This window comes from Delphinapterus leucas, chromosome 1, assembly GCF_059928025.1.
Source record: "Delphinapterus leucas isolate spDelLeu-1000000601 "Yukka" chromosome 1, BTC_Dleu_Yukka2, whole genome shotgun sequence".
NCBI classification, from domain to species: Eukaryota; Metazoa; Chordata; class Mammalia; order Artiodactyla; family Monodontidae; genus Delphinapterus; species Delphinapterus leucas.
This window is the reverse complement of record NC_143129.1, coordinates 45,871,583-46,015,761: the sequence shown is the minus strand read 5'-3', so window position 1 is coordinate 46,015,761 and position 144,179 is coordinate 45,871,583. Positions and strand designations below refer to the sequence as shown.

General features: G+C 45.3%; 2 protein-coding genes and 1 long non-coding RNA gene across 12 annotated transcripts; 1 reads left to right on the top strand and 2 right to left on the bottom strand.

The window, feature by feature from the left end:
* The first annotated feature begins 38,445 nt into the window (after positions 1-38,445).
* On the top strand, positions 38,446-42,132 carry RD3 (RD3 regulator of GUCY2D). Its single transcript, XM_022593442.3, has 2 exons — positions 38,446-39,684; positions 41,797-42,132. Exons 1-2 carry the CDS (start codon positions 39,389-39,391, stop codon positions 42,086-42,088), a joined length of 588 nt encoding a protein of 195 aa, XP_022449150.2. The 5' UTR covers positions 38,446-39,388; the 3' UTR covers positions 42,089-42,132.
* Positions 42,133-47,600: 5,468 nt separating this feature from the next.
* Positions 47,601-81,806, bottom strand: LOC111184705 (uncharacterized). Its single transcript, XR_002647354.2, has 4 exons — positions 80,767-81,806; positions 73,073-73,282; positions 71,617-71,716; positions 47,601-54,905 (listed from the first exon to the last, which is right to left on the bottom strand). It is a non-coding gene; the product is annotated as an uncharacterized LOC111184705 (long non-coding RNA).
* Positions 81,807-87,417: 5,611 nt separating this feature from the next.
* TRAF5 (TNF receptor associated factor 5) lies at positions 87,418-133,414 on the bottom strand. Of its 10 annotated transcripts, none has more exons than XM_022593450.2 (13): positions 133,192-133,414; positions 126,086-126,248; positions 105,210-105,428; positions 104,168-104,225; positions 102,404-102,505; positions 101,588-101,761; positions 99,871-100,035; positions 99,156-99,233; positions 98,763-98,837; positions 96,129-96,221; positions 92,340-92,480; positions 90,796-90,964; positions 87,418-90,164 (listed from the first exon to the last, which is right to left on the bottom strand). In XM_022593450.2, the coding sequence occupies exons 3-13, from the start codon at positions 105,425-105,427 to the stop codon at positions 89,587-89,589; spliced, it is 1,851 nt and encodes a 616-aa protein (XP_022449158.1). In that variant the 5' UTR covers position 105,428; positions 126,086-126,248; positions 133,192-133,414; the 3' UTR covers positions 87,418-89,586. The 10 variants fall into 10 exon arrangements, with proteins under 10 accessions (XP_022449158.1, XP_022449152.1, XP_022449157.1 ...); XM_022593444.2 differs by lacking the exon at positions 126,086-126,248 and adding an exon at positions 118,855-119,001; XM_022593449.2 differs by lacking the exon at positions 126,086-126,248 and adding an exon at positions 118,855-118,998.
* Positions 133,415-144,179: the final 10,765 nt, after the last annotated feature.

The following is a 144,179-nucleotide window of genomic DNA, read 5'->3' as shown; positions in this document are numbered from 1 at the left end:
GCCTTAATGCCCTTGTCTGTAAAATGTGGCTTGTCAGAGCACATACCTCCCAGGGATGTTCTGCTGAGTAAACAGGTGAAGTACATAATGACATTAGCAAAGCTCAGGGCGGGGCCTCGTGAGTTGCTTATGCTCTGGAAGTGAGAATTCAGGTGTGAGCAGGCAGACTTCCCTGGGATGCCCTGTCTGGGTTGACCCAGGAGGCGGTCAGTGTGGGGTGGGGAGACCACCTGCCTGACTTTATCAAGATCCCTTTCAGACTCAGTACTCTCTTTCCTGATAACAATGAGGAAAAAGGGACTTAGGCTGCCGCTGAAAGCACTATAGTGAGACATAAACTGAAAGGTGGGCACCAAGGTAAGCTGCAGAGTCACTGTTCTAAAAGTCTTTGACACGTGAAAAGATGCTTAACACTGCTATTCATCAGAGAAATGCAAATCAAAACCACAATGAGATGTCACCTTACACTTGTCAGAATGGCTGTCATCAAAATGACCACAAATAACAAGTGTTGGCATGGATGTGGAAAGAAGGGGACCCTTGTACATCATTGGTGGGAATGTAAATTGGTGAATTTACTGGGGAGAGACTCCTCAAAAAATTAAAAATAGAACTACCATATGATCCAGCAATTCCACTCCTGGGTATATATTGGAAGAAAATAAAAACACTAATTTGAAAAGACACATGCACCCCAATGTTCATAGCAGATTTATTTACAATAGCCAAGATATGGAAGCAACCTAAGTGTCCATCAACAGATGAATGAATAAAGAAGATGTGGTATACATATACAATGGAATACTACTCGGCCATAAAAAAGAATGAAATTTTGCCATTTGCAACAACATGACTGGACCTAGAGGGTATTATGCTTAGTGAAATAAGTTGGGCAGAGAAAGACAAATATTATATGTTATCACTCATATGTGGAATCTCAAAAATGAAACAAGTGAATGAATATAACAAAACAGAAACAGACTCACAGACACAGGGAACAAACTAGTGATTACTAGTGGGGAGAGGGATGGAGGGAAGGGCAAGAGGAGGAAGGGGATTAAGAGGTACAAACTACTGTGTATAAAATAAGCTACAGGATATATTGTACAACACAGGGAATATAGCCAATATTTGCTAATAACTTTAAATGGAGTACAATCTATAAAAATGTTGAATCGCTGTGTTGTACACCTGAAGCTAATATAATATTGTAAATCGACTGTACTTCAATTTAAATAAATAAGAGTCTTCGAATGGAGGAGAGAATTTCACCCCTTGGGGTTTGGGGATAGAGTACTACTTGGTGTCACGGGAATGATATCCCGAGGCGGGCTCACTTATAGCCACTTGTCTCCCACCTCTGGAGGCCAGGCCATGAAGGTATAGCTAGTGTAGGAGCTGCAAGTTCAATTGTTCATGAGTGCTGAGTTTAAGGGCAGATCTGAGTCCTCTTCTCTGCTCCCTCTGGACTCTATAGCTCAGCCACAGGCGGGATCTGGGACCCTTTTCCCAAGGCTCCATGCCTGGCATCCTCGTTTATTCCCCCCTCTGGAAGGACCTTGGTCTGCTCTTGGAACCCACCCCAAGTGGCTTCCTTCCCTTCGCTACAGAGCCTTTGAAACTGGCTGAAACCTTTCCTGTCCTGGGTCGGGTCAAGCTAACAGGTCCTTGGGCTTCCTCCCTACCCCAGAGCTGTTGCCAGGCCCAGGCTGAGTCTGGGCCAAGCTTGGGAAGGTGAGGGCCTTCCTTCCAGTTGAACTGTGGAAGGGCCAGCAAGAGGCAGGGCCAGGCTGAGCTTGTCCTGCTGGGGTCAGTGATGGACCAGGTATGGGGGCAGAGGCACCCAGCCCGGCAGTTTGAGAACAGGGGACAGAGCTCCATTTCTGTCCCTTAAAGGCAGCCTGGGCCCCAGGCGGCTCTCTAAAAGAACCTGTGTCTGTGAAACTACTCCAGGTAGCCTGAGGCAACTGTTTTACATTTAACTCTCCAAATGCTTAAGTTCTAAACCTGGCTGATTATCTCAGTTCAGGGATGAGAGCCATCCCTTCCCCTCCCCTCCTCCTTCTTTTTTCTTTTTCGACAGCTAAACATTGTAAATATTTAAGGTGTACAATCTATGTTAAGGTATACAATCTCTGTACAATCTATATACACATTGTGTAACGATTACCATAATCAAATTTCTCTCTGCTTCTTGAATCCCACTCTCTGGGGTCCAGGGACTCTTTCCTAACGATAAAGTAGCAATAGTAGCAGTAATCATAATAACAGGGGGTCTGGCCTGGGTAAAGGGCCAGAGGCAAAGCACACCCTTGCCGCACCCCGTCTGGAGTCTTTGGACTTCGGCAAAGTGCCTAGGGGTCAGAAGCTAGGAGTGGATTCCCCAGCGAGGCTCCTCCTCTGCTCCACCCCATCCCTGTTTTAGGGTCTGAACCCACAACGAGGCCCCTCCTGGAGGTTCTGCAGCCCAGGTATGTGGCAAGCACCCTGTTTCTCAAACTACTGAAGGCAGGCCATTGGCGGGGTGGGGTGAAGATAAGGAAGGACTGGGGTTAGCTGTAGGGAAAAGAAAGCAGAATAAAAGTGCCTGAGGCTGTTAGGTGGGGAGTATAACAAAACCTCTTCCTCCCCGGCCTAAAGGATGATGGGACCCTTGGGGAAAGAGGGGAACAGAAAGGATGAATTGGTGGAAGGTGTGTTGATTTGCATGCTATTTTTACACCACATTTGCATGCTTTTCATGTACTGTCTAGAGTACAGCCCAGGGAGATTCCCTCGGGCCTAATCTCCCCTCCCTCCTTCTCTAAGGTGCTGGGGCCCAGGAGCCCTGGTGGGCGAGAAGGGGGCTGGGCTCCCCTCCACCACAGCCCTGGCTGGGCAGGGACTACAGGGGTGAGGACCCTGTGTCCTGAATCTGAACAGAGGATGGAACCCAGCCGCCCCTCTTCCTGTGGTAGGGTTGGGGAGGGTGAGTGGGGGAAGGGAGCCCCCCTGTTGGGAGGATGGGGGTAGAGGGATGCGGGGTGTGTGGGGACGAGGAGCTTTCTGGCTTCAGGCTGTTTTCTAGACCAGGGCCGGAAGGAAGGAAGCCAGATGAGGTACCTCCCCCTGAATCCTTGTGAAGTTGTGTCTCCTGCTGCAAAGCAGGCTTTGACATCAAACGCCTTTCTTTTCCAGAGACCCTGCGCTCTACCGCCCACCCCCCTTGCCCTGTTTCAGCCACAACTCGTCTCTGTTCATCTTGGGGCCTCAGGGCAGGAGGGAGGGGGCCATCAGGGACAGGGCCTTGTATCCCTCCCACGTGCATTCACAGTGGCTGCTGGGCTCATGATCAAACAAGAACAGGGCTCCTGAGTGGCTCTGGGGTACCTGAACCCCAGCTGGCTTCTGATTGGTCAAGGACAGGACTCTGGGTAACCTGGAGAGAACTCAGCCCCATCCTGGCCTGTGGAGGTCCTACCCCTCTGCACTTCTTTCTGTCTTTCAGTTTTCTTTGCTCACTCTCTTGCCATCTATGTGATTTTTTTTTTATCATGAACATATAATTATGACCCCTTAGCCCTGCTGCCTTTCCAGGGCACTTTCCCACTGCTATCCCAGCCTCTTCCACTGTGCTGCTGACAGACTCCCTCTGTTCTGGGTGGGGAGTGGGTCCGCCTTATGCTCCTGCAGACACGGCTCCACCACCTGAGAAGCAGATGGGGCAGTGGGACAGCTAGATGGAGGGGAACAAGAGGAAGCGTGTTGGGCTGGGGAAGGCTTGGCACATGGGTGAGGCCCCTGTAGGGCCCAGAAAGCAGGAATGGCCTGGCCAAGCTTGGTGAGAGCAGCCCACGCATGACAGGCTGTCGATTCATCTCCTCGGGAATGGCTGGAGTTCATCTCTCCCGAGGGGAGGCCAGCCTAGAAGAAGTAGGAGGCAATGCCCAGAGGCAGAAAGCAAACACCCACAGGCCTGGCAGACTCAGGAGGTCTTTGCACACGCAGTCTGGAATGCTTACAGGCTGTGGTCATGCTGCCGGGAGCTGGAAAGTCTGTATGGGATCTGTACACACTCCCTGAGGCCCTGTGCACGTCCACAGATGAGAAAACAGAGGCAGATTCTAGCAAGGTTTATGCCCCAGTGTTGTTTGCCTTTAGGTGAAGCTCCACCCGCTCCCGATTTGCACAATTACACCACCTCTGTGCCATAGTGCACCTTGGAGTTCATGTGCCCCCCCCATCGTCTTGCACTTGACAAAACTGAGACCAAGGGGGGGGGGTCAAGGGACTTATCTAAGCTCACATAGCTGATAAGAAAATTATCTTTTGTGTTATAGAGTTTGAAATTTGGAGATGACAGAGATTTGGGTAACCTGAAGCCTGGGAGCTAGCAGGAATGGGAGATTGTCTTAAAGGCCTGAACTCACATCCAGACTCTGCCTCTTTCTAAGCAGGTGTCCTTTGACAAGTTATGGAACCTCTCTGAGCTCCAGCTTCCATCTTCTAAAAGGAGGAGTGACCAAAACTACTCTGCAAGGTTGTTGTAAGGCTTAGGAATGAATGACACACATTAGAGGCTTGGCACACAGTAGGTACTAAATAAGTGGTTCTACATGTGAAATAAAATTCATATTTTATGGCAAGACAAGAAAAAGTTAAACAAAAAAACTTCTCTGCCCTTTGGCCTCCTCTCCCCCCTCCACTGAGCATTGTGTATCTATATAATGCATGGAGCAAACCTCCCCCACCAGCAGAAATACCTGCTCAACCATAAACAGCAATATTCTCCCAGCATCAACAAGACAAATCCTTAAAAGAGAGCGCTCCTTCTTGATCTTGTAAGGGGTCACATGACCCAGCACGATGATGCTTAGATCTGGATTACGTAAACGGTCAATAATACGTTTGATGTACAGCTGTCTGTTTCAAAACTCTTCATCACGATGCCTTGATCTTCTAACAGGTAGAAGACTTCTCAGAGCTTTCTGAGATGCTCTTCCCAGGTTATATTCCTCAAATTTGGCTCAAATAAAATTTTCCATTTCTCTTTCCATTTCTTTCCCATTTCTTTAGGTTGACTGATTAATTTTTGGTTAACATACAACTATTTGATACGGTGGTTAAGCAATTGACCACAGTGTGATTTCCTAATACCTACCATGGGCCAGGCTCTATGCTTGTTGCTGGGGAGACTAGGACAGAGTGGGGGTGGTTCTGGGGAGGTGGAATGTGGGATAAGGACAAGAATATCTTGCTGTGTTATGTGTCTGGTGTCATAGGGACATAGAGAGAGTCACTGACCCCAGATGGTGTGTGCAGGGAGGTGGGGTTGGGGGGTATGGGTGGGGGATTCGGGAAGACTTTCTAGAATTTGAAGGATGAATAAGATTCAGCCAGGCAAAGAGGAAGGGAAAGGAGATTCAAGCTGAGAGAAGAGCAAGGACAAAGACCCGGAGGTGAGGGAAAGTCTGACACGGTCGCTAGGGATTACGCGGGCCGGAGGGGAGACAGGGATGAGATGCATGTGTAGTAAGGAGAGTGGGCTTTGACCTGAAGGGCTGGGAGCCTTTGAATAGAGCCATGCCAACACCCAAAGTTCTCAGCAGAAAAGCAAATTTAGAAAATAATGACCTTTGCTTCAGTTTACTCTTTTCTTCTCAAAAGTGTTGCTTCATTGTTTGCTAAGAAAACTTTTACCTTTATTAAAGGTCACTGGCAAATGCAAGTGTTGGCACAGAGCTAGGCTCCTTGGTCTAAAGGTGGACATTCAAACATACCTGAGAAGTGCAAGTACCTATCCAGTTACTGATGGCTTCATCGGCTTCTGCTTTAGGCCTTTAACCTGGAGGGTACCCGAGCCCCGCCCCCCACTAGAGATTCACTTTCATTATGTCATTAATGTACTTACACTGCAGTTGATAGCTGTCAAAGCTGTGTTTGGTGATAGTGGGTGAGGAGAGGGGGTTTCAAACTGTTTCCTTCATTCAAATTGATCCAACAAATCTTTTCCGGGCACTGTTCTAGGTGCTTGGGGACGAGAGCTGAATTAGACAAGGTTCCTGCACTCCTGGGGCCTCCATTCTAATTAAACTGGCACTTCACGGCTAACACCAAGTTTTCAGGCGGGAAACACTCAGCCATCCAGACAAAGGTGGCCGAGTAGTGAGAGAGGGGCACTGTCAAGTCAGACCACACCTGGGTTTGACCTGGGTTTGAACCCCAGCTGTTTGAACTCAGAAAATCAACTTCACCTCTTTCAGGCCATCGAGGGAAAAGTAGGAGACGCAGAACCTACTTCACAGGTTGTTTTGAAGATTAAATGAAATAAAGGGATGTGAAGAGCTTGGCACAAAGATTGGTACATAATAAGCCTTCATAAATGATAACCAGTGTATCAGTGATTTGGGGGGACAAACTCAAAAGCTAAGTGAGCGAATGGAAGGGAGACTTTAATATGGTGAAAAGGCTGGTAATGAATTTAGGGAAAAATAGCCCAGATCACACTTCAAAACCATTCGGAGGGAGGTTTCTCCAGGGCCAGAATTGGGTTTTGTTCATTTTATCTCTCCAGTGTCTAAGCACATAATAGACATTAATAATGAGCCCTGACTTGTTCTTAGCCCTTGTCCAGGACCCAGGAGAGGGGGTTGGGTGTCAAAGAGTGACACCCTTCCAGGAAGGCATTATTCCATGGGCTACTCTGGCCAAGCAAGGTCCTCAGAACCTGGGACGTCATCAAGAACTGGGTTGTTTGTGAAATAAGCAAACAGCATGGAGACCCAGAAACACATTTTTGGGAAGAGTACAGAGAGAAGAAAGTTCAGACAAGAGCAGTTCGGGGGCAAGGAAGGAAAACAAAATCTTGGGGAAAGTGCCCTGGATGGTCTGTGGTAAGAATCATCCTTGTTCACAGTTTACACCCTTTGGCCTTAAAGTTCCTCAGAGAATCTGCCTCACCATGGGCCAAGGCAGCTCATCCAATTCACTCTTCCATTCTAACAAGGATGAGGGGCCAGGGGTTTCCTATTCCAAGAATAGGAATCTGAGGTGCTTAGGATGGTCTATGATCTGACCAGGGAAGGGACAGCCAGGGTCACAACAAGAACATCCCAACGGCCAATCTAACAGAGCCAGGAACACTCCCCAAACTGGGAAACTTCTTTCTCTGGTTTTGGTGGGGGGATTCCGGGACGTCTGGGCAATGCGTCATCCCCATATGCTCACAGGTTCAGGTTACCGAATACTTGAGGACACTGGGTCCCAGAGGAGTCAGTGATTTGATCCCTGAAGCACAGTGAGTGGGATGAGAACCCACCCCAGCTGGTTGTTTTGATGGGTCGGTGCACACAGTTTGCAAATGACTCACATATATTATCTCCGAGCTCCTGACTGAGATATCCAGCTGCCTACTTGACATCTCTTTTGGGATGTGTCAAAGGTTCCTCCAACTCAAGGTGACTAAGACGGAACACTTAATCTTCTTCCCAACCTGGTTCTCTTACAGCGTCTCCTGGCTTGCTAGCTGGTAGCCCCACCCGCCCAGTTGAGCCAGCCAGGAAGAAACCCAGGACTCTCCCTTGACACGCACACTCTCTCTCACCCTCCATATCCAGTTACCAAGTTCTGCTGATTTTATTTCCTAAATACTTCTCCAGTCTCCCCTCTTTTCCCACTTCCTGTGTCATTACCTTAGTGCAAGGTACCCTGACCTTTCACATCTCAACTACTGCAACAGCTGTCTACCTGCTACCCCTGAGCCCATTTTGGACCTACCCAATCCATTCCTCACAATGCAGTCACATGACATTAACGGAACACAGACCTGCTCCTGTCACACACACCTGCTAGGGGAGACTTCAGTAGCTTCCCTTGGTACTTAGGATAAAGACAAAACTTATTAATGTTATTTCCAAGGTCCCACATCCTCTGGCTCCTACTTCTCTCTGCTACCGGCTCTGTTGTCACATGACACACGCTCTCCCTTCCTCCACTCCAGCCACATTGACCTTCACACACATTCGCCACACTCTCTCCAGCTACAGCACCCTCCCCGTGCTGCTCCTCTGAAGGAGATGCTCACTTCCCTCCCGTGGCCTGGCTGACACCTTTCATCCCTTTGATCCCAGCCCAAACTCCACTTCCTCAGGAAAGCCTTCCTGAGGGGGTCAATCCTCCTCTGTGATGCTCTTAGAGCAGCTGTCCCAGCTCATGTGTTACATTTGTTTGGTTAGTATTTGATGAATGACTTTTCCTCACCATCTTGTAAGCTCCATGAGAGGAGAGACCATATCTGGTTTTGCTCATCATACCCTGAACACATAAATATTTCAGTGCCTGGCACATGGGAGGCACTGAAATATTTACTCTTTGAATGAGTGAGTTAATGAATATTCTGTTTTTAAGACTTCCTCTGAAGGTGACACAGTGGAGAAAAATCACCACTTTTTGTCCAGAGAGGGTCTCCTGTGCCTCTTCCTGCAACAACGTGGGAGGCTAGGTGGTGAGATGCATGTGAATTCAGTCGCGCCGTGAAACTTATCTTCTAATGTTTTCCTTTTTGTGTTCCTAAAGATCACCATGTTCTGGTAGGTGGGGAGAAAAATAGACTAAAATGATATGTACCATATGACCCTACCGTCATTTTTTTTTTTTTTGGCTGCACTGCAGCATGCGGGATCATAGCTCCCCAACCGGGGATCAATCCCATGCTCCCTGCAGTGGAAGCAGGGAGTCTTAACCGCTGGACCACAGTACCCAAAGCTACTGTCATTTTTAAACACTTAGAAAAAATAACAGTGGACTACAACTGACCTTCCTTCCTTTTTTTTTTTTTTTCTTTTTTGGTATATTTTTCATTATGAATATGTATTACTTGGTAGAGAAATTAAAAGTATAAGAACTTATCTGAATGTATATTTCACACACACACATACACACACACACACACACACACACACAGGTTTAGAAATGAAAGATCATGTGTTCAGAGACCCTAGAAAGGAAACCATATTTCCTCTCAGCCTGGGGCCTTTCTGAAGGTAGAAACCACTTCACTTCCTCTATTTCTCCCTGCACCCTCCTCTTTTTTAGTTCCAAGTGACAGAAAATCCAACTTGAGTTAACTTAAGTTAAAAAGGAAATGTAGATGCTTGACAGTTCCAGGTTCCAGGTCGCTTTAGGACCTCAGGGTATGTCCTTGGGAATTGGTCTTTCTTGTTCCTTCGCTCTCCTCGCACGGTGGCCAGATCCTCACCAGCCATCCCTGGTTCACATGTCCTACCAGCAGAGAGAGTTTTTCCCCCACTAGCTCCAGCAAACGTTTTGATGCTGATCTCTGCACCAGTTGCTGTGGCCAGGTGAGGGTGTGGTGAAATCTCTTACTAGCCAGGCGTGGACCACATGCTCCCTCCTGGCAATGGGACTTACAGGAATCCTACAGACTACAGGGGGGTGGTTCAGAATTGGAAGGCTTTTGCCAGAATAAGGGGGAAGGGATGATGGGCAGCAACACGAAAGGTGACCACCACGCACTGAGCACACAGTAGCTCTGCACACAGTAGGTGCTCAACCCCCAGAGCTGACTGGCTGACCTCTGGCTGGAACCATCTGGGGAGCAGGCAGAGGGAAGCGTTGGGCAGCAGGACCTTTCTAGGTCCCACATCACCTGCAGGACCACCATCACTTTCCATCTATGCCAACAGGCTTATCTGAACATCCAGAGAGAGGGGCTCTGGGTCCACGTATGTCCCAGAAGGTGATGGGGGGGTAGGCAGTGATGTCTGGAGAACTGCACGGAAGATTGCCCATGAGGTTCTCCCAACACTGTGTGCCCAGGAGGCCGCGCTTGATAACTGGTACGACTGGGGCCCAGAGTGGCTCGGCCAGCTGCTCAGGATGCCAGGGGGCACCTGATGCTTTGCTCCCCTCCCAGCCGGCCTGGCCTGCAGGCTGGCAGGTGCTCAGTGAGTGCTGATCGAACTCTAAGGGATAAACTTTTCACGTGGGAGGTGTGAGATGAAGAAGGAACATGGCTGTGTGTTTGGGAAGTTCCCAGCCTGCTGGGAGAAATGTAACAAGACAGGTTGAGTCTGGGCTCTGGGGCATAAGGCTGATGTGCCAGCCTCTGTCAGAGGAGACCTGCTAACCACCTAGTACCAGAGATGAGGCTGGACTCCCCTGACCATCCCATTACCTCTGCCTTCCTGGTCCCAGCCCATTTTGACCACATAGCCTGGTCCACCACCCACTGCGCCCAGGAGTCCCGGCCTAGCACCTGCCTCTTATGAGAGGACCCCACCGGCCCAGCGCCTCATGCAAGGACCAACCATCAGGCAAGACTGGTCCAGGCACTCGTGGTGGAGTCTCTGCCAGAGGGAGAGGCCCCAGGAAGCCTGGGCTGGAAATGTGGAGTCAGGCTGGTTCTTGCTGGGGCCCTTTAGGTGGGTTTCCTGCAGGCTTCTCCATTTCCAAACCCACCTCGCTGAGGCTGGGAGGGGCAGGTAGGGGAGAAAGTGACAGTGAGGCTGGGGCTGAGGAAGAGAGCGGAGATGGAGGCAAGGACCAGAGAAGACAGGGCTGAGAGGCCCGTGCACGGGCTGGGCAGACGTGGGCTCTCAGGTCACACCCAGCTCAACTATTCCCCAGGACCCGCCGGGAGCAACTGGGCTGCTCTGCTGGGATTGGTGAGCTCGCAGCCTCCTCCCATCCCCCTTCCTCTGCCTCCCTCCACCCCTGCAGACACCCCTCCCTGCTCCCTCCAGTTTCATCCCTCCTCCTCTTCGCTAAGCAGGCCTTGTCTCACACAGGTTGAGGAAGGCTCGTGCTGAGCCTGTGTGCACGATGGCCCGGCTTTGGTGTTTACAATGCTGTAGGCAGGAGCTCTGGATCTTTCTGCTGCCACTGAGAAGATAGATTGCCATATTCCAGGCAAGTCCTTAATAAACACTTAGTGAATGAATAGATTAATGAATGACACCTGTTATCTGATTTAAACCCTAGAGCAGCCCTTGGAAGCAACCCAGATGGTTATGATTAGTGACATTTACAGCTGGGGAAACTGAGACAGAGAAATTATGTGTCATCACATAGGTTTGCAGCGACCAGCAAGGGTCAGAGCTCTGTCCCCTCAGCACCCACAACCCCAGTTTTGCACTAATGCCCACTGCCTGTCCCTTGCACCCACTTGCACACTCTCAGCTATCCCTTGGGGTTCAGAGGGTCAGACTGGAGGAAGGTATGGGGATTATGTGGGCAGATTTGCACCCGACAGGCTCTGGGCTGTGGGGACAGTCCGTTTGGGCTGCTCTCTCTGGTTTCTGTTGTGGCCTCATCCCCGGGACCACAGCCTCCTGTGGGCCTCTCCCATTTCACTCCACTCCACTCAGTGCAGACAGCACCTGGGGTCAGCCTGCCCGGTGTAGTCGCTTCAGAGCCTCCACTGCAGTTAAAGTGAAACTTGGCTGGAGCAGTGACCCCTTACCTGCTGGCAGGTAGGTGCCAGATTAAATGTTAAGTGACCTCCTCAACCTCATGACTGGGCAATTCAAGAAAGGAGAATTCCCTGGGATTTGGAGGTGGGAGGCCCTGGAATTCTGGAGCGTCTCCACTGGTGGTCTTACAGATCTCCTGGCACCCAAGAAGGCTTTAACCTCAGGAGTGGCCTTCACAGAAGACAGCCTGGAGGTGCTGGCAGAGCGTCCTGCCCCTCAAACCCTACTACCAGTCCCTGGGCAGCTGTTCCTTTGGCATGAGCTCCCGACCCCGTGGAAGAAGGGTAATGATTTTTTACATTGTGTTAGTTACATGCTTTTTTTTTGGCTGGGTTGGGTCTTCATTGCTGTGCACGGGCTTTCCTCTAGTTGTGGCGAGCAGGGGCTACTGTTCTCTAGTTGTGGCTGTGCGTTGTCTTCTCTTGTTCCGGAGCAGGGGCTCTAGGTGCGTGGGCTTCAGTAGTTGCAGCACGCCGGTTCAGTAGTTGCGGTGCACGGGCTTAGTTGCTCCGCAGCATGTGGGATCTTCCCGGACCAGGGCTCGAACCCATGTCCCTGCATTGGCAGGTGGATTCTTAACCACTGTGCCACCAGGGAAGTCCCAGTTACATGCTTCTTGTCGTCATTAAAATAACTGACCTTTTCCAGAACAATTTTTTTGGGGGAGGGGCTGATGGAGGAGTGATGGGGCATGCCTGGAGCTGCTGGCCACATGCAGCTATTTAAATGTAAGTTCAGGGAATTCTCTGGCGGCCCAGTGGTTGGGACTCAGCACTTCCACTGCCAGGCGTCAGGGAACTAAGATCCCGCAAGCAGGTGGCTCAGCCAAATAAATAAATTTAAGTTCATAAAAATGAGACGAAATAAAAAAAATTCCTCAGTTGCACAGGTTAAGCATTTGGAGTGCTCCCTAGCTACTGTACTGGACCTGAAGATATGGGACATTTCCAGCGTCTCAGAAAGTTCCACAGGACAGGGTTGGGCAAGAGGCTGACTTTCCCTACCTCCTGACCTCCGCTCCCTCACTTTCTGAAATAGCAAGTCCAGGGCAGGGCGGGGGTGTTGGGGGCTGAGGCAGAGGTGGCCCAGTCCTCTCAGCTGGGAGGGCTATGGTTTGGGGGAAGGCACCCCTCCTCCCTCACTCTCACCCCTCACACCCCCCAGGCTCTGCAGCCAGGGCGCCAAGGAGCCCCAGGGCAGGCCCACGGGAGGCAGGTGGGCGTGAGGGGTGCAAAGGCTGCTGGCGGACTGAGCTGAGTGAGCCAGTCAGGGGGAGGTCAGACTGGGGGGAGCTGGTGAAGCCACAGGGACTCAGCACCCGGCGCCCGGCCAGCACAGCGCAGAGTGGGGAGCTGTGCGTGCGGCCTGTGCCCCTCTTCCCTCCGGGGCCACCCAGACTGGGGGCGGCACCTCACAGCCTCCACGCCCCGGCTGCCCTGTTAACCTGGCGGTTAATGATTAATTTCTCCTCCTGTCACGAAGCGAAAGTTCCACAGGACGCAGACGGGGAGGCAGCTCCGAGCCTCATCCAACTGCTCCTTCTGCCTGGGAAGCCGAGGCCCAGGCCAGGCTGGAGGTCAGAGGTGCCTGCCTGGGCCTGGTGGGGGCATGGGGGTGGGCGTGGAGGATGGAACCATTCACTTCTTTCCCCTCCTGGACCCCTCACGCCGCCTCCAGATGACACACGCTGACCTTCTCTTACCCAGAGTCCATCCAGTGCCACAAAGGGCACTTTCGCATGAGTGACTGATGTCATGCCCCCCATTTTCCGGATGAACAAACTCAGCTGGTCAGAGGTGACGTGCTCCAGGATTCACAGCGCAGAGGCAGAGCCGGGAATCAAACCCAGCTCTTTCAGACACAAGCCCAGCATTGCTTCACTTCCCCAGCGTCTGCCCAGCTCCAGAAATTCTGACGCCCCAGTCTACCAGGTTACCACCTACATGAGCAGAGGAAACAGAGGTTAGCACTGCCCAGGCCTACAGGGTCCCTTCTCCACCCACTCACACATCATTACTACAACCTTAATCAGTTAGAAAATCCTGCCAAAGATTGATGTCAAGCTACCAGGGATAATAATAGCTCATGTCGTCCAATGCTGTTTTGGGTTGAAAGCAATTGCTCAGTGAGGAACTTCGTTCCGAAAGTCAGTCTCCTGACTCGGGAACCGCCCCATGTGTGGCTGAGACTTCAAGGTGTTGATTCACAGGCCTTGGCCTTTTGGGGGTGAAAAGACCAGGGAAAAAAGTTATTTACAAAGATCAAGATGGAAGTATTCTGAAATGAAGCTGAAAGTTCCAGGAAACAAGAGTAGGTTTCCCCGTCTCTAGAGTAAAATGAGGCATTCAGGTGCCCGCACACTCTGGGGCAAGGACTGGGCCTACTGGCTTCTATCTGGGCCTACTGGCTTCTATCTGGGCCGTGCTGCCCTGGCCCTTACCGTCCTGGATCCAAGGGCACCGCCGGGGCTGAGGTTCTCAGGGAACGCAAGGTTCGTTCCCCTCCTCACCACAAGATGCCGCTGCTGCTCACAATTAGAGGGCACTGGGCTGGACCAACGCCTGGTCCCAATGACAGATACCCTGGGGGTGGGCCCAGCCCTCTGTGTTTTTAACAAGCCCTCTGGGGGATTCTGAGGCATGCTCAAGTTTGAGAACTGTTGATATAGGTCACCCTGCAGGCCCTGCTGCCCCTAAGGTCTTGCGCCTCTGCCTGCCATTCCCCCCTCCCCCCCCCCCCATCCCCCACCCAGCCCAATTTGGGCTCTTTCTTTGGTTCTAATTCAGCTCTGACCTGAAGCCTCTGTTTACATAGAGAGCCCCCTATGCATTTCCTTGCAACCCCCTGTAGAGGTGTGTGAGTTACTGACATGCCCTGACTCCCCCAAAGAGATAATAAAGTCAGTATGCTCACCCCTGTACCAACGATGCAGTTTTCCATCCGTTGCATCACTCTGTCCAGGTTCAAAGTCCCTGGAGAGGGTGTGTTCAGTTGTCCAGCTGTGGTATCGAGACAGCCTTGGCTGGAGAAGAGCAGGACGCCTCACTGACTATTGTCAATAACCAAGACTGTATACACAGGGGAAAGAGGTCATTCTCCAACCCAAAATAAATCCCAAGTAATAAAAAAAAAAAGCACATCATGGACGGCGAGGGCAATTATATTTATTCATGAACTCCAAGCTCTGGTTGGTGTGACAGATGCCAGGTGGCCCCCTCCCCCAACTTTGTCCCCACGTCCTCATGTTCATACCTGGAGCCTGGGGGCGAGGGCTCTTGTTTTGGGGGATGCCCACACTGGAGTACTTAGGGGTAAAGGGACTTTTTTTTTTAAACATCTTTATTGGAGTATAATTGCCTTACAATGGTGTGTTAGTTTCTGCTGTATAACAAAGTGAATCAGTTATACATATACATATGTCCCCATATCTCCTCCCTCTTGCATCTCCCTCCCATCCTCCCTATCCCACCCCTCTAGGTGGTCACAAAGCACTGAGCTGATCTCCCTGTGCTATGTGGCTGCTTCCCACTAGCTATCTATTTTACATTTGGTAGTGTGTATATGTCCATACCACTCTCACTTTAATGGGGCATTTTTGTCTGAAGTTTGTTCTCAAATGACACAGAAAAGAGACAAATGATAATGGATTATATATAAAACTAGAAAGATTAAGGGAGTGAGTAGATGAAATGTTAGCATTTGGGGAATCTGGGTGAGAAGGAAGGATATGGAGTTCTTTTACTATTCTTGGAACTTTTCTTTAAATTTGAAATTATTTTTTGAAAACCAATTTATTGAGCAAAAGAAATTTCATTTATATGAATTTTTAGAACAGGCAAAACGAATCTATGGAGATAGAAATCAAAACAGTTGTTGCCTCTGGGGAGGGTGGGGAATTAACTAGAGGCAAGAGGGAATTTTCTGGGGTGATAAATGTTTCTATATATTGACTCAGATGTGGTTATACAGTGTAAATACAATCATTAAAAATCAGAGGACAGTATCCTTAAAGTCTGTGCACTTTATTATGTGTAAATTATGCTTTGATTAAAAAGGATGTAGGGAAAATATATACATGAGAGAGAGGATACGCAAATCTAGAAATTGGTCCTTGAAAAGACCAGTAAAAATGACAAACCTCTGTTGATACTGATCAAGGAAAAAAAAATCCAACATCAAACTGACAGCCAATATCAAGAATGAAAAAGCTCATCCCTACAGATAAAGCTGAACACAAAAAGATCATGAAACTGTTAATTATTTGTTAAAAGGCATAGTTCGGCTTTATGCCCTTGTCTTATATATTCTAAATCACAATAAAAATGTTTCTAAATAGATAGGGCAGAACAGCAGGACAAAGGAGAAATAAAAGTAGGGTGAACATAAAGCAAAAGATAAAGCCAAGAGAGAGGGTAGCCAGCAGGACAAGAAAGTGTCATCTGTTGTTACAAGTTGGTGTGCTGTTGATTTGAGGTTGGAAAAGCTCAGATTTATCGTTTGTTCTGTGCCAGGCTCTTTGTGCTAATCTCCTTTAATTCTCATAGTAACCTACAAGGTAGGTAGTTTTATTATGATTGTGTTTTACAGATGAAGAAATGAAGGTTTAGAGAGGTTAAGTTACTTTTCTAAGGTCACACAGGAAGAGGCAGACCAGGGCTTCAAAGCCCAACAGTTAGGCTCAGAGCCTGTGAAATTACCCCAAAGCCAGCAGGCAGGGCTGAGAAGCGGCCCTACAAGCATCACTGTGACACAGAACCACCTAGAATGGTGACTGCGTTGACTAAGAACTCATTCATTCCACAAAAAGTTCTTGGAGGCTTGCACTGTGCTGGGTACTCAGGGAAACAACCATGAATGAGACAGACAAGGCTTGAGTTTGCATTCTAGTGGGACAAATAATGAAGAAAAGGATAAATAGCAACTTCAGATGGTAGTATTGTGAAGAAAATAAAAACATGGTAATAGAGATATCTTGGAGGGGTGCAGCGGGTGGGTACCTGTGTTAGAGAGTGTCAGGGAGGAAGTGACTTTTTTTTCTTTATGAGCAGACAGACAGGACCAGCCTGTGATCTAGGCTACAGGAACAGCAAGGGTGGAGGCCCTGAGTGGGATCACAGTTAGCAAATCCCAGGGGCAGGAGGAGGCTGGGAGGAGCCAGGAGCAAGAAAGCATCCAAGGGCATCTCAGTGGTCCCTTCGTCTCTACAGAAATAAAATAAACTCCTCCCTCAGCCTCCTCATTCCTCACCTCCTCCTGCTGATTTCGGGATTCTCTACATTTCGTGATTCCAACTCCATAGCCCCAGTTTGTCCGGAAAAGTTACAAGTGAGGGGCCTGGTCAGTTTTGCATTGGAGGAGGGGGATGAGCTGATGTCACAGATGTACTGTCTGCCCTGGTCTGGCCCTACTGCTAATCTCCAGGCAGCCCCTGGTTTCTTCCTGTGCAGTGAGGAATAATTCTGCTGTCTTTTTGTCTAGAGAGGCTATGGCAGGTGGTGCAGCCTCCCGGGGGCAGGGGGCTTGAGGAGACAGGAGCCCCCTCTCATCTCCTCCCGCAGTTGCTGGGTCCAAGCCGCCATGGTCCTCAGTGTCTGCTCAGCTGGGAATACGTATACTGGGACAAGGGTAGATGGGGGAAAGGGTGTGCGGCCTTCCTTACCCATGGCCTGTGACGGAAATGAAAGTCTCCAACTAGTATTCCTTTGCTATGTAAAAATAGGACCACAAACTTATCAACTTAAAACAATACACAGTTAGGACTTCCCTGGTGGTGCAGTGGTTAAGAATCTGCCTGCCAGTGTAGGGGACATGGGTTTGATCCCTGGTTCGGGAAGGTCCCACATGCCGCGGAGCAACCAAGCCCGTGCGCCACAACTACTGAGCCTGCGTTCTAGAGCCCGCGAGCCACAACTACTGAAGCCCTCGTGCCTAGAGCCCGTGCTCCGCAACAAGAGAAGCCACCACGATGAGAAGCCCGTGCACCGCAACGAAGAGTAGCCCCTGCTCGCCACAACTAGAGGAAGCGCACACGCAGCAACGAAGACCCAATGCAGCCATAAATAAATAAATAAATAAAATTTTAAAACACCAATACATATTTATGACATTATCTCATAGTTTCTGCAGGCCAGGAGTCTGGACACAGCTTAGCTGGGTCCTCTGCTTAGAATCTCCAGGCTGCCATCCAGGTGTCAGCTAGGATATGTTCTCATCTGGAAACTTGACTGGGGCAGACTCTGCTTCCAGGCTCAGTCAAGGTGTTGACAGATTTCTCTGAGGTTCTAGAACTGAGGTCCCTGGCTTCTTGCTGGCTGGAAGCCCCCATCAGCTCCGAGGGGTGGCCCACATTTTTGAGAGGCTTCCCACAGCTCCTTGCTATGTGCATCTCCCCAACATGGCTGGGTACTTCATAAAACCAGCTTTGGTCCAACTACCATCCAGTCTGTAGACCCTAGCCATCTTTGATTGTTTCCTTGCTATGTATGGGGTTGGCCAAAAAGTTCATTCTATAGGATGTGTCAGAAAAAACCGAACGAACTTTTTGGCCAAGCCAATACTATACAAAGTTCCAGGTTCATCTGTACGTTTCCTGCCTGGACCTGGAATCAGCCTCTTCACTAAGAAACCGTCATTAGTTTCAGGGATAAATGGAATTTCAAGACCACAGCCTGGTTCTTAGTATCTATTTTAAAAAATTTAATTTGATCTTGTATTGCATATAATTAAATATAAATATATTTTTTCTCCATTAACCAATGTATTATAGAGCCTACTATGTATAAGGCAGTCTCTGGAAGAAGGTGGATTATAAACAAACATTTTATATGTGGGATCTAAAAAATCATACAAATGAACCTATTTACAAAACAGAAATTGATCCACGGATGTAGAAAACAAACTCATGGTTACCAAGGGGGAATGGGGTGGGGGTAAACTGGGAGATTGGGATTGACATATACACACTACTATATATAAAATAGGTAACTAATAAGGACCTACTGTAGAGCACAGGGAACTCTATTCGGTGCTCCGTAATGACCTATACGGGAATGGAGTCTAGAAGAGAGAGGATATATGTAAATGCATGGCTGATTCACTGTGCTGTATAGCAGAAATTAACACAACATTTTAAAGCAACTATATTCCAATAAAAAAAAAGAAAGCATCATTTGATAGCACCAAACTTCAGGACCCCAAGGTGGAGGAAGCCATGCTAGAACATTTGGGAAGTGAGGCTTCAATGAACTCTCGGGGACAGAATGACTCTGCATGTTAGTAGAACAGCCTGGTCTCCTGGCTGGAGCCCAGGCTTGAGTGTCTCCGTGTCTACTTGGCTGTGAGGAAGGGAAGTTTGCGTGCAGGATGGTGCCAGGTAATGAGGGCAGGTGATTCTCACTGCCATGTTTGCCGGCTCAGGTGCCCTGGGGACTGAGGCCGGCAGGGGGAGCCCAGCTGAGCTCTCTGAGCAGCCTCTCAGGTGTGGCGCCCGACTTCTGCGTAAACAGGTAGGAGCCTCAGGGGCCGACAGAGAATTCTGAGCGCTGCAGTTGACCCTGCTCTGCTCCCGCCCCTCAGACAAGGGAGCTGGGGATGGTTGAGTTTGCCCCAGTGAATAAGGATTGAAGAAGAGGCATAGAGGTAGGAGGTGAAGCCCTAACAGGGTGCCTGAGGGCAGCTCGCTGGGCAGTTCTGTGGACAACAGGGCTCTGGGTCAGGGTGCATGGGGGTGGCAGTGCGTGCCTAGGGTTGGCTCCACTTCTCGAAAGCCATGGGAATAAGGCCCTGGCCACAGGTCCAGGCTCCATAAGAACCAGGTTCCTTCCCTGTTCCATCAGCCTGAGGGGGCCTCTGACTCACTGCAGCCATCACTAGAACCACGGATAGCTCAGGTCCCTGGTGTAACACAAAGGGCCTGGCCTTTAGAGTTTGCCAATTTCAGCTCTGAAACTTTCCACAATTACTCCCTGAGCCTCAGTTTTTTCATCGGCAAAATGGGGGTAGTAAGAACACTGTTACTTAGTGTTCGTTAGGTGGCTACTGTGAGAGTGAGATGGGTCTCAAAAAGGGCCAGGCTCTTCCTCCTGTTATTATATTAGAGAGACTGAGCACCTAGGTAAGCGGCCGTGGGGCTCTGTGCAGGAATTGTAAAGTCAGACACCTCCGGGAGCCAGGCAGATACCGGATGTGTGTGAAACAGCAGCTATAAGAAGATAGGAGGGGACAAAGCAGAGGGAGCGGGCCTAAGGGCATTCAAGACACGGCTGCCAGCCTCACCCTGTCATAGCTGGGTTTGCACAGACAAACAAGGGCCAGAGTGACGGTCTCCCCAAGATTCAGGGAGGGCTCTGAGGGATGTCCGAGCCTCCCTGTCCCGAGTCTCACAGAGCCCCTAGGTCTGGCCCTGAAAGCAGCCCAGGGAGCAAAGCTTCTCTCCAGATACACCGTCTGGGGTCTCAGGGGTTGGCCTAGCAGGTCAGTGGGAAGCAGTGGGACCCTGACTGAGTCTTTCACCATAGCCAGTAGCTGCCCCTGGGGTCAGAGCTGAGTTCCCGTCCAGCAGCACCTCATTGAGTGACTCCAGCAGCATCTGGGGAGGGGCATGGGAATGAGGAAGCTGGTTCACCTCCTTGCTGTCTCCCCCAGAACTAAGGTCTGCACTGTTGGGGTATCTTTCGTTAGAGAGAATTAAGGAGACTGGGGCCAAGGACTCTGCCCCTGAATGTGCCCGTGCAGTGATACAGAGAAACTGAGCCTGGGGGTGGCCAATCTGGGACTAGCTGGTGTTTATTGAAGGGCTGTTCTGAGCTGGGCACTGCACAAGACGCTTTCCATATATATCTCCTTTAATCCTCACAGCAACCCTACAAGGAAGGTATCATTAGCTCCAAATTATAGCTGGGCTCAGAGAACTTGGGACACAAAGCTAGGATCACACAGCAAACAAGTGCTCAGCCTAGATTTGAAACTAGAGAGAAGAAACTTTAAAGAGCCCCCCACTTCTCACCCGTGAGGCCCTCTGCCTCTATGCTGCACTCCCCGGAGGACCAGCATGGATCTGGGTAACTCATCACAGACACCAGGGAGCAAATGGCTACTGAGACTTCCAGAAATCAGAGGGTGAGCCCTGAGGGTTCCTCACAGCCCCAGCACACAGGACTCTACCGGCCCTCCTCATCAGGCTCATGTGAGGGGAGGAGCGGTACTTGTTAATGAGACAGAGGATGTGAAAATGTTTTGTAAATTTCCAGGGGTAATGCAAATGCAAGTTGACTGCAACTTATTTTCCCTCGTGGGCGTAATGACTCTACCACTGAATTAGGAGGTTGGATTTCTATGTTTTGTCCTTCTTTGGTGAAGTCACAAAACAGATTAGTCAATTCCCAGAATCATGGTCTTGTACAACTTTTCACCCTTGCATAGCGTAGGCCAAAGAGTTAGCAGTACATGTTCCCCAAGAGATGTTTCCCAACTTCAGATCCAAGAAGAGGCTTTTGTTCCTATGGATTGAACTATTATGTGCATGTCCTTTTTTAGCCTGCTGAGAAAACAAAGAAAGGCAGGGAGTCTGAATTCAACCACCCTTTGAAGAAATGTGCAGGCTCAAAAGAAGCTCTACTGTTTTCTCTGAGCTTCATGTATGTCAAGAAAACATGTGAACTTAATGGAAACGGAGAAGCTACCAGATAGGAAATAAGTGGATAAGCTTCTCTTTTCCTTCAAGAGTCCTTTTTCTATATTATACTCTGGTTTTTAAAAGGCAGTGGGGGACTTCCCTGGTGGCACAGTGGTTAAGAATCCGCCTGCTAATGCAGGGGACACGGGTTCCAGCCCTGGTCCGGGAAGATCCCACATGCCACGGAGCAACTAAGCCCATGCGCCACAACTACTGAGCCTGCGCTCTAGAGCCCGTGAGCCACAACTACTGAGCCTGTGTCACAACTACTGAAGCCCGCACGCCTAGAGCCCGTGCTCCACAACAAGAGAAGCCACCGTGGTGAGAAGCCTGCACACCATAATGAAGAGTAGCCCCCGCTCGCCACAACTAGAGAAAGCCTGCACACAGCAACGAAGACCCAACAACAAAAAATAAATTAAAAAAAAGGCTAACGAGACCGCAATTTGAACATTTTGGAAAGAATCCCAGCAGATGTACAATCATAGTCTTCACTCAGGCTAATAAGGTAATTCCACCTCAACCCAGGTGTTTTCTTCCATGCTCTTAACCTCCCTGCTTCATCCCCGGGCCCGACCACCATGGGTGGAGCCTACCGTTTCTCACAGGGTGGGAAGCTAGAAGCAAGTTTTGTCATCATTATTGTCTCATGGCTTGTTAAAGTCTGGGACACTGAGGTACCATAATTTGTAAGTACCCCCCCACCCTCATCCCCACAATTATTGGACAGCTAGATTGCTTCCGGTATGGGTCAGTGCACGTTTCTAAATCTTAACTTTTTCAATTCTTGTTTCCAGTTTCCTCTCCGTGAAGTTTCCAGAGATTCTAGGCTTCTGGCAGCTCTAACAATGCACTTGGCTTCCACCGAGAAATGGAAGGGGACTCTTGGCCCAGCGAGGCACATGCTGGTGCTTTGACACTGGGTTGCAGCCAGCTTTGCTTCTCTTGGGGTTGCTTGGATGGCTCTGGTCTTTCTTCTTTCCTGATTGGTTGTTTAGCAGCAGGAGGTGAAAGTGCTTTTGGTTTATCTTCTGGGAAAAGAACCAAGGGCACTGGTGAAGAAACTCTGAAGAGGCTGCTGCTGCCTTCTGGCAATTTCCAGCAGTCAGCACAGGGTCCAACACAGGACAGGTGCTCAGCCTCGGCTCGCAGTGATGCCACATATCCTGACTCTTTCATCAGCCCCAGATTTCAGGTCCAATCCCCCACCCTTCTGTCTCTGAAGATGGCTGAAATACCTCCTCTTCCAAGCAGACTTCCAGGATTATGAGAAGAGTAAGTAACATGGAATTCCTCTCAACACACACACACATACACACACACACACACACACACCACCACCACCACCACCACCACCACCTCCTTAGCCCCTCCAGATAAACACGCTTGTTACACACAAAAAATGAGATGTATTCGGTGGTCATAACTAAGGCTTAGAAGATACATGTCTAGGGGCTTCTGTCTGGTTTGTGGATGCAACAGTGGGCAGGGCAGTGGTTTGGAAGAAAAGAGAATGGATTTTCCTGGATTTGCTTCGTTATTCACTTGCTGTGCTATATGAGCCAGTTGCTTGCCCTTTCTGAACTCATTATCTCAGCAGGTGCAGGAGTAAAGGGCAGTCAAGCCCCCTGCTGCTCTGGGATTCTCAGTAGAGCAGCCCAGGGTCAAGAAAGAGGTGTGGATGATATGGGAGAGGAGTGGGAGGCGGGAAGCCAGGGGCTGCTCTGGGTGGGGTGTGCGTCTCTGGATCTCTGCATCCTGGTTCCTCTCCTGTGGCCCGGAGCCCCCGAGGACACAGACCACAGACAACCTGCCTTCTGCGCCTCCCGCCTTGGCACCCAGCCCTGGGGCTGACACAACACGCATGCTTAGTAATCCTTTGTTGGGGAAAATGGATGAGGGCTGGGATGTGCAGGGAAGAGAGGATGTGGTGAAGGAAAAACCGAGCACTTGGAGTTCCTAGAGGGAATTCTAGCCACTTATGAGTCTATCAGAGAACATCCTGGGGGAAAGACTTCCAGAAAGAATTGTTCTCAGCCCTTCGAAAGCAACAGCAAGGTATCCACTCTGAAGGGTGGGGAAGATTGCGTTAGATCAGCCGTACTCTTCTCCTTGGCATGTCTTCTCTATAAAAGGCTGCTGTGGGAGGAGACACATTACTGCTGTGGGAACCCCGGGGGGACAGGGACACTCAGCACCTCAGGCCTCACGCTGGGCTCACCTCCCAGCATCACTGAATGTATGAGCCCAGAGAGAGGCAGCCGGGCTGTGTGGAGGAGGGGTGTCCAGGACCAGAAGACAGGAGCCAACAGAAAGGGGGGACCTGGTGGTGGCTGGTGAGAGGGGCTGAGCAGAGCCAGTTGTCCAAAGGAAATTGACAGACTTTGCAGTGCAGGGCGCAGTGAAAACCCCTTTATTCATCTTGTCTATAGAGTCTTCAGTAAACACTGGTTTAGGGAATGCTTTTCCCTGGAGATGGAGGGAGGCACTGAGCCCTGTGTTAAAGCCCACACAGAGCAAGAACAGACACTGCACGCTGGGGTGGCAGCCCCCGGGGTACTTGTCCCACCCCATGCTCCAATGGCAGTGTCCCCCAGTGACCTGCGCCACCGTCCTGCTGCTAAAGCTTCTTCCTGGACATCATTCTACTTGAAATCTTGGTAGTACTGAACATCACAGACCACACCTACATTCCTGGCTTTTCCTCTCTGGCCATCCCAGAAGCAGAGCCTGAGATGAGGACTTGGGTGCAGATCCCAGGACTTGGGAGGTGATCTGGGAAACAGGAGTGAGGGCACAAGGAGAGTCAGATAGGAAGGAGGGAAAACCAGCCTAAGGGTGTGTTGTCAAGGCCACTGCTGAGGGCAACAGGGTAAGATCCCCTGGGAACCCCCGGGGAATTGGGATGGCATGCCTTCAAGAACCGTTCACCTGATGGGTGGGAGTCTGGAGCATTTATTTGCCAGCTCCCAGCCCCCACTGGTTGAAGATTGTCCCCAGCGATACTGCCTCACACTTGGGGACAACACTTGCAGGTGGGCCCAGTGTGTTTTCTGGGCCTCAGGGGATTGTGAGCCTGGGCTGGGACGTTGTCAATTAAAGAAGCCTCTGAGTTCAAATAGAACTGCCTGCCAGAGCTGCCCTCGATGCAGATGAGGACCACGGGGATGCGCTGGGGATGGGGACAGCAGAGGCACCACCGCTGACCCCGACGTCCCTTCTTCAGTCTCTCTGGGGTCTTTCCCCTGACCTGCTGTCAGCAGGCATCTGCTAACTCTGCATGAACTGCACTTCCTTTTCTAACTGTTCACATACTGCCTGTTTAATCCAGTCTAGAATGTTGCCTGGGCCCCAGGATCATGTCTGGATACTAGGGAGACACATTACCAAACAAGCTTATCTAGCTCTTCTTTTTTTTTTTTTTTTTTCTCTAGCTCTTCTTTGTTCCTTAGTTCGGACTTTGGCGGGAATGCAGCTAAAACAAGCACACGGTACGAGGTTCCCTCGCCCTTTCTCCGCCTGCTTCCCTGCTGGCCCTGTGGGTCAGTCCCGGGCTCTCTTCTCTTCTGGCCCTGTGTGATCTGAGTTGCTCACCTGTGTCCAAGGTTGAACATCTACCTTGACCCTGATGACCCCCAGATCTCTGTCTTTAGCCAAACCCATCCTCTGAGTGTGGGGCTGGTCACTGGGCCTGTCCTCCTGGGAGTCACAAAAACATCTGCCCCTCCCCGTCCACACTACCAAAGCCAAGCCCAGCTTCCCCTCCAGTCTGCTCCTCCCGCCGGGTGTCGTGTCTCACCACCACCAAGTCAGAAATCCCAGACAATTCCACCCTCCCCCTCATTCTCTGTGCCCAGTCCGAGCACTCCCCCAGGAGCCAGGCAGCCTACCAACTACCAAGCTGCTACCATTGCCCTGGACTCACCAGCATTCTTCTTTGGAAACTGATTTCAGAATCTATTAAGATTCACGTGGGATATTCAGGTCCACGTGTGACAATTTGTTTCATCTGGCACGTCACTGCGTCTTTCACTAATACCACCTCTTTTCTTTCCCAGGCCCAGGGCATCCCCTCTGTGGCCCCATGTCAGTACCCAGCCAGAGGGCCCACAGCAGCTTGTATCACTTCAGGTTTTGTTCTTCTAGTGTCGGGCCACATCACGACCCCCTCTTCCCGTTGATTTGCCGGTACTTGGCCTCCTCCCAGAAGCATTTCCAGGTTGAGCAGAAGGGGCTCCCCTGCTTTCCTACCCCCTGGACCCGCACTGGCATCCTACACTCCCACAGCCCTCCCGTCACCCGCTCCTGCTGGCCTGTGCACACCGTCGCCCATGGGTGACCTCAGCCCCTCACAGTCCACTCCTGTCTGGCTTATGTCTGTGGTCTGTGGGTCCTCGAGCTTGTGACAGCTCACCTCAGGCTCCTGCAGGCTCAGGAGGGCAGGGGCAGGACCAGGACCTCCGCTGAGCACAGACAGCAGGCTCAGGGTGCCCTGGCTGTTGCCTTCTCTAAGTGCATCTACTTTTCACCACGTGCCAGGGCTTGGGCTCCTAGCCCTTGAAGCGTCCTTATTCTGCCTGGAGGCTCAGCCAACAGGGCGAAGCTCCACTGATTCTCATTATTTGCAGTTGTCATGTTCTGAATGTCGCTGCCAGAACTGAACCACTGCTCCTGGGGGAAATACACAGTTAGGTTCCAGGTTAGCCCCTGGTCAGGACATTTTTGTCAACCAGTCAATACACAACCTTGTTTTATGTGTGTTTCTGTTCAAAGACACCTTATTCATATGTACTGTTGTTTCGTTAACATTGAACTCACAGCCAACGGCAGTAAAACTCATGCCTGAATGAAGTTCATCTAACCCACCCACATGTTTTCTCCATAAGGCACATCACAGCCTCCTTGCCCTTAGGAACAGTAGATAGAACTTCAGCACTACACTTGGGGACCATTTTAGACAGTGAAATCACCAGCAAAAAGCACAAAGTGGGAAAAGTGGGACACTAAATAGACCAGGAGAAGGACATTTGTTTACAGTCTGAGAGTCGAAACAGGAAGGCAGAGGACTGCCTCGTTCCACTTCGGCTGGGAATGTCGAATTTTTTAACACTTTGTACATGTCCAGAATGACCACAAAACTGCCACGAGCATTGGTCTGGGGACTACAGGTACATTTCAGTGAGTAGACAGCTTTGCAACTGTGAGTAATGAGGATTGCTTGTATATACAGAGAGAAGAATGAAGCTTCAGAGAGTGGAGAGGAGGGAACAGCTGGGCAGACAAAGTTCACTGAGGTTTATCACTAGAGTAGATTTCCAGAGATAAGTAAGACCCATCTCCCCGCCCCCCCACCCAGGTAGAGGGCATTTGGGGCAAAGCGTGCATCGTGCACAAAGGCATCAGACAAGATGGGGTGGAGTAATTACTTCCTTGGGATGAAGATGGAAAAACCAGAGGGGACATGTTCGGAAGACATGTCAGGACTCTCTGATGGACAGCTGGCCGGTTTTGCCCAGGCTCTCAGATCAGTCAAACCATAGGGCAGAACCTAAAAGAAGTCAGTGGTGAGTGAATTCTACAGAAATGGGGCATGAAGGTGCCGTCTAGCACAGAATAGATGGTCAATAAACACCTAGTGGATAAATGAATTATATATATATAACAGAATATATATACATATATAACAGAATGAGGCTAAATGGAAGAGAGGGGAAAAGGAAAAGAAAGAGAGAGAGGAGCAGCAGGGGCTTAAGCAAGCCAGCTGGGAGACGGTGAGGTTCTCATTTTCCTGTAGTCAGCTGCAATGCTTCCTCTGGCTGGAGAAGGAAATGTGGCCACGGGAGTGGAAGGAGGGCTGCCTGGAGAGAAGAGCATGGGTAAATGCAAGTCTGGTCTGTACCTATGACTACTGTGTCAGTTTCATTCACTCTCAGGCTACACAAATCTTCCGCAGGGCTCTGAAAACCCAATGCGTGACCGAGTGCTTAGGAACGGTTTGGACTGGTTCCCACAGCCTGGAAGGAAGCCAAGGAGGAGGGAACAGGAAAAGCACCCGACAAGAGCAGCCTGACATCTGGCATCAGGGCTCTCCTCCAATTTCCTCACAGTTTTCAATCTAGCCCTGCACCCAATGGCTTAGTAGTTCCACATCTCCAATTTATTCATCCAACGCCACCTGTGAGGCCATGTCACGGCCCCCACTGGTGTTTCTCCATTTGAATGGAATGGTTGCTGAATATTTACCTATGCTTTGACAACCTCCATTGATGCCAAATGAGAGGAAAAAACTACAACCACCTTCTCTCCCCAGTACAAACTCACACTCAGCGTGGATAATCACAAAGCCTCCACAGACTAACAGATGAAAAGAAATGAGCAGTCAACACAAACACTGAGCCCTCTTTGTGGTGTCGAGGCAGCAGTTGGGGAGGGAGAAGGGAGGCGAAGACCACCCCTTCTCCTGGTTGAAGGCGTCACTGAAAAGTACAGGGAAGGAAAAAGAAAAAAAAAAGTACAGGGAAGGGGCCAGCTGTGTCGAGAGGGAGGATGCTAAGAACCTGGTCATTTATGTGCATGTTCCCGAGTCACAGGTCAGGAGTCCTTAGCACACTGCTGCGGAGGGAGCTTCCTTTGATGGCTCAGAACCGGCATGATCTCTTTTACATTAATTGTATGTGTGTGTGTGTGTGTGTTTGAGGGTGAGGTTTTTTTTTTTAAACATCTTTATTGGAGTATAATTGCTTTACAGTGGTGTGTTAGTTTCTGCTTTATAACAAAGTGAATCAGCTATACATATACATATATCCCCATATCTCCTCCCTCTTGCGTCTCCCTCCCAATCCGAGGGTGAGGTTTTAAGACTAATCCACGGGATGAATTTTTTCATGCAAATAGAATGGTCTGTGGTGGACCCAAGATTATAGAGCAGGAAGATAAAGGCATTTAGCTCTGAACCCTAATACTGTCTCTGCTCCCCACTCTCCTGCAAGAATTCCACCTTCTACTCATCCGACCCAGCCTCACGGGGGCTTGGCTGGGAAGCGTGGAGCGAGGGGGAGGGGAATGGGATCACACACCCTCAGCCAGCAACTGGTATGCCTGCACACAACAGTGCTCTAGACATATGTGCTTCAGGAACGAATTGGTGACTTAGTCACTGACCTCTTCTTGCCACTTTTTAGCAACTTTCCCCAAATCCCGCTCTTCCCTTCTCCCCAGCATGGAAATGCCTTGGAATTTCTGCCCTTGCGTCAGGATGTCAGGATAGCGGCGGGATGCTCAGAGGTGGGGACTCCTGGCTACCTGCCCCAGGCTGCTCTGGCCTTAGCTGGTCCTGGGGTGGAGGCCACCAGGGAACTGTGAGTGCAGAGAGGTCAACTTCAGCTCCTCAAAACATGGGAGTCTCCCGTCCCCAAGAGACCTTCCCAGTCTTTGGGACAGTTGGGCTGTGAACTGGTCAAGAGAGGTATATGGCCCAGCTCCTGACTCAAGACCCCTGCTTGAGTGGCTGGATGAGGAGGGACGGCAGATAAGCCTAATGGAACCAGCCACAGAGGAAGCGCAAAGTGGCGTTTCACCCAGGAACACAGTCAAAGCTGCAGGTGGGTGGGTGAGCAGTGTGAGGCAGCTCATCAGGCGTGGTTTAATTTCTTCTCGGCGATGTCTTCTGCTTTATTTTCAATACAATCAGGACAAGACGTATCCAGCAGTCACTCTCCCACCTGGTACCTGGTACAGCATCACTTGCGTCTATTGCCATGCAGCTTAGCGCCCACTCGAGCACCCCCGAGGCCCCCCACAGGGCAGCATGCATGGGTTTCTGATGTCTGTTGGGGGCAGTCTAGCCCACGTGGGCCCGTAGCCAGAATAGCTTGCAGGTGAGAGTGTCCAGGGCACAGGCAGGCAGGAGGCCCAGAGGTGAACGTGGGATTCGGAAGAACAGGAACAGGAGGGCTCCCGCCAGCCCCTCGTGTTAGTTCAAATACCTCAGACTCAATACTCACAGTCCATCTTTCCTCCTGTCCCTGGATTATTTCCTCAGCCTCGCCCCTCCTCCAGAACGTCAGGAGAACTTTCTGCACTTGAGCTTGACTTGAGGGAAGGAGAGAATTTCGATTAGCAAAGAGGAAGACAGGTGAGGATGTGGTGATTAAAGGTGAAGGCCCCTCCCCTCAGTTCCTGAATCACTCCTCTCCTGGTGGAGGGAGTGGGTGGAAAGAGTGGGTTCCGGCCAGGAACCATTCACCAAGTAGCTGGAAACATCTGCCCCGAGCAGGTCCACCTAGGGCTCTACAGAGGGTGCAGCGAGCAAGGCTTGGCTCCCCCAGTTTGTGCCACCCCAGCTGCCCGCTGGGGGAGGACGGGGCAGAGAATGCCGTCTGGACACAGGCCCGCTCTCACCCCCTGGGTCTTCTCAGGTGACTGTCAGGTCAGAGAGGCTCCCTCTTCAGATAATACAGCTCAGGTGAAAGAGGCTTAGGTGGGTCTCCATGGCAACCGCCAATCAGGACCTAGGCCGCCTCCAGGGTTCATCAGAGGAACTGTGTGGTTCCGGCCTCTAGGGACACACACACACACACACACACACACACACACACACACACACACACACACCACACCACACCACACCACACCACACACACCAGTCCAGGGTGCATCCCTTCTCTGGCCAGTGTTTTTTTCTCTCAGCACAACTTCTGAGAGATAGAGAGGAAAAAGCATGAGACAGCAACCAGCAACACAAGAGAAAAAGGAAGGAGGCGTTTAGATTCAGTCTTCCCTCTACCCTGTCCTCCTGTGGCTGCCGAAATTTCTGCGTTTCCCCGGAGATCCAGACACTCTTTCCTCCCAGACCGGGAAGCAGAAAGCAAGACCCCCGTGGGACCTTTCACCTGCACAGAGCCGGACCTCAGAAAACCAGGTAAGAGGGTCGCCTCCCCAGGGGACAGCAGCTACCCCACCGGCATCCCAAGAGCAGTCGTCGCGCCTTTAGAGGTTAGAGCAGAGGCCGGGAGAGACTGCGCTGGGCCCGGCGGCCTCGGGGCTGGGGCAGATGGGGACGGCTCACTGAGCAGGCCAAGTACAGTGAGGGGAGGCCCCACCTGTCCCCATTGGTCCCCCAAGAGGCGGAGGACTCTACAGCGTCCTTGGGGCCGTGGCCTGGTCCCTGCTTTATAAACTCACGGGAAGCCACAGCTTCTGTCGGGTCTGGAGGCAGCAAGCCCGTCTGGGAGGACCCAGCCTGCGCCTTTACCCCTCTGCTTTTACGGGGAGGACCCAAGCAGGGGAAAGCAAGGGCAAACGCAAATCGGAGATTTTCTCATTGATCTGAGCACTGTGACTCGAGCACCATGAAGTGCGAGGCTCAGAGCAGGCTCGCAGGTCACAACAGTGACCAAGACATGTGGGTGATGTGTGGGCCTCAGTCCCTCTGGCCACAGAGCCGTCTGTGAGTCCCCATAACACGCCCGGAAAAGCAGGTCTAGATGGAGCGGGGAGGGGCTTCAGGGAGAGGATCAGGCTTGGGAAGGAGCGTCTGAGTGGCCACCGTGGGATCAGCCCCCTCCTACTGGTCAGCTGGAGGGGGATTTCTATCATCTGAAGGCCAAGGCTCTCCCCTCTGACAGAGTCCTGGGAGCCTCCCCTGAGACAGAGACAAGGGTGTCTCCCTTCAGACAAGGACCATTGTGGCTTCTCTCAGAAGAAGACCAGGGTGTCTCCCTTCAGACAAGGACCAGGGCATCTCCCTTGAGACAGAGACCAGGGCATCTCCCCTCACAGAGCTCATAGCCGAGTCGGGGAAAGAGAAATCTAACCCCAAAAGGGAGAAACGTGTGTGTTACAGATACTGTGATGAGAGCCGTTCTACCTCAGCGGGGCAGTGAGGGGCAGGCTGCAGGGGGAGCTGACCCTTGAGGTGGGTCTTAAAAGATGAGCAGATGTTTTCAGGTGGGCGGAGGCCCACAGGTCAGGCTGAGTCCCGCCTGGCTTCGTGGATACAGGTTATTTTTCTATGATGCCAAAGAGGAATAGGTCAGTTTGTAATCTGTAAAGTTGGTCTTGGCAAAAACAGGGCTCGGAGGAAGGTCGGTAGGCGGCGGGGGGTGGTGGTGGTGGAGTGGGGAGCATCGACTCTCCGCACCTGCTTCGAGGCCTCTGCCCCGCCCCAGCCCCTCCCCCGGCCCGGCCTTGCCCCCCTGGCCCCGACCCCGGCCCCCGACCCCCCCCCCAGGGTCTGGCTTCTGCAGAGCCACACCGCCTGCACTCTGGGACAGACCCACGGAGGTGCTGCTCTGGACTCCTGGGTTTTGGTGGGCACACAGGGCAGCCCCTGCCCTGACCTGCAGACGCCCAGCTCAGCTGCTAGGGCCCAGCTTCAGAGGTGGATCCTGTGTGGGGCTGCTTTGTACAGAGAAAACAGCCTCCTCGCAGGGACTGCACCGTCCTTCCCTCGATGGCGGGAGACTGGTGGCCTCGGTACCCACCAGAGGCAGATGAACCTCTCATGCCTCCGGCGGGGGTCAGAGCCCTGCTACCTACTCCGCAGGCACCCGCCCCCCACCCCCCTACATTGTTCTCACTGCTGAGATGCCCCTGGTCTCCTCCAGTGCTAACTGCCTGAACCAGACTCCTCCTGCCCTTGAGGGATGGGGTTGGTTTCTCTTTAGCGCATCTAACGAGCCACAGCTGGTGACAGTGTCGCCCAGGGAGCCAGGAAAAGACATCCAGAGATGTTCAAAAATAGGCTGCAGGGAAGGCTCAGAGCATGTGCGGGTGGGAGGGTAATGAAGGGGAAAGGAAGGAGAAAGAAAAGCAAAGGATGGAGGAGAAAGGACTTGATGAGGGCCGCCACAGGGCAGCAATAGAACATGTGAAGGCTTTCCTAAGGTCGCTGGGACCCGAGGGCCCAGCAAGGCCAGGAGCAGGGCTGGGGTCAGGCTTACACCAAGCCAAGGGGTCCTTGACCCTTTAGAAGTATGCAAAGCCTGTGGGCACATTCTCGGCAAAATGTTTCCAAATGCACACAAGTGAGTTCATACGATTACAGAAGAAATCACTATGTTGAAATTTAGCTATCAATTTGTTTTTTCTGAAGCCAGACCCCTATCAAAAAACAATTTCAGATATAGTAATATACGTGCCTCTGTATTCACATGTAAAATAATAAAATCTGTGGCGGGGCTAATAAGTACCATGATTTCGTAGTAGTGACGAGCACAAATGATATTTCAAGAGTAACAATTTCAGAGTGTTATGAAAAGATCCGTGACCTCTGTGGGAGATAAAGCCACAGGTGCAGTAATACTGCCGTGGTCGGGGGCCTGCATTCATAACTGACAGAAATACTTCATTTCAGTTAAAGGTAGTGGAAATAAAGATTTTTTTTTTTCCTATCCGAGTTTATAAACCTCTGAATTCTCCCTATGGGTCCCAGGGTACAAATCCCTGCCCCAAGGGACAGACAGTCACAGACCTAGATGAACCCACTTCTTGTTAGTTTATAAAGCACGTACAGGGACGTTACCTTATTCAATCTTCACAGTAACTTGTAGTAGGTACCTTATTACCCCATCTTACAGATAGGGAAACTGAGGCTTGGAGTAATGAAGGTGGCTTGGACAGGCAGCATTGGGTAGGAAGGGAAGGGCATAGGAGTTGAACTTAGGTTTTCTCTGCTAAAACCTTGGCTCTCCACTACCCCACCCGCCCAACCGACATGGGCCTTCCTCCTCTGAACTGACGAGGAACCAAAGAGCAGTGGCCTGCTGTTTGCTGTACTGGGTGTCAGCACCCTTCCAGACAGTGGAATGGCACCACTGCAGCCCTGAGATCGCTTATCTCATTGTGTCCATCCCTGTCTTGAGTGCATGCTCCTGGAGGGAGCCCCAGACCTGCAGAGTGACAGTTAAACTGCACACACGCCCCACTGTGTTTGCTGAGTCGTGAATGTATCAGAACTGGGCCTGGGCTTCAGCCTCCCCACCCCAGACCCACCCAGCACACGCCACTGTTTGCTACCTCAACACCAAACCCACCTGTGGAGAAATGCCTCAGCACTACCCACGAGTACAATATAAACCATGCGCAGAGGTGCTGAGGGGCAAGTCAAGCCTACCAGGTAGAATGAATCGCGAAGGCTTCCTGCAGAAAATGAGTTCTGAGCTAGCTTTGTTCCAACTTTTAAATTACGAATTGCTCAAACATGCAATAAAGTTGGAAGAAATGTGCAATAAACAGCCATAAATACCCCTGGACAAAATGATTGTTAATATTTTGCCATTTTTGCCCCATCTAGATGCATGTGTATGTATATACACACAACATTTTCTTTTTTTTTTTTTTTTTTGCGGTACGTGGGCCTTCCACCGCTGCGGCCTCTCCCACTACAGAGCACAGGCCCCGGATGCGCAGGCCCAGAGGCCACGGCCCATGGGCCCAGCCACTCCACGGCATGTGGGATCCTCCCAGACCGGGGCACGAACCCGTGTCCCCTGCATCGGCAGGTGGACTCTCAACCACTGTGCCACCAGGGAAGCCCCACACAACATTTTCTGAATGATTCAGATGTAAGACTTTGAAGACATCGTGATACTTTAACCAGGAAGACGTCAGCATCGCCTCCCAAGATTGGGCTATTTGTCAAGATTCCCCTATCACCATAATACCATTTTTATACCCAAGAAAATCAACACTCATTCCCTAACATACAGCTCATATTCATATTTCCCCAAATGTCCTAATTTTTTAAAAATAAGGATTCAATCAATGTTCATGAATTGGAGACAGATTGTAGGTGCTGTTGCCTGAATGGGAAGGTCCTGGAGTCACCATGGCCAGGAGGTGAGCAGGAGTGAGGGGCCTTAGCTAAACTGAGGAGCTTGGCTCTGCCACAGGGGTTAATCCAACGCAAGGGAAAGGCAGAATCCAACTGTGCAAAGCACCCAGAGGAGACCACCCAACAGCAGTTTTGATGAGCCTTCTGGGCGTCTTGAATCTTAATCAGACCCCCCCCCCCCACCATCAGGTGCTTCCCAACACAGACTCACACGGCCTCACTTAGGTCCTGAGGAGGCCCTGGGATAAGCCAACCACCTCTGGCATCCTCTGGCCCACCTGCCTCTCTGTCCCTGTGTCCCTCCCTCCTCCTCTCCCTCCCTCCACCTCTCCCTCCCTCCTTCTCTCCCTCCCTTCATCTCTCCCTCCCTCCTTGGCCCTTAAGAACTTAATCAGACCTGCTGAAGAGCCTCCATGAGAACAGCTGGCACCAGAGACAGAAATAGCTCGGGCAGAAACCTCGTCTCTGTCAAAGCCTCCAGCCCGGGCTGGGAGGCAGGGATTGGGGGAAGGAGACATCTCAAACACCACACCCCCGTCAGGCCCCTGTGAGAGCCCACCTCCCCGGGCCAGAGCAGCTCAGAGCCTACAGAGCCCAGGATTCAGGTGGGATCACCGCCCCAGGCTCTGCCATCTGTCGTGGGCTGGGCACCCATCTCAGAGGCCGGCTCGGGTGAAGAGCACAGCCTTCCACCTGGGAAGAGGCCGCCTCCCACCCCCAGCTGCGCTCTGGCTTCCCCCACCTGCAGGGATGAGGAGTCTGGGGTATTACAGAGAAGTGCCCACCCTGAGGTCACTTGCCCTCCAGGTCAGGTCTTAGGTGCTGATATCCAGAGCTCCTTGCCCAGACAGTCGCCCGCCCACTTCCAGAGCCAGAGCAGGCCACCTCCCTGGGCCCAGTCTTCTGAGGGTGAATGACATCACCGTGGGAGCAACGCTAGGGCTGAGGGGGCCAAAGAGACACCGTTGGTAGGGGTGTGGGTGGGCCCTGGACGTGAAGCTGGGGCACCCTCTGCATATTTGCAAGGCCCCTCATGGTGTGACTAGAGAGAGGGGACAGGCTGAGGGCCAGCAGCTGGCTCAACACACACCTCCATGTATGGAGGTGCAAAGAACCCTTTGGCATCCAAGAATTCTCAGCTTGAATCAGACCCTCCCAGTTGTTACAAAGGTGTATTTAACAAGGAAGGAAGCAGAAGGTATTTTATTGAATAGTCTGTTAGCTTAATTTGTAACTTATGAATATTTAAATATATGGTACGTGAGCCTCCATCTACAGCACTGCTCCAGGTCCCTTGCACATGTGAGCCGTGGGCCTGCTACTCAAGCCCAGTGCCCCCCACCAGGCCTGGAGTGGATGTTAGGACGCCAGGCTTCCTAGAGACAAAAGTTGTCTTCAGGCCTCCCACTTCCTCTTTCTTCTATATTTCTTCCTGCTGCAGGAAGACCCTCCAACACCAAACCATTCTCTTGCTGCCTCCTTTCAGCTTAAATGCAATTCCAGACTAAGAAGAAATAAAGGTCCTTAAGGAGGGCAGCACTTGACCCAAAGATGAATCCCTCAAAATGGGCTTAGAAAGGGTGAGAAATTTTGGAATGGGAAGGGATTGCCTAGGTAGATTTCTGGCCCAGCTGCACACCCACACACACACCCACACACACCCACCCACCCCCATCCCACCCCACCCCCGCCCCACACACACACAGCAAGGACTAAAGCACCACATGGCAACATTATCCATCACTCTGGATGTTAGACAATAAGTATCACTCCATTTATTTATGGATGTCCATTGAGCACTTGCTATAGGCCAGACCCTGTGCCTGGTGCTGAGGCCTGGGTAGGATGCTGCTCAAGACCTGGTTCCTTGCTCCGGCTGGAGGGGGAGATGGACACACAGGCAATCATGGTTCACTGTGACTGTGCCATGACGGGGTGAGCACAGAGCAACCTGGGAGCCTGGTCAGGGAGGATTGCGAAGTCTCCTAAAGGAAGCAGAGTAGGAGCTAAGAGCTGACCTAGGATTTATTCACTAATTGAGGAGACCGAAAGTGTTCTAGGGATGTGCAAAGGCCTGAAAGCAAGAGAGAGCCGGGTGCATTAGGGGAATGGAGGGTGGGGTGCGAGAGCGTGTTGGGGGAGGACTGGGGGAGGGGAAGTTTGCTGAGAGGTGAAGCTGAAGACATAAACAGGAGCCACATGATAAAGGGCCTTGAAGCCGCTTAAGGGGTCTGAGTCTAATCTTGAGGATGATCGGGAATCGTTGAAAGCCTTTAAGCATCCCAGGGCTTAAATATAGGATATGATGTGAAGATGTTCACAGGCCCTAGACGCCTTTACTATTGAAGGCCTTGCTTCACATCGCATCAAGCATCCATCAAATGAACCCACATTACAGTTATTTTTTAATAAAAATGTTGAAAGGAGTTTTATAACTCGGATTTGGAATTACTATTAATTTATTAATTTCAAGTTTGTAGATTTCTATTTTGAAGCCAATGACACTTTTGGTGGGTAGGGGGCAGCTGTATAGGGGGCCCTTATACAGCTCACAGATCCCGTGCACTGTGTTATGGTATCAAATGAAAACAAGATAGTGACATGATCAGTTTTATGAATTAGAAAGATCACACTTCAGAAAATAGAGTGCAAATTGCTGTTTAATGGGTATAGGATTTCAGTTTTGCAAGGTGACAAAGTTCCAGAGTTCTACTGCACAACATCAAACACATTGTTAACACGACTGTACTGCACACTTAAAAATGCTTCTGCTGCTAAATTTTATGGTGTTTTTGTTTTTCACCATAGTGGAAAGAAAATAGAGCGGAGATTGGATTGGGAGGATCAGCCCTGGGTTCCCAGCTAGGAGGCAGCTGTAATATATCTGGCAGATGGTCAAGGCTTGAAATAATGAAGGGAGAAAGAGTGAACAGATTCGGGAGAATCAATAGGAATTGCATAGAGGATTTGACAGATGAGGCAAAGGGACATGACAGGGATGGTGCATCAGGTTGGGCAACTAAGCTATGCCCCCCACCAAGCTGGCAACCTGGGAGGAGCAGCAGCCAGTGGGGAGGGAGATGGGGAGCTTGAGTTGAAATGCAAGTGGAACCTACAAGGGGAGGTGTCCAGGAGGCATGTGGAGACCCTGACCTGGAGCTTGGAGGACAACTGGGTTATGGATTTTGATTCGGGAACTCTCAACATTCAGGTAGTAATTGGAAACATGTGAAACGGGGAGGATCATTAAAATGAGGAGACCACCTCTGATAGAGCCCCAGTGAACAGCCACAACTCAAGGAAGGCCAGGGTAGGGCACCCACACGAGTTCCGAGATGGTGTCTCCAGGAAGTGAGACAGGTGGCCGGTAGACCAAGGAGTGTGACCCCATAGCTAAGTCACAGGGCTGCCCAAGGCCTCCATCAGGTATTCACAAGATCTTGGTGGAAATCTCCAGGTGTCGGGGAGAATGTGGAGCCATGAGGGTCAGAGAAGAGATTGTCTTTCCCTTGACCCCTGACAAATGCTCTCTTATTTGGGGTAGGTCAGAACCATGGGGCTTGCTCTTTGATCATGCATTCATTCACTCATTCATTTGGCATTTATTAAGAGCCTACTGCCCTATGTACCCAGCACCACGGATGGAAGGGTGAATGAAGCACAGTCCCTGCCTACATAGGACACACAGTGTCAGGGGAGGTAGATGGTCACACTCCATAAAATATTCCTGGTGCTATGAAAAATGTCTATGCCGAGCTCAGTCAGGGTGCAAGGTAGAGAGTAGTCACGTCTACCTGTGAGGTGGGAGTATCAGAAAAGGCTTCAGAGGGGAGTTGACCCTAAAACTAAATGTCTATGCTAAGGAGGGGCACTGACCAAGGCATGGAGCTATGAAATGGCCCAGCATAGTCAGGAGCCCCTGCTGAGACCATGAGCCATATTTTGAGATGCCGTCAGTGGAGCTGAATGAACACCTGAAATGACACCATTCACTCTTTTGGTGTCAAGCATCCACCTGACCTGTGTTCTTTTAAAAACACAAACGGTCCGGGAAAAACAACATATTCAGTTACAACATCTCTCTGCCTCATTGATCGGATCCCTTGGCCTTAGGCAGAGGTTCCTGGGGCTCACAGCTCTCAGGACAAGACAGAGCCCACCTCCATCTCCCAACCCCTTCCCCACACTATTGACCAAATACATTATTCTGGACACATGAAGCAGTGAAGGCTGAGAAGAAAAGGTCCTAATTGCCCCTGACCCCAATAGCAGGGTCTGATGGTCTGTCCTTCCCTCGCAACCTCGCAGAAAGGAGTCGGGGTATAATCTGAGGCCTCCATTGGTGATATGCTCAGACTAAGTGGAGGATGAACCTTATTAGATTTTCTAAGTACCATGGTTGCTAAGGAAACTGGTTGTTTTCAAGTCTCCATGTGTAAGTCGGAAGCTTGATTTGTGCCACTCCAGAAGGCTACTGCTACCTCATAATGATTTTCCCATTTGTGTCTGATTCTCCAGCATTAACAATTCATTTCTCTGGGCTAAGCATCATGGGGGCAGGGTGGTGGGAGAGCTGCCTAAAAATACATATGTCCCCAGGAGGTGACACATGCCTCATGGCCATGTTGTTGAGACTGAGTTCATTGAAGCTCTGTTCTCTGTAACTGGAGGGTCTAGGCAGGAAGAGGACCATTGGCTCATGGAAGGGGGAGCTGCTTGAAGGGGGGAAGGGTATAGGAGGGGGAGGGGGACCACCTCAAAGACCCACTTCAGGTTTTAGCCCAGGAATGGAGCTTGCCTTCAAATGAGACCGTTTTATAGGCAGAAGGGAGTGAGAACAAGGACATTATACTAGGCAAAAAAAAGCAGGTTGGTGCTTTCCTTTAGGGGATGGCAGAGGTCTATCAGGCAGATTACTTAACTAGTGCTGATCAGGTGATTCCTGACTGACTGGTTTAAGATTCCATTTCTGGAAGAGCTGCAACTGTAATTAAGTCTTGGTTTGGTGATGTGGGGCTTAGCATAAGTGGCTCCATTTTGGGCCTGTTGTCTTGTTTTTAACAGTTTGTTTCCGTCTTTGTTTGGAGTTAGCAAGGATTCAGGAGTCTCAATCATCTGGATGCTTCATGGATTTTTATAACCATGAAATTATCTTACTTTTATGTGGTGCTTGGAACGTCCCAAGTTTATTCACAACTGCTTCTCACAGCAAGGTTACCTTGTCTTACAGAATTAGAAATGACTGCTCAGAGAGGTTAAATGACTTACTTGAGGCCACCCAGCTGTGAGGGGGCAGCAGTCTTCTCACTCGGGTCTCAGCTCCCTCCCCCTTGTTCTCGCCACCCTAAGTGACAGAGGGGCCCAAGGAAGACACACTCCTGCCCTGTCTCCGCAGGGCCTGGGGGGGCCATGTCCCTCATCCCATGGCTCCGGTGGAACGAGGCTCCGCCACGGCTGTTGTCTCGGAGTCCGGCTCAGATGGTGCCGGAGACGCTCATGGTGGAGCTGGAGGGGCAGATGCGAGAGGCTGAGAGGCAGCAGTGGGAGCGCAGCAATGCCGTCAGGAAGATCTGCACCGGAGTGGACTATAGCTGGCTGGCCAGCGCACCCCGGCCCACCTACGACCTCAGCCCCGGCGAGAGGCTGCAACTAGAGGACGTCTGCGCCAAGATCCACCCATCCTACTGTGGGCCCGCCATCCTCAGGTAACTCCTGGCACTGGGACAGGGACCAGCGGTTGGGCTGCAGGCTCCAGGGAGGGCGGCAGCAGTGACAGGGGCCTGAGGCTACCAGGACTGGAGCCTGGGGCCTGGATGGGACAGGTATCTGTTAAAAGGAGCAAGACAGAGGGAAGAATCTGAAAGAGGCCATGGAAGGCCAGGCCAGGACTCGGGGCTCAGAGGGAGGTGGGAGGCAGCTCCCGGAGGCACGTGAGGTTTTTTGTTTTTGTTTTTGCAGAAAAGAACTCAGGTTTATTTGCAGTAGAAACCGTGGTCTAAAAAATAAACCTACTGGTAAATGTACAGTCTGTGTTCTGTTTGGGGTCACCACTAGCTGCAGAACCCCCAGATCCCTGACCTACATGCGTCGGGCCCCCAAGTGTTCACAGCTAATCTCAGGCCCCAGGTCCGAAGCCTTGCTAGAGGGTGTCCCATCTCCTGCCAAAACACCCACATCCCAGCCTGCGCCCAGCCCGCCTCCCCTCCTGCTTCCAGCAGTGCAAAAAATAACCAAACCAATATGTTTCCCAAACAAAAACAACATGTGAGTTTTGATAGGAGAGAACCCCAGGCCTTCTCGCTTTCTGTTCTCCCTCCCTGAACTGTTGTCATCCTGGTTGTAACGTGGCTGGCTCCCTCTCTTTCAACAGTTCATCTTCCATGTTACCTTCTGAGAGAGGTTTCCCCATATAAGCTCTCCAAAATTGGTTTCTCAATTATCTTATTTCACACTAGCTCGTCTAAGGGATGTGTGTGTGTGTGTGCGCGTGTGTGAAGGTTTCAGAGCCCTAGGGCACTGGACATTTAGAGCTGGAGTACAATCATGTTGCTGCATGTCAGTGTAACCTTAGTAAAGCTGTGACCTACACGGCCCAGTCTCAGTTGGATGCGTGTTGAAATCAAGGAAGCAGAGTCCAAGAGCCAAAAGTAATTTTAAAACTAAAGTTCTTTACCTGCATTTCTCGAACACTAGTAAAGGAATACAGATCCACAGTAAAACATCTTAAAGTCCCCCTTAGTATCCCCAAATCTTCCCTCACCCATCTCTTTAACCAACAGATGCATCTATTGTACACCTTCTTCTTCAAAATTCCCCTAAAAACTCCTCCTTCTTCAGTCCTATTCATCCTTTGGGTTTTGTAGTCTTATACCACCCCCCGCTTCTTCCTCCAGGCTGGGAAACTTACCCTCCCCCATTTTTCTTATTCTGCACCATGGAAGCCCCCCAAATGTATATAGTTCCAGAAGCACCCTGGGGCCAGGGGTGGGGATGGTCATGGGAGTGGTGCTGAGAGAATCTAGGCTGGCAAAGCAACCAAACCTCATACATGAGGGGGAGGCTGCGGACGCTCATGTGATGATTGTCCCATCACATTTCCTGTCTCACTGCTCAAAGGTCTGAGAAGTCCTGACTCTTAATATGGCGGAGGAAATTAGGTATCACACGGACTTGCTAGCTATCCTTCACTCTGGAGCTCCAAGCCAGAGACATGTTTGGCAAAGGAAACAGCTTGGCATCCAGGAGAACCTGGGGCCACACTCCTGGCTGCAACACAGACAAGGGAAGTAGCAGGGAGCCCGGTGTGCATGGCCAAACAGCTCACCCTCACCCAGGAGGTGGCGGGAAGCTATAGAAGGAATATCACATAATCGGACATACATTTCAGAGAGATCATGCTGGCCAGTGAGGGCAGAAGGGTGGGAGAGTGTTAGCCAGAAAAGTCCCAGAGAGCAGTGGGCGTCAGTCGCTACTACTGCATCGATAACCCGAGGTGAGTGCCAGGATCTTTACAGATGTTAGCGCATTAAACCTCACAAAAAGGTAGCTATGATGACCCCAGCTTACAGATGAGCAAGCTGAGTCTCAAGGAGTCTCATGGAGGCCAGAAGTGGAAGAGCTGGAACTCAGGATGGGCTGGAGCACGACGGAGGTGGGGTGGGTTCTGATCCACTTCACAGGAAGTGGGGAAGCGGAGGGAACAGGAATTGTCCACGGGGGTGTCCAGGGACGCCCGTGGGGTGAGACACCGGCCACGTCCCACGCCCGGGCTATAGCCCCACCGCTTCCCCTCTTCTTCTCCCCGCCTCCGCACCCAGGTTCCGGCAGCTGATGGCAGAGCAGGAGCCCGAGGTGCAGGAGGTGTCCCGGCTCTTCCGCTCGGTGCTGCAGGAAGTCCTGGAGAGGATGAAGCAGGAGGAGGAGGTGCACAAGCTGACCCGTCAGTGGAGCCTGCGGCCCCGCAGCAGCCTGGCCACCTTCAGGAGCCGCGCGCGCATCACCCCCTTCGCCAGCGACATCCGCACCATCTCCCAGGACGTGGAGCGGGACGCGCCGCCGCTGCACCGGACCTGGAGCATGCCCGAGTTCCGGGCACAAAAAGAGGACTGACCCCGCCTCTCCTGCCCGGGAGCAGAGCCACCTCTGGGGGGGTGGTGGCGGGTAGGGCATGATAAGCCGGGGTCATCCCGGGTCCTGCAACCTCCCCATCGCCCTGCCCCTGACGCGGGGCCAAAGAGACCGCCCCGTCCCCGGACACTCCCTCAAGATGGAGCAACCCCTCCCCGCCCGCCCTCTCCCACGGACCACGAAGCCTAGAGTCAGGGCTTGGAGCTGCAGCAACAATCTCCTGCTCCCCTGCACCAGTCGGCTGGAGCGGACCCTTCCCCGCCCCGCAGAGATTCAGGGTCTGGGCAGACAGACCACCACCTGCTCCCCATCTTCAGCTTCTGTCTGGAATGGGAAGAGTTGCCCTGCCTTTTGCCAAGTCATGAGCTCTTACCCCAACTTAGGGATGTCCCATTCACCCCCTCTCCCTGGGTAACGATGAGGGGACCTGTTGGCTGGTGTCCATTCTCTGCTGGTGACTGGTCTGTCTCACCGCCGCAGGTGGGTCACAGCCTGGTGGATGGGCAGAGCTGAAAGGGATCACAGGTCCACTCTCCTCAACTAGTGAATGAGGAAACTGAGGCTCAGAAAGGGTCAGGCTTCTGCCACCATTAACTGCAGCCAGATACCATGGGTGGTGAGACTGTTCCCATACATGTAAGTCTCTGCTCCTGAGTCCTTGAGTCCTGGGCTGTGATGGGACAGGTCCAGTGGCTAATGTCCACCTGCCTGTGGTCTGACCCGTCTCTCTCCTTGGCACTGGTGTGGAGGTCTGCAGTAGCTGGGGACAGAGGTGGGTTGCCATTACCCCACTCCACAGTGTCATCACATGGGAGGTGGCCAGTCCCCAGCAGCTGCCTCCAGAAGCTAAGCTTCAAGGCCTTCTGACTCACTGCTCCAGAGAGCCAGGTCTTTGACTCCAGGGTCCCTTCTCTATCTGGTTGTGCCTGCTCTTTGACTTTCTTCAGAGAAAGTGATGCCCAAAGCTCTAATGACCTCAAGGCACAGAAGTGAAATGTCTGGAACCTCCTTACAGGCTTCACTGTCCTTCCATTTCTAACTGGTTAGATCTTTTTTCACAGCGAGCGGGGGCTACACTTCGTTGCGGTGAGCAGGCTTCTCACTGTGGTGGCTTCTGTTGCAGATCATGGGCTCTAGGCGCGTGGGTTTCAGTAGTTGTGGCACGTGGACTCAGTAGTTGTGGCTCGTGGGCTCTAGAGTGCAGACTCAGTAGTTGTGGCACACGGGCTTAGTTGCTCGATGGCATGTGGGATCTTCCTGGACCAGGGCTCGAACCCGTGTCCCCTGCATTGGCAGATGGATTCTTAACCACTGAGCCACCAGGGAACCCCTAACCAGTTAGATCTTGATGATGGGCATGTGGATTATCCAATGTGTGGATCAACAATGGCAAATCTAGAAGCCCAGGCGGCATCCCCACACACTCTGGGCTGAAGCTGGGTGTGGGGGGATGGGTGCAGGCATGTCTGCCCCCAACTCTCAGTGCATGCTCAGAAAATGCAAGTGAGTCTTAATGTTAGTCTAAATAAAATGCCAGGAGGAGACAAATCAACAGGGGGAAAAATCTATATATTCCCTGACAAAGCTTAGTAGGAAAAAAATTTTTTTTAATGATCTTGTTTTGGATATTTTCACTCATATCTGGACAGAGAATCATAGGATGGTGGAAAACCTCTCATCCAACACCATCATGATGAAGGAGTTGATTGGCTCATTAACACGATTAGTGAAAGTTGAGAATCACTTAAATAAACATACACACCTTAAACATCTCATATATTCTAAGACACAAATAAGTTCATTCAACTGCCAAACTTTTAATGTAGGTGCAAGCTGTGTTCACTTTTTTGGTGACATGTGTGGGTTGTCTGACAGGAGCTCTGCACTTAAGTTTTATTGGCTGGTGTGTACTTTAACTGTAACAACAAGAACAACTGGTATAAACAAATTTTTGGCCTCCCATGAAAGCCTTTCCTGCCCACCTCAGTCAACTCAGACAGACCCCCACCAGCTTCAGACTCCAGTCAGCCTACTGCAGGGAATCCCAGCTGGTGGCACTCAAACCCATGAGGTTACTCCTCTGGATTCAGGTCATTAAAGGGAGTAATGAGGCCTCAATTTCTAGTCTTACAAGCCCAATAACAACAAATGAAAAGAACAAAACAGTTTGAGAGCCTCCTTGTCAGTGTGAGAGTGGCTGGTGGCAGTTGGAGGGGATGTGTTGAGCGCTCCAGACTGGGTAGTCTGTTTGCACTCGGCTCAACACCGCTGGCCACTAGAGGGAGCCAGTGGGTGTGGGACCACTCCATGATTACATTTTCTTTTGCTTTGTGGTTTCTTTTTTATTCACTTGTTTCGCCTTATGAACATTTTCAGACACAGAAAAGTAGAGGGGAAAGTGTAGGGAGTTTCCATATGCCCATCACCAAGGTTTAAACGTTATTAACATGTTGCCGTATTTGCTTTTCTATTTTTTGGTGAAGTATTTTAAAATAAATCCTAGACATCATAATACTTTACCCCTGAATACTTCAGGATACACTGCAAAAGAATAAGAAAAATTTCCTGTGTAACTACAATGCAATACTATCACTCCCCCCAAAATTAACAGTAATTCCTTAGTATCATCTAATACCCAAACCATATTCAAATTTCTCTATTCCCAACCAATGATCTTTGCAGTTTATTTCTTTGAATGAGGATCTAATCAAGCCCCACATATTGACAAGAAAGCTGTAGTTTGTTTTATTCTTGGTCATATAGTGTTTAATTCCACAATGAAATGTTGTTTTAAAAGAGGGCTTATGAAACATGAGTGTTAGTATGCAATAAGTTAATGGCTGCACATAAATGATAACAATTCTGCAAATTAGCCTAAGGATGCTCTTTACTCAGACCCTTGGTTTTTTCATTTGATTAAAGTTCTTCCAGAGCAAGCAAAATTCTCTAATACCCTGAAAAGTAACATCAAAAATCAATATAGGGCTTCCCTGGTGGCGCAGTGGTTGAGAGTCCGCCTGCCGATGCAGGGCACACGGGTTCGTGCCCCGGTCCGGGAAGATCCCACGTGCCGCGGAGCGGCTAGGCCCGTGAGCCATGGCCGCTGAACCTGCGCGTCCGGAGCCTGTGCTCTGCAATGGGAGAGGCCACAACAGTGAGAGTCCCGCGTACCGCAAAAAAAAAAAAAAAAATCAATATAGACAGTATATCTAATTTGACTTTTCATTTGGTGAAAATACTCTTCACATCTATGTGTCTTATTTTTTTTTAATTTATTTATTTATTTTTGGCTGTGTTGGGTCTTCGTTGCTGTGTGCAGGCTTTCTCTAGTTGCAGCGAGTCGAGGCTACTCTTCATTGCGGTGCGTGGGCTTCTCATCACAGTGGCTTCTCTTGTTGCGGAGCACGGGCTCTAGGCATGTGGGCTTCAGTAGTTGTAGCACACGGGCTCAGTAGTTGTGGCTCGCGGGTTCTAGAGCGCAGGCTCAGTGGTTGTGGCGCATGGGCTTAGTTGCTCCGTGACATGTGGTATCTTCCCGGCCCAGGGCTCGAACCCGTGTCCCCTGCATTGGCAGGCAGATTCTTAACCACTGCACCACCAGGGAAGCCCTATGTGTCTTATTTTTTGAGACATGCATGCAAACAGCAACTGAAAACCTTCTCCTCTTTTCTTGCCATTTAGAAACAAAACACTAAAATTTATCAAAATAACTCGAGGGAAATCTCAAGAATTCTATATAGTAGGTAGTGAAAAAACTTTACCTGTTTTTGATGCCATCATTCAACACTAGTGAAATTTCAGTCTGTCTTAATATTCATGTGGTTCCCCAACGAAACACAATAGGTTATTTGAAAATTTATTCAACAACAAATCATTTTTAGACAGTTATTTTAAATCAGTTTAACACGTTGCTTCATTTGTTAAATAGAGAGATTGGCATCTGTTTCCTTATGAATATTACTACCTATTGTATTAAATTAGCATTATTGTATTTCGTAAGATGATAATCTAAAAATAAAAACACTGACTACAAATCATGACTTTATCATAATCAAGGCAAAAACAGCAAAATGATTTTTTAAAGTTTCTAAAGATGTCCAAGAGTGTTTGTATTACAGAGAAAGGCATTCAAAAGCTAAGAGAAGTTGGAGTGTTTTCTAGCACACTTGACTGTGTTGCATTCCAGTTACAAATCCCTTGCTGGAACAAATGAAACATTCCCAAAGCCCTGCAGTCAAGCTTGGAAGTTCTCTAGCCCGGTCTCCCCTCCCAGCTAGCATTTGGTGTGTGGGGAGAATTCCATTCCAGGAACAAGTCATTCCTCTCCGTGTAGCCAAGTCCTGAAGCTAACTGCTTAGAACTACTTCTGGCCCTTGCTTGGGGCTGTGGACCTCTGTGAGGCTCTCACTAAGGTATCCAGGCTCTAGAACACAGGGCAGAGTGGATTGAGGTTAGCCTCTCTTTTAGTAGAAAAAAAATCAAGCCAGTAGGAAATTAAGCTGCTCCAAAGTGCAGCTTCAGGGATGGGAGAAATACATCTTTTATTCAAGTGAGCCAGTCCAACAATATTGCTATGGACAGAAATGGCTTTGTCAGCAAGAAAATTCCTTTAATAATTAACATTTGAATGGTCCTTTACAGTTTACCCACCTCATCTCATTTGTTCGTGACCCTGTGGTGAGGTGCATTATGTTTTATCTTAGGTTACAAGCAAGTGGCCCACGTGGACTGGAAGCCAGGCTTCCTTCCACATGCCTCACTGCTTCTCAGCGTTATAGATCCTACCTGCACTCAGAACAGCCCCCAAAATCCTCATCACTGTACTTACCACACAGTGATGGAAACGTGTATGTGGTTCATTCCTCCCCTTCCCTGCCAGGCCACTGCCTCTAGTAGTTTGTGAAATCCTTAAGTGCAGGAACCAGGTCTTTCATCTCTGGGTCTCTACCACCTTCTGGGCACAGAGTACGTACTTTAAAATGTGCCTTAATGCATGGGTGCATGTGAACACCAACTTGGAGCTCACACAGGACAGGGGCTGAGTGAAGCTGCAAGTGAGAATTGAGGGGTTTATGATGTATTGACATCATTCATTAGATTGTTTGTTCTGTGAGGCCAGGGTCCATGTCTGACTTGAGTTTGTATCTCCCAAGATATGCCAGGCACATAGTAAGTGGTCAATGCACTTCTTAAGAATCCATTCATTCATTCATCAAATATTTACTGAGAGCCTCTGTGTGTAGTCACCATAAAGGAGATGGGGCAGGGGTGTGGTTACCTGTAGGTGTTCCAGACAGACAAGACAAAACAGCTTTTGACTCTTCTCTGAATTACTCTGGAAGGCTTCCTAGAGGAGGTGAGATTTCCCAAGGGCACTTTTGATCAAAATGACCTAGGCGTGTGTGGTCTTGAAATGAATCCAGAGTGCTATAAAGACGGCCCTCTGGATCCATGGGCTTCACATCCCCAGGTTCAACCAACCATGGATCTGGGGGAAAAAAATTCCAGAAATTTCCAAAAAGCGAAACTTGAATTTGCCACGCACCGGTAACTATTTATGCAGCATTTACCTTTCGTTTACAACTATTTACACAGCAGTTACATAGCACTTACAATGTATTAGGTATTATAAGTAATCCAGAGATGATTTAAAGTGTGTTACATTTTATGCGAATACTATGCCATTTTGTATAAGAGACTTCAGCATCCACAGATTTGGGTATCCCTGGGGGTCCTGGAACCAACCCCTGGGGAAACTGAGGGACGACTGTAATCCCTTATTTTGCCAATGCCCTTCCTTGCTCAATGTGGGTCTTGAGAGAGACACTTCTACTAAACATTTTGACCTTCCTAGAAACAGATTCTCTGTGGAGAGAGAGGATCAGGGAAGGACTCTAGAAATACTGTCCTTTCCCTGTGCTCAGGCCTAGATCAGCTCTAGTCAGGTTGACCAGATAAATGCTTACATTAATTCTTTCTGGGAGCCAGAAGATGACACAGAAATGACCAGGAACATTTCCCTAAGGGAAGCCACAGAGTGCCACGTAATCCAGTCACCTCCATTAGGGGTTGGAGAGAGGGGTACATGTGTGATTCAACCTCTTTGGTGAAACCTTGATTTTGTCTGGAGGTGAGGGCTGGGTCGTATGCAGAGATATTGGGGCAGGGCTGGAGCCTTTGGAGACGGCTCTTTGGAGCAGGCATTCGTTGTGGAACTGAGAGGAGGGGGTTAGGTGACAGCATGCGTGTGCCCCACTTTAGGCAAACTCAATTTAGGAGAATCTGTGCTTTTGAAAGGAATGGTTCTTGGCCTGACAAAACAATTCCCCATGGAGTTCCTTAAAGAGTAAGTACTGAAAATAGGATCTAATTTACAAAGAACTAAAGTATACACAAACTTGGGAAACATATCTCTTGCCAAAAGACATATACATCTCTAGGTAGATTCATAGAATCCTAGAAACCAAAGAAGGCTCCAGAGCTCAGCCGGGCCCTGCCTACTGACTGCCTCCAGGCAATCAGCATCTAGTGGCATCCACTGTATACAGAGCTCCACCCTAGGACTCAGGAACACACTGCAGAGTTCTTATCATTTACAAAACTGGAGAGCTTACAGCCTCTTGGCAACAGAGTCTAGTGCGATCAGGAGTTTTAGTTGATGGTGAGAGAAATCCAGATCAAACTGGCAGAAGCACCAAAGGGCATCTGTAACCCCCAGGGCCAGCACTGTGGGTGTGTGACCTGTGCAGTCATACAGGTCCCTGCACGCAGAAAGGCCCCTTATTTGGTTTAATGCATTGCTGTCACTGTCTTGAAATTCATAATTTTTTAATAGGGGCTCCTGGGTTAATTTTGCACTTATGTAGCTGCAAATTGTGTGGCTGGTCCTGATGGCATCCACAACTGAGAATCCCAGGGCTGTCAGTGACCAGAGGCGCTCATGCAGCACAATGTATTCTCCCTCCTCCCCCCCCCCTTCTCCTCCCTGACCCCTTTCTGCTTCTTTTCTTGCTCTCCCTCTCCTGGCTCTGCCTCCCTCTGTGTGGTGGTTTACTTTTCTTCTAGGAGGTCACACTTCCCCTCTGCATCCAGGAAAGATGGCTGCTGGTGCTCCAGGCTGACATGACCCCAGTTTAGCACCTCAACCTCCAGATACCAATCCCAGAGAAAGGCCCTGTGGCAGAGCCTGGCTAGCTGGTCACCAAGCCTGCTTCTTCCTTCTCTTGGGATCACAACTAGATGGCATTCAGCCTCCCCTGCCATGTCAGTGAGTCTGGCCAATGGAATGTGAGCAGATGTGGAAGGCTCCACTTCTCATTTGGTCCATAAAAACCTCCCCAAAGTGATTCTCTGTCCTCTTTTCCCATTTTCTAGCTGAACAGAGAGGGTTCTGAGGCTCCCAAAGAGAGGAGAGCCACAGGATGAAAGGAGCCTGGGTCCCTGAATGACCACATGGAAGGCCACATTGGACTTACGTGAATTACAAATACACATTTATTTGTTAAACCACTGAGATTTGGGGGTTTTCTTTGCGGACGCTAGGGTTACTGATCTGTGACCAACACACACTGTGATAGCACCTGCTTGGGATGCATGCCACCCTTGGACCAGTTACCATTGCTGGTGATTCATGAGCCCACCTGAGGGCCTGAAGCACAAGAATGCAGCTCCACTAGGATCACATGAAGTGAAAAGGGGGGCTGCTGTTGCTAAAAGAAAGCGGATGGGAAAATACGTAAGATGTTCTTGCAAAAAAACAGCTTCCAGGGCTTCCCTGGTGGTGCAGTGGTTGAGAGTCCGCCTGCCGATGCAGGGGACACGGGTTCGTGCCCCGGTCCGCGAAGATCCCACATGCCGCGGGGCGGCTGGGCCCGTGAGCCATGGCCACTGAGCCTGCGCGTCCAGAGCTGTGGTCCGCAGTGGGAGAGGCCACAACAGTGAGAGGCCCGCGTACTTTAAAAAAAAAAAACAAAACAGCTTCCAAAGTTTACTCTAGCTGTGAATGAGAGCAACCTAATATCTCAGAGACCCATTCTTTGCAAATTTGAATAGCTTATATTAAAACGGCTTTCCTTGTTACTGACTCTTGTAAGATCATTTTAGTTCTTTCAAAGAACTTAATATTACCTTCAATCCCATACTGAGGTAATTCAGAGTCCCGCCTCCCACTTTATTCTTGTTTCAAGGGCCACATATAAGGTTCCAGCTGAAGGGCTCATGCATGAGAAAGTTAGAAAGTTCCTTCGCTTATCTAACCTTCTGTTGACATAGTAATCTTCTGCCCTATGTACACAGGAAAAAATAAAGCGATAACCACTGCTCTTTGTCACTCATATGAAGACAGCTCCCTGTTATCTGCTTTCTGAGGAACTTTTCATTTTGGTTGGTTTTTTTCTCTGTCACTTCATCTTCTCTTAAAAGGTTTCCTATCTTTTACCCATGAACAGACTTTGTTCTGGGGAGGACAAAGGAGTTTAATAGTGCAAATAAAACTGTTTGGACTTTTGGGCTGCCAGAAATTCTGGATAATGGTTCTCCCAAAATGGTTCTCCCACTTATGTCTTTGCAAATCACTCAGCTCTCTGAGGCTCCTGTTTCTCCTGTAAGCATGGTTACCCTGCCTACCTCCCAAGATTGTGGAGAGGTTAAAATAACATCAAATGCTTTGCAAACTATAAAAGAACTTTCAAATGTAAGATCTGACAGGTGTTCATGACAGTCTTCCCTTCAATTAGCACAAATACCAGAAAGTTGATGGGAGACACTGAAGAGTAGTTGTCGCCTTCCTGCCTCTGGAATAACCAGATCCGGTCCTTTAATCATTGTTCTTGAGCCCAATTTCCCCAATCTTTTAGATCTGTGGTTCTCAAGCTTGGCTGCACATCAGATCACCCAGGAAGCTTTTAAATACTCTGGCACCCAGCTGCACTCGAGAGCAAGTAAATCAGAAACTCGGGATGGGAGCCAGGCATCAGTTTTTCTAAAGCTCTCCAGGTGAGTCCATTGTGCAGCCAAGGCTGAGAACCACTGTTTTAGGTTACTCTTTCTGGGGGACTCAGGAAATTCTCTGTTGTCACATCTTGAATCTATCTGAATTTACCACATGCCTGAATGGTTTCATCTCAATAGAGGATGGATGTGCACTTTGGAGAAATTACCATGACCTATGTTATCTTATGTTAGAGACAGATGGTTGCAAGGTTGCTTATCCATAGATGTTTATCATCTTTGCTTAGCAGCATCAGGAGATGCTTGGAGATGAGATGAGATGTATCTTGTAAAGAGTGCTGCAAATACCATTTTATAGCAGCTGGAAAGATGGAGAAGATGACGGAATCAGCACTGTTTCTTATAAACCTGGAAGAATACAATTGTGTAGGATGACAATTATCTGGTGTCTGTTGTAGAAACTATTCATGTGGCTGTATGAGAGAGAGAGAGAGAGAGAGAGAGAGAGAGAGAGAGAGAGAGAGTTGGAATCTAGTAGGCGGGAGGGAGTGGCTGGGGAGCGGAGCTACTGACCCTTTCTTCTCTTCTTGTGACTAGTGTCATGACCATGAGGCAGCTGGCAAAGGTGAATGGGAGGGTGGGGCTGCTGTCACTGGTGTCACACTCTGATCCACTGGGCAGTCTTCAGACACAAGCCAGTCCTGGGAACCAAGCTCCTCATGTGCAGAAGGTCCCATGAAGGCCCCCTGGTGGTCATGGGAGGCTCAGCTAGAGGGCCCATCCAGCTGGCTGCCGGGTCCCCACGGGTGAGCAGTGCACTGGTCCTCCCAGCCCCACGCAGCCAGGGCACCCCCATCGGCAAGTTTGGGCAGCATCCCATCCTCTCCCAGCTGCACAAGTGCGGCATCTACCGTGTCATCTACAAGCTGTGTGACCTTGGCCGGTTATTCACCCTGGTTGAGTCTCAGTTTTCTCATTTGAGTAGTAATATTTCCATGACGTTGTTGTGGTGGGATGAGTTGAGATTAAGGCACACGAAGCGCCTGCAACCAGAAGGGGGTTATTCCCTGCATCCCACCCCACGTGTTCAGAGGCTCCTTGCTGGGACATGTGGCACGTGTGTGCTCTTGCTCTGCACCTGCTCACCTAACCTCTGGGTCCCCAGGGCCCGTCGCCACGGCATAGGTTCTGTTCTCCAGCTCTGTTCTGGGAGCCTCCTCTTAACAGCACATCACATTTTCTTCCTTCCGTCCACTTTCTCATTTGACCTTCACACCAACCCTGGGAGGTAGACAAGCCAGCAGCACTGTTTCCAGTATCCCCGGGACCTCAGTGACTTGGCCAACTTCAAATGGCAAACTACCGCCAAGGGCAGCAAGGAAACCACCTGCCTGCCATCTTGGGACACTTACAGCGTGTGCCAGGCACCAGCACCTCACTGACCCTCACAAATGACACAGCCAGATAGGCACCTTTCTTCCCACTTTATGGATTAGGAGGCAGAGTTTTAGATCGTTCATGACGTTTCCAAGGTCATACCAGAACGTGAACCCCTTTCTCATCGGCTGCAGAGGCCTCCCGCCTCTGTGGCAGTGACTTTAATCTACTTCTCTGGATTCCTGGAAAACTGATTCTTTCTCAGCAGGATCCCACCCGCCAGGAACAATGTAGCAAGCTCAGAGCTGCCAGAAGCACAGCCCTGGACACTTCAGTAACCTCTTCTCTTTGCCTGGAGACACTTCTGCTTAGAATTTGTCTGATGCTGAATAACACAGAATGTGTACTCTCACGACTCAGTCCTTTGGTGGTCAAAATCAGTTAATCGTCAGAAAAGTAACCACCCAGCCTTGTTCTCACAGCAGTGTTTCAAGGGAGGAGAAACATAGATTCCCTCTTTCCTTGACCTTGCCTGTTCATATACATAGTTATTAGCCCTGGAAATCTATATTTTTAAATGCTTTTCAAGTGGTTCTAATGATCAGTCAGAATTTTCAGACTTCAGGTCCTGACCTATGGAGTGGTTTATGAAATCAATGTGTTGGACTGTGACCAGGAACTTTTAGAAGACAAACAATCAGTAGAAATGTGCACTACACGTAAGAATAAGTATTACTTCATGAAACTTTTGCCTTGGTTATGCATCTGTGTATATATGTATATGCATACGTATATGTATACTGGGTCACAACGTAACATGTATTTCTGTGGGTCAGCAAAAGCTTTTGGGAAACTCCAGCTATTTGGTGTTCATAATCTGTTTGCCATTAGGATTAATTATATTAACAGTTCTCCCAGGACACTTTATACTCTTAAAATCTATTAAAGAGCCCAAAGAGCTGTGTTTACATGGATTATATCTATCAATATTTACTTTATTAGACACTAAATTGAAAAGTATAATGCTTTACTAATTGATTTAAAATAACTAGAAACTCATTACATATTAGCATGAATAACATATTTTTAATTACACATTTTTTAAATAGGAAGAAGAGTGGCATTGTTTTACGTTTTTGCACATATCTTTAACGTCTGGAATGATGGACACACCCTAAGGTGACCCCAATGAGTCAAGCAAATGAGGGAGAAACTGTTACTTGCTTCCTTTTTTATTGAGGTATATAGTCGATGTACAATATGACATAAGTTTCAGGGGTACAACCTAGTGATTCACAAGTTTTAAAGGTTATACTCCATTTATTGTTACTTGCTTCTTGCCAAAAGAATCTGGCAAAGGTGAGGATATAGTCACTCCCGTGATTACACTGCTATACAAGACTCCATCATAGCAGACTGAAGGTTTTTTTTTTTTAATATTTATTTATTTATTTGGCTGTGCCAGGTCTTAGTTGTGGCATGCGGGATCTGCAGTTGCAGAATGCGGGATCTAGTTCCCTGACCAGGGTTAGAACCCGGGCCCCCTGCGTTGGGAGTGCAGAGTCTTAACCACTGGACGTCCAGGGAAATACCTGGAGTAAGATTTTCCTGCTGGCTTTGGAGAAGTGAGCTGCAGTGTTGTGAGAGGCAAGGACCAATGCTGTCACGTGCCAAGGACTTGTGGGGTAGCCTCTGGTTGCTGAGAGCAGTCCCTGGCCAACAGTGAGCCAGGGACTTTGGTGCTACAAATTTTGCCAACTGCATTCGGCCAGTAACCAACGAACTTGATTGAGGATCCCCGAGCCTCAGGTAAGATTGCACCTCTGGGTAATGTCTTGATTTTGGCCTTGTGAGACCCTGAGCAAAGACCCTGAGAAGCTCACGTGAACCCAGACTCCTGACTCCTGGAAACTGATAAATGCGTGTTGTTTTAAGTTGCTATGGTTGTGGATATCTGTTACACAGTAATGGGAAACTAATGCAGATCACTCCTTATATCAGCTTCTGCATTCAATCTGTTGTGGTAAGTTGTCTAAATTGAAGTATATGAAGAAAATCCAGCCTCACACAGACATATAGTTAGAAAAGGGAAACATTTTTTTTCTTTTTTTTTTTGGCTGTGTCTGGTCTTCATTGCTGCACGAGGGCTTTCTCTAGTTGCAGCAAGCGGGGGCTACTCTTCATTGCAGTGCGTGGGCTTCTCGTTGTGATGGCTTCTCATTGCGGAGCACGGGCTCTAGGCGCACGGGCTTCAGTAGTTGTGGCGCACGGGCTCAGTAGTTGTGGCTCGCGGGCTCTACAGCACAGGCTCTGTAGTTGTGGCGCATGGGCTTAGTTGCTCCACGGCATGTGGGATCTTCCCGGACCAGGGATCGAACCCATGTCCCCTGCATTGGCAGGCAGATTCTTAACCGCTGCGCCACCAGGGAAGTCCCAGAAAAGGGGGACAATATTTTAATAGCTTTTTCAGGTCCTGGTGGGAGAGGGGAATGGGGAGTTATTGTTTCATGGGAATGCAGTTTCAGTATGAGATGATGAAAAAGTTCTGGAGATGGAGGGTGGTGATAAATGCATAACAATGTAAATGTACTTAATGCCACTCAACTATACATTTAATAATGGTTGATAAATTTTATGTTATGCATATTTTGTCATGCATATTTTACAGTTAAAAACAAATAAATTGCCCACAATTCAGATAACAAAAATGTTAGCTGCAATGTGGAACCTGAAATCGTATCAATTTTCATACTCTGTTATGCTAAAATCCATTAGCCTATCTTGCACTTTAAATGGCTCTTTTACCCATGCATGACTTTGTAACATCATGCACCAATTATCTGAAAAATACTGGTCTACTGAATTACACAGATCTTCAAAAAGTTAACTCAATTATACAATGTTTAAAAATCCATATTCATTAATATCACTATTAATCTCATCAGAAAAGTTATTAAGTTTGGGGAAACTGTCAAACCCATGATGTGAGAAAAAGGAGGAAAATGAGTAGTGGATACAGGTTTTCTAAAATTCTGATTTTTTACTCATATTTTGTCAGTGGCAACAAATACAGTCAGATTATTTCCTTGAAGTGACAAGCTCGCTTCATTCATTTAAGAGAAAACATCTGCCAAATACTCAAGGCTGGGTAACCATGTTTGTCAGTCCTTCCCTGAAGTAAGTGTGGTGTTCCGTGAAAAAGCAGCTATTTCAGCTTGAAACTCAAACAAACACACAGTGCTTTTCCCTGAGAAAACATTGTCCTTCAGCACGCAGAAGTGCTTTATGTGCAGTTCCCATTTTGTCACACAGAATATTAAAAAGATGAATACTCAAGGATGGAGATTTAATAAAATTAATGCTTTTTACTGCCTCATCAAGAGCATTCTTTTTGAAACCGGCTTTCTTTCTTTCTTTTTCTTTTTACTGTGAGCACATGACAGCAAAGAACACAATGACTATTATTAGCACAGTTTGGTACCATTGCCTTGATTCATGCTAAGTTATCAGCAGAAAACTGCTGGTAAGTAAAAACCCACTGCTGCTTTTGTACTATCAGTGCAAATGTTAACACAGTGAAAAAGTAAAATAACCTCTTAGTACTTTTATGAAAATGTTTGATCTCTCAGAGCCCCTGAAAGCGCCTTGGACTCTGTAAGTCCACAGACCACACTTTGAGCTCAGCTTTTCTGCTTGAACCTCCCCTGCTCCTCCACCCTAGAACCAGTGCCCGTCCCCAGAGGAAATGCTCCAAACCGACCAACACCTTGTGTTTCTCAAATTAACATCTGACGTGGCTCTAGCAGCAAGTATTCTGCTCCTATCTCTTGCAATCAGTATTCTTTCTAAAACATAGATTTGTTGTTCTCTTGCTTCAAAACCACTAAAAAGTATAAGATAAAAATGGCATCATGAAATCAATGGGAAAGGATAGATTATTAAATAAACGGTGTCAGGACATTTGGGTAAACATTTTGGAAAGATTTCTTAAATTCTCATCCAGTATATATCACAATAAGTCCAAACTGATTACTGATCAAAATATTTGAAATTAAACCATAAACTAAGAATAAAGATAATATGTTTTTGAACACAACATGTGAAAAGTTTTTCTACTTAAACATACAAAAGCAGAATCCAATGGGAAGACCTAGCTTCCAAAGGCCATAGCAAAGTCCATTGAGAAAAGGGTGAGGAAATGGGAGGCACAAAGAGGTGCTTTACCTCCCAATACCCATCCCAAGTCCCTCAGGGCCAAGAGGAGTGAGCTGAGGGGGGGCACCCCAACCTGACCACCTAGCTTTCTTTGATGCCATAGACCTTGGTCCGCAAACACTCTGCTTTGTGGCCTTGGCTGGGCACAGGCCATTTTTCCCAGTGGCTCTGCTGCTGTATGACAGATCAAAGTCACTGGCTCTCAGCTAAAGTATGAAAGACCAAGTTCTTCAAACAAACAGTGGTTTAGGGCTGTATAATGTATGAAATGTTGGACTGTAGGAAAACTGAATGTTGCTACAGTCTAAGCTCTTGACAGTGACTGGTTTTTATTAGGCAGTGAGATGTTTTTATTTTCTATGCATTTTTAAGTTTGGTAATCCATCACACATGTATTGAGGCTCTAAAAGGGCAAAGCACTGTACTAGCTGCACAGTCCCTGTGCCAATTACAGCACCTGAGATATTATTTGATTGATGATTCATTCAACATATTTTGGAATTAGTTGTCATATTGAGTGCCTACTATTTGCTATGTATTCTTAGACATTTTAAAAATAAAGCAGGAAAGGGACATGGGAAGCATCAGGGCAGGGAGCTGACATTTTTAGGTAGGGTTCTATAGAGTTTTATCCATTTTCCAAAGATGGTCACAACCATATCACCCATCCAGCATGCTGTTTTACAAAGTGGTCTCGTCACACACCATCAAGAAATAGAGTCTAATTCCCCTCCCTTTGAAGTAGGCTGACTATAGTGACTTGATCAATAGAATAAAGCAAAAGTGACATCCTGGAACTTCCGAAGGTAGTCATCACAAGCCTTGTAGCTTCTGCCTGGAATGCCTGACCTTGGAACACTCTCTCTCCCTCAGAAATAAGCCACTATGCTGTGAAAAGCTCAAGTCTCATGGACAGGCCACATGTTGGTTGACAGCCCCAGATGAGCTCCCAGATGACAGCCAGCCTCAACAGTCAGCCATGTGAGGGAGCCATCTTCGTGGTCCAGCCCAATCATGCTTTCAGACGACTACAGCCCCAACTGAAATCTGACTGCAGCCACATAAAAGACCTGCTCCATTTCATAGCTCAATCTTGTACCACTAATATACGTCTGTCAAATGTAAATGGCTGGGACAGGCTGGGAGGCATCCACCTCCATAAAGTAAATTAAGTGAAGGGATTCTGGAAGGAATATGAGAAAGGTCACTATGGTCCTTGGGGAATCATGGGGGAGAAGCGCCTGAGCATGAGGGGCACTGAGTCTAAGGGGAGGCATCAGAGCTCAAAGACAAAGAGACTCCTCGGCTTTGTCCTGGGCAACTGTTCGTCCTTTGCCCCCCCAGCAGTGTCTGGACTTCCTGGCACTTTGGAGCTCCCATTCTTGGTACTAGCACAAAGCTCATCACAGCACTTTTTTTTTTTTTTAACATCTTTGTTGGAGTCTGATTGCTTTACAATGGTGTGTTAGTTTCTGCTGTATAACAAAGTGAACCATCTATACATATACATATATCCCCATATCTCCTCCCTCTTGTGTCTCCCTCCCACCCTCCCTATCCCATCCCTCTAGGTGGTCACAAAGCACCGAGCTGATCTCCCTGTGCTATGCAGCTGCTTCCCACTAGCTATCTATTTTACATTTGGTAGTGTATGTATGTCCATGCCACTCTCTCACTTCGTCCCAGCTTACCCTTCCCTCTCCCCGTGTCCTCAAGTCCATTCCCCACGTCTGTGTCTTTATTCCTGTCCTGCCCCTAGGTTCCTCAGAACCAATTTTTTTTTTAGGTTCCATATATATGTGTTAGCATACGGTATTTGTTTTTCTCTTTCTGACTTACTTCACTCTGTATTACAATCTCTAGGTCCATCCACCTCACTATAAATAACTCAATTTCGTTTCTTTTTATGGCTGAGTAATATTCCACTGTATATACGTGCCACATCTTCTTTATCCATTCACCTGTCAATGGACATTTAGGTTGCTTCCATGTCCTGGCTATTGTAAATAGTACTGCAGTGAACATTGTGGTACATGACTCTTTTTGAATTAAGGTTTTCTCAGGGTATATGCCCAGTAGTGGGATTGCTGGGTCATATGCTAGTTCTATTTTTAGTTTTTTAAGGAACCTCCATACTGTTCTCCATAGTGGCTGTATCAATTTACATTCCCACCAACAGTGCAAGAGGGTTCCCTTTTCTCCACATCCTCTCCAGCATTTATTGTTTGTAGATTTTTTGATGATGGCCGTTCTGACCGGTGTGAGGTGATACCTCATTGTAGTTTTGATGTGCATTTCTCTAATGATTCGTGATGTTGAGCATCCTTTCATGTGTTTGTTGGCAATCTACATCTTCTTCGGAGAAATGTCTATTTAGGTCTTCTGCCCATTTTTGGAATGGGATTTTGCTTTTTGATATTAAGCTGCATAAGTTGCTTGTATATTTCGGAGATTAATCCTTTGTCAGTTGCTTCGTTTGCAAACATTTTCTCCCATTCTGAGGGTTGTCTTTTCATCTTGTTTATGGTTTCCTTTGCTGTGCAAAAGCTTTTAAGTTTCATTAGGTCCCATTTGTTTATTTTTGTTTTTATTTCCATTTCTCTAGGAGGTGGGTCAAAAAGGATCTTGCTGTGATGTATGTCATAGAGTGTTCTTCCTATGTTTTCCTCTAAGAGTTTTATTGTGTCTGGCCTTATATTTAGGTCTTTAATCCATTTTGAGCTTATTTTTGTGTATGGTGTTAGGAAGTATTCTAATTTCATTCTTTTACATGTAGCTGTCCAGTTTTCCCAGCACCACTTATTGAAGAGGCTGTCTTTTCTCCATTGTACATTCTTGCCTCCTTTATTAAAGATAAGGTGACCCTATGTGTGTGGGTTTTTCTCTGGGCTTTCTATCCTGTTCCATTGATTTATATTTGTTTCTGTGCTAGTACCATATTGTCTTGATTACTGTAGCTTTGTAGTATAGTCTGAAGTCCAGAAGCCTGATTCCTCCAGCTCAGTTTTTCTTTCTCAAGATTGCTTTGGCTATTTGGGGTCTTTTGTGTTCCCTTACAAATTGTGCAATTTTTTGTTCTAGTTCTGTGAAAAATGCCGTTGGTAGTTTGATAGGTATTGCACTGAATCTGTAGATTGCTTTGGGTATAATCATTTTCACAATGTTGATTCTTCCAATCCAAGAACATGGTATATCTCTCCATCTGTTTGAATCATCTTTAATTTCTTTCATCAGTGTCTTATAGCATATAGGTCTTTTGTCTCCTTAGGTAGGTTTATTACTAGCTATTTTATTCTTTTTGTTGCAATGGTAAATGAGAGCATTTCCTTAATGTCCCTTTCAGATTTTTCATCATTAGTGTATAGCAATGCAGGAGATTTCTGTGCATTAATATTATATCCTGCCACTCTACCAAATTCATTGATTAGCTCTAGTAGTTTTCTGGTAGCATCCTGAGGATTCTCAAGTATAGTATCATGTCATTTGCAAACAGTGACAGTTTTACTTCTTATTTTCCAATTTGTATTCCTTTTATTTCTTTTTCTTCTCTGACTGCTGTGGCTAGAACTTCCAAAACTATGTTGAATAATAGTGCTGAGAGTGGGCAACCTTGTCTTGTTCCTGGTCTTAGAGTAAATGGTTTCAGCTTTTCACCATTGAGAATGATGTTGGCTGTGGGTTTGCCATATATGGCCTTTATTATGTTGAGGTAAGTTCCCTCTATGCCTACTTTCTGGAGAATTTTTATCATAAATGGGTGTTGAATTGTGTCGAAAGCTTTTTCTGCATCTATTGAGATTATCATATGGTTTTTCTCCTTCAATTTGTTAATATGGTGTATCACATTGATTGACTGATTTGTATATATTGAAGAATCCTTGCATTCCTGGGATAAATCCCACTTGAGCATGGTGCATGATCCTTTTAATGTGCTATTGTGTTCCTTTTGCTAGTATGTTGTTGAGGATTTTTGCATCTATGTTCATCAGTGATATTGTCCTGTAGTTTTCTTTTTTTGTGACATCTTTGTTTGGTTTTAGTATCAGGGTGATGGTGGCCTCATAGAATGAGTTTGGGACTGTTCCTCCCTCTGCTATATTTTGGAAGAGTTTGAGAAGGATAGGTGTTTGCTCTTCTCTAATGTTTGATAGAATTCACCTGTGAAGCCATCTTGTCCTGGGCTTTTGTTTGTTGGAAGATTTTTAATCACAGTTTCAATTTCAGTGCTTGTGATTGGTCTGTTTACATTTTCTATTTCTTCTCAGTTCAGTCTCAGAAGGTTGTGCTTTTCTAAGAATTTCTCCATTTCTTCCAAGTTGCCCATTTTATTGGCATATAGTTGCTTGTAGTAATCTCTCATGATCCTTTGTATTTCTGCAGTGTCAGTTGTTACTTCTCCTTTTTCATTTCTACTTCTGTTGATTTGAGTCTTCTCCCTTTTTTTCTTGATGAGTTTGGCTAATGGTTTATCAATTTTGTTTATCTTCTCAAAGAACCAGCTTTTAGTTTTATTGATCTTTGCTATTGTTTCTTTCATTTCATTTTCATTTATTTCTGACCTGATCTTTATGATTTCTTTCCTTCTGCTAACTTTGGGTTTTGTTGTTGTTGTTCTTCTTCTTTTTCTAATTGCTTTATGTGTAAGGTTAGGTTGTTTACTTGAGATTTTTCTTGTTTCTTGAGGTAAGATTGTATTGCTATAAACTTCCCTCCTAGAACTGCTTTTGCTGCATCCCAAAGGTTTTGGGTCAAATCACTGTCATTTGATTCTAGGTATTTTTTGATTTCTCCTTTGATTTCTTCAGCGATGTCTTGGTAATTTAGTAGCCTATTGTTTAGCCTCCGTGTGTGTGTATTTTTTTACAGTTTTTTTTCCTGTTATTGATATCTAGTCTCATGGTGCTGTGGTCGGAAAAGATACTTGATATGATTTCAATTTTCTTAAATTTACCAAGGCTTGATTTGTGTCCCAAGATATGATCTATCCTGGAGAATGTTCCATGAGCACTTGAGAAGAAAGTGTATTCTGTTGTTTTTCGATGGAATGTCCTATAAATATCAATTAAGTCCATCTTGCTTAATGTGTCATTTAAAGCTTATGTTTCCTTACTTATTTTCATTTTGGATGATCTGTCCATTGATGAAAGTGGGGTGTTAAAGTCCCCTACTGTTATTGTGTTACTGTCGATTTCCCTTTTATGGCCGTTAACATTTGCCTTATGTATTGAGGTGCTCCTATGTTGGGTGCATAAATATTTATAATTGTTATATCTTCTTCTTGGATTGATCCCTTGATCATTATGTACTGTCCTTCTCTGTCTCTTGTAATAGTCTTTATTTTAAAGTCCATTTTGTCTGATATGAGAATTGCTACTCCAGCTTTCTTTTGATTTCCATTTGCATGGAATATCTTTTTCCATCCCCTCACTTTCAGTTGTATGTGTCCCCAGGTCTGAAGTGGGTCTCTTGTAGACAGCATATATATGGGTCTTGTTTTTGTATCCATTTAGCCAGTCTGTGTCTTTTGGTTGGAGCATTTAATCCATTTACATTTAAGATAATTATCAATATGTATGTTCCTATTACCATTTTCTTAATTGTTTTGGGTTTGTTATTGTAGGTCTTTTCCTTCTCTTGTGTTTCCTGCCTAGAGAAGTTCCTTTAGCATTTGTTGTAAAGCTGGTTTGGTGGTGCTGAATTCTCTTAGCTCTTGCTTGTCCATAAATGTTTCAATTTCTCCATTGAATCTGAATGAGGTCCTTGCTGGGTAGAGTAATCTTGGTTGTAGGTTTTTCCCTTTCATCACTTTAAATACGTCCTGCCACTCCCTTCTGGCTTGTAGACTTTCTGCTGAAAGATCAGCTGTTAACCTTATGGGGATTCCCTTGTGTGTTATTTGTTGCTTTCCCCATGGTGTTTTCAATATTTTTTCTTTGTATTTAATTTTTGATAGTTTGATTAATGTGTGTCTTGACATGTTTCTCCTTAGATTTATCCTGTATGTAACTCTCTGTGCTTCCTGAACTTGACTATTTCCTTTCACATGTTAGGGAAGTTTTCAACTATAATCTCTTCAAATATTTTCTCAGACCTTTTTTATTCTCTTCTTCTTCTGGGACCCCTATAATTCAAATGTTGATATATTTAATGTTGTCCCAGAGGTCTCTGAGACTGTCCTCAATTCTTTTCATTCTTTTTTCTTTATTCTGCTCTGTGGTAGTTATTTCCACTATTTTATCTTCCAGGTCACTTATCTGTTCTTCTGCCTCATTTATTCTGCTATTGATTCCTTCTAGAGAATTTATAATTTCATTTATTGCGTTGTTCATCATTGTTTGTTTGCTCTGTAGTTCTTCTAGGTCCTTGTTAAATGTTTCTTTTAATTTCTCCATTCTATTTCCAAGATTTTGGATCATCTTTACTATCATTACCCTTAATTCTTTTTCAGGCAGGCTGCCTATATTTCTTCTTCATTTTTTTGGTCTGGTGGGTTTTTACCTTGCTCCTTCATCTGCGGCTTATTTCTCTGTATTCTCATTTTGCTTAACTTACTGCATTTGGGGTCTCCTTTTCACAGGGTGCAGGTTCATAGTTCCTATTGTTTTTGGTGTCTGCCCCCAGTGGGTAAGGTTGGTTCTGGGGCTTGTGTAGGCTTCCTGGTGGAGGGGCCGTTTGATCCAGCAATTCCACTCCTGGGTAGATATCTTAATAAATCCCATACTTAGACCAGCTGGCAATGGATTTTGGAATGTAGTCTGCAGTCTTCCAGTCCCTCAATGACCTGGATGCCAGAGGCCCACGGTTCTGGAATCATCCTCAGGAGTCTCTCACATGCCACGTATCAAGCAAACCTCAATCCTCTTGGACACTTGGCCCCCACAAAACTCCGAGTCACAGTGAGGTGGGGCCTCTCCCAGGAGCACGGTCAGATGGTGGAAAAGTGGATCCAGTGCAGAAGTTGTGCTGGCATGGAACTGCCAAACCAGAGCCGGACAGTCCGGGCAATGAACTCTCATCACACCATTTGTCATGTGATTCTCCTCTTTTTGCCCTCCACCCCCACCCCATCTCCTTGTCCTGTGTCATTTATTCTCATAGTACCTCCATGAGACACAGGGGCTGGGGGGAGGCGGGAGGTAGAAAGAGAAGGTAACTAAAGCATGGAGAGTTCAAGGGTACTGGCCAAAATTACATAGTTCAGGTCTCCCAAGTCCAGAAGGAGATGTCTTCATCCTATGTGGGTCAGGTTATGGATCACCCTCAGCTAAGGAAGTATGTGCTCTTTCTTAGATGTCATGACCACACAGGGTAAACAGGCTTGAAACATCTTAGGAGGCAGTAGGGCCACATGTATCATCCATCCTCAGGTTGCCTGGATTACTTGGAATTTGTTGGTGGTCATTTGTTCATCTCAAGAGGTCCATAAATAACAAAAATTATACCCAACAGAGGAAGTTGTTTTTAATGGGTTGGAGTGAGGCACTGATGTCTCTGTTTATTCCAAGTTTCCCTAGTGGTTTGATGGCTTGTGAATCACTGCTGTAGTCTCGATTCTTTTTTTAAAATTAATTAATTAATTTATTTATTTATGGCTTTGTTGGGTCTTCGTTTCTGTGCGAGGGCTTTCTCTAGTTGTGGCAAGCGGGGGCCACTCTTCATCGCGGTGCGCGGGCCTCTCACTATCGCGGCCTCTCTTGTTGTGGAGCACAGGCTCCAGACGCACAGGCTCAGTAATTGTGGCTCACGGGCACAGCTGCTCCACGGCATGTGGGATCTTCCCATACCAGGGCTCGAACCCGTGTCCCCTGCATTGGCAGGCAGATTCTCAACCACTGTGCCACCAGGGAAGCCCTGTAGTCTCGATTCTTGCTACCTAAAGTGCAGTAGTCAGACCACCATCAGAGACATCATCTGAGAGCTTGCTAGATATGCAGAATCTTGAGCTCCATCTTGAGACCTGCATTTAAGATCCCTAGACGAGTAATATTTTAAGTTTGAGAAGCACTGACTTAGAGGAAGTGGTTCTCAACTTTGGCTGCACATTGAAATCACCTGAGAGCTCTAAAATATATTGATGCCTGGGTCCAGCTGCAGAAGAGCCTAGCTTAATTCATTGGTTTCAGGTGTGGCCTGTTGGGGATGAGTTTTAAAATATTCCCCAGGTGATTCTAATGTTCAGTCAAGCACTGATAAAGAAATCGGGACCTAAAAGCTGTAGTCCCCTCAAATCCCAGAGGGGCTGGACTGTTGTAGGAGTCATTATGATCCTGGAACAGAACAGAATGCCCAGATCACAGAACCAGAGAGAGAGAGAGAAAGAGAGAGAGAGAGAGAATGTAAAGACTCCATCTGGTCCACCTTCTTCCTCCTACAGCCTCTGCTTTCCCTATTAGAAATTGTGAATTTCATTTAAGAAGAGTGTCAGCAGAGAATCAGATAGTAGTAAAGGTGCTCTGGGTTTTTATTTCTAGCACTGCCAGCTCTGAGTGAATCACTCAGTCCTGAACTCACAACCATTCTGAATTTGTTTCTTCAGCTGAAAAATGGAGATGATGGTATCAACAAATGTTATCAATGACATAAACAGTGCTCTGCTAATTCTATACAAGGCATTTAAAAATCTAATCCATGGGATGGCTTTTTTAAATGACCACCTCTATAACGTATTTATAGCATACTCAATTTAGAAAATCAGAATAAAAATATAAACCCCTCAATTTATGGAATATGCCAGTTTCCCAGTTCACAGCATGTATGTGAACACCCTGGAATACAGAGGGGCTGGACATATACGTTGTTCTCTATCCCTGTATCTCTACAATCCCAATCATACTTTACACTCACACTCTAGATATTCTTTCTCCCCTCTCTATGTTGGTTTCTACTTTCCTAGTCAGCAATTGCTAAAAAAGAAAAGTAAGAAAGCCTAGGACAACAGAACTGCCCAAAGCTTGCTTCGTTTTTACAAGAATATTGTGCCCCATTAGTTGGAAAATACAGTAGCTTAATTTTGTATTTTAATCAATGTCACCATCATACTTGTGCCTATGCTAACAAGGAAATATTATGAACTTGAGTTTTGTTTCTACTTTCACCAAAACCGGGTATTTGGACCCAGGAATATTAGAAATTCTACTCAGATTATTTTAGATCTCAGGCAGAAGTTTCTAATATTAGTTTTCAGATGAAGAAACTAAAAGAGGAGTAAAAAAAAAAAAAAACAACGAAAGCTGAGAGGGGTAAAATGTCTTTTGCATGTGGAAGGACAGTGTTTTTCCCTCATTGTCCCCGGATGGGAAATTGGATTGTTTCCAATCTCTGCCTATTATAAGTAACACTGCTGTGAACATTCACATATAAGTCTTTGTGTATACATATATTTATGTTTTTCTTGGATGGGTATATAGGAATAGAATTGCTGGGCCCAATGGTAAGTTTATGTTTAATTATTTAAGAAAATGCCAAACTGTTTTCTAAAGTGGCTGCACAGTTTCACATTCCCACCAGCAAAATATGAGGGTTCTAGTTTCTCCCTTTCCTCACCAGCCAACCCTTGGTATCATCAATCTTTTTTATGATAGTCATTCTAGTGGCTGTGTAGTGACATCTCAATGTTTTCATTTGCATTCCCCTAAAAGCTAATGTTGTAAAGCATCTTTTATGTACATATTAGCCACTGTATTTTTTTTTTGTTAAAGGTCTATTCAAATATTTCATTCATTTAAAAAACTGGATTATTTGTTTTCTTATTATGAAATTTGTAAAAAACAAGTTGTAAGAGTTCTTTATATATTCAGATATAAGTCCTCTATCAGATATATGATTTACAAATATTTTCTCCCAGTCTGTGGCTTGTCTTTTCATTTCCTTAATGGTGTCTTTTAAAGAGCAGTTGTTTTTAATTTTTATGAAGTCAAATTTATTCATTTTTCTTTTATGTATCATGTTTTTCTTGTCATATCCAACAAATATTTATCCAATTCAGTCACGAAAGTTTTTTCCTTGTCATCTTCTAGAAGTTTTACAGTTTTAGGTCTTATATTTAAACTTATAATCCATTTTCAGTTAAATTTTGCATATGGCATGAGGTAAGGATTTAAGCTTTGTTTTGTTTTGTTGTTTGCACATGGATATTGTCCCAGAACCATCTGTTGAAAACATGTCATTTCTCCCATTGAATTACCTTGGCATGCTTGTCAAAAATCAACTGACCATAAATGTAAGGGTTTATTCTTGGACTCAATTCTGTTTCATTGATCTATATGTCTATCCTTATGCCAGTACCACACTATCTTGATTACTGTTGCTTCATAAGTTTTAAAATCAAATAGTCCTCAATCTTTGTTCTTTTTCAAGGTCATATTAACTATTCTAGGTCCTTTGAAATTCCATACAAATTTTAGGATCAGCTTGTCAATTTATACAAAAAATCTTGCTGGAACCTTAGTAGGGATTGCATTGAATCTATAGATCAAATTGGGAAGAATGGCCATTTTAACAATATTGAGTCTTCTAATCTATGAACATAGAATATCTCAATTTATTTAGATCTTCTTTCATTTCTTTCAGAAATGCATGTCTTGTACTTCTTTTGTTAAGTTTATTCCTATATATTTTATTCTTTCTGATGCTAATGGGAATGGAATTGTTTTTTTAATTTTATTGTTGTACAATTCATTGCTAACATATAGAAATACAATTGATTTTTTTATATTGATCTTGCTAAACTTGTTTATTCCAGTAGTTTACTTATTTCTTTAGATTACTTAGGATTGTCTATATTCAGGAACATGTACACAAATAAAGTTTTAGGTCTTTCTTTCCAATATGCATGACTTAATTTTCTTGCTTCACTGCACTAGCTAGAACCACAAGCACATATTGAAATGTGAGACATCTTTGCTTTTTTCTCAACCTCAGGGGAGAAAGCATTTTTGCGGGGGAAACATTGTCTTTCCTCAAAAAGTATGATTAAGCATGTAGATACCTTTTATCAGGTTGAGGCAGTTCCCTTCTATCCCTAGTGTGTTGAAAGGGTTTATCATTAATAGGTGTTGGATTTCATCAAATTCTTTTTCTGTGTCTACTGGCATGATAATCTGGTTTTTGTTGTTTATTTAATATGGTATATTGCATTAATTGATTTGAGGGTACTAAACCTACATTCCTGGAACACAGTGTATAATCCTTTTTAAATACTGTTGGATTCAGTTTCCTAGTATTTCATTAAGAAATTTTGTGTATACATTCATGAGGAATAATTGCTCTGCAATTTTCTTGTGATGTGTTTGACTGATTTTGATACCTGGGTGATAGTGGTCTCATAAGTGCATTGGGAACTGTTTCTCTTTTATTTTCTGAAAACGTTTTCGTAGGACTGGTAATCTTTCTTCATTAAATGTTAGGTAGAATTCACCAGGGAAGCCATCTGGGCCTGCACTTTTCCTTGTGAGAAGATTTTTAATTACCAATTCATTTTCTATACTTGCTATTGTTCTAGTCAGATTTTCTATTTTCTTTTGACTTAGTTATCTGCATCTTGATAAAAATTTCTCCATTTAAACTGTCTAATTTGTTGGCACAAAGTCATTCATAATATTCTCATAATACTTTTAGTTTCTATATGGTCAGTAATCATGCCCTATCTTTCATTCCTTATTTTGTGTTTTTTCTCTCCTTTCTTTCTTGATCAGAAGAGCTAAAGGTTTATGCATTTTGCTGCTCAAAAATCAGTTTGTTGTTTCAAATAAATGACCTTTGGTTTCACTGATTTTCTATACTTTTTTTTGGTTTTTATTTCATTAATGTTTGGCTTTGATCTTTATCATTTTCTTCTTTCTGCTTGCCTAGGGTTATTTGCTCTTTTTGTTTTAGTTTCCTTAGTTAAAAGCTTAGATTGTTGACTTGACACCTGTTGCTTTTCTAATATAGGCATTTAAAGCTATCAGTTTCCCTCTTAGCATTGCTTTAGCTGCAGTCCATAAATTTTGATATTCTTTTAAGCTTAAAATAATTTCTAATTTCCCTTGTGATTTTATTTTTGACCCATGGGTTATTTTATAGTGTGTTTTAAAATTTCCAAATATTTGGAGATCCCCTAAATTTCTTTCTATTGTTGATTTTTCTAATTTAATTCTATTGTGATCAGAGAAACATACTTTGAGTGGTTTCAATCCTTTTACATTTATGGAGAATAATTTATGAGCTTGTATTCTGTTGCTGTGGGTGAAGTGTTATATAGATATATTTTTATGTCAAGCTGGTTGATAGTGTTGTTCAAGCCTTCTATATCCTTACTGATTTTCTGTCTTTTTCCATCAATTATTAAAAGTAGGATACTGATATTTCCCAACAATTTGAACCGTCTATTTCTCCTTTCAATTCTGTAAGTTGTTGTTTCATGTATCTTGGGGCTTGTTATTAGGTGTATTAGTTTCCTGGGCTGTCATAACAAATTATCAAAAACTAAGTGGCTTAAAACAACAGAAATTTATTCTCTCACAGTTCTGGAAGCTAGAAGTCCAAAATCAGACTTGGCAGAGCCAATATTCCCTCTGCAGACTCTAGGGATGAACCTTACCTTGCCTCTTCAAGCCTCTCGTGCCCCCACATGTTCCTTAGCTTGGGCACAGCATAACTCCTATTGCTGCCTTGGCAGTCACATGGTCTTCTTCCTTATTCATTTATGTATTCCTTCTCCTCTTCTTATAACACCACCAGTCATTGGATTTAGGTCCCTCCCCCTAACCCATTCCAGTATGATCTTAAATAATTACATCTGCAAAGACTCTGTTTCCAAGTAAGGTCACATTCTGAGGTTCTGGGTGGACCTGAATTTTGGGGAGGATACTATTCAACCCACTTCAGTGTGAATACATTTATAATTGTTGTATCTTCCAGATATATATTGATGCTTTTATCATAATGAAATGTCCCCCTTTGTCTCTAGCAATATTTCTAAAAATCTAATTTGTGTTTTATAAGCTTCATAAAATCAATTAAAAGGCATTATATTGTAGCACTATTTACAATAGCCAGGACATGGAAGCAACCTAAGTGTCCATCGACAGATGAATGGATAAAGATGTGGCACATATATACAATGGAATATTACTCAGCCATAAAAAGAAATGAAATTGAGTTATTTGTAGTGAAGTGGATGGACCTAGAGTCTGTCATACGGAGTGAAGTAATTCAGAAAGAGAAAAACAAATACTGTATGCTAACACATATATATGGAATCTAAAAAAAAAAATGGTTCTGAAGAACTTAGGGGCAGGACAGGAATAAAGATGCAAACGCAGAGAATAGACTTGAGGACACAGGGAGGGGGAAGGGTAACCTGGGATGAAGTGAGAAAGTGACATTGACATATATACACTACCAAATGTAAAGAGCTAGTGGGAAGCAGCCACATAGCACAAGGAGATCAGCTTGGTGCTTTGTGACCACCTAGAGGGATGGGATAAAGGAGGGTGGGAGGGAGATGCAAGAGGGAGGGGATATGGGGATATATGTATACGTATAGCTGATTCACTTTGTTATACAGCAGAAACTAACATAACATTGTAAAGCAATTATGCTCCAAAAAAGATGTTAAAAGAAATAAAAAATTTAAAAAAAAGAGGCATTCTATATCCTTTCATATTCTAGAAGAGATTATTATATATATTATGAAACTCACTTATTCCCTGAAAACCTTAAAGAAAAACTAAGTAGAAAATCTGCCTATCAACTTTTTAATAACATTTATAACTTCTATCATGAATAGTCATCTATATGAGTTTTTTCTTAACTTCTTGAGTCAATCTTGGCAATTTAGAGGTAGTACAGTACAGTGTAGTGTTTCTCAATATAAGTTCTATCTACCTTTTGGATGGGTCAATTCTTTATTGTTCAGGACCATCCTCACACTACAGGACATTTAACATTTTGGGTCTTTATTCACTAAATGCCAGTAACTTTCCTCAGTCTTTATAAACACTAAATCACACCCCCTATGCATTTCCATATGTTCCTTGGGGAGTCATTTGAGAACCAAAGACATAGTAGTTTAGAAAGTGCACTACAGAGCCAGACTTCTTGGGTTTGAGTACAAGCTCTGACACTACTGAACAAAACTTAATTAAGTTACTTGACATCTCTGTATCTCAGTTTCTTTATCTGTAAAATCAGAATAGTAATGATACCTATTTAATTATTATTGTGATGATTAGATTGACAGATGTAAAGTTCTTAAAACAATGGTACATAGTAAGTGTTTGATATTAGCAAGTAGTATTCCACAAATCTGTCATCTCAACAAGTTTTTATGTGACAGGGCATTTTTGAAATATTAAGTTTTTTTCACCTGTTAGTTCATTTTTTTCCTTATCCCTCCTCCCATATTCCTTTTAAGCAGCTAGGCAGTTGCGAGCTTGTTGTTTTAGGGAAGGGATAAACTAGGGTAGTAAACAGAAAAAAAGAAGTCTTCTTGAACTTGATTTCTAAAAATGTAAGCCATTACGGAAATAGAGAAGGTTCCATATATAGATAAAATATTTGGGAGAAATATAACTGGAAAGAACTAGACTCAATCTCACCTCCCTAGAACCCCACCCTGAGCTACACCAAGACTAGAAAGAAATTCCCCCAGACTAAGGAAGAAGAGGATATTGTGGGGAAGTAATAAGAATACAGACATTGATAAATCCCCAAAAGACAGGCCCTGTATCCTGATTCACAGAGTACCAGGGAAGTAGTAAAAATACACACAAATATGAGTAACCTAAGGCAGGGGAAAAGAGAAGCTGTGCTCTGAGCCTTGCAGTAGTCACACGATATCAGAGAAGAAATGACTGGGAGGGGAGATTATGCTGACCAGGCTTTAAAGAGGCTTGCATTTAGTACCCCTGCAAGGCAGTGAGGAGCAGAATTATGCCCATGCTCCTACATGTGACGTGGATGCAACAGGGAGAGAGCCACCATACCTGAAAGGACTAGGCAGACAGGAATGAAGACATCTCAGTCGCAGATAGTATGGATCAATGACTGAGGACCACACTGAATGATGGACATCTCAGAAGATACCTGTGTGAACAGATAACATTGAGGACCAGGTGAGTATCTTCCCCTCACCCATTCCTTGGAAACACAAAGACCACCTCCCACCTCCTCACCCCTCTGCCTGTCCCCTTCCTTGACTCAAAGGAAGAAATTCCAAAGTGGCTGAGATCAGGTTTTCATCCTCTCCAATAAGCTAGGGCTTCAAGAAGAAAATGAGATGAATTATAGAAAAATAAACTTACATTTCCTGTGTAACTGTGTTGTGGACAGATCAATACTCACACCTTAGCATAGTGTTGTTCATATTATTCTCTTTAAGTGTTTAGAGCTATGTATCTATTGATCTATATACCCCTGTTTTACTTTTGTTTGTATTTTCTTTTTTTTTAGTAGGTTTGTCAAGGTTTGACCATTTTATTGGCATTTTTCAAAATTTCAGCTCTTGGATTAACCTACAGTCTATTTTTCCTGTCTCTTAAAAGTCGCTAAAGGTTTTATCTTTACTATTTTTTTCTCCTATATTCCTTTCAGTTGTGTTTTAGTTGTTCTTTTTCTAATTTCTTGACTTGAAAGTTCATTTCTTTCATTTTTAAAATAAAAATATTTACTCTAATGAATTAGCTTCTGACTTAGGGGGATACTGTTTTCTGGAATTTGAAAGTTATGTAGAATTAAAATATATGATACAATGGTGTGAAAGTCAGGAGGAGGGTAAAGGAGTCAAAGTGTTCTAAGATCCTTCCCTCATCTAAGTAGAAGTTAAAAGTGCCAACTAACATGAGTCTTTGATAAATCAAGGATGTATGTTATCATTTATAGGATAACCAATATTAAAAGAAACCCAAATTAAAGGAAAAAATGAAATATAAAATATATTTAAAAGAAGGCAAAAAGGAAAAAAATACAGAGTAAGTGGGAGAAATAGAAAGTACATAGTATAATGGTAGGTGTAACAAAAATATACCAGTAATTATATTAATTCTTAATGGCCAGATTTTTTAAAAATGAAGTGTCAGACTGGATGAGAAAATAAAACCCAACTATATGCTGTTTAAAAGAGACATCTAAAATTAAAAATACAGAAAATTTGAAAGTAAAAGAATGGAAAAAAACATACCAAACAAACATGAACCCCTAATTCCCCCCCAAAAGCTGGTGTAGCTATATTATTAGCAGTTAAAACTGACTTTAAGGTAACAAATATTACTTGAGATAAAGAAAGTAAATCCATAATAATAAAAGGTAAAATTCACCAGAAGAGTTAATAATACAAAATTTAAATATACCTAATAACACAGCTTCAAAATATAAGAAGCAAACATTGCAAAAAAGTACAAGAAATAGACAAATCCACAATCATAATGAAAGATTTTAAAACACCTTTTGTAATTGGTAGAAAAAGCAGATGAGGAGCTTCCCTGGTGGCGCAGTGGTTGAGAGTCTGCTTGCCAACGCAGGGTTCGTGCCCTGGTCCAGGAGGATTCCACATGCCATGGAGCGGCTGGGCCCGTGAGCCATGGCCGCTGAGCCTGCGCGTCCGAAGCCTGTGCTCCGCAACGGGTGAGGCCACAACAGTGAGAGGCCCGCGTACTGCAAAAAAAAAAAAAAAAAAGAAAAAGCAGATGAAATATCAGTAAGACAATAAATGATTTGAACAACCAAATTAAATGTGTTAGACAAGGATACGTTATATTAAAGTATAATAACAACAACCCTAGAATCTCAGCAGTTTGAACACACATTGTGTTTAACACAAACAACACTGTGTGTATCACATTGTGCGTACCTTACAATTTAGCAATTTCATTCTTAGATATGTAATCTAAAGAAATTTACACATGAGCACCAGGAAAAATGTATAACATATTCATAGTATAATTGTTTGTAATAAAAAAAAAATCAGATATCCTAAATGTCCATTCATGGGACAATGGATAAATTATGCTTTATTCAAACAATGAAATATTATACAGTAGTATAAACTTATGAAATACAGCTATATGAAAAGATAGATAAATCATAGAAACAAAATATTTTGTGAAAAATCTAGACACAGAAAACTATATATGATATAATACTATTTTTATAAAGCTCAAAACTAGGCAAACTAAACATAATAATGTTTATAGATACATACATTTGTAATAAAAATACTATCAAGGGACTTTCCTGGTGGCGCAGTTGTTGGGACTCCACACTCCCAATGCAGGGGGCCCGGGTTAGATCCCTGGGCAGGGAACTAGATCCCACATGCATGCTGCGGCTAGGGGCTCACATGCCACAACTAAGGAGCCTGCCTGCTACAACTAAGACCTGGTGCAACCAAGTAAACAAATACATAAATATTTTTTTTAAAAAGCTACTATCAAAATGTACGGGAAGAGGTGACAAAGTTTAGGGAAGCCCTATACATATTCTTTTGTATGCATGTTTTTATATTAAATACATTAAATTTAGAGAAGCAAGTTGGTGATCTATTTCTGTAACATAAGACTGTAGTCTCGGGCTTCCCTGGTGGCGCAGTGGTTGAGAGTCCGCCTGCCGATGCAGGGGACAAGGGTTCGTGCACCGGTCCGGGAAGATCCCACATGCCGCGGAGCGGCTGGGCCCGTGAGCCATGGCCGCTGAGCCTGCGCGTCCGGAGCCTGTGCTCCGCAACGGGAGGGCCACAACAGTGAGAGGCCCGTGTACCGCAAAAAAAAAGAGGTGAGGACAGTTTAAGAAACCTCTGGGACAACATCAAGAGTACTAACATTTGCATTATAAGCATCCCAGAAGATGAGAGAAAGGGGCAGAGAACATATTTGAAGACATAATAGCTGAAAACTCCCCTAATCTGAGAAAAGAAACAGACATCCAGGTCCAGGAAGCACAGAGAGTCTCAAAGAGGATCAACCCAAACAGGACCACACTAAGACACACTGTAATTAAAATGGCAAAAACTAAATACAGAGAGAATAAAAGCAGCATGGGAAAGGTAACAAGTTATACACAAGGAAATTCCCATAAGGATACCAGTTGACTTTTCAGCAGAAACTCTGCAGGCCAGAAGGGAGTGGCACAATACATTTAAACTGATGGAAAGGAAAAGCCTACAACCAAGAATACTCTGACCAGTAGGCTTTCATTCACATTTGATGGAGAGATCAAAAGCTTTACACACATGCAAAAACTAAAAGAGTTCAGCACCACCAAACCAGGTTTACAAGAAATGTTAAAGGGACTTCTCTTAAGTGAAAAAGAAAAGGCCTAGAAACATGACAATTACAAAAGGAAAGATCTCATTAGTAAAGGTAGTAAAGCAGCCATGTATAAAACTCATAGGAAGGTTAAAAGACAAAGTAGTAAAATCATTTGCAGTAAGTAGTTAAGGGATACACAAAACAAAAAGATGTAAAATACGATGTCAAAAACAGTACACATGGGTGGGGGGAGTAAAATTGTAGGGTTGTTAAAATTCATTTGAACTTAGGAGGTCAGCCATCTAAAACAATCATAGATGATAGACAGATAGATGACAGATAGATAGGTAGGTAGATAGGGTAGACAGAGATCGATTGCTATGTAAATTGTGGGGAATATAGTCAATAACTATGTAATATTTCTGTATGGTGACATATTATAACTAGACTTATTGTGGTGATCATTTTAAAATGTACAGAAATACCAAATCACTATGTTGTGTAACAGGAACTAATGTAGTGTTTATAGGTCAATTATTCTTCAAAACCAAATAAACTCTTAGAAAAAGAGATCTGATTTCTGGTTACTGGAGGTGGGAGTGGGGGGAGGGGGAATTTGATAAAGGTGGTCAGAAGGTACAAACTTCCAATTATAAGATAAATAAGTACTAGGGTATAATATACAACATGATAAATATAATTAACACCACTGTATGTTATACATGAAAGTTGTTACCAAAGTAAATCCTAAACTCTCATCACAGAAAAACTTTTTCCTATATTTTAAAATTTTGTGTCTATGTGAAATGATGGATGTTCACTAAACTTACTGTGATAATCATTTCATGATGTATGTAAGCCAAATCATTATGCTGTATACCTTAAATTTACACAGTGCTGTATATCAATTATATCTCGGTACAACTGGAAGAAAAAAAGAGAGAGACCCCATAGATCTCCCTAGCCCCTTCCACCAGTAAGGAACACAGTGAGAAGTGAGTTGTCAGTCATGTGCAACCAGGAAGAGGGTCTTACCATAATCCATCCATGATGGCACCCTGCTCTCAGACTTCTAGCCCCTAGACTGTCAGAAATAAATGTTTATTATTTAAGAAAAATATCAATTGGTCATATTTGTGTGGGTCTATTTCTGGATTCTATTCTGTTCCATTGGTCTATGTGTCTATGCTTTCACCAATACCCCACTGTCTTCATTACTGTAGCTTTATAGTAGTCTTAAAATCAGATTGTTTGAATTCTTCAACTTTGCTATTCATTTGCAAGATGTTTTTGCTATTCTGGTTCTTTTACCTTTCCTTATAACTTCATTATTTTTTTTAATTTTTTAAAAATTTTATTTATTTTTTGGTTGTGTTGGGTCTTCGTTGCTGTGTGTGGCTTTCTCTAGTTGCAGAGAGTGGGGTCTATTCTGCGTTGCGGTGTACAGGCTTCTCATTGCAGTGGCTTCTCTTGTGGAGCACGGGCTTCAGGTGCTCGGGCTTCAGTAGTTGTGGCACATGGCTCAGTAGTTGTGACACACAGGCTTAGCTGCTCTGCAGCATGTGGGATTTTCCCAGACCAGGGATCGAGCCGGTGCTCCCTGCATTGGCAGGCAGATTCTTAACCACTGCACCACGAGGGAAGTCCCCTCCTTATATCTTTAGAATCAACTATATCTACAAAAATTCTGCTGGGTTTTATTATTGCAATTGCATTAAATGCATATATCAATTTAAGGAGAATTGACATCTTAATTATACTGATTCTTTTAATCCATGAACACAGTATGAATGTTCTTTGATTTCTTTCAACAGTGTTTTATAGTTTTCAGCATATAGATCCTGCACATGTTTTGTTAGGTTTAGACAGTACCTAAGTATTACACTTGTGGGGGAGGGGAGCAGGTCAGTTTCCAGCTGTTCGTTGCTAGTGTAGAAATATGATTTATTTTTGTATGTTAACCTTTTATCCTGCAACCTCCTAAATTCACTTATTAGCACTAAGAGTTTTACTAGACAATTATGTCACCTGAAAATAGGGATAATTTTATTCCTTCCTTTCCAATCAAAATGCCTTTTATTTCTTTTTCTTCCTTACTGCAATTGCTAGAACTTCTAGTGAAATATGAAATAGGAGTAGTGAAAACATAATCTTTGTGTGGTTCCTAATCTTGGGGGTTGGAGACATTCAGTCTTTTACCATTTAGTATGATGTTAGCTCTAGGTCTTGTAGATGCCTTTTATCAGATTCCCTGTTACTCCTAGTTCACTGAGTTGTTTTGTTTTGTATTAAACATTGATATGAAGACAGTTACATCCTTTCTGAAACTTAATGTACACATTCCATTTGTTCGCTGTCTGTAAAAGTGCAAAATTTTTTAAGATGCAAAAGCATAGATAAATAGTGCCATCTCTTGGAGAGACTACCAAGACCACATCAAATGGTACTGTCCATTCTCACTCTTCACCATCTCTCTGCCATTTCAGCAATGTAGTTTCTTTGATGGGGAGCAAGCAAGACTGCTTGCTCACGAAGTCCAAATCAGGCCAGGCAAAGCTCAACTAGTCAGAGGCTCCAGTCACTGAGTCCTCTTATGAAGCAAGTCACACCAGCTGGTCCTCTGGGTCACAGATGGAGGACGTTTCTACAGCTATTAAAGAACCAATGACCTCTATCTGGATAAGACTCTGGGGCTCAAAGTATGATTTTTCTCATCTTGGTTGAACTGAAAAAAATGTGTTTTTTTTTTTCTTAAGGAATACAGGTGAACCTGTCAGGTTCATGGTGCTGAATTTTGTCAGTTGGTTTCTTGTTTTGTTTTGTCTTGCATCTATTAATAGGATCAAGTAGTTTTTCTTGTTTAGTCTATTAATATGGTGGATTACACTAATTGATTTCAAATGTTGAGCAAGCCTTGAACTCCTGGGATAAATGACACTCAGTCAAAAGTATTTTTCTTTTTACATGTAGCTGAATTCAATTTGCTAATTTTTTTTTTTTTGAGGATTTTTGCATCTTTGCTCATGAGGGATATTGATTTGGTTTTCTTTTTGTGCTGTTTTTATCTGGTTTTGGTATCAGGTAATGCTGGCTTCATAAAATGAGTGGGGAAGTTTTCCTTCCTCTTCTATCTTCTGGAAATGCTTGTGTAAAATGGCTATTATTTTGTTTTAAATGTTTGGTAAAACTTGCCAGTGAAACTATATGGATCTGGAGCTTCTTTTTTTTCTTTTTAAAAGGTTTTTAAATACCAATTCAGTTTCTTTAATAGTTATAAAGCTATTCAGCCTGTCTATTTCTTCTTGAGTTTTGGTAGTTTTGATAGTGGTCCATTTCATCTGAGTTGTTGAATTTATGAGTATAGTGTTGTGTGTAGAATTCCCTTATTATGCTTTTTGGTGTCCATCATCAGTAGTGATATCTCCTCTTAGAGCACGTATGTTATAGGAATGACCTAATATAATAAAAAACTGAAGACAAAGTAGAGAAAGGATGTATCTGCAGCTGTACAGACCTCAAACCTTGTTATCATTGACTCTTTCCTGTCTTTACCCAATTCCATATCCAGTCAGATACCAACTCCTCTTGATTTGTCTTTGCCAATATTCCTTGCAATTTCCCCCATTCCCTTACTGCTTGGCACTGTCCTTAAATACCTCTGAATTACCTACATTATTCTACCTGCCACCTAACTAGTCTTGCTGCCTTTCTCCACTTTAATTCACCCTTCATACTGCTGCCAGACTTATCTTCTTAAACCTCCAATGGTTCCACACTGCCTATAAGATAAACGCCCTCCACAGCTGGCTTAGCCTTGCCTTTTGAACTGCAGTTCATCTTATCTCCCTAAATCAGGGTTTTTTAACCCATAGGCTTTGGAGGGAAGAGGTGGGTCATGAATCTCCTAAAAATTGAGTATAAAACGATGTATAAATGTGCAATTTATTTCCAGAGCAAGGTCTACAGCCCTTATCAGATGTTCAGAGTGCTAAGAGAAATCTTCAAACTAATCCCCATCTCTACTATAATGTATCAAGAACACACTATATAGCCTCTCCAACAGTTCCCACTTCAGTACAAAGTGAACAATCATTTCTGAATTTAGATTCACACACTTTTAATAATCTCCCCTAACCATAACATTTTACAGATAAGGAAACAAGTCTAGCACTTAAACTCTTTTGTCCAAAGTTACTTCTGTAGAATTTGCTTTCTGTGCAAATGATTTAGTGTTTACCTGCTATTTTCTTGGACTTTTTATGAATAAATGTCATATGTCTCCTTGAGGTCAGGAACTAAACCTCAGAGTTCTTTGAAACTGCAATTATCTTTATTATCTTACAAAAACTAGCTGCTCAAATGTTTGCTGAGAACAGTGGTCATGACAATGACAGTCATACTGAGGCAGGGGAGAAAGGCTGATTAATGAGTACATACTGGGTTAAGAGTACATTTCTAAGTAAGGAGGCATAAGCACACACTGGGGATGCAAAATATTACTAAACTCAGAGCTTACATGCCTGATAAAATGGAACACTCAAGGGTCTGAGTGAGAAGAAGCTCTGAAAAAGTTCTTAGAGGTCAAATTTCCATAAATTGGGATCTTCTAGACCAGGGGTCCCCAAACCAGTACTGGTCCGTGGCCTGTTAGGAACCAGGCCGCACGGCAGGAAGTGAGCAGCAGAGGGCAAAGAAGCTTAATCTATATTTACAGCCGCTCCCTATCGCTCGCATTACCACCTGAGCTCCGCCTCCTGTCAGATCAGCAGGGCATTAGATTCTCATAGGAGCGCGAACCCTACTGTGAACTGCGCACGCAAGGAATCTAGGTTGCACGCTCTTTATGAGAATCTAATGCCTGAAGAGCTGAGGTGGAGCTGAGGCCGTCCCATCACCCCCAGATGGGACCTCTAGTTGCAGGAAAACAAGCTCAGGGCTCCCACTGATTCTGCATTATGGTGAGTTGTACAATTATTTCATTATATATTACAATATAATAATAATAAAAATAAAGTGCACAGTAAATGTAATGCGCTTGAATCATCCCGAAACCATCCCCCACCCCATCCCCGGTCCTTGGAAAAACTGACTTCCACAAAACCGGTCCCTGGTGCCAAAAAGGTTGGGGTCCACTGTTCTAGACAGCATTCAGAAAAAAAATTCCTCAGGAGAAGAAACGAAAAGGGGGATGCAAAGGATTGGGGAAAGATGAAGGGGTGACTGCACCAGCTTTGGAGCGAGCTACAAAATGGATTCAACTTTCAACTCCATCCCACGCAAACTACGTCACCTCCAGCAAATTAACTTTTCTGTGCCTCAGTTTCCTCATTTGTATCTACTTAAGGATTGTTGCGATGATTAAATAAAAGAATGCGTGTCATTTACGTCAGGGTCCTACTCTTAGCGCATTCTTTCCTTAACTGCTGCAATTATTTAATGAGAAAAGGGTTTTTAGAGGGGAAGAGGGGCGCCGCGCTGAGAGGGCTGGTCCTTGGTAACAGATTTTCGTTAGAAGATGAAATATTTTGAAGCAGAAAGTAAGTGTATATCCCCGAGGCAGGTGGGGAAGAAGTGATGGTGGGAGCATTACCATGGTGTGTAACTGCGGGGCCGTCACTATGGCAGGACGAGAAAGGGCTGAGACGAATGTCAGACCAAGAACACACCCCCCAGTGTACAGGTGAGAGGTCAGCGCCCGTTTAAGATCAACGAAGCGTTCATGAGAAAGGACACATCTTCTGGGGAAACCTCGAGCGCTGGGAGTGGTAGCGGACAGAACTGGAGTCACCCGGACGCCAGGGAGGGACTTCATAGGGGGGTTAGGGGAGGAGGGGAAGAAAATGCCGGCGCGGCCTCTTTCTAGCCGCAGCTCCGACTGGGACCGTCACTTACTGGAAACTGCGAGGGAAACGACCTTTCTGGGCGGGCTCAGCAGCCCCGGCCCGCAGGTGCTGAGGAACCAGGTCGGCCAGCGCCGCGCAGCCAGACGCCCGTCCCCGCCCTGATTCTCCAAGTGCGACCTGCGGCGCCTCGGGGCGCGGACGCGTCAGCCGACCGGAAACGCCCGGGCCGCGACACGAGGTGGGCGGAGCCGACGTGGTTCTTCCGGCCGCGCGGTTTTCTGAGGGGAATGCGGGTAGCCGGGTGGCCTCCAGTCACGGTTTGACTCTTCGCTGAGCGCTTCCACACACGTCACGAACCTCAAACCAGGGCCAGATTCTGTAACAGATTGTCACCAAATGGCAGCGTTTTCCCGCAACTTGTTTGAGATTCCATTTCAAATTCGGTAATAGATGTCGCCAAATGGCAAAGTTTTCGGTAGACTAATTTGCCCAGATTTGATACTTGTGCAATATGGAGACTTACCATTGAGCAAGGTGGTTATTTCTCCGTCGATTCAAGTGTTCCTTTGTTATTCAGGCGAAGGCTTGCAGTTTTCTTGGTGTTTTGCAACATTTCCTTTTAGGTTTTTCCCTAGCGGTTTGGCTGCTGTTCTAGTTTGTTTGCTCTTCCTAGTGGACTATTATTACACCCCAGGATAATTTGTTTTTTTGGTATATTGATCTATGTGTTCACCTCGCTGAACCTTTGTATTTTTAAGAATTCTCTTGGATTTTGTAGGTGAGCATTTATGTGTAAATAACAATTTGGGCTTTTTCCTGGAATCCAGTACAGCGCTGTATAGTAGCCTCAAGTGTACTTTATTGTTTCCAGAAATTATTTGGATTGCATCCTACGTTTTGTTCATAATGTTTTCTAAAGGTTTGTGGTAGATACCTCTTTAAAAAATTAAGGCATTTGGTTCTTTTCCTAGATTGTCAAGTTGTTTGTTTCTTAAAATCAGAAATGGGTATTGAGAATTACCAAATACTTTCAGTATTAGTTTTAGAGATGATCATACAGCTTTTCTCCATTACTCTACAACAATAGAACTACAGTAATAGATTTTCTAATGTTGAGAGCCATCCTTACAATCCTAGTATGTGTTCTTCCATTACATTGCTGGATGCAATTTGCTGTGTATTTAATTTAGGATTTTTGTTTCTATATTCATAAGTGAGATTGGCCTATGGTTTTCTTTAGTTGTCTAGTTTTGATATCAGTTTCTGCTAGGTCTCAAAATGAATCAGTCAGGTTAAGTTTTTATATGACCTGGAATAGACATAGCATGTGAATGATTTGTTACTTACATTTTGAAGAACTCATCTTTAAAGCCATCTGGAAATGGTGCCTTTTAAGGGATAAATTTTTCTTTTCCTGGAAAAGTATCCGTTACATCTACATTTTCAAATTTAGTATAAAATTGTCCGTGGTATTATTAACATTTTTTTGATCTCATATTGTTCTTAATTCATTCCTACATATTTTATTGGAGTCTTTTTTTTCTTCATCAGATTTATTGAACCAATTTTTGATTTTATTAATAACTTCTGTCTTAGAAGTTTTTTCTCTTTCATTAATGTATGCCTTCATTAAGTTCTTCCTTCTTATTTCTCTGGTTTATTCTGTTCTTTCTGTAGAATCTTGAGTTGAAAGCTTATTTTCTTTAAAATGTTTAATATGAAATATTACAAACATGTATAAAGTTACAGGGAATAATATAATGAACACTTATATACCAGCCACCTAACTACTGCGTTTTAGCATTTTTCCCATATTTGCTTCAGATTTTAGTATTACCTATTCAGTTAGAGCCCCCTGTGAACCCTTCTGCAATCTCATTCTCCCTTTCTTCTTCCCCAAAGGTAACTCCTTCCCTGGATGTGGTATCTGTCATTCTCATGAAAGCTTTTATACATGCTATATATAGCTATGTAAGTAACATATAGTATTGTCTCATGTGCTTTTTAAACCTAACATAAATGATAGCATTGTGTAACTTTGTTTTGTCACCAAAATTATACTTGTGAAAGTTATCCATGTTGATTCATGTAGTTCTAGTTTTTTCATCTTAAGTGCTGAATAGTATTCCATTGTATGACTATAAAGCAATTTATCCATTCTCCTTTTGCTAGTAATTTAATGATTACTGATTTTTGCCATTATGGTACGAGTTAATTCTTATACACATCTTATTGGGCACATGGCAAGAATTTTCGGTTATATGTCTGGAAATGGAGTTGCAAGGTGGAAGGGTTTGCACAATTCAGCTTTATTTGATATTGTCAAATTGTTCTCCGGAGCCGGTACCAATTTACCCTTCCACCAGCAATGTGGGAGAGTTTCCGTTGCTCCACATCCATGCTGTGCCTTGTTTGTTTGGGGTTCCTCCCGCCAAGTTTTTCGCTATTATAGACAGTGCTGGCGGTAAACTCTCTTGTATGTGTTTTCTGGTACGCTTGTGCAAGAGTGTCTCTGAATATATACCTAGTAAAGGAGTTGTTTGCTTTGTTTTAGATTAATATGTAAAAGCATATACATGTGTCCCCCATATTTGAGGTATTTCCTCTTTTAATAGTAAAATTTCAGTCATTCTTATTTATGTTTAATAAATTTGGGTTTGGGTTTAATTCTAACTTGTTTTTTCTATGTATCATGCTTCCTGTTGTTGTCTTCTCTTTTCTGTCTTTGGTTTGATAAAGTTTCTTTTTCCAGTTTTTTTTCTCTAGTGGTTTGGAAGTTATACATTCGGTCTTTATTCCAGTGGTTACTCTTATTATATAGTAACTCAGTTAAATTATATTTTTATAGAAGCATGTAGAGTTAATCAGTACCCATATGAGGCAGTCTTGCATAGTAAGAGTGGAGCCTCTGAAGCCAGCCTGCCTGGATTCAGATCCTGGCTTTACCACTTATTAGCTGCATAACCTAGAGCTTATTACATAATCTCTGTGTGTCCACTGCCTCTCTGTAAACATGGATAAAACAGCATATACCCCATAAGATTGCTGCAAGGATTCGCATGTTTGTTTGTTTGTTTTTAAATTAATTTTTATTTTTGGCTGCATTGGGTCTTCGTTGCTGCATGTGGGCTTTCTCTAGTTGCGGTGAGCAGGGGATACTCTTCATTGCAGTGCCTGGTCTTCTCATTGTGGTGGCTTCTCTTGTTGCGGAGCACAGGCTCTAGGTGTGCAGGCTTCAGTAGTTGTGGCACGTGGGCTCAGTAGTTGTGGTACGCGGGCTTAATTGCTCTGCGGAATGTGGGATCTTCCTGGACCAGGGCTCGAACCCATATCCCCTGCATTGGCAGGCGGATTCTTAACCACTGCGCCACCAGGGAAGCCCTCACGTGTTAATATACATTGGGTGTGTAGAATTCTTAGGACAGTGCCTAGCACATAATACATAGCTCTCTCCAATCACCAGTTTTTTTTCCATCTGTGAAATGGGCATCACACCTGCCTAGCAGATTTGTTACAAAGATTCAGTGCATTAGTGTTCATATACAATTCAGTTTAATACACTGAGCATCTTTTGAATTAGACATGCTTTTTGGCTTCGAGGAGTTTGTGATCTAGTAAGGACACAGACCTGTGAACAACTGCAGGATGGTGTAAACTTAATACTCTCCCCATGTCCTCTCTTGTCCCCTTCTTATCTATGCGCTACATAGAGCAGTTTTTTAGAACACGTCAGTCAGGTCATGCAATCCCCTGCCCACGTCAGGTCAACTTTCATTGCACTTCACATAAATCACAAACTCCTCAGCATGACTTCAGCACTAGATTCTGGGCCCTGCCTCCTCTTCTAACCTTATCTAGTGCCACTGTCCCCTCTTCTAATGGACTCCCACCACACTGGCCTATCTTCAGTTCCTTAAACCAATTCTTTTATTCCTCAGTGCACTCTGCCCCAAATTCTCATCCCACCTGCTCCTCCCACGGCTCACTTGTCTTTCAGGTCTCAGCTTGATTTAGTCAGGCTTAGTTACAAACAACACAGTGCACTCTAGCTGCTACAGGGGCTTTATTAATATAATGTTGCCCACAGAAGCTCCAGGAAGACCAGAGGCCAGATGCAGGTACAGCAAAGCCAGGTATGATACCCAAACACACTAGAGGCACTAGTGAAAATCCACCGCTGCGGCCACTTGACACCAAACCCGCAGCTTCTATAAACACAACCTACAGAAATAAGGATTGGGTTCCAGGAGCTCTGCCTGTGGTCTACTCACCACTGGGAAGTCAGAGTCTGGCACATTTCTTTCTTCATCTTGCAAATCTTCTTCCAACAAAAAGTTGAATCTTTCCAACTTCATCTTTCAAGTTGAAGTTTTGCATGACTGGGCCTGATTGGTGGGGCCTGGGCCACATCCCTGTGCCGCAAAGGAGGGCAAGGAGGCAAGTTTACTCACAGGAAATGGCTCAGATTTTATAAGGGTGTTCAAAAGCGCCAAGCATCCAGGAAGCATGTCACATGAGCACCGAATATCATGTGACCTCAGCATAAAGACTTCCCCAACAACCCAAAGTATGTACATGTTCTCCCCACCTGGCACCATTACTCTTTCACTGTAGTCTGTCATTTTCTTCAAGGCATTGATCACAACTTATATTGTTATATACTTATTTGTAATCCTGGAGCCAGAGTCTAATGTCCACGTGGAGTTGTATTCTAGCAAGTGTAACTCAAACAGCCAAAAATAATATAAACATGTATTTTAGTCTTTAACGTGGGTCTCTTGGAAGAATAAAAGCATCAAACAGGCTCCAGGTCACAATTGCCAACAGTTCCCATAGGAACTGTTCTTTTCTCTCTTCTTTGATTCTCCCCAATCCTTATGTGGATTGGTTTAGCTTGTCTTCATAAATTTTGCCCCTAGGGCTCTCCCTTCAAATGTTTTTTGCCTATTCTTCTACTTTGCATCACAGACATTCAGAATGGTCTGAGACATACATGTTTCTCAGGAGAAAGAAGTTAGGAGGCAAAGTCTATCAGAGGCAGCTGGGAACATGCGCACAGTGAGCATTTTGGTTCACCGCTGCAGTGCCCGCCAGATTATGTTTTATGAGGTCAAGGACAGTATCTGTTCTATTTGTACCTAACGTAAAATCTGATAAAAATATAGTCAATTAACATTTGTTTTCTGGAAAAAAGAACAGTGCAGGAACTGAGTTACAGACAAGCAAGTATACAGCCCCGAGCAGGGGCTCTTGGCCTAGTGGAGGGTAGGGGTTGAGTGCAGGGGCTAGTTTGAGAAGGCATCCTGGAGGAGGTGAGGCCAAAGCAGAATCTTAACGGGCAAGAATTCACCAGGCAAAGGAGGTGAGGGTAGAGAAGAGTATTCTAGGTAAAAATGTACCACAAGCACTAATGTCAGAACGGTTTAGAATGCTACTGCTAAAAGCCAAGTAGGATTGTCAGGAGGTGAGGCTGGAGAGGCAGAAGCAGGCATGCAGGGCCTTGCCCACCACACCAAGGAGGCTGGGCTTTGTCCTGTGGGTGATGGAGCCACAGTGGGTGGGGTGAGGTGGAGAGTCACCCTCAGATTTTCTTTGTAGACATTACTGGGTGTCAGTGTGAGGTTGGATCTGAAAGAGGCAAAAGAAGAAAACAGGGAGAATAGTTGTGAAGCAAAACCTGTAGGCCAGCAAATAGGGCAGTAGTAGGCAGTAGGGATAAGAGGAGTAGGAATAGTTTTAAGAAATTATTTGGAGGTCCCGTTGGCATACTGGGTGGGTGACTGGATGGGGAAAGTGAGGGGGGATTCATAGTGTCCGGACTCTGGCTTGGATGCTGACGTCACTAACTGGGGTGGTATAAACGGGAGGAGTCACAGGCTGAGAGTGGTGGGGAGACTGGGAAGATCTCCAGTTCAGTTCTGGTGAAGTGTACTTGAAAGTGCCTGTGGGACTTCCATGCTTAGATGTTCAGCAGGTACTTGGATACAGGAGTCTGCAGCTTAAGGCAAAGGCCAGGGTCAAAGATACAGACAGAGGAGGGAGCAGCCTGGGGGAGATAATGAGTTCAAGAGTGCTGGGGGTGGTGCCCTGGGAGCGACTGCTATTCTCAGGGTGGCATTTGGCCCTGCTGACATTCAGTTCCCTTCCCACCTCCCTTGGTACTTCTCTAACCTCTGATCTCTTCTCCAAATGCTTTGCAGATTCCTATTCCTCCTCCCTAAAGTGTGGTGTTCCCAGGGGATTTCACCACCAGGTCCACTATTGTGCATCCATCAAAGCTTTATCTCCAGCCCAGAATTCTTATGTAAGATTAAGACCGATGTCTGCAACCACTTTCAAGAGAAAAGAGGTAGTTGCAGTGTGGACCGATTGTCCAAGGGCCATCACAAAGGGTTCGTGGCTCTGTGTCCCATTTCTGTGCACTCAAGACTGGCACTTGGAATTGACCCTGTGACTATTTCTTGTTTCTCTGAAATCATCACATCTGGAGACCAGAGGTTAGAATTCAGATCTGTTAAGGTGCATTAGTATGTACCCCACCTCCCCACCCTATTTGAATCCTGCACATACCTTTCTCAAGGTTGTTGACTCCCCTTTTATGCCTAGCGTATTGTTTTCTTTTCATCAGGAACTGAAATCAGACGAAAATGGAAATAAAAATTTAAATCTTACAGATACAGAATAAAAATAACCGTTCAGATCATTAAAAAGGAAAAATAAGTGTCCATGGCTCGACTTCCTTAAAACAAAATTCACAACTCTTATTTTGTGAGAAATAAGTGCTTTTTATTTCAGAATACCTTGTTTTGTGTTCACTGTTTCAATGATGAAGGGACTCTGAACTCATAAGGCAAACCATGCCGTGACTTCCATTTTTTATGTAGAGAAGTTGGTTAAAGCACAAAATCAGTATTTTGATAAATTCGCTTTTTAAAATCTTTTTCACATCAAAGACTTAAAACTAGTTACAACAGTGTGATCTGTTCCTCAGGAACACAAGGATGACTTTGGACTTGATGAGAAACATTGAAAACAAGCACACAGCGCCACCTGCGTCCCGCTCTGGGGTCTAGAGAAACACTTCCTGAGTTTGTCTGAGGGAATGTGCTGACCGTCAGCTGTACCCCAGTTCACCAGCAGATTCAGGGTAGTTCTTTAGCAGATTTCTATTGTGAACCTAGGTCTTTGAATTTAACCCTTTGGGAAGATTTGTGCAGTATGAGTCTTTGGTATCTTGGAAATTTCACAGGCGAGATGAAGAAAGTTCCATTTATTCCAGAAGCCACTGGTGTAAATCATATGCTTCTGTGAGGTCAACTGATCAAGAGTTTTAAGGTGTGTGGTCATCACCCGAGTGAGCAGCTTGCCCTTGCACGCTCAAGGGAGCCAGCTGAGTGTCGGCCATGCTTGGTGGCATAACAAGAGTTAGGGCTCAGGAAAACTGGGTAGTTTTCTTGTTAAACTCAGGCTTATCAAGAGTCAGAAGGACGCAGGTAGACTTGTATTTACATTCCCAGACCCATACAGATAGATGTAGAAGAACACGATCATTTCTGTTCTTCACAAAGTACTCAGGACTTCGACAAGAAACATCACAAGTTTACATAAGTGCCCATTTTCATATCAATTTATGAATTCAAAATTCCTCTCAAAAAGAATAGGAGATACTGCTTTTAGCCATCAATTTCGGATGGGAATACGAACACACACAGGAAATTGTAATGGTGTTCTCCCTAGGTTTTAAATTCCTCTTATCCATTTTTGACATTTTCTCCATCATATACTAAATTCTGCCCATCCTCATATTAATTTACTATTCTTACCAAATACCTTTAAACTATTTGTATACATGTACATATATTTATTAAGTTGAATCTTACGAAACTCATAACATTTGATCATTTTGTTTGAAAATGTTTTTTTCATGTGCTTGAACCTAATAAAATCTGAACTTTAGCTGGATGGCTGTACCTCCTTATGTATAAACTATGCCGTGCTTTCTGCTTTACTTCAACAGGGAGAATGAAAATGCTTACTCTATTCACCACTTCTTATGCATCCTTGCAAAACTGTGCTTGCTGACTCCTGGTAAACTTCATAAAAATATTAAAGGTGTAGTAATTTCCACAAATACAGTATATAACCAGAAAAAGTCTGGTCCAAACCGGGCAGATTGAAGTACATTACCCATCTACCTAACTGGAATAGCCTACCCTAAAAGATAGTTTTTGCAGGCTTACGGTCAGGTCTAGAATCAAAAGGTCAAATATAAAATACCAAAGCATGGGGCTTCCCTGGTGGCGCAGTGGTTGAGAGTCCGCCTGCCGATGCAGGGGACACGGGTTCGTGCCCCGGTCTGGGAAGATCCCACATGCTGCGGAGTGGCTGGGCCCGTGAGCCATGGACGCTGAGCCTGCGTGTCCGGAGCCTGTGCTCCGCAACGGGAGAGGCCACAGCAGTGAGAGGCCCGCGTACCGCACACACACACACACAAAAATACCAAAGCATTTTCAACTGGAAATTCTACTTCTGTGTCCTCAATGACATTTAATATTATAGAGGGCCCATCCTGAGACCCCACACTAAGCACCAGTAAAAGAGGTATGCCCCAGACCTTACCTTTAAGAAAATTAACATCTTTCAAGAGATATAAAAATATAAATAATGAGAAGATATTCTAAGTATTGTCAGTTTCAAACTGGGACAGAATAAAATGTAAAAAGAAGACAGCACTTGAGAAATCTCAAAATGACTTCAAACATTAAGGGCAAAGAGCCAAATACGAGTGTGTGTCGAGCCTACATTCAGTCACTACATTAACCAAAGGTTCTGGATTCAAGGAGTCCTTTTATCACCCCAGAAGCAGTGATTAGAGATCCTCCAGGTCAGTTAAATCCACAGCCACTTTCAAGAACAGGGTGTCATCTTTAATGTAGGTGTTCTTGGCATTCTCCAAAGTGGAATGAGCCACGAAGCGTGGACAGCCAGAGGCAATGTTCATCTCCCCATCGGGTCTTTTAAAGCTGCTGCTATTGGGGTCAGCCTTGAAGGTCTCCATAATGTGGTTCCTTTTGCCACTTTGGTCCAAAAGCATCAGGGTCACCCTCTGCCTGAATGGCCACTGCAACAGTGAGTCAAACTCCCCTCGCATCACCACAAAGTACAACGACAGGTGCGTCCCCTTCCCAGACCCGTCCCCATTCAGGTACGCTCTAGCGCAGAGCCTGTAGCCACACCGGCTGGTGTAGAAGGGCTGGCTGAAGATGGATACTGTGTGTCCGTCCAGCGCCTCCTTCTTCTTCAGCTTGTAGTCTGTGACCTTCCAGATGAGCTTTCCGTTATAGCAGGCACTTTCTAGCAGCTTAAATCGCTCTTCGTTTTTATTCAGCTGTGCTTTATGAATATTAATGTGGGCATCATGTTTGTTAGTCTCCCCTTCCAAAACAACTGCAAGGAAAAAAAGACTCTGAAGGCCTTAAAGTTGTCTTTAAAATTTGCCCAAAGAGGAATTTTGTTATCCGAAGAGAACCAAGAAAATTCTGACATCCCAAAGATGAACTGAATTCAATGTCCACCAATGGACAATTCCTATTAATAATATCAACTCCGTGATTCTTGTGTCTTGGCAAGATTGGCACCAAGAAAACCCAAATGCGTCCTCTTGATCTGAGGCTCACCAAAGTGTTGAGAAGATGCACTGTGTACTGAGCTAGCGGGCATCTGCATGGTAAGCCCCACTGCTTTCTAACTGGAAGGCTTTGAAACAGCCAAGCCTGTCTCTTTTTCTATACTTAAAACAATGTTCCCACCACATCTTTCCCCTTCTCATTTTTGTCTACTCTCCTTAAAAAACCATCACTCCCTGTTCTTGGAATTTCCTGGCCCATTTCCACCCCTTGCTTGTTCCAGCTCCCGCTCATGGCCCTTCATCATTTTTGCCTGAGTGGCCAGAACCTCATGCTGTTCTGTTTCACAAATACCAGATTCAGCCATTATTGATCCTGGACAGCTGCTTGTTTCATGAACGCATGTAGAAATAATGAATCACCAACAGATAAGTATAAAACATTAGACATACCTAATCTTTGATCATGGGTTTCTAGCAGGGTGATTTTCTGTTTCACTGTATCAATCGCTTCCACCAAAGGCCTCAGATCAAATTTACTTTGTTGCTGGTTAGCCATTTGTAATAACTGACGCACCTGAACTTCTAGCCAAGCGGACTTGTCAATGTGACTGGCAAGAACCTTTCAGTACAAAGTGGATCATCATGTCAAAAAAATTTGAGTAGTTCGTTAAGGTTATATCTTTCAACTCAAAGATTTCACCTTTAGTTAATCAATTAATGAAATGAAAAATGCACAGTCCAGAAGAGAAAATTCAATGAGGATCTCAGAGAGATGAGTCACCTAATAGTTTCCTCCCCCTCCACAGCATCTCTGCTCCTGTTTCAAATCTTTGAACTGTTCTTCATCTGAGTTTTACTCCTCCCTTGGTGTCTCTCCTCTTGGTTCTCTACCCTATCTTTATATGTCTGTTCTCTCCTTGCCTTATCACTTCCTTCTCTTAGATGCTACTGTTCTGATTCACTCCTACTCTGCTAGAAGGCAGAGAATGCGCTGGAAGAAGGCCCACCTGTTCTGGCCTGAGCACTACAGGTGGTACAGAAGTGCCTGAGCTAAAGCCTGAACATTTGGTTGCTCTCTTTAGATGGAAGGGACTAAATAAAACTATATATTTCTCCTCCATTCTTACCCTTAGTGCCTTCATCCTTGACTGGTTTTTGTGTTAGAAAGAGGTCAGAATTGAGATAATAACATATGATGGATTTCCTTTTTTCTACACACACACACACATCCATATGGTATGCTGACAAATATGGAAATGATATGGCCTACATTTTCTGGGATAATCCAGATTTCAAAAAGATTGCCCATATCACATCTTGAAATATTTTCCACTGTAAATTTTATCATCACAATAAAGTCATTATTCTTTAGGAATTTGTTTATGGTTATTTAACATTCATGATGCACAAAGTAATTTTTGCTATGTTTTAGTGATGTTTAAAACATTTTCTTCCCAGGGGAATTAATAGTTTCACTTCGTTGACTACAAAATGCAGGACTACAGATGCTCCCAGGGAATCTGAAATCAAGTGACTAACATCAGCCCAACATTGATTACAGCCCTAATTGCCATAAATTATAGAAAAGTACTGTACCAGTGTAAACATGTACTAACATTGCTAAATGTACTGGGTTATGTAAAAGAGGACCTTTATTCTTAGGAAACACATACTGAAGTATGTAGGGGTAAAGGGCCATAAGATAGACAACTTACTCTCAAAGGGTTCAGAAAGAATACCCAAGGGGGGCGGGGGTGTGTGTGACAGGGACAGGGTGGGGGAGTTTGGGACAAGAAGGAGGAGGGGGGGGATGAATGAAGCAAATGGGACAAAATACTGACAATGAGTGAATCTGGATGCAGAATATACAGGTGTTCTTTGCACTATCTTATTCTTGCACATTTGAAATTATTTCCATTTAAAAATTAAAAGAAAAACCCTCACGGCTAGTTGAAGGCTAAATCTTGATTATGAATAGAAAGGCCATTTCTCACCTGTATATTTGAGAGGAAAGTTCCATTTTTGCCAAACAACTGTGCAAACTGCTTGAACTCCTTTTCGAATTTCTTTACGGTTTCTGCTAGCTGCTGGATTTTACTTTCTTTTTGTTCTAGGCTCTTATATAAGTCAGAAATCTAATAACAGGAATATGAATGAGGTCATTGAACTGTATGCACACAAGTTAAAATTTAAATATAGTTCTAGGAAAATATTGCAGGTTAAGTATTTCTAGGAAAGATATACACACATATATTTATAGAAAACATTTACAGGTAGATTACTATATAATTCTAAGAAATGTTCGCAGGTGCTTCTGAAAAAAAAATAATAAAGAAAAGAAAGATCCATAGATTCCTCAACAGCCTTTTCTGTATGTAACCCACTTTGATGGCTCATCTAATGCTAGTGACACCACTTGACTAAATTTGCTGAACTGGTTCTCCTCTTTCATTCAGCATGCACTTATTAAACAACCGCAGAGTCCCGATCGCCAGACCACATTAGATGCTGTATGCACAGCATCGATAGTAATAGCTGCAATTTGCTGAGTCTGTCAGACCCTTATATTCCTTAGCTCTTTTAATTCTCAAAGAATCCTATGTGTTGGGTATGACTATCCGTTTCACTTTACAGATAAGGAAACAGAGGCAGAGCGTTTAAGTAACCTGCCCAGCATACCGCTAGCAAGTGGTAGGCAAAACACACCACCTCTCAGAATTTACAATCAATTTGAGGGAAATAACCAAAAACCTTTGCGTGATCCTCAACAACTCTTCTCTTATCCCTACACCCACTTAATCAGCAATACCTGCCAACTTTAGCTCCTGACACACAACAAAACAACTCTTACATCCATTTCTCATTGCATCTCATCTTGTTTCAGCCTGCGTTATTTCTCACCTGGGCTGCTACGATAGCTTCCTAACAGATCGTACACTGTCCCTAACAAACACATACCCGAAAAGAAGCTCTATGGGAGCTGGACTGGCATGAGTCCCACTGTCCACTGGAACCTCAACAACTGGGCTGGTGCCTGGCACCAGTAGGTGCTTGATAAATGTTTGTTAAATAGATGAATGAATGAATGCTCCCCCTGTCTTTAGCCTTGTTTTCCTCCAAATCATACTCCATACTGTGACCAGAAGAATAATAAGTGACAAATCTGGGCTGGTCACCCCTCCTATTTAACCATCTCTAGTGGCCTTCCTTTACAGGCTGTACAGGGCCCTACAAAATCTGCCCCTGGCCACCTTTTCAGCCTCATGCCCATTTGCACACTACACACCTTCTGTTTCAGGCCCTGCTCTCAGTCACTTCCTCCTTCACCTAGAAGCGACCACTTTTTAAGCCTCACTCAAGGGCATATCCTCCCAGAAATACTTCCACACTAGTACCACCTACCTAGGCCACCTCTTAAGTTCCATGACATTCTGACCATACTCTAGAAGCATAACTTACCTTCATGACTCATTGCTTTTTTTTTGGTTAATTTGGTCATTTTTTTCTCCACTAAATTGCTGAGGCTACATTTCACTTATTTCCCGATCCCCAAAGCCCAGCACAGCGCCTGGCACACAGAGGGCATTTGACACATGTTTTATAAATGAATGCACAAGTGGCTGCAATAACCATCTGATCTCTGGCCCCCAAATCTTCTACTTATACCCCAAGAGCTGACTCCCACGTGTGCACCAGACATCCTTGACCAAAAGCAAACTCAGTGTCTCCTCTTGCCCCGCTCCCCTCACGTCTAACGTGTTCCTGTGTGCAGTGCCCATCTCAGTTAAAAACATTACTAAGTTCCCTGCCTTAACTACAGCATGTGACTCCAACCTGCAAAAGTCTCTCAATGCCCTCCCTCCATCCCCACTGACACAGCCTTGGTCAAGCCTTCACCTTTGGCATCACCACCACCCACTACCACCTCCAGTATCGCTTCCGCTAATACTGAACTGCTTATTGTTAGCCAGGCACTGTGCTAAGAGCGCACATATATAATCCGACCCTCACTATGACCCCATTTTACAAATGAGAAAATTGTGGAAGACAGAGGTTAAGTAGCTTGCCCGAACTCCTATGTGCGGAGCCAGGTCTCGAACCCAGGCCTTTCTGGCTCCAGGGCCCTCACCCATCAATTGCCAGGCTGTACTGCCACACTGTCTAGTTTACTGCAGCATCCTTCTGCCTGGTCCCTCTGGCCTCATTCTCTTCTTTCCTTCTATCCATCTTTCATGCTACCACCAGCTGTCTTATTTTTAAAGCCAAACAATTAGCTGACCAAGTATCTTCCTATTTAAAAACGTCTTTTAGATCCTTATTACTGGCAAACATTAGTCCCAACTTTGGCCCTTAAATCCTTTCTGAAATAGAGCAGAATATGAATAAATTAAAAAATCACTGAATGTAAAATATTTGAAACTTCTTAGCTTACATGGAAGGCCAATGCAGTCTGGACCCAACACACCAGTCTTCAGCCTTTCCCTGTCTCACACCTGGATGTCTCTCTACCCCCAAACTCCATTTCCTTGGACCATCAGTCTCTCTCATGCCTCTCTGCCTTGGCATAAACTTTCCCCTTCTGGAATATCCTCTTTCCACAACATTTTAACTGACGGACCTTCTCTTCCTTCAAGATGATGCAGCTCGGATGTGTTACCTTGAAAAGCCTTCTGCAACTCCCACAGAGCAAACTGCTGCAGCCTCTGTACCCCAACACAGGGCACCCCCATTGCACATCCCACAAGGCACAGCATCTTATCTGTTTACATTTTTGTGAGCTCTTCAAGGGTACATGCTGTGTCTTCCTTGACTCAGTGTCCCTAGCAACTAGCATTGTACCTGACATATAGCACGTGTTTGTTGGATCAGTGGATAGACGAATGAGGCAACTCCTACAGAAAGAACTTGGGAATGGCTCCTAGGCAGCATGCCTTCCACCAGTTACAGTTTAATCAGTCTTTCTAATTTTCTCTACGATCTGACCCTGAAACTCACACACCTACTTTAATATGGAATCAGACACCATAAAATAATCTGCAGCCGTAAAATTCAGTTCCCTCTCTGCAGCTGGATGGTTTTATTCCCTACCTGGGCTTGAAAAGTCTGATCCCCTGAGATGCCCTAACAAAATAATGAACTTTTAGAATAATTACTCAATAGAATCAGCATTTATTGAGGTCCACTATGAATATTCCAGGGACTACGGCTGGCATTTGCACACGTAATTTCACTTGATAATCACAACCCAGTGAAATAAATATGTACGTATGCATTGATTGCAGTGAAATAAATATGCACGTATGAGTAGGTTGCAAAGTTAATAAGACTTATTACAAAATATATAAAACCCACGGTGCCTAGAGCAGATGGTCAAATGTTGTTTCATGGTAATACTGATTTCATTTAAAAATGCCAAACATCTACTAGGTTCCTACTAGGTGCCAGGTAATAACCACAAGGTGTGTGGATAGGCTGCAGAGAGGCAGTGTGGTGTAACATGGGGAGCACTGGACTGAGAATCAGGGACATGGGTTTGAGATTGAATTCTGTCCCTTAATATCACAAACACATCAAAATTTCTTTGAGCTTAGTTACTTCACCTAAGACCTCAAAGGCACTTTCCAGTTTAATGTGCTACAAGCCTGTGAGTCTGGCCACTTAGTAGAAAAACATCTACCTCCAGCTGACTTATACTGAAACAGAGAGGAATATAAAATTACCAACAAGTACAAATCCTAGGAATTCTGTTGCCTCCATTTATACTTGAACCCTTGAATATTTACCTGTTCTTCTAACTGGAAGTTCTTTTCTAAAACCAGAAGCATGTGGTCCCGTAAGGCTGAATGCTCATGCTCCTGCAGGTTTCCTCGTTTATCCTTTAATATGAAGAGAAAAATAAGTCAGGTTGTTGAAAGGCTCCCAAAATGAGGGTGGTGGTGGGATATTCTGCTAAAGCAGAACATTAACAACTTTGCTTACTTGTCTCATGGTGGGTTGCAGAGAGAATGACCCCTCCCAGGTCCCTTTTCCAGCTTTAGGATTCTACAGTACCCATGACACACTTACAGAGAGTCATGCCACTATCAAAGTTCTCAGCACTGATTTCGTTCCTTGCCCTGGGAGTATATGACTGAGGGTTAAGTGTAGTTATTACCACCTCTCAACTATTCCCATATAAAACTTACCTCCTTGGTGGGTTATCTCCCAGATCAGTTTTAAGCCTCCGTTAGTTCTCCCTCCTACCAAGCACACTTCTCTACCGCCTTCTATCACTGTCCTTTTATCGGGCAGAAGGTATGCAACCTAATTGTAATTTCAGCCCATGCAAATTTGTTGCCTTCAAAGTCAAATTATATGTTTGCAAGAAGAAATGCAAACTTCTTCCCTTATCATTAAAATTCCATTGCAGACTGCCTGCATTACTAGTAAAAGCAAATGGTATGGGTGGCCCATAGACTCTAAGCAAACACTCATCATCAATTTCCCTTCAGTTTAGGGTTGGCCCCTCCTCCAGAGAACTCCCCCAGCCATCCCCAGCAAGTCCTAGAATACAATCCAAATGGAAGTTTGGGCCTAACTGTAAAGAAGATTCCTTTTAGGGACTTCCCTGGTGGCGCAATGGTTAAGAATCCGCCTGCCAATGCAGGGGACACAGGTTCGATCCCTGGTCCAGGAAGATCCCACATGCCGTGGAGCAACTAGGCCCGTGAGCCACAACTACTGAAGCCCGCACACCTAGAGCCCATGCTCCGCAACAAAAGAAGCCACCGCAATGAGAAGCCCACGCACCGCAACGAAGCCCCGCTCACTGCAACTAGAGAAAGCCTGTGTGCAGAAACGAAGACCCAAAGCAGTCAGTAAATAAATAAATATTTTAAATAAAAATTTTTAAAAACGGAGATTCCTTTTAGAGCCGGAAAACAATTCTGTATTTTATGCTCAAGGAAGGTAAACCCTATCCTTTCTTCAGCCAAGATAATCACTGGTTTGCTATGTGACACATTTATGAACTCTTCACTGATTTTTACAAAAAAGCTTTCTCATAAGAGTTTTTTAAATAAGAGAAATATATGCTTATCTCAAACAATATAGCAAGATGTAGAAGAAAAATAAAAGCCCCCTTCTCTCTGTCTCCACACCCAATTCCCTAGTCTCACTACCAGAGTCAGTGAAGATACATACACAGTGAGATCATACTGTATGTAAATTTTAAAATATATACCTCATTCTTTTTATCAGATGCATAGTATTCCAAAATATGAAAAAATATATATATATAATTATATACTCAGTACTTCAGAGATGGACTTATAGGTTGTTTTTCATTTTTTGTGGGTTTTTGGGTTTTTTGTGGATTTTTTTGGCTACAAACAGTAGTCCCCATTTAGCCACTCTTTCAATTTCTGTGGTTTCAGTTACCCATGGTCAACCATGGTCCAAAAATATTAAATAGAAAATTTCGGAAATGAACAATTCATACTTTAAATTGTGAACTGTCCTGAGTAGTGTAGTGAAATCTTGTGCCTTCCTGCTCCATCCTGCCCCAGAGGTGAGTCATCCCATAGTCCAGGTATCCAGGCCGTACATACTACCCACCCATTAGTCACTTAGCCATCTTGGTTATCAGATAAACTGTTGCAGTATGGCAGTACTGTCATCAAGTAACCCTTATTTACTCGATAACGGCCCCAAATGATGCTGGCAATTCAGATATGCTCTTACTGTGCCTAATTTGTAAATTGAACTTTATCATAGGTATGTATGTATAGGGAAGAAAAACGTAGTATATATAGGGTTTGGTACTAACCATGGTTTCAGGCATCCGTGGAGGATCTTGGAATCTACCCCCATGGACAAGGGGGGAGTACTGTAAATATCTTTGTGTGCATGTGTGTTTGTATATGTGTGTAGTCACTGCATACTTATGAAAGGATATCTATGAAATAAATTTCTAGCAGTAGGATTGCAAGGTCAATGTGAGGGTCACATTTTATTTTCATATGTATAACCAAACCTCAAAAAAGTTGGTATTAGGTATTATAAATTTTATGTATATATAAATTATTTGTTCTGTTTCTCTGGAGAACCCTGACTAATACAAGTATTAGTATTATGTATTATATACAAGTCTTTTTTCTTTTTTCTATTCTGTTTATAGTTATTATAAAATATTGGCTATATTCCCTGTGTTGTATTATATATACTTGTAGCTTATTTATTTTATACATAGTAGTTTGTACCTGTTAATTCCCTACCACCATCTTGCCTCACCCTACTGGTAGCCACTAGTTACAAGCGCCAGTCTTAAAGTTTCTCAGAAGTGAATGTCCTTCTGCATCTTGAATGGAATCAAGAATAAAATGAACTCAACAAATGAATTATACAGTAGAAGGTAGACAGAAACAATTATTCCATACCTTTACAGTACAGCCATAGTGCTTGAAAGGACAGTCTTGTTCAGCTTCAGGACACACAGCAAGGTGTTCATCCACCTACAAAACAGACAGCCTCATGCTAGAGAAATGCATCCCCGACTCTCCAGCTACCTGGTATAACTGCAGCAAGCAGGGAGCCAAGGGTGCCTTGGGAAGAAGGGAGGAAACACCATGCTGAAGCCTGGGGGAAGGAGAGCTAAGGTGAAAACAGAGAAGAATTCTCAGGGAGAAGGGGAGGGAAGACAGAACCATGGTTATCATGAAGATAATTTAAGCCTTGGGCCCCTGCTTATGGGATTTTATCAAACACACACCACAGTGATTACTGAAACTTTATCTTACATAAAATCTACTAAGAGAATTATTTACAGTTACCTCAGTTCTTGGAATAATCTGCAAACACTTGTTGGGACAAGATACTGGGTACTCAGGACACAAGTTTTCCTCATGATTCTGAAACAGAAAAAGTGTGCGGAAATAAAGCCAGCCTTGCTTCCAAAGGCTCCCTGTATGGCCTCAGAGTGTGTATACATATGTCCCTTTGGGGATCTATGCTATGTGGCTTACCCTCTGTAGGAAGGTATGGCCTAGTTCCAAAAAGCGTTCTAGATGGCTGCCTTCTTGGTATAAGTGAATTCAATTCAGTTCAATTTTCCAATTCTTTTAAAGAAGGTCAGAGGACATGGGACTGACAGAGGACAAACTATGGGAGTCACTGGCTTGGCTCCTTTGGCACATGTAAAGGGTACCCCATGCTCTCGTCTTATGCCGGCATCCTGCCTCTCCAATTAGGTCAGAGCATCCTGAGGACAGACAGTGTGGTCACCTCCTTGGGACCCAGTGCCTAGCATCACTCCTGGACCACTCACACTCGGCAGGTGCTCAAACAACATTTTTGCCAATGATACGTGAAAAGAGTCCCACCAAGAAGGTTTTTAGCTTTTTATAGAACCCTCAGATAAAGTTATTCTTTAGACCTCTTTCTGCATAAAAATAAATCCAGAAAAGTGCTTCTGGTATCCCACCTGACTCACTGTGACCACTGAGGCAGAATTTAGTCCCATAAAGATGATTCTTTCTTTTTTTTTACCTGTAGATTGATGACTACCACATCCTTTTTGCAATAAAGGCATTTTTCCTCTCGAAACGGACAGTCTGCACTCAAATGCTCTTTCAGATCTTTGCGAAGGACTGGCTCCCGACAGCTCTCATTAGAGCACTGCACAGCTTGGAATAAGCAGTGCTGAAGGTGGTCCTGCGACAGATAACAACAAGCCAGTGGGGACCCACTGAGCAGGGCAGTGGGAGGGGAAGCCTGGTGCAAGGCCTAGTGAGGGAGGGAGGGAGGACCCTGGGGCAGCAGGAGAAAGGACTGCGGGGGTGGGGGGCAGGGGGCACAGCCTCTGTCACAGGCTCTCTGCAGAGGCCACCCGCTGCCTCTGCTGAGCACAGGGCATGGAGAAGGCTGCTTGCACGGAGGCTTTGACAGCCAGCCTTGTTTGGAGGACAGGGGAAGATGCGTGAGGAAGAAAGCATGCCGGGTTTATCTTTGATTACCTATTAACCTGCTCATATTCTCAGGTTAGCTCTTGAATATTTTCCTTAGACACGCCAATTAATTTACCAGCTCCTCAAGAACATTTCTTTGGTGCACACTCCATCCCCACCTCCAGCACCAAGTACTAATCTCTGCACAGCAGATGGTAAAAGCCGGAACAGAGGGCAAAGAGGGAAGAAGAGAAGGCTAAGTAAGTGAAGGAAGGGGAAGGACTAAAGGAAAGAAAGGGAGGGAGAGGAAGCTGTTCCAGAAGCGGTAAAGAAAACGATAGAGGAATACAGGATCACAGGCCCAGGAGAAGCTGGGTGTCATCCTTGTCAAGTCAGGAAATGTTCTTGACCAGAATATTAGAGAATGGTGACTCAGACAGTGTTCTTCATGTTACAGATTTTTAAAAGCAGGCATGTCTTAACAGAACCTGTGGATAACACTGCAAGTTACTGTGGTGCTGACAAGGTATCAAAATCCTAAGGAGTTTGTTCCCCACCACAAGATCCTTTAAAACAGGGTTGGCAAGCTACGGCCCTTGGGCCAAATCTGGCCTGCTATTTGTTTCTGTAAATAAAGTTTTATGGAGAACAGCCACGCCTATGTCTCACATATTGGCTATGGCTGCTTTGCCTCTGAGATGGGAGAGTCAGGTAGCTGCGACAGACACTTTATGGCTGGCAAATCTTAAAATATTTACTATCTGGCTCCTGACAGAAACAGTTTGTTGACCCCGTAAGAGAACACACAGTTTTACTATAGGATGTAAATAAATATTATAGCTATTCTCCTTTGCCTCTAGTAATGAGAGACAGTGACAACTGACATCTACATCTTCTCCAAAATCCATGGATGCTACCCCTCAGCTCTCACCAAAACCATCAACATTCATCAAGACTCTGCTACCTGTGAGATCCTACACCTTACTCGCAAGGTGAAGGAGAACAGGGAAGGAGAGGAAATACAAAAGAAACAGGTGAAAATAAACCAGCCACTGTTCTCCAGAAGCTGAGGATCTGGTCACTAGAGCTGATCAATGAGCCTCATTTCCTGTACAGGCTTAGTGACAACAAAGTTGGTAAAGAGGCCCTGCTTGCTCTAGGACCTGACTATCAAAACAAGTGGCGAGGGACTGTCTTAGGAAAACACAAAAACCTGTGAACTTCCAAAGAAATTCTTGGGTTAACAAGGGAATCATTTACACATTTATGAGCTCAGTGCCTAGAGGTATAGCGGCATGATGGGGAAAAGACTGAATCACCTGAAATACGTTCCAAAACGTGTGGCTGGGAAGGGAAACTTGTAGCGTCCTCCTAGCAATTCCTTGGAAGCTAGAGATGCTTGCCTCGTATTCATTCATAGTGTGATTGAACCTGACATGGGCTTGCTGTGGTGGAGCCACGTTTCCTGCTTCCCATTTAACAACCTTCCACCGCTGGATGCAAGAGCAAGGTAGGACAGCTTCATCTGAAAGGAACTCGACAACCCTTCACCTCCCCTACACCTCGTTTGTTTGCACCTCATACCAATGCTTCACCTTTACACTACATTCTAGCTCTGTTCTGGTCTGTGTCATCTGCCTTAGATCACAACCTCTAAGACAGCAGGGCCCACAGCGGCTCGGAGACACCCACCCCAGCACCTGCAAATGCTTCCAGGCAGGGACCCTTACAATTGTGTCTTTCTGCAGTCATGCCCTGGCTCCCATCCTAGGAATCCCCAATCCTTCACAGTTTTCCAAAAATGACGTGTCCTTGCTCGACCATTTCTTTTGCCCAGCATATCTCACATCTTCTCTTTTGGATCAATAACCCTAACCCACAAGTTAAGGTCTAGCACACATGGTATGTCCTCCATGTGTTCCATACAAAATGAATCTCTTCACGTGAGATTAATTTCACACCTTAGCCCTCGGTGTGCTGCACTGTAGCCAAGGGTACCTCTAGACAAGAATTCTCTGAGGGCAACCCAATGAATCTCTGTACCATGCTTAGCCCACTAACTGTCACATAAAAATGTTCAGTACATGTCACTGGAAAAATAGCAAAGGCAAATATTGTTCACCAGTAATACCAACCTGGTATCGTCCCAGAATAACCTTGGCATTACATCCAGGAGCGTTTTTGCAAAATACATATAAATTGAGGACTTCTCTTTTGCAGCAATTGTCTTTAAACACCTAAAAGATAAACAAAGTAGGTCTCACACACTCCAAAGCTTTAGAGCAACGTGAAGGAAGCTATTATTAATTTGGTCTTCAAGTACATCTCAAAAGTTGGGTGGAAACTTCCAGTCAGTGGTTGGAATGGAAATACCAGATTCACCACCATAAAAGAAAAGGCTGTCTCAGATACATCTGACAGGCCACCAAACATACGAGCCAGGTAATTTAATGTTTAGTGCAGTAGGCTGAAGCTAGGAGAATCTCGTGGTGAACTTGACCCCACATGCTCAAAGGTCAAGAGGTGGGGCTGTGGATAAGGGTGATGCTTTCAGCTTCCTGTCCCAGGGTGAACGTTTACATTAGTCATCAGGCGGTGTCACTGAAGCTGTGCTGACTTATTTTTCAGCACAAGCCAGGGGTTGGCAAACTTTCTCCGTAAAGGGTCAGAGAGTAAATATTTTCAGCTTTGCCAACCACGTTGCAATGTTCTCTGTTGCAACTATTCAACCCTACTGTACCCGATACTTAAATGAATGGGCATGCCTGTGTTCCAATAAAACGTCATTTATGGACACTGAAATGTGAATTTCATATAATTTTCACATGTCACAAAACATTATCCTTCTTTTGATTCATAAAATAAATTTTTGTTTTGAAATAAAGACTCACAAGAAGTTGTAAAAAATAGTACAGAGTTCCTGTGTACCCTTCTTTTGATTTTTTTCAATGATTTAAAAATATAAAACCATTCTTAGCTCACAGGCCATACAGAAACAGGTGGTAGGCTGGATTTATCCCAACAAATCCCATGTTGTAGTATGCCAACCCCTGGCCTAGTGCGTGAGGCAGACACAAGTACAACTAAGCATTTGGAAAAGGCATCATAAGAGCAGAGAGAAGGAGCATGAACATTGGACTAAAAAGACAAACAATTCACTTAAAAAATGGGCAAAGGATTTGAATAGGAATCTCTACAAAGAAGATATTCAAATGGTCAAGCACATAAAAAAATGCTCAGCGTCATTAATCATTACAGAATCAAAACCACGAGATACCTCTTCATACCAACTAGGAAGACTATAATCAAAAAGATGGACCACAGCGTATTTTGGTAAGGATGTGAAGAAGTTAGGACTCTCATACCTTGCTGGTAAGAATGTAAAATGGTGCAGCTGCTTTGGAAAATAGGCTGGCAGTGCCTCAGAACGTTAAACACAGAGTTACCATGAGACCCAGTCATTCCACTCCTAGGCACACACCCCAGAAACATGCACACTTTAAAGGCAAATTTTATGGCAAATGCATTGTATCTCAATAAAGCTATTGTTAGATATAATAATAATAAAAGAAAGTTTTAGAGACTAAACAGATGAGAAAGTGATTCCAGGAAGCAGGGTGTTTCATTTCTGCAAGTGACTCATGGTAACTGGTGCTAGTACAGGAAGAGGGTAAAGAAGAAGTGGGAGAAGAATCCTGGGGGGGTCAGTAAGGACTCAAACTAGCCTCTCTCAAAGAGGGGTGGGAGTGGGGTCCCACCTTACCCTAAGTAGAGGAATATGGACTCCAAGGAAGGTCCCCCTCCCGCTCTTCTGCTCCAACTTCTCTGTCCAATTCAACCCAGGACACTGGCTGCTCCGTCACCCAGAGAACTGCTAACCCAAAGCACGACTGTCTTACCTCCTGAGATTTGATCACCTCCTTATCTACAGGGCAGAGTGGGACTGCGTTTAATTCTCTGGAAAGAAAAATCAAAATGAAGCCAGAATTAAGGGTTGACCTCAACAGCCCATCCAAGAGCAGCTGCAGCGCTTCAGCCACCCCCTTGAAGTTCCCCCTGAGCAGGCCAGGCCCTGTCTTTATTCATGCTGTTCCCTCCTCCCAGAAGGGGCCCCCCAGTACCCCAACTTCAGCACCTCCTCAGTCTGCCTGAGAAACTCCCATTCATCCTCCAGGATGTGAGTCAAAGAGGGAGTCCTGCAGACAGGGTCAAATGTCCTCTGCCAACGTTCCCTCGGCAGTCTTGTGCTGTCACACTGTACCCCAACTTGCACCTTCACTAGAACATAGAGGGTCCTTTGTCACACTGGACCTCCAGCTCTTCACCTCTGTGCACTAGAGCTTGGTTTAGCGGGGTGTCTGGAACACACAGGTGCTGAATGAACGAACCCAGGAATGAATGAGAAGGTGCTGTAATAACCCCCTTTCCAAGCTTGGGAGGGTACAACTTCCGTGGCGTCCCTGTATAAACCCCCAAGGCCTGCTTCCATGTCTCTCCTGGTCTCCAACTAAAAATGGCACAACCCACGTTTTACAGCTGCCGGGGAGTCGACAGAGTATCCACGGCGGCAAGGAACCTTCCAGATGCGACACCACCTCTTCCTCAAGGCAAGGAAAGGTCAGGGTGCCTACAGGAAAGACCCCCATGAGATACAGGTCCTTCCTCACATGGACTGTGCACTGAGGTCTGCCTTCGTGTGCAAAACAGGTGTGGTCTGAATTTTCAGAAAAGGTGACTATCAATAAAACGGAAAAAAATGAAGATTATTCCTCAGGCTCTCAGAGAAGGGTGCTGGGTGGGCCCGTCCTCATATTCGTGGTTCTGTGGCCAACCACAGCAATTCCTGAAACCACGATTACAGTTGAGCGGCCACAGATGACACGTAGATCCCAGGAACAGCCCTGTCCGCTTCTGGCCGGAGCGCAGGCCCTGAGCGCTCACCTCAGGGACAGGATGCAGTGCTGGCAGAAGCGGTGCCCACAGCCCGTCTGGTGGGGGTTGTGAAGCACTGAGCGGCAGAAGGCACATCTGTAGCGCTCTTCCAGCTGCTCCACAAACTGGTACTCTGCATCTGGCTCAAAGTCCAAAGACGTGGAGTTACCAGAATTCTGGCGGATGAAGCCACAGGGGACACCTCCTTGCTCCTCAGAACAAGCCATTCTGGGGGATCAGGAGAAGAGAAGGAAAATTCAGTGTGCGAACAGCACAGCAACTACAGCCATCAGGTGTTTGAATCATCTGTTCCCTGATTAGTGAACATCACCCACAGGGTCATTCTGTTATGACTTTGTAACCATAGTAACGATCTCCTGCCACTGGAGGGCTCCTGCAGAGGGGAGGTGGCTTTGGGGCGCTCAGCGGGAGGCTGGACCAGATAACTTCTAGCGCGATTCAATGAGACTTCAGCCCACTGTCCATCAAAAGGATGCTAAATTATCCTCCATTGTGGCTACATGCTTGGGCAAAATATAGCCAGGTGTTAACTACATTCTGAGTAAACTCTGGTTATGGATTTTTCTTCCACTCGTTTGAGAAAATTGAAACAAACGTTTTGTTAACATTCTTTAGAAGCAAGAACTTTGTATACCAGTACATTCCTTGCAAAATATATAAATACATCACCACCACTAAGCCACACCATTTCTCACCTGAGCTAAATAAAAGCCCATTAACTGCTTTCCCCTCCAATCCATTCTCCATACTATAGCCAGGGTGATATTTTCAAAATACAAGTATGGTGGAAGATTATCTCTCCTCATCATTCAGTGGCTTCCCAGCACTCTTAGGTTAAAGCCCATGGTGCTAAGCAGGCTACAAGAATGCATCCTCCCCACCCAGTAGCATCCTGGACCTCTCCTCCCCTTGCTTCCTGCACTCCAACCACACAGGCCTTCTTTTAGTTCTTCTAATATATCATGCTGTCTTCTGCCACAGGGCCTTTGCATGAGCTGTTGCCTCCGAGCTTCCACTATCCCCTTCCAGGCCTCCTCATTTAGTTAACTCATATTCATGCTTCAAATTTCATTGCAAGCTTCATATTCTCAGGTAAGCCTTTTCTTCTCCCCCTGGTCTGACAGCAGGAGTTCTACTCATCAGGCTGTAAAACATGCAAGGCTTCCAGGGAGTGGCTAGGGGATAAAGGTAAGTGTGTGTGTGTGGGGGGGGGGGGGTGGATTTTTTGCTTATAATCCTTTTGAATTTTTGAATATGGATATATTACCCATCCAAATATTTTAAAAATATACAAAACCAAAAACCCATTCATTTATAATCCACTGTTATAGCTGTCATAGAACCAGGTTCCATTCCTTCAGAGCAACGCTTGATTTGAGATTGGACACGCATTTGTGTGATTATTTTATTTATATCTATGCTCCTCAGTGACACACAGATAGCATCTGGTCTTGCTCACTGTTGCGTTTCCAGCCCTTGGCACTAAGCCAGGCGTGGAGAACAACTCAGCTCTTTGTTGAGTTAAAGTTATTCAATGGACTTTTTGTGAGACCCTCAGCAGGGCAGCTCTAAGTAGTACTGGCCTCTAACATAGTGATTCTTTTTTTTTTTTCTAATAGGTGAGGGAAATTAAGAGGGGCAAGCTTCCAGTTACAAAATAAATGAGTGATAACATAGTGATTCTTAACCTTTTCTGAGCAAGGACTTCCCCTGGCTTTGAAAATTTGATGAAAACTCTAGACCTTCTCCCTATAAAATAGCACACACATCTTACATGTGTACCCTTAAGGACCCTTGGGACCCCCACCAGTGGTCCCCAGGTTAACAACAGTCTGTCTGCCCTGCAGGCATGCTGCTACTTTTGGCACAGTGTCTGCAAACAGTGAGAGGATGGGTGGTCCTTGGGGGTGACATCCCTCCATGTGGCTGTGGTACAGGAAGGCTTGGCCTTCAGGATTGCTTGTTTTGGCTTGTTCTTGGGATCCCTCATGATTCTCCTGGAGCTGACAAGTTCAGCTGGGCCTGGGAGCAGCTGTGTGGCCTGACCACGCAGGCAAGAGATGGGCAGCCCCATTCAACCCTAAGCTCTGCCCAGGTCAGCTGCTGAGTCCGGGCTGTGGCCTGGATGAATGGAGCAGAGGAAGCAACTGGCCTCTTTCAGCAAATAAAGCTTGCTCTCTGGAGAAGCCCAGCAGACCAGGGGATTTTTTTCTTTGTCCTGGGGTTTGAGACCAAAGCCCCACGTTTTCCTCCCTGCATGTTTCCTGCAGAATTTCAAGGGTGGTAGGTGAGCAGAACAAGATGTGATTGTTCCCCCTTTAACGTTGTTTACTCTTGAGATTTAACAAAAAAGTTTTAATTATGATGATGAAGAGGCACAGCACTTGATGTACACAAACAACCTAATAACCAAGACTCACCTTTCTCTCAGAGAAGGGGGAGAACCTATTCCAAACTGCCCTAATCTGTCCTGTGTCCTCTAGTCCCAAGGGAGGAGAACAATTCACGTCCCATGCCCCTGTAGGATTCTCTCTCAAGATCACACTCGTGTCTATGTCACAGAGCATCTAAATTTGGACCCTCAGAGATATACTCTAAAGCAGCAGGTCTGTTGAGCCCCCAGAACAAGGGAGTAGGATGTACAAAACTCAGTTTGGGTTCCCCTCCACTACATTCTATCCTCTTTCCTAGCACAAGAATTTAATGTGCTCATCTGTGTCTCTGTCTTTCTCTACCTTCCAGTCAATTTTGCTGTGAACCAAAAATTACTCTACAAAATAAAATCTCTTAAAAAATGTGAGGACAACTAGGGCACCTACTAGGCACTGGTGAGGGAGCACAGACACCTAAGTGCACAGGAAGAACCCCCAGCAACCAGTTGTTTCAATTATACTTTTATTTTTCCTAATATATTTTTTATCTTTCTTATTTTTATTATATTTTTTTGCGGTACAAGGGCCTCTCACTGTTGTGGCCTCTCCCGTTGTGGAGCACAGGCTCCGGACGCACAGGCTCAGCGGCCATGGCTCATGGGCCCAGCCACTCTGCGGCATGTGGGATCTTCCCGGACTGGGGCACGAACCCATGTCCCCTGCATCAGCAGGCAGACTCTCAACCACTGTGCCACCAGGGAAGCCCTATATTTCTTATTTTACTTTGTTCTTTATTCTTTGATATTTTACTGCTCCTTTTGTTTCTTTCTTTCTTTCTTTCTTTCTTTCTTTCTTTCTTTTTTACCACACCACAAAGGCTGTGGGATCTTGGTTCCCAGGCCGGAGGTCAGGCCTGAGCTCCTGTGGTGGGAGCTCGGAGTCCAAACCGCTGGACTAACAGAGAACCTCAGACCCCAGGGAATATTAATCAGAGTGAGGCCTCCCGGAGGTCCTCATCTCACCACCAACACCTGGCTCTACCCAACTGCCTGCAAACTCCAGTGCTGGACGTCTCAGGTCAAACAACTAGTAAGACAGGAATACAGCACCACCCATCAAAAAAAAAAAAAAAAGAAATGACAAAAACTATGTTACAGACGAAGGAGCAAGGTAAAAACCTACAAGACCAAATAAATGAAGATGAAATAGGCAACCTACCTGAAACCGAATTCAGGGTAATGATAGTAAAGATGATCCAAAATTATAAATACTCTAGAAGGAATCAGTAGCAGAATAACTGAAACAGAAAAACGGATAAGTGAGCTGGAAGATAAAATGGTGGAAATACTGCCAGGGAGCAGAATAAAGAAAAAAGAATGAAAAGAATTGACTACAGTCTCAGAGACCTCTGGAACAACATTAAATACACCAACGTTCGAATTATAGGGGTTCCAGAAGAAGAGAGAAAGAAAGGGTTTGAGGAAATATTTGAAGAGATTATAGTCGAAAACTTCCCTAAGATGAAAAAGGAAATAATCAAGTCCAGGAAGCACAGAGGGTACCATAAAGGATAAACCCAAAGAGAAACATGCCGAGACATATTAACCAAACTTTCAAAAATTAAATACAAAGAAAAATATTAAAAGCAGCAAGGGAAAAGCAACAAATAACATACAAGGGAATCCCCATAAGGTTAACAGCTAATCGTTCAGACTCTGAAAGCCAGAAGTGGGTGGCAGGACACATTTGAAGTGATGAAAGGGAAAAACCTACAACCAAGCTACCTAGCAAGGACCTCATTCAGATTCAATGGAGCAAGGACCTCATTCAGATTCGATGGAGAAATTTAAATCTTTACAGACAAGCAAAAGTTAAGAGAATTCAGCACCACCAAACCAGCTTTACAACAAATGCTAAAGGAAGTTCTCTAGGCAGGAAACACAAGAGAAGGAAAAGACCTACAAAAACAAACCCAAAACAATTAAGAAAATGGTAGTAGGAATATACATATTGATAATTACCTTAAATGTAAATGGATTAAACACTCCAACCAAAAGACACAGACTGGCTGAATGGATACAAAAACAAGACCCATATATATGCTGTCTACAAGAAACACACTTCAGACCTAGGGACACATACAGACTGAAAGTGAGGGGATGGAAAAAGATATTCCACGCAAAAGAAAATCAAAAGAAAGCTGGAGTAGCATTTCTGATATCAGACAAAATAGACTAAAATAAAGACTATTAAAAGAGATAAAGAAGGACAATACATAATGATCAAGGGATCAATCCAAGTAGAAGATATAACAATTGTAAATATTTATTCACCTCAATACATAAGGCAAATGCTAACAGCCATAAAAGGGAAATCGACAGTAACACAATCATAGTAGGGAACTTTAACACCCCACTTTCACCAATGGACCGATCATCCAAAATGAAAATAAATAAGGAAACACAAGGTTTAAATGACACATTAAACAAGGTGAACTTAATTGATATTTATAGGCTATTCCATCCAAAAACAACAGAATACACCTTCTTCTCAAGTGCTCATGGAACATTCTCCAGGATAGACCATATCTTGGGTCACAAATCAAACCTTGGTAAATTTTTAAAAATTGAAATCGTATCAACTATCATTTCCGACCACAATGCTATGAGATTAGGCATCAATTATAGGAAAAAAAACTGTAAAAAATACAAACACATGGAGGCTAAACAATACACTACTAAATAACCAAGACATTGCTGAAGAAATCAAAGAGGAAATCAAAAAATACCTAGAGACAAATGACAATGAAAACACAATGGCGCAAAACCTATGGAAGGCAGCAAAAGCAGTTCTAAGAGGGAAGTTTATAGCAATATAATCCTACCTCAAGAAACAAGAAAAATCTCAAGTAAACAACCTAACCTTACACATAAAGCAATTAAAGAAGAAGAACAAAAAACCCCAATGTTAGCAGAAGGAAAGAAATCATAAAGATCAGATCAGAAATAAATGAAAAAGAAATGAAGGAAACAATAGCAAGGAACAATAAAACTAAAAGCTGGTTCTTTGAGAAGATAAACAAAATTGATAAACCATTAGCCAGACTCATCAAGAGAAAAAGGGAGAAGACTCAAACCAACAGAAGTAGAAATGAAAAAGGAGAAGTAACAACTGACACTGGAGAAATACAAAGGATCAAGAGAGATTACTACAAGCAACTCTATGCCAATAAAATGGACAACCTGGAAGAAATGGACACATTTTTAGAAAAGCACAACCTTCCAAGGCTGAACCAGGAAGAAACAGAAAATATAAACAGACCAATCAAAAGCACTGAAATTGAAACTGTGATGAAAAATCTTCCAACAAACAAAAGTCCAGGACCAGATGGCTTCACGGGTGAATTCTATCAAACATTTAGAGAAGAGCTAACACCTATCCTTCTCAAACTCTTCCAAAATATAGCAGAGGAAGGAACACTCCCAAAACCATTTTACAGGGCCACCATTACCCGGACACCAAAACCAGACAAAGATGTCACAAAAAGAGAAAGCTACAGGCCAGTATCACTGATGAACACAGATGCAAAAATCCTCAACAAAATACTAGCAAACAGAATCCCACAGCACATCAAAAGGATCATACACCATGATCAAGTGGGCTTTATCCCAGGAATGCAAGGATTCTTCAATATACACAAATCAATCAATGTGATACACCATATTAACAAAATGAAGGAGAAAAACCATACGATAATCTCAATAGATGCAGAAAAAGCTTTTGACAAAATTCAACACCCACCTATGATAAAAACGCTGCAGAAAGTAGGCACAGAGGGAACCTACGTCAACATAATAAAGGCCATATATGACAAACCCACAGCCAGCATCATTCTCAATGGTGGAAAACTGAAACCATTTGCTCTAAGATCAGGAACAAGACAAGGTTGCCCACTCACCACTATTATTCAACATAGTTTTGGAAGTTTTATCCACAGCAATCAGAGAAGAAAAATAAATAAAAGGAATCCAAATCAGAAAAGAAGAAATAAAGCTGTCACTGTTTGCAGATGACATGATACGCTACATAGAGTATCCTAAAGATGCTACCAGAAAACTACTAGAGCTAATCAATGAATTTGGTAAGGTAGCAGGATACAAAATTAATGCACAGAAATCTGTTGCATTCCTATACACTAATGATGAAAAATCAGAAAGAGAAATTAAAGAAACACTCCCGTTTACCACTGCAACAAAAAGAATAAAATAGCTAGTAATAAACCTACCTAAGGAGACAAAATGCCTGTATGCAGAAAACTATAAGACACTGATGAAAGAAATTAAAGATGATACAGACAGAGGGAGAGATATACCATGTTCTTGGATTGGAAGAATCAACATTGTGAAAATGACTATACTACCCAAAGCAATCTACAGATTCAGTGCAATCTCTCTCAAACTACCAATGGCATTTTTCACAGAACTAGAATAAAAAATTTCAAAATATGTATGGAAACACAAAAGACTCCAAATAGCCAAAGCAATCTTGAGAAAGAAAAATGGAACTGGAGGAATCAGGCTCCCTGGCTTTGGACTACACTACAAAGCTACAGTAATCAAGACAGTATGGTATTGGCACAAAAACAGAAATATAAATCAATGGAACAGGATAGAGAGCCCAGAGATAAACCCATGCACATATGGTCACCTTATCTTTGATAAAGGAGGCAAGAATATACAATGGAGAAAAGACAGCCTCTTCAATAAGTGGTGCTGGGAAAACTGGACAGCTATATGTAAAACAATGAAATTAGAACACTCCCTAACACCATACACAAAAATAAACTCAAAATGGATTAAAGACCTAAATGTAAGGTCAGACACTATAAAACTCTTAGAGGAAAACATAGGCAGAACACTCTATGACATAAATCACAGCAAGATCCTTTTTGACCCACCTCCTAGAGAAATGGAAATAAAAACAAAAATAAACAAATGGGAGCTAATGAAACTTAAAAGCTTTTGCACAGGAAAGGAAACAATAAACAAGATGAAAAGACAACCCTCAGAATGGGAGAAAATATTTGCAAACTAAGCAACTGACAAAGGATTAATTTCCAAAATGTACAAGCAGCTCAATATCAAAACAACCCAATCCAAAAATGGGCAGAGATCTAAATAGACATTTCTCCAAAGAAGATATACAGATTTCCAACAAACACATGAAAGGATGCTCAACATCACGAATCATCAGAGAAACACAAATCAAAACTACAATGAGGTATCACCTCACACCGGTCAGAATGGCCATCATCAAAAAATCTACAAACAATAAATGCTGGAGAGGGTGTGGAGAAAAGGGTGGGAATGTAAATTGATACAGCCACTATGGAGAATAGTATGGAGGTTCCTTAAAAATCTAAAATCAGAACGACCATATGACCCAGCAATCCCACTACTGGGCATATACCCGGAGAAAACCATAATTCAAAAAGAGACATGCACCCCAGTGTTCATTGCAGCACTATTTACAATAGCCAGGACGTGGAAGCAACCTAAGTATCCATCGACAGATGAATGGAATATTACTCAGATGAATGGAATATTACTCAGCCATAAAAAGAAACGAAATTGAGTTATTTGTAGTGAGGTGGATGGACCTAGAGTCTGTCATACAGAATGTAGTAAGTCAGAAAGAGAAAAACAAATACCGTATGCTAACACATATATATGGAGTCTAAAAACAAACAAACAAATAACAACAAAAAACGGATCTGGAGAACCTAGGGGCAGGACAGGAAAAAAGAGGCAGACATAGACAATGGACTTGAAGACACGGGGATGGGGAAGGGTAAGCTGGGACGTAGTGAGAGAGTAACATTGACATATATTCACTACCAAGTGTAAAATCGATAGCTAGTGGGAAGCAGCTGCATAGCACAGGGAGATCAGCTCGGTGCTTTGCGACCACTTAGAGGGGTGGGATAGGGAGGGTGGGAGGGAGACGCAAGAGGGAGGGGATATGGGGATATACATTTGCATATGGCTGATTCACTTTGTTATACAACAGAAACTAAGACAACATTGTAAAGCGATTATACTCCAGTAAAAATGTTAAAAAATAATTTGAGGACTCCCAAAGAGTTTTTGCTTAGGTTGGTTATATTTATTAACATTTACCATATTTGAGAATAAAATTGAGGAATTAAAGAAAATAAGATAATAATGAGCCAATTATATGTTAGCATAAATAATATTTTTATGAAAAATAATCATTTTCCAAAAGAAAAAAGATTAGTGAGAAGTGTGGCTTTTTTTTTTTTTTTTTTTACATTTTTGCACATATCAGTTTGGGCTTAAGAGAAAATAGCTGGATTCTCTTATCTACTCTGCATTCAGTCTGTTGCATTAACACATGTCGTGTAGCTTCTGGAAAACACCACTGTATACTCATTAAAGGAGAACAAAGATGGAAAGCGACATCTTAGTATTATTATGCAGATAGCTTTGCCCATGCAGATCCCCTGAAAGGGTCTCAGGGAGCCCCAGGCAGTGGTGTGGTGGTAAATGCTTAACAGTCTGCTCTCCTTGGGGAAAAATTCCAAGTCAAAGTTGTCAATTCTGTGCCTGAACATACCTGAATGATGCAAGAGCCGATTAGCTGTAGGAAACCCATGTCCCACTAAGACCTGCTCCAGCACCCCGGGGCCCCTGAAGCCCGCTTTTGGGACCATTGGTCTATCAGGCTGCCCGGTGGCCCGCTCCTTGTCAGTCTTTGTACTGGCAGGCCCAGCATGTGACCCTCACAGATAGTCTCCTTGCTCCTGCTGGATGGCCAGTGGAGGACAGGACACCCCGGCCACACTCTCCCTACCACTGTGTGTCTTACTCGGCCCTGGTCAGCAGGCCTAAGTCATCCGCTGACCTTGTTCACTCTTCAGTGTTGTCTTGTCCAATACTTGTTTTCTATGCAATCGAGTTTTTGTCTCATTAGATACAAAAAAATAAGCACTTGTGTTTTGCTCTACAGTATGGACTTGAGATGTGTCAGGGGGATGTTCTTATACAGAAACCGAGCAGTGAAGTCTCCCAGGGCAGGGTCTGTCTCCATCCTCTGAAGCTCCTTCAGGCCTGTGACTCAGCTCCAAAAACGGAATCAATGCACTGCGCTGGCTGACATTAGAGAGCCCCAATAATAGAACTATAAAGGTTGACGTTTCTTTGTCTAACAAATATGTTTTTCTAACCAATTCAACATTTCCAGCTGGTACTCTGTCATTCCCAGGTTGCTATTTAGTGGAAATAAGAGCTCCATTTTATTAAAATCTTTCCCCTCTGGGTATAATAGCTTATGTAACAGGAACAGCAAAAGATTTCGGTTCTTATAAATAAGAAAAAAAAATCATCAAAATTACTATTAGAGCGTGTATATCTCCTTACTGCGGTAAACAGTGTCTATTCCCGCCACTGATGGAATTATAATGGTCCTCCTGCTGAAGAGTTATTGACTCAAACCAAGAAAAACAAGAGAAAATCATATCCCATCTGCTACCCAGGAACTCTTATTGAGTTTCTTTTCAATGCCATTTTTAAGCTTCATAAATTGATGTATCTTTTCCCTGAGAATTTTCTAGAAATTCCAAAGAAAGGCTAGGATGTCACGATTTAAAATATTCCCTCCCTCCCTCCTTCCTTCCTTTCCTCCTTCCTTCCTTCCTTCCCTCCTTTCTTCCTTTTTTTGAGAAGCTTTGTCATGTACTTTAATATCTGGTATATCTAGGCCCTCAACCCGACCCCACTGTTCCTCTTTACTTAGATATTTCTTCTGACTCATTTTTGGGGAACACATAATACATAATCTAACACTCTGAAGCAGCATGAGTTTGGCTTTTCGTTACAATAAAAAGGACACATGTCTAGCAGAATTCACTCTCAGGTTTAACACACAAAAAGGGAAGGTCCTTGTCTGTCTGTCCACACTACTTCCACAGTCCCCCAGCATCTTGTATAGATTAATGAAGGTTTGGAAAACTCAGGAATGCTTTTATGTATTATATTTTACTTCATAGCACATAAGCTCAGGAACTGTCTTCAGGGTTTTCAAGTTCTGATTCTTGAAAGTTCAAGATCAAATCCCAGAGTGAACAGGGTACAGGGCCAGAGACCTGGGCTCAGCTCCTGCTCTGCCACTCACCAGCTGTGACCCGTGGGAAGACACTCCCACAGATCCCTTGTTTGTACATCCCTGCACACAGTCAGCATGTACTTGTCCTGGGTTGGGTCCTGAGAATGCGGAGACCTGTGACAACACATCTGCCCTTGAGGGTCTCCAAGTGGAGCAGAGGAAATCAGACCCGGGAATGATATATGGCAATACCCTCGTGGCTGGTCCCCCCCAAGAGAGATTTAAACAAGCTGCTGGAGTCCAGATGAGGGGTAGCTAATGCTTTCTGAGGTGTCTGTGCTGATTCCAGAGAGAAGAAAACATCTCCGCTCGTCTTGAAGAAGGAGGAAGCATTTTCTAAATGAAGGAGATAAAACAATTTCCCGGAGGGTATCACAAAGTTCAGGAACAGTTAATGATTAACTGTAGCTGAAGTGGAATTAGGGGAACACGCCAGTCTTCCGCCTGTTTGCTCTCAGATCCATCCTCTGCCCTGCCTCTGCCCTGGTCTGCATCGTCGCCTTACTGAGGCGACGTCCAGGCTCAGTCAAGGGGGCTGGCCCCCGCAAAACTGTGTTTCCAGGGTCCCCTAGCTTCTGGCTCCATTCAGCCAATGAGAGACACGGGCAGGAGACTGCAGGGTAAGAGGAAGGGCGTAGTAGACCGTTTCTCCTGCATCCCTCAGTGTCAGGCAGCATCTCAACAGTGACTGGGCTCCTCCATGCCTTTAATCCCCACCAATGGCCCCTCTCTCTGTGAACTAGCTCCACCAGGCAGGTCCCCGGCTCCCAAGCTCTGGAAACGCCATCTCCCCTCTTCCTCCCTTGCGCTCTAGAGGGGGTGGGCAGCTTCCCGCTATGAGTCATCTTGGAGTTCCCTCACTCCGAGTGTCCTGTTTGGCTTCCCCGTTTTGCCATCCCCTGTGCCACTAAATTCCCAGCTGGGAACACCTAGAAAGGTCTCTGTGAGATGTGTGTGTGGAAGGGGGGGAAGAGCACATTGTGAAGAGCCCTGAGTGTATGCTGGTTAGGAAGTCCAGTTTTCACTCCATGGTTTTCATCTCTTTAGGGATGACAGACATAAAGGACAGGCCCAGGCAGGGAGTTGAGGGGAAGAAGCTACTAAAACAGACCAAAGGAGGATGACGACGGCCTGATCTAAGGCAGGGGCAAAGAGAAGCTATGTTCGTGAGGCATTCTTGAGAGAAAATGCATAGATTCAGAAATGGGTTTGATGGAAGGGCCGAGTGAGAGGACATGGAGGATGACTCCCAGGTTCCAGTTTGGAGGGCTGAGTAAATGATGGCACCCATGGGAGAGGATGAAGGAGAGAAGAAAGTGAAGGATGCCGGGAGGAGACATATCCAGGTTGGGGTGCCTTAGGGACGGTCTTAGAGTAATGGGGGTGACTCGGACTAGCTGACATCTATCATCTCTTCCAGAATAAATTATATGATTCTGAGGAATGGCCACATTTTCTCTGTGGTATCAATAATTGTTTTAACACTGCCCAAGGTGCTAATTTATTTATTTATTTTTTACTTTGCAAGTAATCTGGTTGTCATTTTAGTGATGACATTTCACATAACAGGTTTAGATCTATGTCAGGAACGTAAGGTCTGGAGAGATAAGACATCCCAGAGAGCCAGCAGCGCATGAACTCCTGGAAGCTAGTACTGGGGTCTGCTGTCTGGTCCTTCCCCATCACACCCACTGCTACAGCACAGCCCCGTGTTTCCCCCTATTTGGGATTTAGTCAGTGCTGCTTCCCCCAAAGTAACTCCCATTCAGCCTGTGCGACCTTCCACCCACGACTAGGTCTGAGATCCCTACTGCTAATGACTGGATTTGACAGCAGTTCTTAGGGTCCAGGGGGTGTTGTTAAAGGTACCTCGGTGCCTGGATGGGGGAGTCTGAGGACTGTGGGAGAGGTCTGTAGCCCTTCCAGAGGCCCCTTTGTAAGAAAGGGTACTGACAGTCAAGAGAGATTGCTTCCTTTGGGAGGTGAGACTCATAGGGCCCGGGTGATAAGATAGGGGCACAAAGGCTGGCCAGGTGCCCCAGGGTGGTCCTTGAGCCAAGGGCAACAGATGGGTAACAACACACCAGCCCATGAAGCTGCCAGTTATAGGGTGGGCTGCCAGGAGGCAAACAACCCATTTCTCAGTTCTGCTCAGGCCTCGCCAGGACCTTAAGAAGCCGACTCCCCGAGGTTCACATTTGGCAACAGGGGAAAGGTGCAAACATGTTATTCCCCAAACCCACCCGAGACCCAGTGACAGGTCCTGGGCTTAAATTAAAGGAGAGGAGATGGTGGTTAGTGATGAGGAAAAGTTAAAATGTGAAATCCCAAGATGCTGTGACTCAGGGAGATGCCCGAACCTGTGCCCTGGGCAGTGATCTAATAGAGAACAGCCTTGGCTGGTATGGCCAGGTGCCCACCTGTTGAAGGACAGGAAGTTCCCTTTATCAAAGTCACATCTGGTCCTTGAATTCTGAGATGCTGCTCTTCCAGGAAGAATGGTTACTACCAGAAAAGTGAAAAACAAAACAACAACAAAAAAAAAAAAAAAGAAAAGAAAAGAAAGAAGAAGAGGAGGAGGAGGCAGCAAAAGAGGAAGAAGAAAAAGAAAAGCCCTTTATCTAGCACGTTGCCTCCACTGGCACAGAGAACGGAGATGGGCCCGAAGTTGTTACCAAAGCCTCTGTCTGCAACGGCCCAGAAAGCTCCTGAAGGTGAAACCCCTCAAGACAACTGCTGGCCTCTGCCCCCGCTCATCCTTCTCTTCCTCTCCGCTGTTCCCACAGCCTAACACAACAACACAACCACTGTGTGACCTCCAGGACAGACTGGTTTTATTTTCATCAACCTTTAACCATGCAGGTTAGACAAAGAGAAAGGGCCTTAGAGAAACGCAGGTGTAACGAGGTCATTTTCCATCAGGTCTAACGTGACAGGGAGACCATGCAGGGAGCAGGTGATCCCACCACAGCCAGATGACATGTGACAACAGCCCCCCAAAGCCAACTGTCCCATCCACACGATGGCTGGCTTTGGTGTCGCAGAGGCAGAAAGAGGGTGTCTTTTCTTTTCCTTACACTTTTGCAGAAGAGGGTTTTCTTGGACACGGGATGGAGAATGATGTGGGTATGGTTTTAATTCCTTTGAAGAGAAGTGTGACGTCTCTCCAAGTTGTCAGGAGACCTCTGGTTCCTCATTTCCTCTGGGAGTGCAGCAAAGCACTGCTGGTGGAGAGAAGGGGGGGTCAGGGGCTGAAGGGCATTCCTGAGGCCCTCCGACTCTGTGGCCGCTGCTGCTTTAACATCAGTCTCACTCAGGGAAGCCTTGAAGGGAACTCTCTCCTGCTTGGAACCAACCAGAGTCCGCCTGGCTCCAGGTGATGCTGCAGAAGACCTCTGAGATTTGCTCTCAGAAGTTAGAGCAAGAGGGAAATAATAAAGACTGCTGATCTCCCCATGCAAGAGCTTCCTCTATAAGAAGCTCTGACTCAAGTCAAAGCTTTGACCCTCTGCCTCAGCTCCACGCCCATCACAGTCCCCACTGCTGTCCGGGTTCGGCTCAGCAAGCTGCTGGAGGGTGGGGCTGTCCTCATTAGTCTTCAGACCTTCAGAGCCAGCCGAGGCCCGGCACACAGCACTCCATCAACATTTGGTACAGAAGAAGGGAAATTTGGGATCAATGTAAGGCCTCAGTGGAAAAGGGCTATTGGAAGGAGGGCCATGAAGACAACCTAGGACAAATCGGAATGAAGCAGACGGACGGCAAGGGGGCGATATGAAAAGATGTGAATGGAACCTAAGGGCTGGAACTGGACATGGGTCGCGATTACACTTACTGAGGCGACGTCCAGGCTCAGAGCCCGCGAGTTTATATGCATTGTCTCATTTTCATCCTGACAGCAACCCTATGATGTACCCATTATTATTATCATCCCCAGTTTCTGAATGAAACATCTCCCAAGTTCACCTGTACTCTGCCCTTGAACAAGCTGGAGGCCCAAATCATCTGGGTGCTGGGGTAGGAGGTGAGGCCCCATGAAGGTAGTTTGGAAAAGCACAGTTACATTCATTTGATGATCTAAACTGTAACCACATAAACAGATTTGACAATTAGCCTCTCCTAAACTGTTGCCCTCTGGCCCTTTACGTGGCATTTGACACTTCCTTCTCAAAACTCCCCGGGGGGGACACGTACCTTTTGGTTCTCCCAAGGCCCAGACCACACCTCCAGGCGGCTCCCCCCACAGGGCTCCCCTGAGGCTGGGTCAGCTCTCTTGCCACAGCTCCCACCCGCCTCATTTGAAAGGCTCCCTCACCCTCAGCCAGACTGCATTTCCCAGTGTGAGTGAGCATCCCTGCTTCATCGAGGCACGGGGCTACCATCTCAGACTCCGTTCTCCCTCCCGTCTCCCTTCCTGATGGGCCTTTTGCTCCCACAAAGAGGCTCTCAGAAAGTGATGGAGATTCCAGAGACCCTGCAAGCGGAGTGACATGGAAGCTGGAATACACAGCCAACGGACAACAGTTCAGATTTAGCTTGGCACTCAGAAGCATTTTTAAGCAGGGACTGAGCCAGGCCCCACCCTCCATGGCCTAAGGGTGCTCTAAGGAAAGGGGAGAGACCGGAGACCACCCTAGGCAGGCTATAGAACAGACGGGCTAAGGAGGATCCAGAAACCTTGGCTTGACCTTTTGGTGACTTTTAGCTACCAAAGGCCAACATCATTGGAGCTGTGCCGCATCTTCCCACAAGGCTCACACACACCTCCCACTGCGTTAGGTTCGTATCTCCAAAGCTGACCACAGATGTGTGAAGTACTGTAGACTGCCAACGGCCCCCAGAGCTCTGGAAGACTCTGTGGCTGGGGCATGAGTCGATGTCCTGGGAAAGGCAGATGGGCAATCCCCTACTGACCAGCGGTGAGGCCAGCTCTGGCCCAGGCCTGGGGAGGGAGCACACGGGACCGAAGGCGGCCCTCTCACCCCAGCCCTGGGGGGAGAAGCTTCCCGAGGTCCGTTACCCCAGGCACACCCCAGACGGCCAGCCCACACATGGGCAGGCAGCCTAGAGTCCCCTCAGTTCAATGGTTGACATCGGGCTATTGGGACTGATGGGCTTGATCAGGATGACAGAAGAGGGAAAGCAGGTGCGGAGTCCAGGAAGGGGACCCAAGAGAAGCAGACAGAATCTGAGGAGTGGCTTCCCCCAACAACTGAGCCAGTCAGCTGTGGAAGGACTTAAGGGATCAGCTAGCCAGAAGTTTCACAGTTGTTTTTAAAAACAGTGAAACTTATCAAACCAAATCTCAAGAAAAACCAAATCCATAAATAAAAGATTTGTACAGAGAACCTGTCTGGTTAAGCAAGGCCTGTTGGGTTGCCTACAATCTACACCCCTCTGGCAGCTCTTCTGGGTAATTGTAGGGGTTCTACAGTTTGGTTTTTTCAAGTTAATAATATATGTACTAGTGCTTTGCAATTTGTACTTTCACATACAATGTCACACCCAGTCCTCACACTAACCCCATAGGAATATCATGGTCATATTTCTGATGAAGTACTTGAGGCCCCAAGTTGTGAAGTACCTATGCCCCAAATCACACAGCTAACATGTGATGGAGCAGAAACTTGAATCTAGGCTTTCTGACTACAAATCCAGTACTCTTTACTCCATGTCATGTCCAGAAGAAAAGGTACCACAACCCAACTGGTACCAAAAGGGAGGTCTTGATGAGAGGCAGTATAGCCTACTGGTTAGAGACCAGCTCTGGAACCACACCACTGGGGTTCAATCTTTTCTGCCATTCACTTAGCTGTGTCACCTTTCTTCATCTGGAAAATAGGACAATAGCACCTGCCTCTAAGGCTCAGTTAATATTAAACGTATTAATCTACATAAATTACCAGCACACAGTGTCTGGCACAAAAATAAGTGCTTAATACTCATGCTTGTCCATTCTTCACTCCTGGCCAGCATTTATTCAGTGCCTGCTGCATGCAGAGGTCTGAACCTCATTCTATTGTGGGAAGGGGTGCAAGTGGGACAGGACCCCAAGTTCCTGTTCCCAAGATGTTTTCAGTCCAGTGGGGAGCATGTCTAGGCACAAAGCACAGCACCAGTTTCTGGAGTGGTTGGGTCCCTGGACGCTCTGCTAAGAATGTGCCCTGGAACATGACAAAAATGCTGGCTTGGACACCATACCCCAGAGAAACAGACCTCTGCTTTGGGGTACTATTTGTTACAATAGTTTAGCGTGGCCTAAGTAATATGTTTCAGAATCAGGATCTCTCAGCGGTAGCTAGAAGTCTGCTTTTTTAATAAGTTCTCAGGTTCGATTCTGCAGCCCGTTACAGTGTGAGACGTGCCGAGCTAGACCACCGTGCCGGCTTCCGGGTCACTTTCTCCTTGCTGGCCACTCCTCACTGCCCCACCTCTTGGGCACCTAGGCTGGTGCTAGACCTCTGCTCTCTTCCATCTACACTTGTGCTCTTGGTGGGCCCATCTCGGCTCCTGCCTTGGATGCCATCTAAGGCTGACAATGCCCTGGTTCCTATCTGCAGCCTGGACCCCCATCCTGAACTCGAGTCATCCCGACTGCCTAGTCCATAGCTCCATGTTTGTTCACTGAGCATCTCAAACGTAAGACATCCAGGCCCACCCAGCCTGCTCCTCCTATACCGCCTTCCCCCACCTCAGTAAACCAGTACCGCCAGTCACCCTGTTGCTTGGACCAAGAATTCTGGAGTCATCCTTGGCACCTCTCACTCTCCATCCCACAACACCAAATCCTATTGGCTCTTCCTCCAAGCATATCTACCTACTTCTCTCTACTGTCAGCATAACCATCCCAGTCTAAGCCACCGTCTCCTCCCCACTGGATAAAGCGCTCGTCTCCTAGCTGGTCTCTTCCTCTGCCCCTGTCCCTTTACAGTCTATTCACAACCCAGCAGTCAGAGTGATCCTTTTAAAAACAGAAGTCAGATACGTCACTCCTCTGCTCCAAGGGCCCCATCTCACTCAGGGTAAAAGCCAGTGTCCTCAGAGTCCTGTGATCTGGCCTCCATTCTCTGTCCCCATTTCCCAGCGCTTTCCTCTGTTCACACACTCCAGTGACACCAGCCTCGCTTCTTCTTGACTAGTAGAAGAGCCTTCTGCGTGCTGCCGCCCTGCCTGGAATGCTCTTCTGCCTGACACCTGAATAGCTTATTCCTCACTTCTTGTACCTGCTCAGGTGTTACCTCACAAGTGAGGGCTTCACTGACCCACGTGGAGTAGCAACATCCCCGGCAGCCCCGTCATCACCTGCTGCATTTTTCTCCAAAGCGCTTATTACCACGTAGCTCGGTATATGCTTGCTTCTTTACTATCTTCCTGCCAGAATATAAGCTCCATGAGGGCAAGAATGTTTCTTCTGCTTCCTGAGGTAGCAGTACTTAGAACTGGGCATATGATAGGCACTCAGTAAGTACTCATGGGAAGACTGAACAGCAGCCTTACAGTTACTGCAGAAAGCAGGACAGGCTCTCTCCCACGGAGCATGCTCCCCAGGGCCTAACACTTCATCTCAACCCAGTCTGAGTCCTGAAATTCTACCAGTCACAGCTAGAGAAGGCAAAGCTGGCTAATGATGGCTGACTGGGGGGGGGGGGGGCGCGGGTAGTCGGTGTAAGGAGGGGGAGGGTCTAGCTATCCGGGGCTGGAAGAGTGGAGCCTGAACAGTGCTCCTTACTCCCACCAATGTGAACTAGCCCCTGGGTGAGGTGTCCCAGTGGGCAGCCAGGTACCTGCGAAAGAGAGAAAATGCTGAGAAGGACTTTTTTCTTCTTTTGCCACAAAAACTTCTAGTTAGAAAACAATCATGGAAGAAGTGTTCAAATAATTCAATCTAAGAAGATGTGATAAGAGATATGGAAAATGAAAATCATGAAACAATTGTCTAAAGGACTAAGGACAATAAAAAAGAATATCATAGAACTGAATCTATAATTATCATAGAACTAAAATCCTAGACAATATCAACATGGCGAGATGTGGGGAAAGACCAAAGGGACAGAGCAGTGCAACGTATTTGTCTGATTAGAAAGAAAATAGAGATCTCGAGCCCCTCATTCTTGAGAAGGACTTTTTATTCAAAAAACAGGTACGGGGGTCTTCCCTGGTGGCGCAGTGGTTGAGAGTCCGCCTGCCGATGCAGGGGACACGGGTTCGTGCCCCGGTCTGGGAAGATCCCACATGCCGCGGAGCGGCTGGGCCCGTGAGCCATGGCCACTGGGCCTGCGCGTCCGGAGCCTGTGCTCCACAACGGGAGCGGCCACAACAATGAGAGGCCCGCGTACCGCAAAAAACAAACAAACAAACAACAACAACAACAAAAACAGGTACGGGGCCCTCAGCAAGGTGCCTCACAAGGTGCTAGAGATCTAAAATCACATTTGCTGGATTCCTTTTCCAGAGACTTCATCAGGTAACAGAGTTCTGGGCCAGTTTCCCTTTCAGCTCACTCTCTTGTTTTCAACATCTGTTTCACACCGTCCTCTTCTGCACAGACCTTGACCACACTCCCCGTCTCCCCAGGAAACCTCATTTCCTATTGCACAGAAAACAGAAGTTTTCAGAGCAGAGATACCTCCACTTCCTGCCACCAGGACTGCACATCCGGCCCCCTGTGCAGGGGGCCCCTGCTCTGCCCTTCCTCCGCCCCCCCCCAGAGCCCCCGCAGAGGTGGCCTCTGCACCAGGCCAAGCTCTCCACCTGTCCCAGCCTCCTGTCTCCTCAGGGGTTTTCTGATGGGAAGAGGCTGCTTTTCCGTCAGCCTCCCCCTTGCAGCTGGCTCCTTCCATCAGCACTCACACAATCACAAATCTCTCCTGAGATGCAAGCAACCCCCCAAATTCTCACTCTCATATTTCTCTAAGGTTCGAGCTCTGCTTCCTCTCACAGTCAAACCTCCTGACTCATCCTCCCCCTCTCGCAGCGGAGTGACTATCTCCACCGGCCTCTCTTCAATCCAACGCTCAGCCCACTCCGGCCTGGCTCACACCCCACCAAGCCCCCCAAACTGCTCTCACCCAGGACCCAGGGACTCCTGGGTCAATTAAGTCAATGGTCAATTTTCCATCTTCATCTTAAGTGGCTTCCCAGCAACATCTGATGTTAGGGGCCCCGACCCCCATTCCGAACCCAAACACACACTTTAAAATATTTTTTCCCCTTTAGCTTCCCTGAATCCACACTGTCCTGGCATCAAAGACCACGTACGAACTAACGACCCCCAATGTCTCTCTCCCCTGCGTCTAGACCCACATGTTACTGCCTTCCTAGTGTTTCCTTTTCAATGTCTCACAGGCACTCCAAAGCCACCACACCCAAAATGGAACCAACGTTTCCTCTCTCCAGTGCTCCCTCTCGGTGAAGGGCTGCTTTTTATCTTGCTGTTGTCACCAGACAACTGGTATCATTGCTGGTAGTGCCCTCTCTCCTCCCTCACAACAAACCCCCGATTCAAGCCACATCCCTCTCCCCTGGGCCTCTGCACCAGCCTCCTATTACTTGTCTCCCCTCCCGTCCCCTCCTGTGGCTGGTCTCCCCTCCCCTCCCCTCCTGTGGCTGGTCTCCCCTCACCCACTCACTCCCCCGAAGCATCCCTCACACAGCAGCCTGATTAGCCTCTGAAAAAGCCAAGGTGTTCTCACCCACACAGATTTTCCACAGCCTCCCGTTACTCTCACAGTTCCAAACCCCTAACTGAGCTACCGAGGTCCCACCCACTTCTCCAGGTTATCTCCCTCCCCACCCCTTACTCTCCAGCCTCTCTGACCTTTTTGCCGTTCCTCACAGGAGAGGAGAACCTTCCTTCCTTCCAGCCTTCGCCCTAAGGCTGGTCTCCCTTTGCTCAAGCTGTTGTCTCTGCTGGAAACATCCTCTCCTCCCTCCCCCCACTTCTCACGGAACTAAACTCATCCAAGCCCAGCTTAAGCATCATTATCCAGCTAATCAGCCCCTTCTTCCTCAGTACACGCCCTATTATCACTCTGTACTTCTCCTTCATAGCACGTACGATGACATTCATTTTTAATGTAATTATCCGTTCAGTATTAGTCTACATGAGCAAATAGAAAGCTGGGCCGGGACTGTGTCTTTTTCAAGGCGCTGGCACAGAGCAACCACTCAAATACCTGAGCAAATGAACAGCTGCCACTTTGGGTGCCTACAGTGTGCTAGATACCGCGGCTAGATGCTTTCTATGGGCCGCCGCACTCACTCCGCACAGCAGCCCAATGAGGGATGGGTACTAGTTTCATTACTCACGTTCACAGTTTACAGGTCGGGTCCTGAAGCTCAGGGAGATCGAAGAGCGTGTTCAAGGTGACGTAGTTGGCAATTGCCTGGTTGGGATTCAACCTCGGGCTTGTCTCCCATCAAAGCCACTTCACCACGCTTCCCTCCGTACTCCCCGTGCTCACGCACGGCCCTAGACACAGTGGGTGATCAATCAAGGGGGATGGACACCCACTCCGCCATCTCACTTGATCATCGCAGTCACCCTTGAACTCTACAAACGAGAATTACAACTCTCCTTTTCCAAATGAGGAAAATAGAGTTTGAGGGATCCAAAGTGTCGCCCAGGAGTAGGCGGCCATGTCGGGCTGGAACCCAGGTCTTCTGGCTCCTTATCTAGGGTGGTTCTCTCTATAGCATAGCTATAGTTAGGCACTGAGGTGGGATTATGTAGGGAAGCTGTGCAGAAAAGGGTTAACAGAGCAGGCCTGCACCTGCTACCCCTAGAAAGGTCTGCTTACAAGGATGGGCCTTGGCTGATGTCTGGAAAGGTGGATTCGGGGTGGGCTCTCACCACCCTGAGTTGCTCATTGTGCCTGAACTGTGCAAACAATGTGATTTAGGCTGAACATCTGTTTTGTTTTGTTTTTTCTGGAAGTCTGAGATTTTGGTTTAGGCAGAGGGTGCCTACATGACCGGTCCTCAATAAAAATACTCGGCACTGAGTCTCTAATGAGCTTCCCCGATAGACAACATTTCACACGTGTCGTCACAGTTGTGCTGGATGAACTAAGCACGTCCTACGTGAATTCACTGGGGCAGGACACTTGGAAGCTGGTGCCTGGTTTCCTCTGGACTTTGTCCCATGTGCCTTTTCCCTTTGCTGATTTTGCTTTGCATCCTTTCACCGTGATAAATCTTAGCTCTATGACTATAGGCTGAATCCTGTGAGTCCTCCTAGCAAATCACTGAACCTGGGCGTGTTCTTGGAGACCAGCCTTCCTAACGAGAAACGAATTTTGAGTTTTCTTTGAAAAGGGTGAGAGGGGCACGGATTAGTAGATTAAAACAGGAGGCATTCCAGGAAGGAGAAACGATGTGAAGAAAGTTAGGAATAGATAAGTCAGGTGTAGAAGGCCCTGCCGCTGTTCAACATGGTCTAAAGAGAGCTGACACTGAGAAAATTCAGCATTACAGTTATGAGGTGGAAGAGACAGGGGTTACAGCAGTCACACTTGTTAGAAAGACCTAGTATCAGTGAATTGTTAGCATCACAGAAAGATTGAAAGAATTTAGTGTCTGCCCGTCCAAAGCAAATACATGGCACCAGGCATTTTTGAGGAAGTCTATGGGAGTGCTATGGAGAGGTTCAAGCAACATCCCAAATTATTAGTTTTTTTTCATATAAACCACCTCAACATCAATCTGCTCTAGAATAATCTACTTCCCATACATTAAGAACAACTATTCCTTCCTTCCTTTATCCCTCAGAAATGCCTTTGCCCATGGTTCAACATTCCCTCCTCTCCCTCCCTTCTGTCCACCTTCCTCACTCCTCAGGAGGGCTTCCTGGAATGATCCCATCCAGTTGCTGAATCACTTCTTTTATTTATTCTGCATCTACTTAACACTCAAGCTTTTACTTCATAGTACATTAGTTGGCCTTGAACCCAGGGAAGCATGGGAAATTCTCCTAGGTTGTACCACAGATATCTGCCCAGCCTCTTCCTCAGAATCCCAACATCCTGAAGGTAGATGAGGGAACTCTGTGACCTGCTCAGCTTAACCCCACCCCCTGCCTCCATCCTCCAGCATCAAGGACTCCTCTAACGGAGGCTCAGAACATAGCCTGGCTGTTTCAAGCCATCCCCCTTAGGAAGGGAGTACAGAGAGGGCTCTGGCTGGCAGCTTTGTCCCAAGTCAACCTCACTCCTCATCCTGCTCTCACTTCACAGCTGGATCCCACTGAAGTAATGGCTCTGCTCCTGGTGAGCCATACAAGCCAGCGCCTGTATTTTGCCTCCTAAATCCATTTTATTTCTTCTGTGGGGTCCCTGTGTTGCCTCCCTGCCCAGCACTATGATTCCTCCAAGGCTGCACTGCTCTGCCCACAAGTCCTTCTAAAGGACTGGAAACCTGCCCCTGAAACCCACCCCCTGGGGCTGAGCCTCCTCTATCTCACGCTTCCAGTCCCCTTCTCTGCCCTCTGCCTGCCAAGGGCTCGGCCCAACTTATCCCCACCATGCCCTGCCCCATTCCAGTTCACCGACTCTGGTCCCTGAGGTTGGCCTGGTCTAGAGATTGCAAAGCGACAGCAATAGGCTAGTTTAAATGATGGTCTACCCTGGTATGTGGCAGTTTTTGTGCTTGCCTGTTTTTAATTTAAATCTGAATGCCTTTAGGCTAGACGCATATTTCCCACCTCCCCAGAGACCCCACAACTCCCTATGCTGTCAAACATGCGGAAGAAGAAAACCAGCTTTATTGAACCCGCCATACACTAGGCTCTGTGTATATTTTGCCTTATTTAATCCTTCCAGCAACCCCAAGTGGGTGACATTACTATCTCTGTTTACTGGTGGGAAAACAGAAGCTCATGGAAGTTGGGCGACTTGCCCACATCATACAACTACAACCAGCAAGCCATAAATCCAGATTTGAACCCAAGCTTGCCAGATTCTGAAATCCATACTATTCCCACTACACCATTAGTGGAAGTAGTAGGTCTTGATTAGACTATGCATTAAGGAGTCCCCTCTGCAACAGTGTGGAAGAGAAAACAGAAGGGAGGGAAAGCGAGTGAATGGACAGTTCAGGTAGTACAGGAAAAAGTGGGGGGCGGACGGGAACTCAGGTTGCAGCCCTGGGAATAGACAGTAGATCAGGACCGGCTGGGGAGAGACAGGACTGAGGTGGCTAAGGGACAGCAATGATCTCTGCAAGGGTTAGGGAGAACGTGGAGGAAGAGGCAGCTTGGGACGAGTATCTAAGGGGCCCCTGAAACATCACGGTGAGGATTTTGTGTATCCATCACAAATCAAACTGGCCAAGAAGAGAGCTGGGTGAGAGGTGGAGACTTGATCAGCCTTTCCTTAAGAGCGCTGGTCAACCTCGGGCGCACAGGAGGGTTCCAGGGAGAGGAGCGTAGGAATGGCAAGCCAGCCCGAGGACACAGTGTTGGCCCCATTCTGACACTTACAGGGCAGGAGGAGGACGAGAAGCTCGAGGTCAAGGAAGGAAACGTCAGTGGGGACGGTGTGGCCCCCTCCAAAGAGCTGAGCAACAGCTGCAGAGCAGGCTGGCGACTGAGGATTCCCAAGCCCTGGAAGCCTTGCAAAGGGCAATGTAAGCAGCAGGGCAGGTGCACGGTGCCAAGTGAGGAGGAGAGCACCAAGTGCAAGGGCAAGTGCTGGCTGCTCTTTCTAGGAGCTGGTCAGTGAAAGGGAGAGGAAACGTGGGGTCTTCTTGTTTAAGAGACTGAGCATGTGGTGGAGGGGAAGGAGTCAGTGGCCAGGGAGTTATGAAGGGAATCGTCTCCATCTCCATCTCCGAGGGAGGAGAGAGCTGCATCAGGGGTGTAGGTGGAGAAGGTGCCCTCCCGCTGGTCAGGAGAGCACCTTTTCCTTGAGAGAAAAAAAAAGCTATAGGGGAAATTCCAGGGATGTTCTGAACTGGCAAGGAGGGAAGCTGATGGAGTGTGTGTCAAGAAACGAGGCATGAGGACCTGCTGGAAGTGAGATGGGTACCTCCTCCCACAAGAACCTATCTCCCCACCCCCAGGAAGGGGCGCTCACTGGGCTCCATTAGTAACCCCAGGGCCACAGAACCTGCACAGACACTTGGGTGCACACTGCTCTTGCTACAGAGCCGTCTAAGCCTGTACCACCGCTTGCCTCCAGGTAACAAAATGCAGAAAGTGCTCACCACTGTCACTGCAAATGGACTTCGAATTTTTCTATGAGGACCACTGAGTATTTTCACTTTTATTTTCCCCTGGCCCTCCAGCCCACTTCCTCACAAGACAGGGCCTGCCAGGGACTCTAGGGGGGAAAAACCGCTGTGTGACCCTCCAAAAAGCTTTGCTCTGCGCAAAGCAACAAACTCACTGGGGCCCGACCATGGCCTCAGCAGCCCTGGGGATGACTTCTGCCCTGCAGCTTGCTCCCCTCTAACCCTGACACACACACACACACACACACACACACACACACACACACACACACACACACCCATCCACCTACTACACTCTGCTGGGGTGATAGCTCCTGCCCCAGAGGAACGTCAGCAAAAGCCATCACCTGGACAGGAAGAGCTGTTCAGAGGCAGGGTCGGCCAATGATCCCCTTCCCCTGGTCTGTCAGCTCTTATTAAAGACCCCGGATCAGTGACAGAGGTGTCAGGCAGCCTTTGATGCATGCCTTTCTGGTTCCCTCGCCCTCCTGCCCAGAATCCTGGCTTCCTCTAGCTAAAAAACTATGAGAAGAGCACATGGATTGGAGTCTGAAGACTTGGTCTGGAGTCCTGGCCGGTCCCTACGTGCTGTGAGATCTTTCAAGTCACTTCTGAGGTCCGGCTTGCAGCCAGGTAAAGTGGAAGGAACAGCACCTATCTCTCCCTGCTCTCAGGGAGGCAGTGAGAAGTTCATCAGGTGAGACAGGCTATCTCTCAACTGGACGGTGCTACTCTGACTTCGGGGGTTTAAGCCAGCCCTGCTGGCAGCTCAACCTGTCTCTCCAGAGCCTCACCCAGCACATGTTCCCCAGCCATCAGGCCCTGGCAGCTCAGAGCCCAAGGGAGACACGGTTCAAATGAATTCAAGGCCAACATTTGTTTAGGCCTCCTCTGTGCCAGATGCCAGAATACAAACAAGACCAGACACAGGTCTCGCCCTGAGTTCACTAACCAAAGTAGAACTAACAGAGTGGGTGTCTGTTCATGCCGTGGCCAGGTCAGAGTCTGGAGGAGAACTTGCTCTGTGTTGCCGGGAACAGACCATACATGCATTATTAGAGTCTGGGTCCCCTTGTTAACCCTTCTTGAGGCGGAGCTGGGCAGATGTAGCTCTCTGTGAAACCAGGGTGAAGGGCCTGGAGCAGAGGAACCGGAGTCCTTGGAGACCCAGGCCTGGCCCAGCAGTGGAGCCCAAAGGGTTATTTCACTTCTCAGTGCTTCACCCACACCAACTGGGCCATGTGGAGAATAATCCTGCTTTGGCTTGAATCACAAGGGTATCGTGGAGAACAAAATGAGAACAAAATGACAAGAGCAATGACAAAATGCTTTGAAAAGGAAAGAGCTTTATAAACAAGGCACTATTAGTTTTTCCTCAGGGTCCTCTCCAGTAAAGCTGAGATAATCACAGGAGGTCTGTTTGTCTAAATGCTGACGAGCCTTTCCCATGGCTAGCCTAATGGCACTGACTCAGAGGCATCCAGCTCCCTCACTCTGCAGTCATCTCCACTGAAATATCTCAGTCCCTACAGTTAGTACTTCCAGCGGACGCGACACCATCTCCTTTCCATATTGTTTCCGCTACTCTGCCACCCACAGCCAGTGGGTACTCAGGTGATGCTTGCGGACTGATGGAAACACTGCCCGTCTTTCTCCTTACGCCAGCCACAGACCTCTGCCCCAAGGACCTGAGAAAGTCACTACCTCCATCACCGCCCCTCTGGCAAGACTTCCAGAGTTTGGCTCAGGTGGGAGGCTTTCTCCTGCCTATGTCCAGGACCCAGCAAGAGAGGTTCCAGCATCTGAGCACCAACCCATTCCACAGAGTTCAAAGCAAGAACAAAAACAAAACAAAAGCACCTTGATAAAGCTAGACATTTTCTGCTTCCACCTCACATTCATCTTTTCTACAGCAATTTCTGTCTCTCCAGTCCAAACTCCAATTAGAGTTGGAGGTGGGAGTGTTTAGATGATAAGGTTTTCACCCAAACCATCAACTGTGCTAACGCCCCTGTCTTCAGCTGTCTGTGTGTAAAGCAGAGCAGGCAGCTGCACTCCGGATTTGAGAGGTTCTAGCCCAGCCTTTCCCTGCCTAAAATTATCTCACATACCCCCAGAACTGCTCTACTTCCAGAAGCACTTCAACCAATTTCTTTGTATTTTGTGTCTTCCTTTTAAAATGCAAATATCTCTGAAAGGAGGAATGCATTCCACTGACCCGACCACAGCTCTCACCCAGCACCTGTGTCCAATAAATATTTACTTAATCCCATTGCTTACTAGAGGCCTATCCTCAAGGGACCCGGGTCAGAGCCCGGCGCTGTGGAAGGTGGGGTGCGCAGGGGGCAGTCCGGGCGGGAGCCACGCCTCATTTCACCAACCCCACCGCGAGCCCTGAGCAACCCTGCCTGCCACAGTGAGATAACTGAGCTCTGACGAAAGTAAATCTGAAATAGCCAAATATGGAAACGCTGCAGGAAGGGGCAGAACCAGCCGAAAGAGTCGGAGGAGACGGCCAGAGGGGTTAGTGGCAACAGCGTGGCCCCAGTATTCACTGAAAATTCTCAGAACTGCCAAAACCCTGCAGAGCAGTAACGAGGGGGAGGCAATCTAGTTTCCACCAATTCTCTGTGTGTCCCTGGGTAACTCATTTCAACCTCTGTGAGCCTTGGTTTCCTGCAAGACCCCTCTCAGCTCCCCTTGGCTGGGGGTGAGGGTGGTTCTAAATGAGCACGCTCAATCGAACGGTTCTTGGAGGTTTCCATTCATGCCAACATTAAAGTTTCACTCTAGAATACTTTGGCTGGAAAGTCATGCAAACGTGGAAAGAGGGGGGACCTAAGGGCATGGAGGGGGAACCAGGGGTTTGCAGTGCGGGTATGCGGGGCACGCCTTAAGGTCCTCCCCCGCCTGCGCACCCCGACCTGAACCTGGCCCCTCCAGTTCACACTCACGCCCTGGAGCCGCTCCCCGGCTCGGGACCCCCAGTTTCCGTCCTCGCCACACCCCTCCTCTGCTAAGAAAACCCGCTCCGGGTTCCCGGAACCCAGGTGCCCCCCACGCCGCACCCACTCGCCCGCATCAAGGACCACCTGCTCCGCCGGCTTCCCGCGACCCCGGGTCCGGGCCCCGTCGCCTCCTTCCGCCCACCCCCCGCGCCCTCCCGGCGGCCGTCGGGGACTCACCGGGCTCGAGTGGGACGGGCAGCCAGGCCCGGGTCCCCGCAGCCCGGCGGGGGGCTCGTGCCGCCGCGGCGCTTTCTGTTTCAAAGTAAATGGGATGAGCCGAAAAGTGCTCCTCGGTCCCCTCACTCCAGTCCTACAGCGTGGGGCTCAATCCCCGCGGCGCAGCCGCCCTGGGCGGCGACTGGGCTGGACTCACGTGTGGGCCGGCCGGCTCCCAGCTGCAGGCGCGCGAGGACTCCAGGGCTGCGGCGGCGAGGCGGGGGCTCGGCTCTCAGCCCCGGAGCCTGGCGCTCGGAGCCCCACCCCCGAGGAAGGAGGGCGGGCCTGGGGCCCTGAAGGGGCGGGAGCGGGGGCGGTGAGGGGCTCAGGCCCCCGGGTCGGGAAGAAGCGCAGGAAAGTGTCGGGCAGGACGGTGAGAGGCAGTTACCCAGCCCGTTAGAGACCTAACCTACCCTCACTAGAATCATGAGTACCTACAAATAAAAATCATCTCTGGTTTCCCTCAGGGGCGTTTGAAGTGTACACATCTTACCCTTCAGTCAGGGATAACCAGGCTCAGCCAGTCCTTTCATATTTTGACCCATTAGCCAAGGTCTGAGATCTGGCTCAGGTCGGTCCCTCCCCACCTTCCTTCACAGCAGCACAAATTTGCCAGCCCTCCTCCTTGCTGCTGGCCCAACAATCCCTTAGAGTTGTAGAGCTTGCCCTTCCAAGGACTCCCCAGACATCTCCTTCGAGCTTCAAAAAACCTTGTGAAGTAGGCCTGGTCATCCCCATTCTACAGATGAGCCATCTGAGGTCCGGAGAAATGACATGAAGTGATGACACCCAGCAAGTGCCATAGCTTTACCTTGAGTCCCGGTCTCCCTACTCCCCAATACGGGGCTCTTTCTTACACTACTGCTCTCCATGCGTATATGTTCTAAATGATATTTGTACTCTACATAAATCTCCTCTGTGAAGACTGATGGATTATAAGGATCATGGACTTTAGAATGAAAGGGACCAGAATTCCAATTCTAGCTCCTTCACTTTCAGCTAGGCAACCGTGGGAAAGTTACTTAACTGCCCGGGCTTCGATTACTCATCCGTAAAAGGGAAGAATAATAACAGGCACCACTCAGATAGGCACAGGAGCCAGGTAGGAAACACGCAGGAGAGAGGTGAAAGTTGTCGTCCCGGGGATGGGGAGGGACACTGGCACACTAAAGACCATGTGTGGGGGTCTAGAGCAGCAGCCAGGCTCCGTGCCAGCCTGTCCTTATCTGGTCTCTTATTTTTCAGCGACAGCCACAAATCCAGATTCAAACCACCCCATGGGGGAGATGGGGCCCGTGGGCACCTTCTCGCATGGTTGCCTGCACTCACCTCCTTTCTCATTATCTACCCCGCCATCCCCATGCTGCCCAGCATGCTGCAAATACAGCCCCACACTAAACAGCATGTTTTGTAGAGTTATATTTCCTCTCACTGGCTAGAAACACAATGTCTTGTATGCATATATGCGGGTATGCTCGGGGCCCTGGTACTGTCATTGACTATGCTCCAATTGTCTCTTCAGATCCCTCTTCCCCGTCAACTGAATAAAGCAGCCAGTTTATCCCAAAAGTGATATCCAAACTTTAAATATGATGAAATCTCATGCTGGGATAGATAGTGAATCTTTTAGTAGTGGGAAGGGGAGGCTGCACAACTCCAGGGCTAGGAGCCTCAGTGGGAAGGTAGAGGAATTTTAGATGGGCGATAGGTGGAACTCAAGGACACGTTGCTAGTTCCCCTTGTTGGTCACAGAATCCTCTGCAGGGTGTCTGGGAGAATAGAGAAAACAAACCCTGGGACCTAGCCCAGTCTGATGAAGGAGACATTCTCTCTTTCCTCAAGGACTTGAAGATGGATGGGAAGGACAGGACATAAATATACATTAAATAATGGAAACAAACATTAAAATACTTGCAGATGGTAGCTAACGTTAAGGTTTATTATACACCAGGTACTGTGCTCAGTGCTTATTTACCCACTTGATCATCAGCCCTATTTTATAGTTTGGAAAATTCATCTCTTGAACACTTTGCCCCAAATTGCAAAATTCTTAGTTTGGGAGAGGTGGGATTCAAACCTGGGGAGTCTGGTTCTTGCAGGCTCTTAGTCACTTCGCCACCTTGCCCCTCAAAGAAATGGTTGGTGTGACTTCAGACAAAACAACTTTGAGAAGGAGATGAACTTTAGCAGTTTTAGTGTTCTCGAAATACTTGCAATGTTATAAACAATCCAGTTTTCAAGCTAAATTCCTCTAGAAAAATAAGGGCAGGTTGGACTATTCACTAAATTTTTGCACAGAAGAAAAGGGATAAACTTTTAATCTGTTTATTCTAAACACCCTAAGATTACGCCCAGACTTCAGACATGGCTTTCAGCTGTTTAATTTGCTGGATAAATTGATAAGAATAAAAGATGGCAGCCTTGGCTGTCAATGGAATGATGGTGTTGATGGAGTGGGGAGGGCGCCACCTACTGGAATAATAGATGGATGCATTATCTTCGTTGGGCTGACCTTTTGCGCAAAGACTGATGAATATTGTGGGTTAGTTAGAGCAGGATAAAAGGTCATATCTTCTATCACGGAAAGATCAGTGAGATCATATAAGGAGGAAAAATCCTCTCCTTGGGCCTTACATTGCACCTCTAACTTCAACTGCAAGTTAAAATGGAAAGTCCTTGCCTGTAATGGAACGACACATGGAAAGTGTGATAAGAGCAGCATACCCCTCCCAGGCAAAAAGCGAAACCTCAGGGTACTGAGCACATAGAATGCGCACTTTCTCATTAAGTAGGTCCTGCCTTGAGAGAATAAATGAATGAATGCCTGTGGATTTTCTGTATCTAACTTCTTAATCCAGTGATGCGAGACTCCTTTGCTTTCATCAAATAACCTTTATTCATCTCTGCTTGTCAGTGTGCTGGCCACCACAGAAGAGAGGCAGGGAGTGCTGGGGGAAAGGGGGCTTCTCCTAGGACCGATGTAATTTTTTTAAAAAAACTCCTTTTCTGGACTTCCCTGGGGGCGCAGTTGTTAAGAATCCACCTGCCAATGCAGGGGACACGGGTTCGAGCCCTGGTCCCTAGTGTGGGAAGATCCCACATACCCCAGAGCATGCGTCACATGCCCCGTGTGCCAAAACTACTGAGCCTGAGCTCTAGAGCCCGCGAGCCACAACTACTGAGCCTGCGTGCCGCAACTACTGAAGCCTGTGTGCCTAGAGCCTGTGCTCCACAAGAGAAGTCACCGCAATGAGAAGCCCGCACACGGCAACAAAGAGTAGCCCCTGCTAGCCACAACTAGAGAAAGCCTGCACACAGCAAAGAAGACCCAATGCAGCCAAAAGTAAATAAATAGATTTACTAAAAAAAAACCTTTTCCAAAGACTTTTTCAAGAGGTACATCCATTGTCTGGATGTATCACAGTTTGTTTATTCATCCACTTACAGAAGGACATCTTGGTTTTTTCCAGGTTTTGGCAATTATGAATAAAACTACTATAAACATTTGTGTGCAGGTTTTGGCATGAACACACATCTCACATGTACATGCATCCAGCAGCTGCACTTTTAGCTTAGTAGCTCAAAAAAAACCCATGTTTCTTTTGTTCTACTTGATTCACTCTATTCTCATCTAGGCTCAGTGCCTATTTGAAGAAAACAGACTTATGCTGTACCTGTATTTTCTGTATTTGTTCCAGGGGGTCCCCCACTCAGTACACACAACTCACCCATCCCATTCTCTGTTCATGGTCTGATTATCTGATAGTCACTCTTTTTGTAGGAGAAACGAGATTTTTATTATTTTAAAATTAGGCCTGCTGTCTTCATTGTATGCTTGGCTAAATGTGGATTCTGTCCATTTAATAAGATTCACACATGCAAATTCCCATCAGTGCTTGGAAAGACATTTTAACATTAATTCTGCCTAACATTAATTCACTGTAAGACATTAAACTATAGATTTTAAGGTTGTTATTTAACCTTAGGAACCATGAAGTAAGATCAAGGGTTTGATTGGCATGATTTGGCTTTGTTAGACTTTGTAATAAGTTGATAACAAGGAAGACCTTTCTTTTTTTTCTTTTGGTATTTCTTCTTTTTGAGAATGGTGGCTACGCTGTATGAAGAGATTTTAAACAACGCTCTTATACCTTGGTTAACCACATCTTCTGTTTCACAGAAAAGAAGACAGAAGAACTAAGAAGGAAAGGCAGAAGCTCAGGAAAGGGTTAACCTGGGAAAATTTGACAAATAAACTTCAAATGTCTTTGATTCCAACCACACCTCAGTATTCCATGACCTTGCCCCTCTGTCCTGAGAAATCCCATGTGATCTTCTGTGGGCACAATGGGGGCCTCTAATTATGGAAACACTGGAGTCCCTATTGCACATACTTTTGTTTCATACTTTTTCCTTTTTTAAACAACTTTACTGTTATACTTTCAATACCATTCATCCAATCAATGAATTTTAGTAAATGTATACAGTTTTTCAACCATAGCCATAATGAAATTTTAGAACAAATCCATCACCCCTTGTCCTTTTGCGGTCAATCCCCACTCCCAGCCCTGGACTCAGGCAAGAGCGGATCTGCTTCCTGTTTCTATAGTTTTGCATTTTCTGGAAAATTTATGTAAATAATCATGTACCACTTTGTGTCAATTGGCATAATGTTTCTGAGGTTCAACCATTTTGTTGCACATATCAGTAGTTTCTTCCTTTTAATTGCTGCATAGTATGCCGTTGTATAGATACACTACATTTTGTTTATCCATTCACCAGCTGATAGATATTTGGATTATTTCCAGCTTTGGGCTATTATAAATAATGCTGCTATGAATAAAAGGAAAAGAAAGAATGCTGCTGTGAATATTTCAATACAAGTTTTTGTGTGGACATACATTTTCTTTCTCTTTAGGTAGGCCTAGGAATAAATTACTGGGTTGTGTTGTACATGTACATTTAATCTGCTGGAGATTGCCAAACAGCTTTGCAAAGTGGCTTATCACTGTAGCATATTACATTTCTACCGGCTGTATGAGAAGGTTCCAGTTTCTTCACACCCTTGACAACGGTTGATATCGTCAGTCTTTTTAATACTAGCCATTCTAGTGGGTGTTATACACACCTTGTTGTGGCTTTACTTTGCATTTTCCTTATGATTAATGATGTGACATCTTTCCATGTGCTCATTTGCCATTTGCATATCTTCTTTGACAAATGTCTTCAAATCTTCTGCTTATTTTTTTTTGTTCTCTTTTTATTGACTTGTAAGAGTTATTATTATTTAGTTCTAAGAGTTCACATACATTCTGGCTTTGAAAAGATCTTTTAAAATCTTGATGAAATCCAATTTATTAATTTGTTTCTATTATCGATCATGCTATTGGTTACATTGTTTCTCCTATATTTTCTTCTAAAACTTTATAGTTTTAGATCATACATCTTGGCCTGTAATCCGTTACAAGTTAATTTTTGTGGGCGGTGTGAATTTTTTTTTTGACATCTTTATTGGAGTATAATTGCTTTACAATGGTGTATTGGTTTCTGCTTTATAACAAAGTGAATCAGCTATACATATACATATATCCCCATATCTCCTCCCTCTTGCGTCTCCCTCCCACCTTCCCTATCCCAACGCTCTAGGTGGTCACAAAGCACTGAGCTGATCTCCCTGTGCTATGTGTCTGCTTCCCACTAGCTATCTATTTTACATTTGGTAGTGTATATATGTCCATGTGGGAGGTGTGAATTAAAGATCATCCTTTTTTTTTTTTTTTTCCCATACAGATATTCTATCCTTTCTGCCATTGAATTACCCTGGCACTGTCATGGAAAATCAATTGACCATATATTTGTGAGTGTATTTCTGGACTCTGTTCTGTTCCATGGATCTACGTGCCTATCTTTACACCGATATCACACTGTCTTCATTACTGCAACTTTATAACAAGTATGGAAATCACTTAGTGTAAGTCACTCAATTTTGTTCTTCTTTTTCAAAATTGTTTTGGTTAATCTAAGTTCCGGGTTGCCACTTGTTTTTGTAAATAAAGTTTTATTGACATATAGCCATGCCTGTTCATTATGTATTCTCTATGACTGTTTTTGAACTACATTGGTAGAGATGAATAGTTGCAACAGGGACTGTGGAGACTGAAAAGCCTAAAATACTTACTGTCTTAGCCATTTAGAGAAAAAATTTCCTGGCTCCTGGCCTGGGTCCTTGCAATACCATATAAATTTTGGAATTAGCTTGTCAATTTGTACAAAACAAAGCTAAGATTTTGATAGGGATTGGGTTTAACATATAAAGCAATTTGAGGGGAATTACCATCTTAACAATATCATTTTCCAATTCATGAATATGGTATGTCCCCCCATTTATTTAGGTCTTCTTTAATTTGTCTCAGCAGTATTTTATGTATTTCAGTGAACAGTTATTTCACATTTTTGTTAAAATATATTGTTAAATATTTTATTCTTTTTGATACTACTGTGAGTAAAATTGTTTTCTGGATTCTATTTTCAGACCATTCATCGCTAGTATATAAAAATACAACTGATTTTATATTGATCTTGTATCCTGTGACCTTCTTGAACTCATTATTCTATAACTGTTTGGAGGTTTATTAGTATTTTTTACATGCAAGATCATGTCATCTACAAATAAAGACAATTTTTGTTCTGCCTTTCACATCTGTAAGCCTTTATTTTTCTTGCCGTATTGAATTGGCTAGAACCACCAGTAAAATGTTGACTAGAAGTGATGAGAACAGGTATCCTTAGCTTGGTTCCAATCCTAGGGGAAAGCACTCAGTTAAGTGTAATATTACTTATAGGCTTCTTGTGGATGTTTTTTATCAGGTTGAGAAAGTTCCCTTATATTTCTAGTTTTTTGAGAGTTTTTATCAGGAATAGGTGTTGGATTTTGTCAAATGTCTTTTCTGTGTCTATTGTTATGATCATTTTCCTTTTCCCTTTATTTTATTAATATGATGTATTGCAATGATTCTCAACTGAAGGGTTTGCTCCCTGAGGGACATTTGGTAATGGCTGGAGATATTTTTGATAAACTGGAGGTGGGGGAGAGGATGCTACTGGCATCTGGTGGATAAAGGCTGTGGATTCTGCTATACATCTTACAATGCACAACAAAGAATTATCTAGCCGAAAATGTCAATAGTGCTGAGGTTGTGAAACTGGTATATTACCTGAATTGATTTCTTTTGTTAAACCAAACTTGCATTCCTGGGATAAACACCACTGGGTTATGTTCTGCAATCCTTTTACTGCTGAATTTTATTTGCTAATATCTGTTAAGGATTTTTGCATCTCTGTTCATTAGTCTGAAGTTTCTTTTTTTTTTTCTTGTCTTTATCTGGCTTCAAATCAGAGTAATAATGCTCTTATAGAATGAATAGGGAAGTGTTCCTTCCTCCTGTACTTTCTGAGTTCATGTAGGCTTGGCGTTATTTCTTAAAGGGTTTGATAGAATTCACCAATAAAGCTATGTGGGCCAAGACTTTTTTATGTGTGAAGACTTTTTTAAAAATCAATTTATTTATTTTTGGCTGTGTTGGGTCTTCATTGCTGCACGCGGGCTTTCTCTAGTTGTGGCGAGCAGGGGTTACTCTTTGTTGCAGTGCGCAGGCTTCTCATTGCGCTTGCTTCTCTGGTTGCGGAGCATGGGCTCTAGGCAAGCGGGCTTCAGTAGTTGTGGCACACAGGCTTAGTTGCTCCGCGGCACGTGGGGTCTTCCTGGACCAGGGCTCGAACCCATGTACCCTGCATTGGCAGGTGGATTCTTAACCACTGCACCACCAGGGAAGCCCCTATGTGTGAAGACTTTTAATCACAAATTCAATTTCTTTACTTGATTCAGATTTTCTATTCTTTTTGAGACAGTTGTGGTAAGAATTTGTCCATTTTAAAAACATTTACAAATTTGTTGACGTAAAGTGTTCATAAGGTTCCTTTACAAATACTTTTAATTTCTTTAGGTTATGTAGTGATAATCCATCTTCCAGTCTAGATTTTGATAATTTGCACAATTTTTTTCTTGATCTAACAAACTTTCTAACTAATGAATTTTCTATTTTGTTGATCTTTTCAAGAAGCAACTACTGGTTTCAGGGATTTTTCTCTATTGTTTTCCTGGTATCTATTTCATTTATTTTAATTATGATTTAATTTCCTCTCTTGTGTTTACTTTAAGTTATATTTACTCTTTTATTTCTAGCTTTTAAAGAAGAAAGCTTAGATGATTGATTTTATCTTCCTATATAATATAACCGTTTAAAGCTATCAACTTCCTTCTAGGCACAACTTGCTACAGCCATTGATTTTTTATATACTGTTTTTACTTATATTCAGTTCAAGATATTTTCTAATTTCTCTTGTAACTTATTTTCTGACCCATAACTTATTTAGAAATGAGTAAATTTCCAAATACTTGAAAATTTTCCATATTTCTGTTGCTGATTTCTAGTTCCATTGTACTTAGAGAACATATTCTGGGTAACTTGAACAGTTTTCCATTTATTAAAACTTGCTTATGGCACAGAATATGGTCTATTCTTGGAAATATTTCATGTGCACATGAAATGAATGTTTACTCTGCTGTTGTTGGGTGGAATGATCTATAAATTTCAATTAGGTAAAAGTGGTTGATAGTGTTGTTCAGATCTTCTATATTCTTACTCATTTTGGGTTTTCATGTTCTATCAACTATTAAGATATGGATATTTAAGTCACTGACTTTAATGGCAGATTTGCCTATTTCTTCTTGCAGTTCTATCAGGCATCCTCTTGATGAATTGGCACCTTTATCATTATGCAGTGAACATCTCTTTGACAATACTCCTTGCTTTGAAATCTTTGTCTGACATTAATACAGTCACTCCAACTTTCTTTTAATTGTGAAGATGGTATATATTTGTTCATTGTATTTGTTTCTATTGTTGCATAACAGATTACTCCAAAATTTAGCAGCTCAAAAGAACACTCTTTAATTCACAGTTTCTGTGGTGTTAAGAAATCTGGGCACAGCTTAGCTGAGTTCTCTGTCTCAAGGTCTCTCATAGTCTGCAATCAAGGTGTTGGCTGAGCTCTAGTCATCTCAAGGCCCAACTGGGGAAGGATCCACTTCCAAGCATACGTGGTTGTTGGCAGGTTTCAGGTCCTGGCAGGTTGTTATTCTGAGGGCCTAAGTTTTCTGCTGGCTGTTGGCAGGGTGCTTGCCTCAGATCCTTGCCACATGGGCCTCTCCAACATGGCAGCTTGCTTCATCAAAGCATGCAAGCAGAGAAATCTGCTAACAAGACAGAAGTCCCAGTCTTTTAGCCTAACCACAGAAGTGACATTCCATCACTTTGCTGTATTCCCTTGGTCAGAAGCAAGTCCCTAAGTCCAGCTCGCACACAATGGCATGAATACCGGGAAGCAGGAATCCTTGGAGGCTGCTCCATATCCCTCGAATTTGAGGTTATTATGGGATCCTTTAGAGAATGTCAGTGTTTTCCTGCTCTTTTGCCTTCGCGGAATTGGAGCTTCTTTAATTCTATGAGGTTTTTGTCATAAATCTGTCTCTATCTGCTGGTGGCACCTTCTCTGGCTTTCCAGCACTGTTAAGCATTATTTCTGTTTTTGTATTTCTTGTCATTTCACCAAACTTTGGGGTGGGAAGAAAAATAAATAAGCTGAGGCACAGGGAGGTGAAGTAACTTCAGTGGAGTTGGAAGAGTCACCATGGTACAGGGAGAACTTCTTATATATAAGTCAAGTGACAAGCCCCTCAACAATTCTGATTGTTTTCAAATTCTCTTTTGGAAAGGGCACAGCATGTGAACAAAAATGGTCTTGGGAATAAAGGCCTTTTGAAGCCAAATCCTGCCAATTATGAAAGCTGCTCTGGGCAGTAAGCCAGATAGATACCTCAAGAGATAGATACCTTGTGTTGTGGTATTATTCAGGATCTTCTTAGTTATCGGTAATTGTATCTTATATATTTAAATAAAATTAAATTAAATAGAATAAAAATTTAACCTTTCTTAAAATAATCCAGAAAAAAAGATAATTCTATAAAGCATTCTGGAAGATTACCCTTCATGCCATTTACAGTGTGAAGACTGCTCCTAGATCTCTCCACTTCACTTTCCCAGCATCTTTTTCTGAGACTGCTCACCCAAATTCCAGCTTTAAGATTGTAAAGTTTAAGTCACCACAATGCAAAGGAAGACCCATTCCTTATCAATAGCCTACTTTAAATCTGGTATAGACAATTTGCAAACATCTTAATCCAACACTAATTTCTGGTCTTCATTGTTTCTCTCTTAAGTGTTCTTCTGATAACAGAAGAAGGGAAGATAACGCCACATGGCCTCTTAGACACACATTTAGGAACAGTCACACATTTAGGAACATTCCTCTTAATGTTTTACTCCCAAACTCCATTGTTACTAAAATTTATTGTTGCAGAACATTCCTTCACTAAGGCAGTTAATCAAGATTTAACTTGGGAGGAGTTACATGTGACCTATTTTTTTTCCTAAGAGAGGCAGTTAAGGTACCCCCACAAATGCATCAAAAAGTGAGGTACTTTCTTGTAGACATTTTATAATATAGCATGGTTTCTCAAACTTGGTTCTTGGATTCTTTCTGTATTCACTTACTCTGTAATCTTATGAATGATATATCTATAATGATATATCTATAATCTATATATCTATAATGTCCAAATTAAAAAACTAATACACACTTTCTTGTTTCCTATTATCAGAATGTATTCATCATTTATTTCAGGAAAGCACAGAGATCCTCCTTTGAGTTCTAAGTCAGATTATTATTTTTGAGGAGACACTGACACCCCAGTGTTAAGTGATCAGCAGTTATTAATATCCATGGATAATATTCTTTTGAAAGCAGGAAGAAACATTAAAAGAATACAA

What these genes read in the sequence shown, in the direction of transcription:
- TRAF5 (XM_022593450.2), bottom strand. Translation starts at nt 105,427, where the DNA reads ATGGCTTGTTCTGAGGAGCAAGGAGGTGTCCCCTGTGGCTTCATCCGC. An exon ending in TTATTCTGGGACGATACCAG is followed by an intron (nt 101,762 to 102,403) that starts GTTGGTATTACT and finishes TCTTGCATCCAG; the next exon opens with CGGTGGAAGGTTGTTAAATG. An exon ending in TGGTAGTCATCAATCTACAG is followed by an intron (nt 99,234 to 99,870) that starts GTAAAAAAAAAG and finishes TTTCTGTTTCAG; the next exon opens with AATCATGAGGAAAACTTGTG.
- RD3 (XM_022593442.3), top strand. Translation starts at nt 39,389, where the DNA reads ATGTCCCTCATCCCATGGCTCCGGTGGAACGAGGCTCCGCCACGGCTG. An exon ending in TGTGGGCCCGCCATCCTCAG is followed by an intron (nt 39,685 to 41,796) that starts GTAACTCCTGGC and finishes CTCCGCACCCAG; the next exon opens with GTTCCGGCAGCTGATGGCAG.